The following is a 144,179-nucleotide window of genomic DNA, read 5'->3' as shown; positions in this document are numbered from 1 at the left end:
TGGGTCATCAATAGGCTGACTAGCCATGGAATAAAAGATGTTCAGCTTCCCAAAGGATGGAAAGATTAAAAAGAAACTCAGACAAAAACTACAGTGCAACCTTAATTTAGCATTACAATTCATCACCCTTTGCTCAGGACACATAATTTCTCTGACAGTTGGCAGGTCCATATTCATTCCTTAGTTTGGAGTCTCCCACTTTTCTGAGTACAACATGGCCCTACACAGAATTTACACTCAGCTGTGCTGGCACCATGATACATTACATTTGATTACAAAGCAGAATGCCATTATCTGAGGGCCTGAATCAAGTTTGGAAGAATTGTTGACATGGAGTTAAAAAGACAGAGGGCTAGAGAGGCCGGAAGGATGTTTTCTGAATGGCTAGAAACTTCATTTACCAAATGGAAAATAAAATAAAATAAAATTCTAAGATTGGCCACCAGTGTGTTGCTGCAAAACCAGAAAGGGCTGAAGCATCTAAACAACTGAACACAATCCCTAGCATGGTTCATATTATTCATTTTTAGTATGCATTTGTCAGCCTTTCAGTAATCACTAAGCTTTTATTGCTTTCCCATGAGCAGCAATTCAGGGGACATTCAGACATTTACAAAAACAAGGAAATTATTATAAGGATCACAGTGAATCACACTTTCTTTATATAAAAAAATATGCTTCCAGATAATACTGGAAGCTCCGATTAAAATTATACCTTCCCCTGGAAAAGCCTGACTGCTTCATAGTTAAGCAAATCTCAATCCGAAGGGGTTGCTGAAGCGAGATTTTGGAATGTATTTACAAGGACAGTGGGTTTATTAACAGAGGAGATAACTCCTTAGAAAGAGGGAGAGAGGGAGGGAGGGAGAGAGAGAGAGAAATATCAGTGTTCACAAGCAAAGACTGCCTTCTTCTGGGTATAACCAAACCCTGTTGCATGCATTTAGGTTGAGTGAAAGAAAGAAAATAGGGCTATAAATAGCCATAACCATGAGTCTGCTACTTCTCCCCCAAATAACTTTCTTCTTGCCCTTATTTGGATTGTATCCTTGCTTATCTTCTTCATTTCTGTTAGGTCATGTGACACTGGGCACAGCTTTCGGCATTTGCAAAAATATGCATGCGTTTGTGAAGCAAATACACTTGCTATCCTCCCCCCCTTTTACAGCAAGTGTTAAATCTTAAGGCAGCTGTCTTAGATACCCTGATACCAAGGCCAATGTGTGGCCAATGGCTATGTGAATGAAATATCATTAGATGGTGTTAGGAGGTTGTGGCATCCTGCTTTAAGGACAAAGGATTAGAAGCCAAGAGTTTTCCACAAAACAATGCCAGAGATGGAATTCGGCATTTTACCAAGGATGACAGCAAAGTCACGGCGACAATGTGACATTGGCCCACAGAAGCTGCCTTAGGATCAGTGATACAGAGACCAGGACTTCCAAGCAGATTCATGTGCAATAAATAAACATGCCTGGCTTACGGTCAAAGGATTCTTCCTGGGTGGGTGGGGAGGGGGGGATTTTCTTTGCTTGGCTTTACAATTCGACAAAGGCCTGGAGAAAAATGCTTCTCGTGAAGGACCTTGCCATTTCTCAAGCAGGGATGGCCAGATGGCAAGCTGCAGGCCACATCCCCCTGCTCTCCAATCACCCTGGTAACTCTTCCCAGATTTTTGAGCCAAGGATGATCAAACATTTGTGCACTATGGCACGAAAGGCACATGATGCAGCAATCTTGCTGAAGCCAGTGATTCAAAATCGGATCAAACACCTCGAACGATTAGTATTCTGAGGCGAAGGTCTGCAGATGCAGCCTAACTTCTCATCCTGGGCAACAGGTGAGCCATAAAGGCTGGGAATTCATGAGACACGTTCCCGAGAAGCTGCATTTAGCAGAGTCCGGGTTATACCGCTGAACCTCTCCCCCCACCCCAGCTGTTTTTCTCCCCCCACCCCACCCAAACCGCAGTGGCTTTGCAGAATCTGAGGCAAATGACGCTTTCCCTTTTAACTAGCCAACGTCTGAAAGTGCAAGTCTTTTTTTTTTTACACAGCTAAGTGGGGACACAGTGGCTCAGTGGCTAAGATGCCGAGCTTGTCGATGAGAAAGGTCAGCAGTTCAGTGGTTTGAATCTCTAGCGCTGTGTAACAGAGTGAGCTCCTATTACTTGCCCCTGCTTCTGCCAACCTAGCTGTTCAAAAGCATGTAAAAATGCAAGTAGAAAAATAGGAACCACCTTTGGTGGGAAAGTAACAGCGTTCCGTGCACTTTCGGCGTTTAGTCATGCCGGCCACATGATCACGAAGACATCTTCGGACAGCGCTGGCTCTTCAGCTTTGAAACGGAGATGAGCACTGCCCTCTAGAGTCAGGAATGACTAGCACATATGTGCAAGGGAACCTTTACCTTTACCTAAGATAACTGGCACTTCAGAACAGTGCTGAAGAATTCCCGAAAACAAACTAGGTTTGTGTGTCCTTGGCTTGCCCCGCCTTGCACCAGTTCTGGCTTAAGTAAACATTTGATGGTAACAAAACCCAGGGGAAAATCAGATGTCAATCCTGTCAGAAATGAGACCCAAAGTTTTTTTTTTAAGTACAGGTAATCCTTGACTTACAACAGTTGGTTTTTAGTCCCAAGACCATGTGATCCCCTTTTGACAAGCAAAGTCAGTGGGAAAGCCAGATTTGCTTAACAACTGGGTTACTAACTTATCAACTGCAAGGATTCACTTAACGACTGAGACAAGGAAGGTCGTAAAGTGGGGCAAAATTCACTTAACAAATGTCTCACTTAACAGAAGAAATGTTGGACTCAGTCGTGGTCATAAATTGAGACTGCCTCCATTGATTTTTTCCATGGAACAAACTCTTCCTGTGTTCTTTTATTTTTTGCTAATTACATTGCCTCTCTCCAGTTCTTATTTTACATTTCTCACACTCCCGTTCCATCATCTTGGTTTCTATCTAGTATTCTACCATCAGTTAGCCTGGCCCTGTTGACAAAAAACAAGCAAACCCACATAGACCAAAGTCAGATTTTTTCTATTTTCCAAGACAGACCCACTAAGATTGGAAACTTCACTCCATTTTAACTAAAAACTATTTTAAAAATCACATCTGATCCCTGAAGTGGCTTTTCAGAACAAGCTGAAATCCCAGAAAGTTTTTCTTGCAAACGATAGTTACGTTAACCACATTTCAGGTGGTGATGAATACAAATATTTCCAGTCTCCTACCCATAATTATACCAGAAGAAAAAAGAAAAAGAAAGGGAGGTATGAGAGCACAAAGCTCACATACAGTAGGTTGATAGCAATAGCACTTAGACTTCGATACTGCTTCACCATGCTTTTTACAGTCCACTCTAAGCAGTTTACAGAGTCAGTGTATTGCCCCCAACAATCTGGTTCCTCATTTTACCCACCTCGGAAGGATGGAAGGCTTAGCCAACGTTGAGCCGGTGATATTTGAACTGCCGAACTGCAGCCAGTAGTCAGCTGAAGTAGCCTGCGGTACTACACTTTAACCACTACGCCACTGCAGCTCCTATTGATTCTCCTACCATGTTTCCCCAATAATAAGACAGGGTCTTATTCTTTTGACCCCCAAAATAAGCACTTGGCCTTATTTTCAGGGAGGTCTTATTATATTTGAAGTGCAGGAGGCAGCGAGTGTGGTCACCTCATGGTTGCTGCTGTGTTGTAATATTGTCAGGCAGGGCTTATTTTGGGGGAAGGGCTTATTTAGTGCATGTGCTCAAAAGTCTGATTGGGCTTATTATCCAGAGAGGTCTTATTTTGGGGGAAACTGAGTAATGTTGAATTATAATTTTAATAACACAACTAAACAGCCCAGGATTTGTTGGCTTCATCTCAGGAAAGCCACTGGGCTGACAGTCACCCATGGTGAATAAAAATTCCATTTACAGGTAGTCCACAACTTACAATTCATTTAGTGACCAAAGTTACAATGGCACTGAAAAAAATGACTTATAACCACTTACAACCTTTATAGCATTCCCCACGATCATACATGTGGCAACTGACTCATACTTACGACCATTGCTGTGTCCCAAGGTCCTGTGATCCCCTCTGATAAGCAAAATCAATGGGGAAACCAGATTCCTTGAACAACCCTGTTGCTAACTTACCAACTGCAGGGATTCACTTAACAACTGTGGCAAGAAGTGCCATAAAATGGGGCAAAACTTACTTAACAAATGTCCCACTTAACCTCATAAATTTTGGAGCCCATCATGGTCGTAAGTCGAGGGCTACCCGTGTTCATTTTATAAACATGAGCACTTGGGATTTCAGGCTAAGAGGGTTTTTCAAATTGCTGATAAATTGTGTTTTGATGGGGGATCTAGGAAGTGACATTCACTGAGGTGGTAATTCATTTTGTGAAATGCAGTGCACAGCTCTGATGGATAAAGAGAATTGGGGAGTGGGCTTCTGAGGCCTACAAACCGGGCAGATATGCTAAAGGAGACAACACTTCTCTGCTTTTCTTCTTAGCATCTTTCAGCCTAAACCAGTGGTTCCCAACCTTTTTGGAGCCATGCCCCACCTAAGCATTTCTAAAATCCTGATGCCCTCCAGCCCCCCCCCCCCATCCCGTGACATATAATTCTTACTTTACTCAAAAAGTGAACTCCACTCACACGGGGGAAGCCTAAAAGACAATTAACTTGGTTTAAACAAAGTTCAAATTGCCCCCATTAAAAATCAAATTGCCCCCCTGTTGGGCGTGGGCCCCATGTTGGGAACCACTGGCCTAGACTCTTTGTCCCTAAAGAATTAGGAAAGTCTCCCACAATAAGGAAACAGAAAACTTGGTAACATTCTCACCTGTAGGTTTTCTTTCTTTCTTTCTTTTTAATACAATCTCCCTCTTTGTACCAATAACAAGATTCTTGATGCAGGAATCTTTGATCAGACATTTTGATTTGCTTTCCCTACCCAGTGAGAAAAATGTATAGCCTCAACAGGTAGCCCTTTATCTCCTGTCTTCATACAGACCATCCCGTGACCACAGTTAGAGAAATCATTCCACCAGACGTATCCCTAGGACATCCTGAATTACCTTTTAAAGCTGCTGGATCTTCGTTATTTTCCCTCTTCAAAGGAACTCGGAATTGGAGCAAGCATACCGTTGTTCCCTTAGAAAAATCTGTTTTACTAATTGGATTTCAATATATCTTAAAGATGTAGGGTTTTAAAAAATTTTTGCAGTACAATCTTAATGCATTTATTGAGGGTCAACAAGGTGAACTCTGAAAGGATGCAGTAATAGGAACTGGTGTCAGGTAAGTTTGTGTCCAGATATAACTCTATTGTCCTTCTCCCTCCCCCCCCGCCCCCGGTGTGTGTATTTTTAAAGTGCTCTAAACATGGCACACAGTATGAACTTGGTTACCTCCTAAAATATGCATTTCTGTATTCTTTTATGAAAAAGGAATTGGGCTACCAGAGAACTATGCCACTTGACTGATCCGAAACTACTTAGTTATCCAGCATCTGCAATTAAGCTTCTTGCTCCTAAAGATGCAGTCCGGATAAAATTCTCCAGCTCCTCTACTCTCGAGGAATGACTGATGATGGGCTTATTTTGAATTACTGCATTTCGGGAGCTAAGTTACAGACGTTTCATTAAAATGCCCGTCTCGTGCTTGGAGTGATGGATGCACCACAAGAATGAGGGAGACAAAGAGTGTGTCTTATTATTTCCCCATCTTAATGGTGTGTTACCATATTTTATACAGTAACGATCACTGCTTCCGATACACCCATGGTCCATCCACAATTTATCTCTTATATTTAAAAATTAAATGCTTATTGTACCCACAATTTATTTTCCAAAGCATCAGGAGGCAAGACAAGAAACAATGGATGGGAACTAACCAAGGAGAGAAACAACCTAGAATTGAGAAATTTCCTAACAGTGAGGACAATTAACCAGTGGAATAGCTTGCCTTCAGATGTTGTGGGTGCTTCATCACTGGAGGTTTTTAAGAAGAGACTGGACAGCCATCTGTCTGAAATGATATAGGTTCTCCAGCTTGAGCAGGGCGGTTGGACTAGAAGACCTCGAAAGTCCCTTCCAGCTCTGTTCCGATTGATCTAAAACTCTTGGTCAGCTAGAGATATGGCTGCAATTTTAACTATTCCTTCTTTTGGGTGCCACTATCTTTTATTCCATACCCATCTCTTTTTGCTTTCTCCGTCATACTCATGGTTCTTTCAAGCTACTTATTCTAAATGTTTTGGAACCATTACGTATGATATGAAACAGGACAGAAAGGAAGGGGCTCGATTGCTCATCACCAGCTGCAGTTTGTGGCCAACTACTGTTTCCACGAAAATAAGACTGGGCCTTATATCAATTTTTGCTCCAAAAGATGCACCAGGTCTTATTTTCTGGTTAGGTCTTATTTTTGGAGAAGTATGGTACTAAATGCATCCATCTGGTGAACACTTAACTGGGGCTTATTTTAGGGGGTAAGGCTTATATTAAGACCATTCTGAAAAATCATGCTAGGACTTATTTTCCAGTTAGCTCTTATTTTGGGGGAATAGGGTAAGTCAGATGCCATTTGTACCGAGTGCATCCAAAGTGTGAGATTTGGAAGGTGCTGGGAACACAGCCTTGCCGGTAGTCTCAACAACTTTGTGGCCTTCTGAGAAATCTCACGTGCTCTTCTTTGACAGTTGCAAGGCAAAATCCCTACCCTCTTTCATTAGTTTGATCTAAAGTATCATCACATAACTCTGTGTTATTACGGATGCTGGGATAGGTGCCTCTTTTAAAAAAAAATCAGCCTGAGATGTTTATATTTGAGGGTTGCTGTGAACGAGGAGTTTTCTCGGCCACGAGAGAAGAATGGTATGCATCAAAAATAACAATAAAACTCAAGACAACCCTTTACGCAGAGAAGAAAAACTTGCACATTGCACGTGTCATTTGATTCCACCTCCACTTTTGCCCACCTGTCTTCTTCTCACGCCCTTCACATTCTTCTCCATTGCCCAAGCCCATCCAATCAAGCCCATCCAGTTGACCTCCTCCCTCCACATTGCCTTCTCTTTGTGCCACATCAGACACCAATACCCCACCTTCAAATCCTTCCTGCAGACCCTGAACCTATATATATAATCTTGTTCTCCACTGGCCACCTGATTCTCCCCCACACCCTGGCCTTGCTCCTCACATTTCAGGTTCCAAATGCGGTTGTCCCAGGTGGGTTAATTCAAGGCAGATGATACACCTTGGGGAGAAGGTCTCGTGTACATGGTTGGGCCTTAACAAATAGCTTGGGCCCATAAATAGCTTGGGCCCAGAGAACTGCATGTGGTGTTCTGTTCTGTTGGTCTCAAGGGAATCGGTGGCAGAGAAAGTCACTTCTAGGGTTGCTGGAGGGTGGGAAGGGAGAGCAGGGCCAGGCAGACATGTCTGACCCACTGCAAGTACACCTATGGAAATAAACCTGTGGCTGCCCCATTACTGTGGATTTACTTTTCCTAAGACACATATCAGAGCCCAAAGCTGGGAGTTTTTCAGAAGCATTTAAGAGCCCCCATCTTGCTACTTTCCGGTATAGCAACAAAGCAGGCAAAGAAAGTAAAAAAAAATAAACGAAAGTTGGATTTTGCAGGCCGGGGTCCTTTTAAGGAAAGGAGAACTTTGGAGACCCAGCTAATTTCTTCTGTTTGGAATATTGTCATCTTGTGAGGATCTGAAGAGCAGAGTTGGGAGGGGAGGGAAACACCCTAAGAAGCCTGCAAGCACCTTTCTGGTGTCTCGAATATTCAGACTTCTACCAACTCAAACGCTCTGACTGGTTTGGGAGGGGGAATGGAGTTATGGATCTCCCCCCCCCCCCGCCACTTCCAATGCCCCGTGCCCCACCGCCACAGGATCAGGGGAGATTGAATCCTCTTGTTTGCCAATACACACACTTTGAGCAACCTTTCTCCCACTCCCCACGTCTCCCGTCTCTGTGTATTTTGGCATACTTTCTCCCCCACTGCATTTGACTGCCAACACTATTAACATGAAGTGTTGGAGGGTGGGGAGGGTGGAGAGTGGAAGGGAGACAGAGAGAGAGACACACACACACTCAAACACTCACATACATACTCATGCACACAAGCCTTTGGCTCCTGCAGCAAAACCCATCTCCTCCATCATCACCTCCCCACTGCACAACGCACAATGCACCAACGATAAAGCAAATCTCCCATTTCCTCTCGCCCAGCCAGAAGGCTAGGCGGGAACGCTGGGACCAATTCCTCACTGGCTGGCAAAGGCAGAGAGAGAGAGAGAGAGGGTGGGAGAGAGAGAAAGAGAGAGAGAGAAAGAGGTATTTGAGAGATGGGAGGGAGGTATGGCAGCTTTTCTCTTCCTTTTCTAGTTACCCACAGTTGATGTGAAGTGGGGCATGCAGCCCGTCACCCCACAGAAGAGCATCCACCACCAAAGAGATTCCTGGGACTGGAACCTTTTACACACACACACACACACACACACACACACACATACACAGAATAAAGAAGCGAGATAAAGGAGAGGGAGGAGCCGTACATAAGATATGCGTGTATGTGTGTGTGTGTGTCTCTACTCTCCACGCACACATATACCCATTAGTCACCAGGATTCTTTTATTGTTGCAGCATCTGCCCTGAATTCTCCTTTCTTTCTTTCTTTTTTTTACCCCCCATTGTTTAAACAAGACACAAGAAATGCGGGTGGGAAAGTATGCTCTCTCTTGCCTCTGCAGAAGACAAAAGCATGTGGCATGGTGATTATTAAACATCTCTTTTGGTGTCTGTCTGTCTGTACATATGGATGTGTGTGCCTCCCTTTCATGAGATTGGCACAAATTTAGAGTGGGGGGGAAAGTAAAAGTAAAAAGGGAACAAAGTGGAGGAAAGATTTTGACCCACCCGTGTGGGTAAGGGGAAAAAAATATGCCACAGGAGTTGCAGCTGAATTGTTTCGCAATTCAGTCCCTTTCTCTCCCTCACTTTTCCAAATCTTAACTCAGTGGACGACCCACTCAGTCTGCAAAGATCTCCCTTACTCCCCAAACACAAAACAAAATAACGCTCAAACTAAAATTAGGAAGGTAAATGAGGCTTTTACCTTCCTAATTACCTTTGTGGGGGATAGGTAGATTTTTAAAAGCAAAGAGGAGCTAATGAAGGCATGGAGGGGAAAATATACGATATCCTAGATCTGCAGAGACGGTTAAAAATGTACATTCTCTCTTCTTCGCACGCATTCCCCCAGACCAAAAAAAGAGAACACATATTCTTTCAAAGCACAAAAAGAAAGGAAAGGAAAACCACAGTCAGTTAAACTGAGCTTAAAGAGATCGGAATATATCACTACCCAAACTATCTCAATTTGGGGTGCAGCAGATGATGGAGAGTTTCTTTTGATGTTCAGGGGTGGATAACTGAGCAAATGAAAGGACAGATTCCGCTATTTTTTTTTCCAGATCTCTAACCATCTCAGTGGGAGATGAAGTGAAGGGAGTGGATTCTTTCCTTTCCTTTCCTTTCCTTTCCTTTCCTTAACTTTCCTTTCCTTTCTTTTCTTTTCCTTCCCTTCCCTTTCCTTAACTTTCAGGTTGTGTTACTTTAAAACCCAGACTGCAATGTCTTAGAGAAATCACTCTATCTGCTCCCTCACTGCTGGAGGCAGAAGAGAGAATCAAGCCAACGATTTGTTAGCTATCTTCTGCTGCCTTAAATGCAAGCTGCAATCCTCTCCCAGCCAACCTGAAAATAGGTGATCAGTTGGTGGGAGGAAGCAGGCTAAGGCAGCTGAGGATGTGGGGGGAGGGGTGTTCATATAGACGAGATTTGTCTCATAATCTGGGCTGTCCTTTCCGATGTATCAACGAGCCCTCCAGCCACGCTAGCTAGTCGGAAAATGGCAGGATGGAGACCAGCCACTTCGAAAGAGTCTCTTTCAGGAATCTCACCTATCACTGCCAATTGGATTCAACCTTCAGCCTGGGGGGAGGGGGGAGGAGCAGAGGATATCTCAGTCTTCTCCCCAGCAAGATGATGGGGTGGGGGTGGGGGCAAAGAGAAAGAAAGTTATTTTCCTCCCCAGACTTCCTGGGGGTGGGGGGGGGAGGGGAAGGGTTTCTCGTTTCTCTTCCACACCCCTCCTCTCGGAGAAGGAAGGAGAGAAGAGACACGGCATGACCTATAAAAAAAAATTAGCTGTATACCCTTTGCGCTGCCTCCCCCTCCCCAACCCCCACCCGGCAAGACTCGAAGTGACAGTTTTTCCAAAAGAGCTACTTCCACCACCACCACCACCACCCCCCGACTTCCGCAGAAGAGATGTTTTCTAGAGGATATGTATATATACAAGGATCCTCCGCGTTTAAGATCCCTTTGGTGATCTCCTCTCTGCAGAAACGCTACCCGCTACCTTCCCGTGCTGCCTACAAGATGATTCCTCCCCCCTCCACCCCAGGCCATGCCTTCCCCTCCCCCCCTGCTGGAAATGTGTCTTCACCCACAGATGCCAAACAGACTTTTGCTTCTGTTGAACTCTACATCCCCCTCCCCAACCAAGCATTCATTTCTCCTTCCCCTCCACAATAGTGGTGCTACCGAGTGGTACCCTTCTCGGGAAAATCCTCAACTCTTAAGGAAGGTTCAATGGGGAGGATTCCTTTTGGGCATTGGGGGAGGGGATGAGGCATCTCTTGGAACTGTTACTAGCAACCCCCCCCCCCATTTCCATCTTGGTACAGGGAGAGGAGAGGGGGGAGATAAGAGCCAGACCCCCCCCCTCCGCTCCCACTAGGCATGAGGTAGGGAGAGGAAAACGGAATTGCATCTTACACTTCTCAACTCCTGAGTGCGATCCTTCATTGCGACTCCTGTGGGTGGTCAGTGGGCTCTTCTTCCCCCACGGCTCCCTGTGGCACGGCAGGCAGACAGACACGGGTGGTGGGGAAGGACCCCTCTTCTTTGAGGTGGAAGGGGAGAAGGGAGAGGGGAGGGTTTGCTGGGGCTTGCAGTGATGGATAAACGGGAGCTTCCCGGCTCAGCCAAGCTGGGAGAAGAACGGTGCTCTTAAGGATGGAGAAAGGTTGGTGCTGATGCAGCAAGGCAGGGTGGGAGAATGCAGGGAAGATAGAGGGAGGGAGGGAGGGAGGGAGGGAGGGAGGGAGGGAGAGGGGGAGAGAGAGAAAGGGAGGGAGGGGGAACAGAGCCGAGAGGCTGAGCATGCTCCCTCCCACTCAAGGGGCCATGGGAGTTGTAGTCTTATCACAGAAGTGAGGGGGAAGGCATCGTAAGTGGGGTTTGCTTTGCTTCCTCATGATTTCAAGAACCACCTCACCCCGCACTTTGTTTTGGAAAAGATTTCTGAACGGTTCCACCCAAAACGACACTGCCCGTTAATTTTGCGGTTGCAGAACCAATTTGGGTGAGAAACCCCTTTGAGTCCCACAGAGAAGCAAAACAGAGAAGTAATTAATCAATGTCTATAAATATTAGTAGGAGGGGGGGGGCAGAAGAAGCAATATTGGCTACTCCCACTTTAACCACCTCCAAAAGGTACAGTGACTCGGGGACAACTAGTGCGAATCCAAGTCCCCCAAAAGTTGTAATTAAAATACGGTATTGAGTTCAAGGTGTTATGGCAGCTTTGAAAATAGACCTGCAAGCTTCTAGTCCACAAAAAAAAAAAAAAAAAAATCACGCTTGGTAGAAAAGGAGCAACGTTTTCTCCTGTTCTTTCACAAAGTGGATGATTCTGACGCAAACGATTCCTGACAAAACTTTTGGTGAAAGAATGATTTTGCAGGTTGGATCATAACCCATTCAGAATTCTGATTATGGAACCAGGGAAGGTCCTTGCTAACATGCTATCAATCAGCACAGAATAACAAGAAATGTAACTCTACCTCTCTATAATGCCTTGGTAAGGCCACACTTGGAATACTGCATCCAGGTTCGGTCGCCACAATATAAAAAAGATGTGGAGACTCTAGAAAGAGTGCAGAGAAGAGCAACAAAGATGATTAGGAGGCTGAAGGCTAAAACATATGAAGAATGGTTGCAGGAACTGGGTATGCCTAGTTTAATGAAAAGAAGGAGTAGGGGTGACATCATAGCAGTGTTCCAATATTTGAGGGACTGCCACCAAGAAGAGGAGGTTCTATCTATTTTCCAAAGCACCTGAATGCAGGACAAGAAGCAATAGGTGGAAGCTAATCAAGGAACCAACCTAGAACTAAGAAGAAATGTCTTCACAGAATAATTAATCTATGGAACGACTTGCCTCCATAAATAGTCGGTGCTCCAACACTGGAAGTTTTTAAGAAGAGATTGGACAATCGTTTGTCTGAAGTAGTGTAGGGTTTCCTGCCTGAGCAGGGGGTTGGACTACAAGACCTCCAAGGTCCCTCCCAACTCTGTTTTCTGTTTTCCAACGTATCACATCTCAAGTTTACTTGTGCCGTCTTTCAACTACAAGGAAAAAGTAAGTAGCTACTTGGTATTCCTAAAGCCAATTTGGATACAAGGAACTAATCATGAATATTTTCTTACTCTTTTGCTTTGGTAGGCCAGCTAGAGCCATTTCCGCATCAAAATAGTTTAGCCACAGGTTAAGTCATGGTAACCTCATTGCTCAACTACAATATATAATTCACTAGAACGGGCGGTGCCAGATCTATGCCAGATCTAGGCATTTTACGACTCTTGGGCTACATTTGGCCCTTTGACTGTTCCTTTCTGGCTTGCACAAAGTCAGTCAGAAATTAAAAATCAAATACAAATAAATGTTCATCATTTAGAGAGATTTAGAGAGATTTATTAATATTTGTAGGCCGCCCTTTTCCCTGAGGGGACTCAGGGCGGCTCACATAAAATAGGGGAAGGGGAGATACAGACATTAAGGTAAGACATATAATAAAATAATAAACAACATACATTCATCATTCGGGAGGGGAATTATCCTTGTCCCCAGGCCTGACGGGCGAGCCAGTTCTTCAAGGCTGTGCGGAAGGCCTGGACGGTGGCGTTGCATGCAATACAAATGCATTCCTTTTATTTTGAAGTAGACGGCTATATATTTTTTAAAATTTATTTATTGCATGCATGCCTATTTATCTTATTGGTTTGGCGCTCTGTTAACATTTCGGTTTCTCATGTGGCCCCCTGGGAAAAATTAATTGTCCACCTCTGTTCTATGCTCTTATGCATCAACTGGAAACTATAACTGTTTTAAAATTTAACTGCTGTATAACATCTGATCAGTCCTAGAGGAGATCAACCCTGACTGCTTTTAGAAGGCCAGATCCTGAAGAGGAAACTCAAATACTTTGGCCATCTAATGAGAAGGAAGAACTCACTGGAGAAGAGCCTAATGCTGCAAAAGATTGAGGGCAAAAGAAGAAGGAGATGACAGAGAATGAAGTGGCTGGATGGAGTCACTGAAGCAGTAGGCATGAGCTTAAGTGGACTCCAGGGATGGTAGAGGACAGGAAGGCCTGGAGGAACATTGTCCATGGGGTCGTGATGGGTCGGACATGACTTTGCAACTAACAACAACAACATAGCATCCTTGCTAAAAGTGCTGCTCTTCCCCAAATTTCTACCAGGTTAAGTTTATAACTATAGTATATTAATATGCTTCAACCAATTTGAGGTTGGACACCAGGTCAGGAACAGATTATCATCGAGAAAATCTATGTGGTTCGTAAGAGCTGCCCCCAACTTGGTAGCATATAACCAACCAACCAACCAACCAACCAACCAGAAAGAAGGATTTTCTTTCATTTGCAGCCATTAGAATTTTATTCTTCTTCTAAAGCTTGTATTGTTATCAAACTTCGTACATTTAAGAGGCATCCAGAAAAAAGTTTTATTGACGTTGGCATTGGATGCTTTATAGCAGGCATATGCAAGGCCATGGCCTTGTATATTTTAATATAGACAAAGGTCTTTGCTTCATATATTTAATTATAGTTCAAACTGCATGGAGAGAAGGCATGGCCCAATAAGAAGTACACAAATACTTTCCAGTAATTAATAAGCAACTTGCAAGCAGAGAATGGAAATGCAAATATCTTATAATAGCCACAGTTTTAACCATTGTTTTGTGTTCAAGGAAGTGCAGAAAGGTTTCCCCCCACCTGATACATCTGGAGAGGTTAGGTTGCAGGGTTCTTGCTTGCTGAACAATGATTGGATGGGAGCATAAGAAGACTTTGTTGGGGAGGATTCCCTTGTGCTTTTCAGGAATGGCATTCATTGTATCTTTGTTACAAATGTATTAAGGAATTTTCATAGCATAGTACTGTGTTTCCCTGAAAATACGACAGGGTCTTATTTTCTTTTGACCCCCGAAATAAGTGCCTGGCCTTATTTTCAGAGAGGTCTTATTATTTTTGAGGTACAGGAGGCGGCGAGTATGGTCACCTTGTGGCTGCTGCTGTGTTGCAATATTTTTGAGGGCTTATTTTGGGGGGAGAGCTTATTTTGGCGCATGCGCTCAAAAGCTCAATTAGGCTTATTATCCAGGGAGGTCTTATTTTGGGGAAAACAGGGTAGTTTTTTGGAAAGCCAACGAGCCCTTCTTGTACCCAGCATTTACCTAAACCTGGTTACAGCAAGAAAGAGAGGTGGGGGAGGGAGGGAGGGAGGGATACAGAGATGTAGAGATACAGGTAGTCCTTGATTTAGAACCATTGATTTAGTGACCACTGAAAGTTAGAACAGGACTGAAAAAAGCAACTTACAATCATTGCAGCACTCAACACAATGAAAATTTGGATGCTTGGTAACTGGCATGTGTTTATGACAAATGGGGTAGGAGGATATGACTGAAGGATCCAGCCTCTCTTATACTACTTGGGGGGCCCTGAATATATTGAGGGTTGCAGTGTTTAAGTGTAAAACCAATATGCTCAAACGGAGGCTCTTAGTGGATAACAATGCACTATGCGAATGTAGAGAGATGCAGAGGCCAGCCCATCTGCTGACTTCTATCAGAAACATGTACCAATAATGACTTATTTTTGGCCAAGGACAAAACGAAGGTGGTTTCATTCTGGCTGGAAGGTGGAGGTGGAGGAGGAGGTGGTGGTGGAGGAGGAAGAGAAGGAGGAGGAGGAGGAGGGGAAGGGGGAGGGGAAGAAGAAGAAGAAGAAGAAGAAGAAGAAGAAGTAGAAGAAGAAGAAGAAGAAGAAGAAGAAGAAGAAGAAGAAGAAGAAGAAGAAGTAGTAGTAGTAGTAGTAGTAGTAGTAGTAGTAGTAGTAGTTGCTGCTGCTGCTGCTGCTGCTGCTTCTGACAAGCAAACTCAATCGAGGAAACCAGATTCACTTAATGGTGGCACGATTCATTTAACAATTGTGGTGATTTGTTTAAGAACAGTGGCAGAAAAGGCCGTAAAATGGGGGGAACTCACTAACAGTAACGGGCTTGCTTAGAAATAGAAATTTTGGGTTCAATTGTGGTGATAGGTTCAGGACTGCTATCATGTTCAGTCACACCCATACAGAGCAGACTAGGCAATGAAGAGCAAATGCTGTGAATGGTATCAGATAGACTGGTTTGGGCATATTATATCCTTGGTTGAAATTACCCTGTGGAAAAGCACCCTAAAAGCAGAACACAAAACCAGAACAACAACACAAAAGGTTACAATATTACTCGAATGACGAACTTAGCAATTATGACAGATGAATTCTTAGGATATTTTTACAGGGGAAATGTTGAACACAGGGCACTGGATTTAAAATGCACAACACATACTAAAATGCCCACTTCCATACACACTAAAGACTGGGAAAAGAATGCACCAATCTTTTTAGGAAGTCAAAGTGTGTTGAAGATGGATTTATCCATCACTTTAAGAATTTAATAATATTGGAACTGAATCCTTGGCTCCTAAAGCTCACTTTTAAAAAAGGTTACGCCTAGAAGAAACTTAGGAACTGCTTGAAGAAGTGGGAAATGTGATTAGGTTCTCTAGGTAAGCATTGGTGGGTTTTAGAGGCGATATTCAGTTAGTTCTGACAGGTTCTGGAAAACCAGTAATGGAAATTTTGAGTAGTAATCGGCAAAGAGGCTGCGCACTCCGGACTGGCTGCCTCCTAGCGGATCTTCTTTTGTTGCCCTGAACAGAAGAACGGAGCTGGAAAGTAGGGTAGTGGGGTGGGGAGGGAATGGGAATTTTGCAGTTTCCTTCCCCTGCTATGCCCACAAAGCCACGCCCACAGAACCGGTGTATGTCTATGAGCATCTGTCGGTATTCAGATCTCCCCCACACTAATCAAACTTGTTTATTAATCGATTGCTACAGGTGATCTTCGACTTACAACAGTTCACTTAGTGACCGTTCAAAGTTGCAACAGCACTGAAAAAAGTGACTTATGACTCAGGACAGCCTGACTCAGGCTGACAGTCACCTAGGGTGAATAAAAATTCAATTTAAGTGTCACGTACAGGTAGTCCTCAACTTACAACAGTTCACTTAGTGACCATTCGAAGTTACAACGGCAGCAAAAAAAACCATTATGACCATTTTTCACACTTACAACCTTCATAGCCTCCCCTTGATCATATGATCAAAATTCAGATGCCTGGTAACTCGTTCACACTTACAACTCCCTTAATAAATATTTCACTTAAAAAACAGAGATTTTGGGCTCTGTTATGATTGTAAGTCGAGGATTACCTGCTGCCTGGCTCATCTTAAGGCACTGTAGAGGTTTGTGGTGAGAAGGAATCAGAGGAAAGATGGATGGGGAAATAGAAAGAATTAAAGAGACCTGCAGGGAGAAAGGGGAAGGCGGGGTAGCTTGCCTCGTTCTTCCATCTCCATCTCAAAATGCACAGCAAAATAGGAAGTTTGGGACCAGAATTGGCAGAAATGCAAAAATTAAGTACAGTTAGTCCTCGAGTTACAACAGTTTAATTAAGTAACCATTCAAAGTTACAACGGCAAAACAATTAAGAATTTTCTTGGAATGATGGAAAAACTTCCTAGCAGCGAAGACATTAACCAATGGAACGGCTTCAGAGGTTGTTGGGGCTTCATCAATGGAGGTTTTTAAGAAGGGGCCGGACAGTCACTTGTCTGAAATGGCATGGGGCAGTGAGGGCAAACCTAAGGCATGTGTGCCACAAGTAGAATGCAGAGCCTTCTCTGCGGGCATGAGAGCTGTTACCCCAGCTCAGTTCTACCGCGCATGCGGGTGCACCTCCTTCCAGCCAGATAATTTTTTGGGTCTCTGATGCACATGCGTGGGGGGTAGGGTGCATGCAGGAGACACATGTCCATGCATGGGGCGTGGGGAGCACGCACACATGCGTGGAGGTAGGGGGAACGCAAGGAGGTGCAGCGCTCTCCCCTCACACAAACACACGGCCTGCTCTTGGTCCCAGGAGGCTGCAGGGAAGCCTACTAGGCCCAAAATGGGGCAGGAGGGGTTTGCACGCGATTGCACAGCGAGGCAGGGCACATGCGGAGGGGGTGCTCCTACCCACATTCCATTCCATTCCATTCTAGTGAGATATGACCATTTTTCAAGTGTACGATTATTTCAGCATCCCTGTGGTCACATGATCACATGGGCAACTGACTCAGATTTATGACGGTTGCAGTGTCCTGAGGTCATGTGACAAGCAAATGAATGGGGGAAGCCAGATTCACCTAACAACCAGGTTACTAATTTAACAACTGCAACGATTCACTTAAACAAACATGGCAAGGAAAGTCGTGAAGTGGGACAAAAACTCACTTAAGAAATGTCTCACTTAGCAACATATGTTTCGGACTCAATTGTGGTCGTAAGTCGAGGACTACCTGTATACTTGTTTCAAGACAGCAAAGGACCGATCGCCTTTCTGAAGGTTTTATGTTTTTAAATGACTTCCCTGTCATCAAAGCCAAGCCAAAGGTTTCAGGGTGTAACCATCCTATAGGTTTGATTAGTTCTCTGTCTGCTGGGTGATTTATACCTGGAAGATTCTTCGGAGGCAGAACGGATATCGCCTTTTTTCAATCCAGGACGTGAACAGCAAACAGTAACAGAGTTGGAAGGTACCTTGGAGGTCATCTAGTCTAACCCCCGCTCACGCAGGAGACATGCAGTAGGGATTCGAACCACAAAACTGCTAACCTTTCTGATCGACAAGCTCAGTGTTTTAGTCACTGAGCCATCTAGTCAGACTCAGATTTCAATTTTTTTTCAATTTTTCAATTGAATGTCAATTTCAATTGTTGAAAATGGATTTCAGGGTTTCAGATTTCAATTTGTGGGAATCTCAACTTCTCTAGGATTCGTGAGAATTGAAAGGCAGCTGGCAGATGCCAGGCTTGGGGGCGGGAGGGGGTGGGGGGAGAGGCAGATTCTGAAGTGCTGCTTCCTGGTTCTGTCATCTCCAACCCCTACCTCACTTCCCTGCAGAGCATTTATAATGATGGTTTGCCTGTCACTGGGAACGCATCTCGGGTGCCTATAGTAACACCGTGTCCTTTCCACTGAGTCATAGGGAACCCGAGGGGTAGTCGAAGCCAAGGATATTCAGGCCAACCAGAGCAAGTTTCATTGGCACACTAGTAGACTTGGGTACGTGCGGCTGTGTGCATGGTTGCTCAATTATGTTCTGTTTGAGGAGAGCGATCCTGCTTGTAGACAGATAGATCACTGCTGCATGAAGGAATGCAGCACTGCTCCCTGCTGGATGAAAGAATTATCTCAGCCCACTGGGGCTATTACGCAAGCAAGTTTGGAAATTACTTTTGAAGAAAATTCAACGGGTACATGTCTGGGAATACATGGGAGCACGATGCGGGGGGGGGGGAGGAAAAGGCCAGGAAATTGATGGAGGAAAGTTTTAATCAATCGTGTGTCCTGGCCTTTAAAAAAAGCAGTTGGTAAGAAAATTGAGAGCATTGATAAGTAGAATTTTTTGGCAGGAGAAGCTAATGGGAAAAGAGGCTCAGAGTAAGTGGGAGTTAAGGGGAGACACTAAATATGATTTATGACACTTCCGGTGAGGAACAGAAATGAAAACAAAAGCCAGCATTGGCCAAGGTTTCATCTAGAATACTGCGCCCAGTTCTGGATACCACACTAAACAATTCAGACGGTGGAATAGTTTCAAAGAATAGTATGTGCTCCTGCTACCAAACTGGTGGTGAAGAAAAATGGGTACCATTACTGTGTGCTGGGTATGTCTAGTTTAATAAAGAGAAGCACTAGAGGAGACATGATAGCAGTGTTCCAACATCTCAGGGGCTGCCACAAAGAAGAAGGAGTCAAGCTATTCTCCAAAGCACCTGAGGGTAGGACAAGAAGCAATGGGTGAAAACTAATCAAGGAGAGAAGCAACCTAGAACTGAGGAGAAATTGCCTGACAATTATAACAATTAATCAGTGGAACAACTTGCCTCCAGACGTTGTAAAAGCTCCAACACTGGAAGTTTTTAAGAAGATGTTGGATAACCATTTGTCTGGAGTAGTGAAGGGTTTCCTGCCTAAGCAGGGAGTTGAACTAGAAGACCTCCAAGGTCCCTTCCAACTCTGTTATTCTATTCTATTCGACTCTACTCTCATAAAAAACACTAAATTGCTCAAACATGTTTCCTTCCTTGTCTTGCGCTGTATGGACAGTGAAAGCGTGTTCTCCATCTTCCCTACAGCCGGATTTCTATTGCATGTGGGTAAGATGGCTGAGCACAAAGATGGAAACCATCATGCCAGTGGTGGGTTCTGGATCCCATTGCAACCGGTATGGTGTGACAGGGCGTGGCATCCACCATGTGCATGCGTGCTGCATGCATATGTGTACCCACCTCTCGCAACGTTCCAGCTGCTTGGTGGAGCGTCGCACAGGCGCCATACGTTCTGTGCGCCTGCGCAAATAGCCCAGTTGGGTCCAATACAGGTAAGGAGGGGGGCACAGGGGCCCTCCGGAGTACCATACCAGAACGGTACCTGGTGCTTCCAGCAGGCACTGGTACGCCCATACTGGGGCATACCGGCCGTAACCCACCACTGCATCATGCACAGTTGTTAAGCAAAACACTGCATTTCCAGTGAATCACGCCGTTGTTAAGCAAATCTGCTTTCATCACTGATTTTGCTTGTCAGACGCCAGCTGGGAAGTCATAAATGGCCATTATAGGACCACTACACTACCCCCCCCCCCCCGATGCTGCAACCATCGTAAATACATGCTAGTTGCCCAGAGAGACAGATAACAGACATGGAAGAAATACTTAAGCTAACTAGGAAAGATGTAGATAGAGATGAAGACCCAAGGGAGGAATTTGGAAGGTAAGTCAAAAAAACAAAAACAAATAAGAATTGAAATATTAAAACGGGCAAGAGATAATGGATAGAGGAAATGTTTTGTAACATAAGATTGGCTTTACTAGGAGCTAGAATAGAGGCAGACACAAGAAATAGTGGGAATATTATTATGCATATTTTAATATTTTAGAAGTAATAGATATATAAAGGCTAGATCAGTGATGGTGAAACTTGGTGAAAGGAAGAGCATGTTACGTATGTGCATTAGCCAGCTGCACAACCCAGAAAAGGAGCTGCAAAGGGGCATGCACGCGCATGTATATGCTGGGAAATGAACTTTTGGTTTGCAGCACACACGTGCGCACCAGCCACCTTGTCTTCCAGTTACTGGCATGCATGCACACATGACAATCAGCTGGCTGGCGCATATGTCCACGCTGGAAAACGTTCTTTTCCAGCACTGCCACCTGCACGAAAGCCAGCTGGTCATCGTAGGTGCATCCAAGCCACAAACCCGGAAGAGGAACTGGTGACACCGCGTGTACCAGGCGAACCAGCTCCATGTGCCACTTCGGCCACACATGCCATAGGTTCATCATCATGGGACTAGACATTGAAAGATGGTGACACTGTACGTTCTAATGACCCAGTTATTGTTATTAGAATGGGAGACTAAAATATTGAGCATTTAAATAACAACAGCTTATATTTTAATGCAAATATGTAGAAGAATATTATTACAATTACATAACTATGATTAACAAATAATAGTATATACGTGGCTGGTTGCCAAGCATCCATATTTTGATCACGTGACGTGGGGATGCTGCAACAGGTCGCAAAATCATTTTTTCAGCGCCATTTTAACTCTGAACTCTGAGCATCATCAAAGGAATGATTGTAATATGAGGACTACCTGTGCTTAATTCAACCAGATGAAAAACTTGTTTCAGGACCGAGGATATTTTTACACAGCTTTGGAGGAACGTAAAACTCTTGTATTTAAAAGTGGTCATTTTCCTTTTGGATAAGAGATGGATGTTGAGAGCATTTTGACCCCATCATAGCAGTACTACAAAATAGGAGACAGGATGCAGACCTAAGATAACTACACAACACAATGGTAAAAAAAAACTCACCATCATTTGTTTGGTGAGGAAATGTTTGAATGTCTTGAGTGGGAAAAAATCTTGACATGTTCCAGACTTCTGGCACAATTCACTAACACAGATCCCATTATGGTGACCTTTTTTTTCTGCATATAGGAAAGTGAAATCTTAGCCAAAAATGATCCAATGCATAAGAGCAAATTTGCATAAAGGAAATGTGCATAAATTAAGGCAAACCTGTAACTGATATTTTTATTCTGCTTTTCAATTCCTTATAAAATCGGACTGATGTATCTTTTAAAGATTCTAACCCTGCAATATATCTGAGGCCCATCCAAGCCATACTGCTTATATAATATGTGTTTTAGAACCCAATTTGGAGAATCATATCAGAATTACTCTAAAGGTCTGAAAGTTTGTCCTCTCTTGAAACAAACTTATTGCTCCCAAACTCAACTGCCCACACATAATGACCAAGACCTCTGAGAAATCCAGAAACAAACTGTGGGATTCCTACTAAGGTTCTAACATTTGTCTGAAATGTATAGGGTTTCTTGAGCAGTGGGCTGGGCTAGAAGACCTCCAAGGTCCCTTCCAACTCTGTTATTCTATTCTATTCTATTCCATCCCTTCCCATTCCATTCTAACCCACTAAGAAAATTGCCCGTAATTATTTTCTTACTTTTCATATCATTGAAAACACCAGCACGTACCTTTTACCAAGTCCCTCCACTTGTCTATGAAGCTTATTCTTCTCAACATTGATTAGAAACAGATCTTAATCTGGGGCTTAATTCAAAACCATCTACATGTGTGATGTGAGCATAAGAGAGTCTCTTAGGATATCTAAAGATTGAATCATGGCAACCAGACCAAACTTTATTAATCTGAGATGTTTTGTTGCTCATCCAAGCAACTTCATCTAATTAACTAACTAATTTTGCTCTGACTGATAAAGTTGCTTGGATGAGCAACGAAATGTCTCAGAATAACAATATTTGGTCCAGTTGCCATGTCTTAACTTTCAGACACCTTTGGCCTGGATGATGGAGTCTTCATTGATATGTCTCTTTGGATAATATTTTCAGTAACAAGGAAAATATTTAGCAATAGCACTTAGACTTACACACCACTTCACAGTGCTTTATAGGCCTCTCTAAGCAGTTTGCAAAGTCGGCATATTGCCACCAACAATCTGGGTCCTCATTTTACCCACCTTGGAAGGATAGAAGACTGAGTCAACCTTGAGCCTGGTGAGATTTGATCTGCCAAATTGCAGGCAGCAGGCAGTCAACAGAAGTAGCCTGCAGTACTGCACTCTAACCACTGCACCATCACAGCTCATGAATTTCATGAATGTTTTTAGTTTCTTTGATTAAGAAGCAGAGTCTTTGTGTGGAATGTGAAGTTGTGGTTTAGGGTAGCTGAGAATGAGAACTGTAGAGAAAGTTGAATTCTAGTTAACTCCAAAACTCATTACAATGTGGGAAGCACACCCCTTGAATAGTCACTTAGTCTTTAAAAAATATCATGCTAAGAATATTATGGGATAATGTGAACTGTTACAGGCTGTTGGGCCTGCTCACTAGATGCTGGATGACAATGAAGAACACAATCAAAACTCAGTATGTTAGAACTGTATATAAAGTGATTTCTCTCTTTTCTAAGGGTCTTCCCAACATTTATCTGTGAGAGACTTATCTTTTTATGTATGCATAAATAAAATATATTAATCTGCCTTTCCAGCTCTGATGCTATTTTGGCAAGGGAGACATCAGGCTAAGAACCTTACCATGATTTGACTTACATGTAAAGCAGATGCTCCCTCATGGAAAGATGACTCTTTTTCTTCCTTTTACAGGTGAACATCCTTGTTTCTACCTTGCCTTCTTTCTGATCTTGATTGCTTTGATTTCTTCTCCTTTCTGCAGATTTCCAATTTGGGATTCTTTCTAATAAGGGCATGACATTATTCGTTGCATGCAGGAGCTGCAATTTAAAACAAAAGGAATCTATAAATAAAGTAACATCCACAATGAAAATTAAGTTTTTATGTCCTCCAAGCTGGGAGGACAAGCAGGTATAACCACCTTGAGACACCTTTGCAAGCAAATGCACAGAGGTTCTTAGGCCAGGACATTCAAAGGCCTAACCTCAATATGTGTTTCACTTGGAGATTTTATGATTTCTCTTGGAATGTTACATTTCCAGTCTAAGTGGTATAGCCCTGGAATTTCTGAGCGGTCTCCTGTCTAGATTTGACATTGCTTAACAAAAGAAAAATCAGTCCAGAACAACAGAATAATAGAGTTGGAAGGTACCTTGGAGGTCTACTAGTCCAATCCCTGTAGTTTTGAGATGTGTTTAAGTATATATCCAAATTTTCTAGCAAGAGGCTTAACTTAATCTATATACAGTATATGAGGGCTATAATGGGGATCAGGTAGGTGGCCTTCTCTATAGGGATACCAGCTATCCAAATTAGTTCCAAATTTTCAGGACTTCTGCTTTCTTTATGGGGTCTTTGCAGGAATTTTTTTTTAAAAAAGAAAGGAGCTCAAGATGAAAAAAAAATCAGTAGGGCAGGTTGTCCCAAACGTGCTTTTTCAGAAGCCAACTGGACTTCCTTATTTTTTTCTTTTGAAGACATTTCATTTCTCATCCAAGAAGCTTCTTCAGTTCTGACAGCAGAGTGGGGAATGGAAGGATTTGTATTCCTTGCAGACAGCTAGTCATATGCATCCTTTTAGAGGGCTGTTGAAGCACTTGGAAGTTTACCTGTGTCCTCAGGGTCATCTGAGTAGTTGCCTCTAATTCCTGTAGTCTGCAATTTTTCCTCTGGAAATCCATTCCTACTCCCACACCATTCAAAGGGTGTTCCTCCCAAATTGAATAGCTAAACGTCTGTAGAGATTCTCAGTCATCCAGGTCATGGTTGTCCCAAAGGTGTTTTTTCAGGAGGCAACTGGACTTTCTTGTTTTTCTTTTGAAGACATTTCACTTCTCATCCAAGAAGCTTCTTCAGCTCTGACAGGATAGAGGGGATGGAAGGATTTATATTCCTTGCAGACAGCAGGTCATTTGCATCCTTTTAAAGGGTCCTTGAAGTAGGGCAGATTATTTATGAATAATAAGCTGTTATCTGCTGTGATCTGCTCTGCTCCGTTGCGCTCCATCGACCCAGATAGAAGATAGTTCTCTAGCAGGCAAATTCCAGCCACCTGCTCTGATCCTTCCCCAATCCTACTGATCGCTGGGTTAGAATTCACCTCTAAGCTGCCAGGTTCCAGGTGCTAATCCTCAAAAACTGAGTCTCGGGATTGCTGGCAACCTTCCAGCCCAGAGCCAAATTTTACTGAAGTAGGTCTTAGAACGAAATGTGCTTTTCCTTGGGAATGAAGCCCATCGGATGCCATAATAGCAACAATGCAATCCGGATGTCACATCTCTTATTGTTGATTGTCCTCGATTTACGACAACTGAAACCACAAACTTTTTGTCGCTAAGTAAGGCAACTCTTAAGCACATTTAGTCCCATTTTATGACCTTTGTTGCCACAATTGATGATTAAATCACTGCAGTCGTTAAGTGACTCACGCTATTGTTAAGAGGATCTGATTTCCCCTATTGAGTTTGCTTGTCGGAAGTCAGTTGTGAAAGTCACATGACACTGCAACCGTCATCACTAGATGCCAGTTGCCAAGCATCCAAATTTGGATCAAAAGGCCAAGGGGATGCTGCAATGAGTGTGAAAAACAGTCACACACCCCTTTTTTCAATGTCGTCATAACTTCAAATGGTCACTAAACGAATGGTTGTTGTAAGTCAAAGACTACCTGCATATACTGAGAAGTAGTGTTGAATTAAACTTTGCAGGCAGCACGTGGTAAGCACAGCTCTTCAGTGACTTACAAACTCGGTCATAAGAAATCTTCACTCTAAAACGTATAGAGCTGAAGAAGCTTCTTGGATGAGAAGTGAAACATCTTCAAAGAAAAACTAGAAAGTCCAGTTGCATCTTGAGAAAAGCACTTGTGGCACAACCATGACCTGGATCAGGGGTCTGCAACCTGTGGCTCTGGAACCGCATGTGGCTCTTTCGTCCCTCTGCTGTGGCTCCCTGTCGCTCAAAATATGTACTACAACTGCCAATGTGCGATACCGACCGACACGCGATTTATTGGGGTTTTCGACCCATCTTTTTTTTGGAATTGAAAATGTTTTCGTTGCATGCAGAAATAAAAGTTAGTTTTCTCTATAGCAGTTCATTGATTTCATAAATGCAACACACTATAATTATACATAGCATAAAGATTTTTAAAAAAATACATGCAGTGCTATCTTTATTTTAGATGTCAAAAGGGTTTTGTGGCTCCTGGTGCTTTTTTTTCTGTGGGAGACGGGTTCAAATGGCTCTTTGAGTGTTTTGAGTTGCCAACTCCGGACCTGGATGAATGAGAATCTCCACAGACATCTAAAAAGTATAATTTTCTATCTGGGCTTTTCTAGGCTGGGGAGGGGGGCGTTGTTAAAAGATGAGTCATGATTTATGCTTGTTTGTTTGCCAGAAGTCCACATCTTGAGATTATCTCGGTCATCATGTTTGGCAGGACAGCCACACTGCTGCAACAAATTTTTTTAAACACGTCTGGAATTGCCAGAATCATTTCCTGAAAATTTCCTGCAGCAGCAGCAGCTCAGACCAGACACCAAAAAATGCCCAGCTCATGCAGAGGGATTGCAGTCAAACGCCCAGAAGAGGTTTCCTGGGTTTATATAACAGAAATTAGTTTTCAGCAGCAGGTTAGGAGATCTGCGGTAGAGTAAAGGTGGAGTGACATGCATATCAATACGCCCAAGAGCAAAATTAGGAGGAAGGAATGTCACCAGGATAGGATTGGAGGGCAGGTGTCCCCAGCTGTACGCTGCAGAACGAGGGATCTCCAAATGCAGCACCAGCTGGCTTACCACCTTTTGAAATAAGGAACATCAAGATCCATTTGAAATTCAAGCCTAAAATAATGTAAATACACCATCGAGATGAGGACAAGCTACCATGCTGTCTTAAGATCCCCCCGGGCAGCTTGGCACTCACTCACACTGATGAATGTGGATACCAGTCACTTTATTTAGAAAGAGGAAAAGGACCGTTCAGGGTTTCTGAATAAAGTGCCATCGAGTTGACTGGGATCACACATCAAGCGAAGCAACAATACAGTGTATAAGTCTAATGTTCTGCATGAATTCAGAACCCCATGGTGTGAAGTTTCCAAAAGATGACCTAATTAATTTACGAGCCTCAAGACAAAGTTCAAAAGAAATCAATTCATTTATTAGGATCAACATTTTGGCATGTTCTTCTGCGGAGCCGAAACTGATTTCCATTTTATGGCATCTGAACTTTACCCCTGTATCCCCTCCCTTCTGTCTATATCACAAATCACATCCACCAACAAGGTGCTGCGGCAGGCTATGAACGTGCGCATTTCACATGCTAGCTGTAGAAATATGAGACTTGACTCTGGCCAAAGGTATGCATGGCATTCTCCTCCCTTTTCTCTCTTTTTTATGTCAACTTGATAATAGTAATGGAAACGCTTTACAAGTTGACACATGGTTTATAAATCATGGCTTAACAGGCACTCAAATGTATGTTATTTATTTTTTACAGAATGTGGTTAAACCATTGTGGCTTTTCCCAGACTTTTGGGATACAACTAGTATATAGGATATAATCAGGGATGGGATCCTATCTGTTTGACAACCAGTTCACTGCACACACGGGCGCAGTTTATCAAAAACTCACCTTTAGCATTACTGCTGGTGAGGAAAACAGTTGGGTCGTGGCAATCCACGTGCTGATCAGCTGGGCTTCAGAAAAGGGAATATAGGTAAGCATAGCACAGGGGCAGGTGGGCGGGCCCACTTCAAAGTCAGAGTGAACAGGCTCGCTCCCAGCTGTTACTTGGAACTACTGGTTTGCTCCCAGCTGCTATTCGGAGCTACCGGTTTGCTCCCAGCTGATAGTCGGAGTTACCGGTTTGCTCCCAGCTGATAGTCGGAGCTACTGGTTTGCTCCCAGCTGATAGTCGGTGCTATTGGTTTGTTCTCAGCTGATAGACAGAGCTACAAGTTTGCTCCCAACTGTTAGTCAGAGCTACCGGTTTGCTCCCAGCTGGTAGTCGGAGCTACCGGTTTGCTCCCAGCTGATAGTCGGAGCTACTGGTTTGCTTCCAGCTGATAGTCGGAGCTACCGGTTTGTTCCCAGTTGTTAGTCGGAGCTATCCATTTGCCAGAATTAGTCCAAACTGGTAGAACCCCACCCCTGGATATAATTAAGACAGGATTATTGGCTTTCTTACAAAATGGTTGCCCTGACAGGTGTTAAGCAGCAACATTCCTTGGCAAGTAGGTAAAATGCTAAAGATATCCCTGCCAATAGTTCAGGATGTTCTCTAGTCTTACCTATTTTCTATGTAAATGAGCCACTTCTAAGCCACGTTCTGATCTTCAGACATCCACATTTTTGTTCAAGAGCTTCTGGGACCAACCTAGGGCCCCAGAGATAGTCTGAAAAATAAAAACAAGGAGCATTCCCATCTTTGTAGTTTCTTATTTATTATTTTTATAATCAAAACCCTCTAAAACACCAGAAGGGCAGAGGAGGAGGGGTGTGGGTGGCAGGGGAGGTGGGGATCATCACGGTTGATATGATTAACCACTAGGTTTTTATTTCCCACGAACCACAGGTTGGAATACAACAGCACCACGCTCCACACCGTGGGGATGGTATTATTCCCATTAAACTAGATCTGTGAAAGAGTGCAGTGTTTCAAGCAGACTTGACTTTCTTTCGGACTGCTGACAATGGAGCAGATTCGGGATGCACTTTGAACATTTCAGTCCTAAACATTAAGAGTGTGGAGCGATCTTATTCTCTCATGCAGTGTTGTTGTCAGACTTCGCTAACATACCTGCAACTTATTGGATGCCAACTTCCCTGTATTGTGGATGTCTGAGTGTCTAAGACAATAACCTTAGTGCATCACCACAAGTAAGTTGTTCCTGCTGTGTCATAATATTCGCTAACCTGCCGGGTAAAGCACAGCGCCCTTGCTTCCCTTCTAGCCCCCTCCTTCTCCCACCTTGGCTGTAGGGCTCCATTCATCCCTGCTCCCACCATGCAGCTTCCCAACCTCCTGAGTCACTCGCTGCGCTATTGACACAGACCGCAGGCAAGCCGCCAGCAAAGGGACTGGCCTGACGCAGCCAAACTTCCTTCAGCCCTCCTAGCAACCAAGCTTGAAAACCTTCACCTGTGAAGCAGCTAAATTAAATAAATTAATAACAGAAACTCAAACCTGGATGTTAATTCTTCCTCTCTTATCTCTTCTCCCCTCCCCCAGCCCTTAATATTAATAAAAGGATCTCAGCTCTAATCCTTCAGAGGTAGTACTTTCCAAATCTCTTCTTCTTTACAGCATCTGTTTTTTTTTGGGGGGGGGGGAAAGAGAGGGAGGGAGAGTGAGTGAGTGAGAGAGATGCTGGGGGAGAGAGCAGTTATACACTGGAGAATGATGATGTCTTTGCAAATCTCTATTTATATAAACAGAATATAAAGAGGCAGGACAGCAGCTAAATTGCTTCAGATTTCAGAGAGGAATGCTTATAAACTGACCACACATACACACACACATATGCTTCTAGATCTTGCCAATTCCACCTGCAGCTCTTGATTGCAGACAACTATTTTGAGCCTTTGCCTAAAATCAAATTGCTTGGCATTGGCATGTATCATATACCACCAAGCAAACCTGCCTTTGGATCTCACTCTACCGGCAGATAATTAATTAATGGAATGTTATATTTGGGGACGGCAGGCCGATAGAGTTTCTTTCTTAGCTGTTAAAAATAGGTTTTTTAAAAAAGCTTTGAATTATTCATGTGACTTTCCGTGCAGTTTGGTTGCTTTGTATTTTTAAAAAATTAATAAGACTCCAATCCGAGCTCTGGCTAAGCTGCTCAGAGAAGCCTTCCTTCAGAGGAGCATGATCAAAATCGACTAATAAAATAAATAAAAAATAGTCTTTGTGAGAATATTAGAAGATACCTGCTGAAATCAAATCTACTGTTGTGGCCTGCCAGCAGCCAGCAGCCAGCAGGGCTGGTAGCAGATTCAGACAGTGAGAAGGTTGGGGAGGAAGATGGGCCAGTCTTGAAGTCTGGGGAAGGCTCTGATGAGGGCTCTGTGTGGGTGGCAGAGAGGGGGCAAGAGCCGTATGCCAGTTATTAGCTGCCTTCAAAGTCAGACATCAGTGAGGCAAATGAACAGCTGGAGCCTGTTCCCAGTGTGCGCATGCACAGAGTTGCCAGACGAAGGGAACAGCTAAAGAACAGGGGTCGACTTGGGAGTAAGACCACAGGTGGACGATAAATGGCCCCTCCCAGAGAAAATAAAAGAGGAGTGAAAGGGGAATGGAGTTTACTGGAGACAACTAGTTCGCTTCATTGGTTCGTGACTCTCTGAGACTCTTTATTATTTATTTATTTGGAGTTTTTATATGCCGCCCAATCCCCGAAGGACTCCGGGCGGCTTACAAGAAATATAAAAAAACACATAATGACAAAACAATTTAAAACAACAGACACCCCTCATACATTCATTCTAGTCGGGGCTGGACCTCAACAGTGAGGTCAACAGCCCCAGGCCTGCCGGAACAGCCTAGTTTTTACGGCTTTCCTGAAGGCCATCAGAGTGGGAATGGTCCGGATTTCCGGGGGGAGCTGGTTCCAAAGAGTCGGAGCAGTCACCGAGAAGGCTCTCCTCCGAGGGCCCGCCAGCCGACATTGTTTGGCCAACGGCATCTGAAGGAGGCCCTATCTATGGGATCTCACTGGCCGCTGGGAGGTATGTGTCAGGAGGCGGTCTCGAAGGTATCCTGGCCCTAAGCCATGTAGGGCTTTAAAGGTAATAACCAACACCTTGAATTGAGTCCGGAGACCAATAGGTAGCCAGTACAGCTCACGGAGGATAGGTGTAACATGGGTGTACCTCGGCACACCCAATATCGCCCGCGCGGCCACATTCTGAACTAACTGCAGTCTCCGAACGCTTTTCAGGGATAGCCCCATGTAGAGCGCGTTACAATAATCCAGCCTCGAGGTGACAAGGGCATGAGTGACCGTTAGAAGCGCCTCCCGGTCCAAATAGGGCTGCAATTGGTGCACCAGACGAACTTGGGCAAAGGCCCCCCTGGTCACAGCCGACAGATGATGTTCCAATTTCAGCTGCGAATCCAGGAGGACTCCCAAATTGCGAGCCCTCTCTGAGGGGCGTAAATTTTCACCCCCCAGGGTTAAGGATGGACTGTCCAAGCAGTCCTTCGGGGGCAACATCCAAAGCCACTCAGTCTTTGTCAAGTCTCTTTGCAGATATCAGCCTGTCAGCTCTCCAAACCAGATGTGACTGTAAATTCTCCCTTGAAAGACTTTACTGGATGTGAGTGAGCAGAATTCACAGTAAATTAATAAAAGGATTTTTTACAGAGACAAGGAGTTTGCTTCCCGATCATGCTCTCTGGAAGCCTCAGTCAAAACATCTAGTTCACAAAACCCTGTTTCCCAAAAGCCTGGATACATATTTTTCACAATCTTCCAAGAATTGGTCATCAATGACGCACTATGACTGAATGTTACAGCATGTCACCTAGCAAACTTCCGTTTGTTTTGAAAGGTCTTAATCCACGTCACTGTTAATCTATGTTAATAACACAGTATTGCTAATAAACCAAGATGTGACACTACAGAGTACCATTATCATCTTAACGTATCAAGAAAGCTAACCCAGTGACTCTTGCAAGGATAGCGCTGACAGAATTCAGTTGCAAAATTAGAAAAAATTATTAACATCCTTCAGTTTCTTATGACTAAGCATCTCTCAACACAACTTTTTGTTTTCTGTGTAATTTCATCAGAGTAGGGTGTTTTCTGGGTCAGAAGCAGCAACGTGAAATTTTCCAGTTTTGTAAAGCTACCACTAAGCCACTCAACTCCCTTCGTCAAACATGTACAAACTTTAGTATTTTGAAAGAGAAAGAAGAAAATCTTTCTAACTACACTATGTGTTATATATCTCCCGTTATCTCCTTCTGCCTTTGCAACACTACAGCTAGTCCTCAATTTACAACAGTTCATTTAGTGACCATTTGAAGTTATAACAACACTGAAAAAATAGCTATGACCCTTTTTCACATTTATGACCATTGCAACATCCACATAGTCATGCGATTAAAATTCAGATGCCTGGCAATTGACAGATATTTATGACGGTTGCAGTATCCCAAGGTCACGTGATCATCTTTTGTGACCTTCTGACAAGCAATGTCAATGGGGAAACCAGATTAACTTAACAACTGTGTTACTAAGTTAACTGCAGTGATTCACTTAACAACTATGGCAAGAAAGATCATAAAATGAGGTAAAATTCACTTCACAACTGCCTCGCTTGGCAACAGAATTTTTGAGCTCAATTGTGGTCATAAGTTGAGGACTACCCTCCAGACCTTCCGCACAGCCCTCAGAACTTGGCTATCCTGTCAGGCCTGGGGTTAAGACTACAACCCACCCGAATAGTATGAATGTTGTGTTCTTAATTATGTATTTGTCTTATATGTTAAAAGTTTGTCTCCCCCTCCCCCTTTTTAAGTTGTAAGCCGCCCTAAGTCCCCCCAGGGAAAAGGGCGGCATATAAATAAACTTTAAATCTAAATCTAAATTTTAAAAAATATCATTCAGAATGGTTTTCAAACAGGCCTACTTCCAATGCGTGCGGTATGTGGAAATGGATTAGGGATTGATGGAAGAAAATTCAATTCAAAAATGATTTTTTTCATGCACTCCCTATAAACTCCATTTAATCATCAACGTGACTTGCAAGCAACCAAAACCAGGATCACTTAACCTTCTTTCAGGTGATAAGTAACTGCCAGGCTGAAACTAATTTAACTGCATCTGCCTCAAAAGAATAAGCAAACAGGTAAAATCCTTTAAGATACTCCACTTTTCTGAACACGCAAATGTGGCACCTTTAAAGTTAGCACACACAAAAGGGAGGAAGCTCCACACACTCCACAAAGTAAGATGAAAACCTTTCCACCAAAGCTGCACCAGAATAAATATTTGAGCGGGCACATGCACACACCTCCCAAAGAACCACTTTCCCTATAAATATTACTTACCTCAGAACACGTAATGGTAGCTATGTCGAATCCTGTTTTTATGCTCTCAAACTGCTTCCTTTTCATGTAGCCGGTCCAGTGTTGTTCTTATTCAACCTTGGTTCAGAACCAAACCTCATATTCTTCTAACAGGGTTCAACTATCCTTTTTTTCTTAGAAACCCAGAATTGTTTAATATTTTCTCAGAGGCAAAGTAGTCCAGCTGCTTTTTTATTTTCCAACCCTACAGGTCCTATGAGATGGAGTAATCAGAATAAGTAGTATTAATAATCTGTCATTAGTAGTCTTATCCATATACTATACTAAAACATCTCAGGGTTTGTTTGATTTTGACTTAGGAAGGTATACAATGTCAGCTCATGATTTCTAAGGCAAAATGCTGTATTTTATATTAAATATATAATATATTATATTAGAATATTAGGTAAACACAGTAAATTGTAGTTAATTTAACATAGGCCAGTTAAGCAAACTGATAGATGAATTCAGCTCTTGCGGTATTTAACCACAGTTTACCATTGCATTGGCTCAATAAATTACAATTTATTTGATAAACTATGGAATGAGCAAACTAGCTTAACTCTGCGTGATTTCTACAGTGTTTCAAATATGCCACATACTAATTAACCTTTGTTAGCACATTAAATGATATAGAAGTGATAGTTTCTGTATTTTAGAATCAGCTATCAATAGCAAAGAAATTAGCAGTCAAGAAATATACCACACAATAGCATTTGGTAGAACATCTGTGAAGACCTTGGGAAAAAATATTCAAATGCTGTATCTCTAACTACAAAAATAATAGCACAAGCAGTGGCATTTCTCTGTAAAACTCTATGGAAGTGAAAGTTGGATATTGAGGAAGCAAGCTTGGAAGAATATTGATGCTTTTGAACATTGGTGATAGGCTCAATGAGAACATCATGGGAAGCCAAGAAAACAATGAAATGGATTATCAAATGACTGAAGACCAAAGTTCTCACTCAAGAAACAATAATTAGGTTCAAACTATCCTACTTTGGAGACATTACACAAAAATCTAGCTCTCTAGAAAAGACTTTGATGGTAGAAAAGACAAAATAGAAGACGACAACCAGAAATTAATGGTAGCACCATTAGAAGACTTGAAAGATCAGGTTAAAGTCAGATCAGAATGGAGAAAATCTATTGTACCTATGTAGTTGGTCCGAGTTGACATTAACTTGACAGCACATAATCAACCAGCACAATACACCTATTAGAAATTATGGAATTGTATTCTTATAAGGTAAATGACTCCATGATGCCTTCTAGCCAGACCACATTTTGGGTCTGACTCCAGGAAACTCCAGGTCACAAAATAAAATTAAAAAACACTTTGAGTCTTTCAGCCAAAAGTTTGATATTTTAGATGAAGTTGATAGGAAGCTGACAGACATCTCAACCAAAACCATTAAAAATCTCCTCAGGTTATGGAAATTCTTTCCACACAAAGAGAATAAAACAAGTCAAAGGCAATAGTATTAAGGAAAAGATTCCTTTCAGGATACCAGAGATTACACCTTTTAATTAAGAACCGTGGTGGTGGAGTGGTTAGAATGCAGTATTGTAGGACACTTCTGCTAACTGCCAGCTGCCAGCAGTTCAATTCTCCCAGGCTCAAAGTAGAGTCAACCTTCTATCCTTCTGAGGTTAGTAAAATGAGGAGCCAGATTGTTGGGGATAATATGCTGGCTCTTTGAACTGCTTAGAGCAGTGTTTTTCAACCTTTTTTGTGCAAAGGCACACTTTTTTCATGAAAAAAATCACGAGGCACACCACCATTAGAAAATGTTAAAAAAATTTAACTCTGTGCCTATATTGACTATATATAAAGTGTTTTTCCCACGGCACACCTTACACTATGTCACGGCACACTAGTGTGCCGCGGCACAGTGGTTGAAAAACACTGGCTTAGAGGACTGTAAAGCATCGTGAAGCAGTATATTAGTCTAAGTGCTATTTCTATTGCTAATTAATGAAACATCCTTTCCTCTGGTTGCCAGTGGTCTTTTTCTGCTGTCAGTTTTTGTTGCACATTTCTATGTAATATTTACAGGAAAGGGGGTCTTTTGGAAGGTGAGTGAACGTGGCCTTTGAAATGTTTAATTTAGCAGACGTGTCGCTCTGCTGGGTTAATGATCTTATCTAACTTTGCTGAGCGCGTAAGATCTTCCTCATTTTTGTGTGTGCCTATGTGCTGATTTTGTACGTTTGTGAAAGCTCTGTATCTTGAATGGATCTTACCTGTTTGCTAATTTTTTGAGACAGATGTGGGCTTATCAGTTTCCGCCTGGCTGTTAATCATCAGCTGAAAGAAGCTAAGCCTCAATATTGCATTTTTAAAATTTTTGCAACATAATTTCTTTCAGCTATTGGCAGGTCATGTTGATGATTAAAAAAAATTCACAGTGCATGAGTAAAATTATTTCTGAATCGAATTTTCTTTCCACAGTTGACTCAATGGACCATAACAATATAACAGGATTAGTATTACTATGCAATTACAGGATGAGGAGAATTAAAGGAGGAGGTGGAGGTGGAGGCTGCTTGTTGCATTCACAAATAGAAGCAGCTATTTTGTTTTTTCTTTTCAACAGCTAACATCCTGAAAAAAATTCAGCCCCTAAATCTTTTTGTCATCATGGTACTTACAGGCTCAATTTCTTATCTCTTGTTGTTGTTAGTTGCGAAGTCGTGTCCGTCCCATCGCGATCCCATGGACGACGTTTCTCCAGGCCTTCCTATCCTCTACTATCCTCATAGTTCATGCTGGCTGCTTCGGTGACTCCATCCAGCCACTTCATTCTCTGTAGTCCCCTTCTTCTTTTGCCCTCAATCTTTCCAAACATTAGGCTCTTCTCCAGTGAGCCCTTCCTTCTCATTAGGTGGCCAAAGTATTTGACTTTCATCATCAGGATCTGGCCTCCTAAAGAGCAGTCAGGGTTGATCTCCTCTAGGACTGACCCGTTTGATCACCTTGCAATCAAGGAACTCACAGGAGTCTTCTCCAACACCAGAGTTCAAAGGCCTCCATTCTTTGGCGCTCAGCCTTTCTTACGGTCCAATTTTCACAGCCATACAATTGCAGTTGGGAAAACCATAGTCTTGACTATATGCACTTTTGTTGACAGGGTGATGTCTGCTTTTTAGTATGCTTTCCTCCCCAGGAGCAAACGTCTTTTAATATCTTGGCTGCAATCCCCATCTACAGTGATCTTGGAGCCCAGGAAAATAAAATCTGTCACTACCTCCATTTCTTCCCCATCTATTTACTAGGAATTGAGAGGGCTGGATGCCATGTTCTTGATTTCTTAATGTTTTATCTCTAGAAACAGTCAAAAGGAAGCTGTGGAAAAGGTAGCTGTTTTGTGAGCTAAGAAGTTTGTGAGAGTGTTGCTTTTTGATTGGTGGTAAGACAATACTTTGTTTAAAATTGTGTAGAGACGGAAAGTGCGGTTGCTTAACGATTGTGGGCAAGAAAATATATTTGACTATTTCATCTTTTCAGATAAACTGCCGTTATTTGGCGTATAAACCTGGATTAGCAAGTCTCGATGGCAAGAGACGCTCTACAAATTTACGTTATCTATGGCGTTTTAGATTGAAGCCTTCCGGTTGCGTAAAAAGGACTTCCGGCGACTGCCATATTTTAAATCCGCAAAAGGAACGTTTTAGCCCGGCAGTCTGACATTACTTCCTGTTTTTTGAATACTTGAACCAACTTCCGGTCGAAAGAGAAAAGGGGCGGCCGTGTCTAGATTGGCACACTCGCACAGTTCTACATTCATTATTGGGTTCTGATATATTTCCGGTTTGGTTGTTTCGGTTTCTCTATTGGCTGTTGGGGCGGGGGAAAGAATCAGGAAAAGGGGTTCCTCGGAAGGTAGGAGGGCGCAGGTGCGCACGCGCAGAGCTAGACGGCGTGTGCTACTAAAGTTATTCTCAGGCCGAGGCGGGGGATTTCTGCCCTCAAGCTATCGAGTTGCCAAGGAAGGAGGAGCCGGCTAAGAACTTGCGAGCTTTTCTTGCGCCTGCGCTGTGGGTTACCCTCCGTTCTCTTCCCTCCCCCCCCACACCCTTTCCGCCGGTTCATCTGCGAGGTGCGAAAAATAAAATAGAAACAAAGCTATGAGAGACCGAACGCTGGAGCTGAGAGAGGTGAGAACGCCACCCGCGCGCCCCTTTTCGACGCACGACTTAGCTCCGCCCACAACGGTCGCGTTTGCCCCTCCCTTGGCACCAACGGCCGTTCGCCTCGCCCTCCCCCGATTCCTGCAGGCTTTTCTCTTTCCCCTCCCCCCCCGTCGCAAATTGGTGGCTTTTCTCACCACCACCACCACCACCCCTCCTCTAGTGAAACCCAACGGCTCATTCCCTTTTCTCTCTTGACTCGCAAGTTCCTCTCACCACTGGACCCATTCACACATCCTCTTTCCTCCCTTTTAATCTGGGTGGCTCCCTCAGTTGCCTCTCTTCCTCCCCGGGGAGATAGAAGGTCCTCTCATGCTGACATGGAGGAAAGCCTCGATTGGCCCTTCTGCCTCTTCTCTTCCAGCACAGAATGGGAAGAGTTTAACAAATAGGAAGAATTTTAACAATCATATTTAAAATGGCGGCCGACACTTTGCCTTTCGTTCCCATCACCTTTCCAGAGGTGGTGCGCCTTCCTCCCCTTCACCTCTGGACCCCCTCAGCTGCAATTTTCTCCTGCCCTCCATAAATTGAGGCTGCTTAAAAAAGAAGGTTTATTGATGAGCAGAACCAACAACAGCATCCAGTTTTGGGACAGTATGATCCCCCTTGGCTTTAAGCATGGGTGGATTTTTATGGGGATCTTGAAGTGCTCCAGGGGGTTGTGAAATGTAGTGAGTTCTGTGCCTTTTGCTATAATAATGGTGGTGGGTTAAATCCTATTATGTCCTAAAGGTTACGTCCTCTTTCTTAGAATTGGGGCTGTAAATTCTTAACCCCATCAGCTGGAGTGGAAGTTGTTTTATGTATGGATAGATTGGCCCAGTCTTTCTTAATAAGTACAAAATATCCATCTATAAAAGACTTCAGGCATCTGCTGAAGGTTATTTTCCAATAGCAGGAAGACGGGCTGATTTCAGCCTTTAAGAGCATATTTCTTTATTTCTCCTTTGGAGAAATATAATATTCTGCCTCATTTTAATATTCCCCAAAATATGGGGGAGGGCGTGCGCTTCCTACACTCCATTTTATTTCATTTCTTCTCCCCTCTTCTACATATCTATAGCCCCCCCCCCCCCCGTTACTTTTCTTGGCATGATTGTTGGCAAGCCTGAACTCTTAGTGTCATCCCAAAGAAAATTCAAGGCAGTGTTTCTCCACTATAGCAATTTCAAAATGTGTGTTCAACTCTCCAGCCAGCCACAACAGCACACAATGCCTGTCAGCCTGAAGTGACAAAAATTGAAACAGGAAAGATATGGGAGCCACCCTCAACCAGGGACGCTACAATTCCTAGTAATTGATGTGGCTGCACTCTGATGGGAATAGTACTCCCAGGTGGCCAAGGGTCACGGAGGAGAGCCTTTTCTGTTGCAGCTCCGACCCTGAGGAACGACCTCCCCGTCGAGATCCGCACCCTCACCACCGTCCAGACCTTCCGCATAGCCCTTAAGACCTGGCTATCCCATCAGGCCTGGGGATAGGTTCCCAATTTACCCGCCCAAGTGTTGACTGTTGAATGCAAGTTGTGTCTTATCATTTTATTTTGTTCACATATTGTTTGTTTTTGTATTGCACCCCCTTCCCTACGATTGTAAGCCGCCCTGAGTCCCCTCAGGGAAAAGGGCGGCCTATAAATCCCAATAAAATGTCAAAAAAAAAAAATGTCAAAGTGGCAGCTTCACAATCTAATCTAGAGGCAAGATGATTGATTAACATCAATAGGGAGAGCTGACCTGGATCCAAAATAAGAATGTGGGCCTGATTGAGTCTTTTGAAATGGAATTGCAGTGGAAGGGCAGATTTTAATTTTGTCTCGGAGGAGGTTTGCAAATGGGTTGGTATAAAATTATTTACACACGTATTTATGCATGCTTTTTATTGTCTCACCAGTTGCCACTCAATCTATATTCATTATGCCTGTATTGTGGACTTTCCTTTTTTTTTGTCCCTTTGACTCAGTCTTGTCTCCTGGCAACTGTCTGGAGATGTCATTGCAGTTTTCTTGGCAACACTTTGGAAGCTGTTTCCTCTGTAGGCTGAGAGAAAATAATTGACTCAAAGTCATCCAATTAAATGTGTGCTGAAGATGGAACTAGAAATTAGTCTCCCATTATCTAGGTAATGCCTTAAACACTAACCCAAACTTGGTTCTCTCGACTTTCCTTAAACTTCCAAAATTCTTCAATCCCTGTATACTGAATAAGTATTATTCGTTATTCAATTTTTTTAAAAAAATTAACTCGGAAGAGGACTGATTCCAGTTGCCAGTGGTTTTTGTTAGAAAGGGTACTGGTTTCACAATTCGATGAAAAATACTTTTATTTCCAATTAATAAATAGCTTTCTAAAAATTTCTAAAGAAAGGAAGAGAATTGGTTCAACTATTCTGAGAACATAATTGTGGTTCTTAGAGCAAAACCATACTAATTAAGCAGGGCTGGATAATTGTAATACATGGTTAAAGTTTTAATCGGCCAAAGCATTTATCTCTAATTAAATAGTAGCAATTATTCTACTACTTTCTCTTACATTTTGAGAAAGGAGACCTTTTTGCTTTTGGAAACTCATGATTCCCTAAGACCTTTGAAAGTGCTGTGCTAGTTCTTGGTGTCTTCTGAAAAAACATTTATTTGATGCGACCATAGTTTGAGGACGACTGAGTTATAGCAATGACATAGAATTTCCAAGGGAGGAAATTCTATTGTCTAACTGAGGGGTTTCCAAATTTGGCAACTTGAAGATTTGTGGACATCTCTTCCTGGAATTCCTGAGCCAGGCATGCCAGGTTGCAAAAGTCATCTTTTTTCTCTCCAAATTCTATAAAATGATATACATTAAAAGTACTTGTTAGCAAAATGGACTTTTTGGTTAAGCAGTAGCATTAAACTCTGAATCCACGCATAAAAGCCTGCACAAACTTTGCAAATTATAACCATATCTTAAACAACCCGGAAGAGGTAAAACCCAGTTTCATTTCAGTCATCACAAGTGAATGAATGAATTAAAGATTAAGTAAATAGTGAAAATATATAGTCTTTATATTTTCTGCATCTGTTGACAATTTATATAATGTAGCATTCAACTACATGTAATCCTCAATTTACAATCATGTTTAGTGACCAGTCAACATTTCAACAGCACTGAAAAAGGTGACTTTTAACCAGTCCTTGCACTTGCATTGCAGTGTCCCTGTGGTCACATATATCTACCACGCATGAGGTATATGTGCTTCTCATACATACTGTACCTGATTTTCTTTTGTTTTATCTTTTTTCCCACAGAAAGATGATGAGTCGGACAATGAAGATGTTGAAAGCGTGGCTCTTGTCCCACGGCGTGGATTAGCAAAATCCAATAACTTCCCTGACCCTACTGATGGATTCTTCCAAATGGTATCATGATCTTCTTTCTGAGCACTTTGGGGTTGATAATCCACTTATTTTGTTCTCGTTTTCTCTCTCCCTCTCCCTCCCTCCCTCTCTTTCTCCCTCCCTCCCTCCCTCCCTCCCTCCATGTGTATATAAATAATAGTGAAGTATTTTTCCTGTCTTCTGTAAAAACTCTGATTTTGCTCCCTTTAGTGATTAAAAGTACCCACTTAAATACATCAACTCCATTCCCTACTAACTGTATAATATACCTCCCCCTCCCCACACATGAACTGCTTAAAGTCCCCTGGCAATGAAACATTCACAACAAGCTGAATTGATCCTGGATGGCAACAGGGGGAGAATCAGACAGGAGACAATGGCCCAGATAACTCAGATTATTTATTCACTGGTTGTATCTCAAATATAGTACAGCTAGCATGCTGACCTAGTGGAAAAGGATCAATAATGAGAATAGCATCAAGATGGGTTTATCCAAAAACATTCCAATCTCATGCTGTAATTAACACTATGTCTTCCTCTTTTTTATCTGGTTTTTGAAATGTAAAAGAACCAAACAAAGTAATAACCAAAAGCCAACATATGTTTGTCAAAAACAGATTAGGCCAGACAAATCGTATTGCATTCTTTGACAAAGTGACAAAATTAGTGGACCAGAGGAATGCCGTTGATATAGTTTACTTGGACTTCAGTAAGGCATTTGATAAGGTAGACCATAACCTATTACTAAATAAAGTAGAAGAATGTGGGGTAGACAGCATCACCACCATTCGTAACTGGCTGACCAACTGCACCCAACGTGTAGTCCTCAATGGAATTGCATCTACATGGAGGAAAGTATGCAGTGGAGTACCCCCAAGACTCTGTTTTAGGCCCAGTAATCTTCAACATTTTCATCAATGACTTGGACAAGGGGATAGATGGGGAACTCATCAAATTTGCCGATGACACCAAGCTGGCAGGAATAGCCAACACTCCAGAAGATAGGCTTAAGATACCCAAGGATCTTGACAGACTTAAATATTGGGCCTATAATGAAATGAAATTCAATGGTGAAAAAAGTAAAGTTCTACATTTAGGCAAGAAAACCAGATGCACAGGTACAGTATATGTGGTACCTTGTTTGATAGTAGTAATTGTGAGAGGAATCTTGGAGTCCTAGTGGACAATCATTTAAATCATCAACTGCAGTGTTCAGCAGTTGCCAAAAAAGCCAATGCAGTTCTAGACTGCAAAAACAGAGGGATAGAATCAAGATCACGTGAAGTGTTAATACCGTTTTATAATGCCTTGGTAAGGCCACACTTGGAATAATGCATCCAATTTTGGTCGCCATGGTGTAAAAAAGATGTGGAGAGAAGAGCAACAAAGAAGATTAGGAGACTGGAGGCTAAAACATGAACAGTTTCAAAAACTGGGTATGTCTAGTTTAATGAAAAGAAGGAGTAGGGGAGACATGATAGCAGTCTTCCAATATTTCAGGGGCTGTCACAAAGAAGAGGGAGTCAGGCTATTCTCCAAAGCACCTGAGGGCAGGACAAGAAGCAATGGTGGAAACTAATCAAGGAGAGAAGCAACTTAGAACTAAGGAGAAATTTCCTGACAGAACAATTAATCAGTGGAACAACTTGCCTCCAGAAGTTGTAAATGCTCTAACACTGGAAGTTTTTAAGAAGATGTTGGCTAACCATTAGGGTTTCCTGCCCAAGCATGGGATTGGAGTAGAAGACCTCCAAAGTCCCTTCCAACTATATTCCATTCTAATCTACGACCAAGGGTGTATCGGCTGTAGTTCTGCTTTTGCTCAGAGCTGCTCAGCAAGCAACGTGGTTTGCTGGAAGTCTGATGTACACTGTGATTATTTGTATGCTTAATCTGTTTGTTATATCTTCAAAGCAGTTTGGTTGTTTTGGTGAGCCAGGTTTTGTCCACAATACCATATTGTTTGATTGCTTGATATCTTCAGGGTTGCAGAAGATGTTTTGCTGCTCTAATACATTGGGAGGACAGTAAAGAAAACGATACTTTCAAAGCCCTACATCAGTGATGGCGAACCTTTTTTGGCTCGCATGCCAAAAGCGGGGGGAGCGCAGGGAGGTCATGCGCAGGCGTACCACACCCATAACGCTATGCGCATGAATCCATATTCCCCCCCCCCATTTTTGGCGTGCATTTTTCAGGCTCCAGAGGCTTTATAGGAGTACGGGGAGGGCAATAGCAGCTCCCACTCCCCTGGAGGCTCCTCTGAAGCCTCCAGAGCGCAAAAAATAGGCCCTACGGAACCGAAAGTTCAGGAACTGACTTCCAATTTGTTCATAGGGCCGGTTTTAGCCCACCGGAGCCTTCAGGAGGCTTCCCTGAAGACTCCCTGAAGCCTCTGGAGGGCGAAAAATGGCCTCAAAAGAAGGTTGAATTCAACTGGCCATGTGATGCACAGCCCTACATGATGTAAGTCTCATAGCTGTTGATGATTAGATTTTTTTTAATGAGATCATAAAGATATGGATTACATTAATAGCTGCATTTTCTTTTCATAATTACTTTTGAATACTAATTACATGGAAAATTTCTAAAACACTTTTTGAGCAGTGTCCACTAGTAACTTGAATCTATTGGTACACTGAATCACTCTCCTAACTGGTGGGATGAAGGCAACATTTTGTTGGCTTGCAGGATAGTCTCTAGGATAGATAAATCTTATATAGAATAGTGACTTTAGTATATCTGTCCAGATGTTCCCAAACTAAAAAAAGTAGTTATGCTGGTTGTGAAATCAAGAGAAGAGGAAAGCATTTAGTAGAGCTGAATGAATCTTGGGCGTGATCTTTAAGAGCCATGGTGATGAATATATGCATGAAAGTGAAGATGTGGGTTTAATTATGAATGATAGTTTAAATGTATGCATGAAAAGAAATAAAGTCATGGGAAATAACAGGCAAAATAAAATGTTTGAAGGAGCATTTTATAGATTTGTATGGAAATTACAATGATACCTTGAAGAATGGAGTTAAATGCTTTTAAAGTTAGTGCCCAAGAAAAAAGGTGAGAAGAAAGCTGTAAATCCTTTGAGAATGTAGAAAAGTAGTGGAGCTGCCAGTTAAGATGGTGTTCCTGGGAAAAATCCAAATATGACCATTCAAAATACTTAATACGTGAAAATTGCATTCAAATCTGGTTGTTAAGAAAATACTGTTATTGTTCTATACCTAGAAAAACACAACTGTGTGAATGCAATGCCCCTCCCCACAGTAGGATTAGTTAAAGTGCTTGGGAAGATGTTTAGCAGAATCTTGATAGAAAAGATATGTGAGAAAAGTGCATTGATTGCTGGGAGTATGCAGATCAGTTTTATGATTTTCAGCAAGACATTGAAGAGTATGTGAATAGGAAAAAATATGTTGGTTTAGAGAAAAATCTTATTATAAAGTAAATAATTTGCATAATGGAATATTTTGCTTGAATGGGTCTAGGACAAGTTGCTGCAGGCGACTCGCAGCAAGTAGGGCATATCAAATTTTTCAACTTTCAGTTTCCAAATTAGGGGTGCTCAAAAATTGTGATATGCCTTGGGGATTGTAAAAATATTTTGATTATTTTAATATAATTTAGATGTGCTTGATAAGTAACTACATAAATATTATCACTTTTTAACATTTTGCTTGTTTCAGGAAATTCGGCACGGGATAATTCAAGAGAGGGACAAGTGAATTGCAGTGGGACCTGGTCTTGCTTTAGATTTGAACCTTCTCATGTCAGACATCCTCAAGGCTGGAATGAAACAGAATGTGGAGTCACTTGTTCCTTTTGTCTCTCTTGAGTTATCCCGCGGTGAGTTGTCCCACAGCAAGTTGGCTGGGGGCACGTTGTCCCATTCACTTCTTGAATTTGGAGTTCTAATTTGTATGATATATATTTTCCGAATAGAGTGATATACAGTAGAAGCATGTGTGAGAAAAATTGAATGCTCAATACTTACTTTATTTGATATTGTGGAGGGGCTTTAAGAAATCCCTCTGGTTGTTTAATCTGTAAATTTCTGTTGCAGTGCAAGACAGTTGTTAAGTTAGTTTTGCCCCATTTTATAACCTTTCTCGTCACAGTTGTTAAGGGAATCACTGAAGTTGCCAAGTATCTGAATTTTGATCATGAGGATGCTACAACGGTTGTAAATGTGAAAAATGGTCATATCACTTTTTTCAGTTCCATTATAACTCCAAACAGTCACTAAGCGAACTGTTGTAAGTCAAGGACTACCTGTATGGTGTAATGCAGTGGTGGTAAACCTTTTCAGCCCCAAGTGCCCAAACCGGAACGTGTGTGCATGTGCGCAGCCAGGTAGTCTTCACAGGCATTTAGAGCGTTGGAAAACAGCCTGAAAAATGGCCAAAAACCAGACCATTTTGGGGGCGTTTTTCAGGCCAAAAACAGCTGAAAATTGAGCTGAAAACAACCCCCAAAACAGCTGAAAATGGCCCAAAATGGCCTGTTAATTTACTTGATTTTTGGCCATTTTCAGGCCATTTTTTGGACTAAAAACGGTCTGAAAACACCACGAAAAATGGTCTGTTTTGGGGGCCTTTTTCCAGCACTATGGCGCCTGCAAACACCAGCAGGCTGAAAACCAGAAGAGAAGCTGGCGACAGCGCACATGCCCACAGAGAGGGCTCTGCGTGCCCACCTCTGGCACCTGTGCCATAGGTTAGCCATCACAGGTGTAATGTATTGATGCTTGTTGAAAGAAGCAAACCCAGCAGTGTATAAAAACATGCTACTGCCCACTTTGTTACCTGGTACGCCTCACTTAACTATCACAAATGGGACTGGCAATTCTGCCGCTAAGTGATACAGTCATTAAACAAGACATTGTATATGTTTGCGACTTGAAATCTCCCTTCCACTTTCTCTATTGACTCTGCTTGACTATGAAGTGGGCAAATGATTGCAGGGATGCTGCGGTGGCTATAAGAGGGACAACTGGTTGTAAAGCTAATTTTTCAGTGCTACAGTTACTTTGAATTAAAAAGGGCAGTATTAAGTGACTACTACCTATAATTATTTTATTCTTCTGAAATAATTTTTAGAAACAACCTATAGAACCTAGAACAGTGGTTCTCAACCTTTATTTCACCATGGACCCCTTTTAAATACCTTTTGTAGCCACAGATCCCAAAGACTTAAGATTTAAATCATATAATTTCTTCAAGGCTTCACAGACGCCCTGTGATGGATGACATGACAGGCACAGATTGAGAACCACTGACCTAGAACAATTATCAATGTTTCTGAGCTCCCTTAAATATAAGATCAGGATTCAATCATTGCTACTGAACTTCTCATTATATCATTTATCCCCTTTATAGACACGTGAGATCCGTGAATCCTTGAAGGTCCTGGAACACAAAGTGAAGGACCTAGAGAAAAATCAGACTACAGTCCTGGCTTCACCAATCCCTGATGACAGTAGGTTTTCAACAGTCAAGCTTCAATCTGCCAATATATACCCTGTGGCTTAAATGTATATGGCATCTTGCAGGCTGTTGCTTAAAATGTTATGTGTTCCAAAAATATAAACGGAAAACTAATGGCAAATGCTACAATCCCTCTTTAAAGCTTAGTTAAATTAGAACTGAAACTTATGACGACATGGTAAAGATGACCAAAAATACCATCTTTGAGACGGAATTAGTGGAAAAAGGAAACATGCTTCAAACAAGAGACTTACACAAATGAGGCAGCAAGGAAGATTAGTCAATATTGATCAAGAAAGCAAGAGACCTTTGGTCAGTTGAGAGTAGGAATCAAGAATAGAAACCAGCCTGTTTAAATGTAACAAGAACTGAAAGAAAGTGACTTGCACTTACTTTAAAAATAAAGGCAAGAAATTTGTGTTTTGAGTAGAGTCAGAAGAATTATTTTGGCAGGAGAATTCGTAGTAGAGATATAAGAACTGAGGTTTGGAGAGAGAGAGAGAGAGAGAGACTATTGAAGAGAAATAACTATAAAGTACAGGTAGTCCCCACTTTCTGACTGCCTTGCTTTATGACCATTTAAAGTTATGACAACATAAAAATAGTTTTGCAATCAATCCTTGCGTTTATGGCCTTCATAATAGGTGATCATTCGGGCATTTCAGAACTGGCTTGCAACAAGCTGCATTAATAAAGGCAGAAATAAAATTGTAAACTGTGATCACATGATATTTTGCTTAGGCAATTGCGGCCCTTAGCAACAGAGCTGCCAGTACCAATTGTGGTTACTAAGCAAGGGCTACCTGTACAGAAGAAAATGAGCAATTATGAATCAGACTTTCAGCAAAGGCATAAAGGAGATAATTTTTCAGAATTGTTCAGGAAAAAGTGGTATGACTTACAATGGATTGCAGGTAGCAATAGCACTTAGATGTATATACAGCTTCATAATGCTTTACAGCTCTCTCTCTAAGCCAGGGGTGTCAAACTCAAGGCCCTGGGCCCTGATCTGGCCTGTGGGGTGCTTAGATTTGGTTCACGGGGCCCCCTGAAAACAGTGAAGGACTGGCCTGTGGTGCCTCTGTTATCAAAAATGGAGTGTAGGATGGTTGCGTGTGTCCCTCCCAAACACTGTTTTCGCTAGCAAAGGGGTTGCAGGAGGCCATTGCAGCCAAAACAGAGCTTGGGAGCCCGTTTTTACTGGAAGAGCGCTCGGGCCATCCCAACACGAGTGACATCGAACTGGCCACATCCACTCTAGCCACACCCACCCCAGCCCCCCAAGGTCAAACACAACCCTGATGTGGCCCTCAATGAAATCGAGTTTGATACCCCTGCTCTAAGTGGTTTACAGAGTCAGCCTTTCACCCCCAACAATCTGGCTCCTCATTTTACTGACTTCGGAAAGATGGAAGGCCAAGTATACCTTGAGCCAGTGAGGATTGAACTGCTAGTTGGCAGAATTAGCCTGCAATACTGCATTCTAACCACTGCACCACCACAACAGTTTTGCTTAGTGATGGCCTTATTCCTAGTTACAATGAAAAGTAATTCTGTGACTAATGCCCGCATTTGCAGCTTTTACACCTCTCTAGGGGTACTCTCTGTAAAATCATAAATCTAGGAGTGTCCTGTATAAAATCATAAACCATAAACAGTCTCAATCACATGATTTTTTGCTTTGTGACTGCTTTGCTTAACTGGGTTGATGGTCCCTAATTCTGTCACTAAATGAGGACTAAATTACTAAATTTGTTCTCATCATTTACAGGTAGTCCTCATTAGTTTCCCAGAGGAAAGGTGGGAGGTGGGGCAGTGTAATTCAATCACAATGCTTGCAAGAATCAGATATGATGAAAATTAGTATCCTTTTTTGCATTTTCAATGTGTTTTCCAGATGCGAAGCAAGGCCTACAAAAGCTACGTGAGGAAATCAAGGAGTTGGCAAAAGACACAAGAGCCCAGCTGAAGAGTGAGTATGTGCACAACTTATGAAGAAAGCAAAGAGGGTTGTATCTTGACTCTTTAGCCTAGGAATTAATATCTAGTGCTCTGAAAAAAATATCATGTTTTAGTCCCCAGAACTCTCTTTCTTGAAATAAGCATTACAATCTCACTATAGCTACTTTTTAATTATGTAGAAATTGAGCCCACCAAGGAAGAACAAGATGAGAACAGAAATTCGTTCAACAACCGAATGAAGAGAAATCAGGTGAGAAGCAAAATAGTTGCTTGTCTTGATGGGGAAGCAAGGTGAGGAGGCAAAAGGGGTCTGCATAACTCATACAGATTTCTGCTTCAGCATGGAATCCTTTCACAACAATTCTTGGATCTCATCAATAAATGCAACTCTATACAGTCTGATTACCGAGACAGAAATCTGGAGCGCATCAAACGACATATACAGATTAGTGAGTATTTATGGTTGCCTTTGTTAAGCACAGAAAATACTGTATTTTAATGTCGTCATCTTATAGAATTGCCCAAATCATTTGCCTGCTGTAGAAAGATTGAAACAACCAAAGTTTTTGGATATTTGGCGGGCCCCCGGAGGAGAGCCTTTTCTGTGGCTGCTCCGATCCTGTGGAATCAGCTACCCCCAGAGGTCCGAACCTTACCCACTCTCATGGCCTTCAGGAAAGCCATTAAAACCTGGCTGTTCCAGCAGGCCTGGAGCTGTTGACCTTAGTGTTAAGGTCCAGCCCTGATTAGAACGTATGTGTGTTGTGAATTTTAAACTATTTTTTATTTATTTTGCTTTTCTTTTTTTCTTCTTTCATTGTAAGCCGCCCGGAGTCCTCCGGGATTGGGCGGCCTATAAATTTAATAAATGAAATGAAATGGCCAAATCCACAATTTTAGTTATTTGGAATAAAGATACATGCTAGAGAATCTGAGTTATAGATCTGTTCAATCACTGAAATTATCATGCATTTATGGCGAAGTCTGGTAACTGCTCACAGATGGGCCTTCTTAATATGATGCCTCCACTCTAGAATGTTCTCTCTCTCGACATTTGAGAGAGACCTGCTATAACAATTTTTAAAAGTTTTATAAAGAATACATTACATTCCTTTAATATATTATTTATCATTAAATTAACATTTATTGCTGCTTTTATTGTATTTTTAAAGTAATTTTCTTAAAGATTATAACTGCAACAGTAAAAACTAATACAAACTGAAAGAAAGCAAAAAAGTAGAGAGTCAAAGTGCCAAGGAAGAGAAACAATGTAAAAGAAAAGAGTAAAGAAAAAGAAGTGATCTCCAACCTTCATCACAATTAATATAAACAATTTTAGTAATTTTTCTCCTCTTACTTTACAATCAATGATCCTGTGTTCCATTTCTTATCTATAAATAAATCTATGAATTTATTTCATTATCATTTCAGTCCTGGTGTCCACAAAAGACCATTAAAAGTTGCCAGAAATAACATCTGTTTTTACCTTGATCAAATAAACCAACTTCATGTTCCTTTCTTTTATTTCCAACAGTCTTAATTTTAATCCATTCAAGTACTCTTGTAGAACTACTTATTTCTTTTTTACCCCTTCCCACAAGATTCATCCAAGCTTTAACTAACTTCTCTTATAAATCTAATATGACACAATTATCCAGAACACTTTCTTGATTTATTAATCATAATTCTCTTTTGACTTTTAAAACATCAACAGATTACATTTTTATATCCAATGAAACATCTCTTTCCATGTCATTTTTCTAGGGTGTCATTATAGATCCACTTTCAGAGTCTCGGTCTTGTCAGATAAAACTTGTTTCTCTTCTGTCATCTTTTCCAAAACATTTTTTTTACATAGCCTATCTATAGAAGCAAACATTGCTATCAAAATTGTTGATATTAATTTCTGATTTCATTTTTCAAAAGCATCCACAGTATTTCCAGTGTTAAAATATTTTGCATCATTCTGTAGTTGTTAAAACAGGTTTACGTATTTTCTCCTCTAATTAAATCTTTATTGTCCAATTTTTAAAATCTTTTATCACTTTATATTCAAAACAAGTTGACTTTCTTATGAGAAAAAATCTTATTAATTGCAAAATATCATTTCCAATTTATCTGGATCTTTTTTAAAATCAGCTTTTTGCTATTTATTTCAAATTCCTTAAGATTATAGTTGAATTTTTCTTTCATTAACGATTGAAGGCAGACTCACTCAGTATTTTCAGATGTGTCAATCCAAAGGTTCTAATAATAGTTTCCAATTAGAAAAAGAAGTATGTGAACTTAGTATCTTTTTAAAACATACAGTTTGAGCAAAATGTCTACCTCACCTGCCAGTACTCAAAACTCACCCAACTGTTATTTTGAGATCTCCTCAAAGGAGCAACTGTCCTGAACATTTGTGGAAATCACCTATCCTTTCTTTGTGTGGAGAGATTAAAAAAGCAAATGGTTTGTTTTTCACAATTGTCAGTTTTATTTTTCACAGAGCCATCTTCAGTGTACCATTTTGTCCTTCAGAAGTCACAACTTTAATTGTAAACTGCTTCCAAATGCTTAAGCCTAGGAAGCAGTATAAAAAATACATTAAATAAATAAGAAAGAATGTCCAAATGTGATATCCTTTATTCTATACTGTTTCTCTTTAAAGAGGTAGCAGAAAAAAGCAGGACCCTTGTGTTCTATTCCATGAATAGAATGTCCATTAATTTAACTGGAAAAAGTTTTTTTAAACTCTTAGTTCTGTCAGTGAATATAGAAATAGAAAAATGATGCATAACAAACTAGTATGCAAATGTAATGTGCATAATGCCTTTTAAATGCAGATTTTTCTTTTTTAAAAAGGGTTAGAGTGGCTTTTTAAAAATGCATGGCCTTGTAGCTCAAGATGCAGGAACATACTATAATGTAACTCTGAGACTTTTCCAGTTACATCTTCTGAATATGTAAAATAGGATGGCCAGAGATTATTTAACACCCCCCTCCTCCCCAAATATTAGATTTATCTACCAGGCGAGCTGATCGGGCATTTTATGAGCAATTCTTCAAAGTACACTTTCCAAAACAATTAAATCATACTTCTGAAACAGCACAAAGACTTCCCAGAACACCTGATTGATATATTCTGAGAAATTAAGGGAACTTTCTGGAAGCAAAATGAAGCATTCCATTGCCAGCCTGTTGCATTTTGTGATTTGCTGTGAAATCCCCACTAATATAATTGTTTGGATGTATATGTGTGAAAAGAAATGTGAACTCACAGTTGAAGAATATCTCATAATTTTCCAACCTCTTAAAGCTAGCCTAAGTAGCTGGTTTAAATTCAATGTATACATCCAATATGTTCTTTGTAGGCCTGAGTATGGTTAAAGACAAGGTAGGCCAGAGCATGTACAGAACAGCAACAACAACTGGGCACCTTGCTCCTCTGAAGCTCAAACCTAGCATTGGCAGGTTTCCAAATGTCATGTTCATCAGTAATCTTCATGAGGAAGAAGATGGATACACTGTTTCTTCTTTGTGGCTGATTTTAGGCATCAGCCTAACAAAAATGGGAGAGGGTACCTCCTAGTGTGTTCTCCAGCAAGGTAGGAAGGCATCAAACCCACAAGAAAAGGGTAAATGTCTGTTTTATAGTTCAGTACCTGGGATCCTCATTCCCTGGTTTTTTTTAAAAAAAAAAAAACAGGAAAGACAACCTAGAATCATAAGACTAGAAGGTACCTTGGAGGTCTCGTAATCCAACCCCTGCCCAAGGCAAAATATCCTTAAAGCATCCCAGACAAAATCTTTTCCAGAAAACCTGCAACCCCAAAGTTTCATGTGCCATTAATCTGCTATTTGTAGCCCTTGGAAGCCCATTTGACTAAGATTTCTTGAAAACCAAAAGCACTGTTTCCCTTTTGAGAAGAAAAGTAGAAACTTATCCAATGTAAGAGGTAAAAGAGAAAGATCACAGTTAAATGCCTATCCCTTTTTTAAAAGTTTGATACATTCTTCCTGGAAGAGGTTATTCCATCTCTGAATGTTCAGTTTTATAAAGCCCTTCATCAATGTGTGCTATTAATATATGTAGCAAGTCATTATCTCTCAGAAAGATAGCATCTGAGGGATAATGCCATCCTTTGAAGCATTTTTTCTTAACCTTGGCAACTTCAAAATGTGTTGATCAACTTCTAACATCAAAAGTTGAAATAACTACTAGTACAATCACAATCACAGTCATTTCAGCATCTCTGTAACAAATAGAAAGAAAGCAAACAAGCAACAAAGCTGTCTGATGATATCACCCAGTTATGAAATACAGAGTTTTTACCCCTAACATTATCGGGTTCTCTGCCTTTCAGCTTTGCAGTTTGCCATGAGAAGGCATTGTGGTGCCAGCACAGAGCAGATTAATTTCAGAATTCCAGGGTATCCCTTGATGTTTAGGTCTTATGCTTCAGATAAAGCCTCTAAATTTTTGGATTCTGTTCACAGGGCAAAACAAGCGTCAGGGTCCTGGGGAAAAGACATTTTGAATTTCATTTGCCTTTTCTGATGGAAAAGTGAAAGAAACCTCTTGCTTATTGATATTGACACTATATTTTTATTCCTTCCAGCTGGTGGCCCGATGGTATCTGATGACAAGCTGGATGAGATGCTGGAGAGCGGTCAGACAGAAATGTTTATTTCAAATGTGAGTATTGGAATATTGGGGCCGTTGAAAGAGGAAAAGGCTCTAAACAAGGAGATTCATCTACCTCATCTTTTTTGTGCAGCTCACGAAGGACACACAAGTGACAAAGCAGGCTCTCAATGAGATCGAAACCAGGCACAGTGAAATCCTGAAATTGGAACGCAGTATCCAGGAGCTACATGATCTGTTTATGTTCCTGGCTACAGAAGTGGAGCTGCAAGTATGAAGTGGAGAGAGAGAAACGCAAGGGGGATTGTGCTTTGGTCCAACTTTGTTGAAGTAGACCATCAGCCTAATTACCTTAATAGGGTTTACACTGACCAGTAGGTTTTTGTGGTGTCAAATATTTTTCCCACCTTCTTTGGAGATGTTAACCACTGACCTTTGGATTTCTTGTATGAAAAGGATAGGCAATACTTCCCCAAAGAGAGAAAATAATCCTTGTAGAGTCCTCTTATTCCCTTTTTTAAAACTGTTCTAACTCTCTACAAGCATCCAATCTCCTTCCTATCAGTACTGTTGTCAAGTAGGTTTCCTATATGGCCTTTCTAGGAGGTCACCAAGAACTGTGGTGGTGCAGTGGTCAGAATGCAGTACTGCAGGCTACTTCTGCTGATCGTTTGTCAGCTCCCTGCAGTTCAACAGTTTGAACCTCACCAGGCTCAAGGTTGACTCAGCCTTCCATCCTTTAGAGGTCGGTAAAATGAGGATCCAGATTGTTGGGGGCAATAAGCTGACTCTATAAACTGCTTAGAGAGGGCTATAAAGCTCTCTCTAGCAGTATAGAAGTTTAAACGCTATTGCTATAGCTAACTCTGCCCACTGCAAGGAGTTCGATCCTCATCCTTCTGAGGTGGGTAAAATGAGGACCCAGATTTTGGGGGGGGAAGTATATAAGTCTAAGCACTGCCACTATTATTAATGATGCAAAAGTTGAGCTGCTACATTTGAACAGTTTTGAACTGCCATTTGTTTGCTTTGTTTTCACTTTACTACTTGTCCCATAATCCTGCAGGGGACCGTTTTAGTCTCACTGCTTTTTCTGTTCTGTCCCCCCCAACAACTGATTATCTTCATCCGAAAGCTCCTTATCCAAACATTCCCTTTCGATTCCATTCAGGGAGACGCAATTGACCGGATAGAGAAGAACATTCTAGACTCTGGGGATTACGTCAAGAAAGGGCAACTGCACCTTCACCAAGCCCAGGAGAATCAGAAAAAAGCTCTCAAGGTAAACCGCCCCCATCTGCAGCCCTCAACGTACCACCACAGTGAAGCCCAAAATTTCGGCTGCTAAGTGAGACAGTTGTTAAGTGAACCACTGCAGTTGGTTAAATTAGTAACATGTTTTAAGTGAATCTGGTTTTCCCCATCGACTTTACTTGTCAGAAGCTGGCAAAAGGGGATCACGTGACACCCTGCAACATGGTTACCATCATTAATAGGAGTCATTTGAATTTTTATCACGTGACCCTGGGGAGGCTGCAGCGATGGTAAATGGGAAAAGAAGTCATAAGTCACTTTTCTCAGTGGAGTTGTAACTTCAAATGGTCACTAAAGCAACTGTTCTAAATTGAGGATTACCTGGTGGGCTATAGCTGCTGCCAGATATCATCAGTGCCCACATGCTTGCTGCCTCTTGTGCGCACACTTGGGGGTGGGGGTTCACCGACAAAATGGCGAATGACAAAACCGCGCCCGATTAAACCGCGTCGCTGACATCATCAACATGGCGACAACAGCGCGGAGACAGAAGCACGCTGTAAACCCTAAACCTAAACTTAATCCCTAACCCTTAACCTAACCCAAACCCTTAACCTAACCCTAAACCTAACCCTAAACCTAACCCTTACCTTAAGTTGAATCGGCTTTTTTTCAAAGCGCTATTTAAAGCGCCCTTCTTTCTCCGCGCTGGCTGTTGTCGCCGCATTGATGATGTCAGCGACGCGGTTTAGTCGGGCGTGGTTTTGTCGTTCGCCCTTTTGACGGGTCACGGGTGGGTCTCCCAACTGGGCTGATTACCCTGAAATTGTGTTTCTCCTGAAAATCCCTAGTGCTTATTTTGCAGCCCCCCAAAATATAAGACTGGGTCTTATTTTTGAGGACTGCAGAATAAAATGAAATACCCTTCTGTTGTATTTTACAAGCGTTAACTCTCCTGAGAGTTTCTGCTTTCAAGTTGGGGGGAGGGGGGGATGATATTTTGAGTCCTTGTAGTTCAAAATAGCTAGTAGCATGTGGTGAAGGCTCAAGGAAATGAAAGGCGCATTGAACAAATAGTCTGTGTGTGAGAAAGTTCCTTTTTATTCCCTGAAGCTAGAAGAGAAAGAATCGCTATTGCAGGATGGAGATGCTTCCCCATCTATATGTCTTCACATTTTTCTGCCTTCTCTCTTTTGCCTTTGGCTCTGCAGAAGAAGTTCATGATTGGTATCTGCTTGACCATCACAGCATTCATCATTATTCTCATCATCATCCTGAGTATTACGCTTTAGAAGGCCTTCCCCTCCCCTTGTGTCTCCCTTCATGCTGCATGATCAAAGCCTGATGGTACGTACAAGGGGATGAAAACCCAAGGTTACACTTGGGCTGGGTTAAACGTGGTTGACCCACTAAGCAGGTGTGAACAGAGACCTGTTTTCGGCATTTCACAGAGATAGAGTTGCTTCCTTAGTGTCCCATGCAAGGGTGGTATTCACTTACCTTTCCTACCGGTTTGCAAATGTGAGCACTCATGGGCACTCGCACGTGACACATCCGTGCATGCACTTTGTCTTATAAAAGGGTCTAAATGGGATGTCACAGAGCCAGGGCGGGAGTGCGTGGCCACCCGCGATTTCCTCTACCGGTTCAGACGAAGGGGTCATAACCGGCATAATACCATCTCTGGTCCCATGTCTCCTGGGAGGAAGTGAAACCCTTGGAAACCCTTTATTGTACACGTTAGGCTGCTGGAAAGGCTACGGGATAGCTAGCTTATTAGATCAGGGTGGACAACTTTGACTCCTTTATGACCTGTGGACTTCAGCTCCCAGAATTCCAGGCTGGCTCAGGAATTCTCGGATTTGAAGTCCACAGGCCATGTATTAGAACTTTTCAGTTGGGGTCAGAATGGAAATAGTGACTCTGCAATTGTTTTTCTTTTCTCTTTAGGATTTCCCTTGGGTTGCATCTCTTATCCTGGAACTGTTCCCCTTTCACTGGGGAGGCCTTTGCACTACAGATGACTGGTCGGGCACCTTCAGCCCCTCCATTCCTGGAAGCACATGCTGCCTATACCTAGAAACCTTCCCTATGTTCAAAACCATGTCCAGGTGCCTATAACGGTCATAATCTAGAAGACGGTCTCTGCTGCTTTAGTTTTGACCTTTGGATTATTTTTGTAAAGTTTTCCTCAATGGATACTGCTGTCCTGAGTCAGCAACTGTGATCAGTCACTTCCATGAAAGAATCTTCAACGAAAGAACCATTTTGTTGTTGTTGTTGTTGTTGTTTATTCTTGTAAAAACATAGCAAAGCAACACCACGAGCAACCCTAGTTTTCCTTTATTGATCATGGCATTTTTGCCCCCTCTAGTTCTCTCCCAAATCCTGCTTCAGCACCTTCCTCAACTTATCATAGTTTGTGCCATGTCACTTTAAAAAAATAGGTTCCTCCCCTTCCAAAATATTCTGTGTTTACCAGAGAGCAACAGAAGATAAGAATATTCTGCTCAGGTTGGGGCAGATCTTGATCCTTCACATCCTATGCTCAACCATGCATGGGGAAATCTACTCTTCACCCTGAGCTGATCTGTTGGATTTTTCTCCTTATCTTAGAGACACAACCTAGTATAACAAAGGATGAAAGATAAACACATTCTGGTCCATTTTGGGCTGAAATATTGGGGTTTCCAAGCTTTTTTTAAAGAGCTCTTGCTGTGTCTTTTCTCCACCTACGTGCCTTAGGAATTGTGTGCCCAACACTTGGTCGTGACTACAGATTACTTCATTCTCTCCCTTTGATCTTTTGATCCTGATTAATATCCCAGTGCCAACTTTAAAAGGATTGAGAGTGAACTATACAAACTTTGTCCCTTGTGGGATTTGCACAGAGACCAAAATACAGCATAAATATCATGTTCAGAGGACCAGGTTAAATCAAGGTCCCAAACAGTCTAGCAAGTCGAGTCATCTGGTGTGTTTTTCCATGCAAGTCCAGCTAAATTATTTTGGGAAATCATGATGCAAGTGGAAATTAGGATCTCCTGGTCCTGTTTTTAAAAATCCAGTACTTTTGTATTTTGAAAAAAATAATCAGAGAATTAAGCTTCCCCACCCCAATTGCTTTAAGTCTCAATGTATTCAAAATCAAACTGACTATATTTTGTAATATAAAATAAAAGCACTTTTAAAAACAGTTACAAATTATTTTGTCTTTTTTCTAAAGAGCTTCTCAATCAGATCTTCAGAGGTCTTGGCTTTCAGCTACTGCTACTAAATGCTAGGTTGGTCTGTAGTAAGGCTCCCTCATCTGTGATTTAGAAATGAGATGATTTAATCATAGATGAGATGACCAACCTTGGCATTGCCAAGAACTATTACCAAGACCTGGCTGGGTCCAGAAATGGGAATGGACATTTGAGAAATGCGTCCAGTGGAGCATCAAGTGTGGTATCGGCCAAGACGACATGAGTAGCAATGTGATGGTCATCTGGAAGTTTCTTAAGGCTCTCTGGAGCTTTATTCTACATATTGCCAGATATGAGACCCTGTTCATTTAAATCAGGGTCTATGGATAATTTGGGATTTGTTGCTGTACTAGCCTTCCGGTTGCATAGCAATCCCTGTACCTGAGCTGCTGAACTCCCATTGCTAGATGAAGCTTGCAAGAAGCCATAGTAGGGTCTACAAATAGATGTCTTTTTACGTTCAGCAAGTTAAACTAGAAAGTATGATACAATTGCTGCATAAAAGGGCCCTCAAATTTAACAAAACATCACCTGAACTAGAAGTCAGCAGATTGATTTCAAGGATAGATGCTGGGATTTGAAAGTTACCAGATATACAGCATCAGTCAGCGACCAAAAGACAATTAACTGAAGATGAACAATTACTTACATTTAATGGCTAGGAAGGCAGAACTTCCTGTCTTCAACCAGCTCCAAGTTTTAAGATTTGGCTTCTTTAGAGAAAGATTGAGGAATAGTTCATTATAGAACAGGGCTCTTCAAGCTTGGTAACTTTTAAGACTTTTGGACTTCAACTTGCATTCTTGCTGAGGAATTCTGGAAGTTGAAGTCCACAAGTCTTAAAAGTTGCCAGATTTGGAGATCCACTGTTCTAGAACAAAATATTTTGCTTCTATAGGCCATTGCCTGAATGCAATGTTTTACATTGGATAGGCAATCTTGAGGGCTGGGGCCTAAATTTATGTCAACGCACCATGGCCATGATAACAAATGTGGGTGAGATCAGAAATTGTTATATTGAGTAGTTCATGGATTTTTTTAAATAGATTACGTTAAACCTATTAGGATATTTACAGATCTCAAGATGCATAGATCCAATCTCTACAACTTCTAGCCAAAAATGCAAAAGTAGTTTTGAGATTGTGCTCCTTATTCTTTTGCTCTTCCTTTTGTGGAATTCAGTAGAATTCAAACTTATGAGAATCAGTCTGCATTTTTTAAATCCCAGCTTTCCCCTGCTGGTTAGTGATGAACAGAGTTACATTCTTAAATATCCCCCAACATGCAAAATGGCATTTTGGTGTAATTCTTTGGGGAAAAACAAGTACCTCTTAGAATTAATATCTAGCTTTTTCCTGTGCAGGATCGGTAGCAGAAGAGTAGCAACTGGAGAAGAGAAACAAGCTTTATGTTTTAAAAACCTGTTTTCTTCAACACTTAGGTGAAAAAACAATTCTACCACTAGTAGGTCTGATATATCTTTTTTATATTTCTTTCCACTTCCTGAGTTGGCCTCGTACAGGATACACAAGGAGGGGAAATAAACTGTGATGTGGGCTTTTTGGTTTCCATTTGATGCTTGTAAAAGAGTCTCTGATAGTAGTAATTTCAAATAAACTGTACTTTACCTTGCTCTCCATTTAATGTCCCCCTGCGTTTAGTGTTCAGAAATGCCTGGCTGTATGTAATCATCCTGCATCTGTGAGATGGTTCTGATTGTTGTCCTTCAAGCAATTGTGTGACTTGGTTAGTATGATTTATTAATTGAGGTTGATGTCAAAGAAAGACGCCAATCTCTGGGGAGTCACCATCTTGTCATTTGGACTCCCGCTATTCAAGTCAATTTTGCAGGGAACTGCGTAAGCACTGCTAAATGTTAAAGAGGTTTCATTTTTCTTCAGTCCGGCTGCATTAATTTTAAATTATCACGCATGAAATGCATGTTGCTGCCATAATCACTTCCATCCTTCCTCCCTCTCTCTCTCTCTCCCTCCCTCCACCTCCTTCTCTCACACTCACTCACTCTTTACATTACAAAAAAAGATGCTGTTAGTTTGGGAATAGTACAGAGAAGAGCAACTAAGGTGATTAAAGACTTGGAGACTAAAACATGAACAGCTGCAGGATTTGGGTATGGCCAGACTAGAGAAAAGAAGGACTAAGGGTGGACATGATATCAGTATTCAAGTATTTGAGGGGCTGCCAAATACTAAAGAAGATGATGTCAACTTATTTTCCAAAGCACCAGAAGGCAGGACAAGAAACGATGGATGGAAACTAATCAAAGAAAGAAGCAACCTGGAATTGAGGAGAAACTTCCTCACAATGAAGACAATTAACCAATGGAAAAACTTGCCTTCAGAAGTTGTAGGGGCTTCTTCACTCTTTTAAGAAGAGACTGGACAACCACCTATCGGAAATGGCATAGGATCTCCTGCTTCAGCAGGAGATTGAACTAGAAGACTTCCAAGATCCCTTCCAGCTCTATTCTGATTGATGAGTTTGTAGCCATGATTTTAAAAATAGTGGGTGGAGCCAGAAAAATAAATATGATTATAATTAACATTGCATTAAAATTAAATCAATACAATACAAAATTAAAAGAAGTCAAATACTCTGATCATTTAGTAATTCTCGTATTTCTGTCCCATTAAAAATAACAATTGGGTAACAGCTTTTGCAGATGTCAAGGTCACACCTAAATGTAAAAAAATCAAGAAATGGATGTTTAAGACCACCAGCGACCTAGATTAAGCCTAGCCTATACTGCAATTTTTGACTGCACTACATAAGCACTGTGCTAAAGCAGAACTGAGGAATCAAAAAAGACTCAAGAATTTTTAAAAACACTTTATTAAAATTCTACACATAAAATAAACATTAAAAACAATACAGAACATAGTAAAAAAAAAACTTAAACCTGCAAATATAAAACTAAATATATAACTTAAATGTACAGTAACTCAAGCCTTCACTTCTCATGGATTCATTTACCCTTTCTTATTTTATACTGTTTTAATCACTATATTTTCAGTATTCTCCCCTTATTTCTCTATAAACCCATGATCATCAAGCTATTTTTCTCTAATTTTGTAATATAATCCATAAATGATTTTCAGTCTTTAATAAAATCTTCTGTAACATTTTCCTTTTCAATTATTGCAAAGTAAATATTTTACCCATATTTCCCCCCAAATATCATGCCACTACCATGCCAAGAATTAAGTATTCATGTGGCATTACATTCTTTAACATATTCAGCTTCTGTGTCACAATTTAACAGCAATTTATATAAATTCTCACAAGTACATGTTTCTTCATCTTTGCATGATTCTATTTCAAATTCATTCATACTGCCAATCTATATTTCCTTGTTTCCTGTCTTTTTCATATTGTGCCAAAAAAGGGTCAAGATTTGATGCAAGATGAGATAGACCTTTAAAAAAAAAAACCTCAGCTATATTTAAAGTTTTAAAAGTACATGTACAAATTTATTCTTGATACGGTACTTTTGAAGATTTTTAAAATTTATTTGCAGGGATTTAATGTATTATTTTGTAAGTTTACTTGGGGAAATTATTTCTCTTGCTTCTTTTTTTTTAATTACAAAAGCTACAGTTTGTTGTTGTTTTTTGTTATATTAATTTTTCACATTTAAGTTTTTGACTTGTCGCACAATGCAGGATAAGTTTTGCCTGTTAAAATTTAATTTTCATGGATTAACTTAGATTCAATGCATTTTCCATTCTTTGTAAATTGTACAATGCAAGGGTACAAAAGTTCAAATATTCTCTTCCTGCAATTTAAGCTTTAGAATACAACTACAAACTCATCTTTATAAACTTGCTAAATTAACATCAGGGGGGGATTTAAGCGTGAAATGAGCAAGGCAACATTTTGATTGCAAACCTGAAAAGAGTATATTTTCTAGATCAGTTGACTGGATCAAGCTACAAATTATTGTTGTTTGAGGATTTGCAATTCCAAGCAGTATTTCATTTTAGCCAAAGCACAGGGAAGCAATTAAAATACCCCTTAACATTAAGTACAGCCTATGTATATTCTTCTATCAATAAGATATCAAATATGCCTCTAATAAAGGTAACAGTTCCCCTCGCATATATGTGCTAGTCGTTCCCAATTCTAGGGAGTTGTACTCATCTCTGTTTCAAAGCCAAAGAGCCAGTGCTGTCCAAAGATGTCTCCGTGGTCATGTAGCCAGCAAGACTAAATGCCAAAGGCGCACGGAATGCTGTTACCTTCTCACCAAAGGTGGTTCCTATTTTTCTACTTGCATTTTATGTGCTTTCAAACTGCTAGGTTGGCAGAAGTTGGGATAAGTAACGGGAACTCACTCCATTACACAGCACTAGAGATTTGAACCACTGATTGACAAGCTCAGCATCTTAGCCACTGAGCCACCATGGCCCTATGGCTCTAATGGCTAGTTACAAAATTATAGGGAGACAATAGGTGTGAAATTTGAATGCCTGGTATCTGAAGATGAATGGAAAGCCATTGTTAAAGAAGTAATTAGTAGGTTCATCTCACTGGGATAAACTATGGGAAAGAAATTATAAATTTATGACAGCAGTAGCCTACAAAGAAAACCTCTATAAAATGTTTTATAGATGGCATTTGCCCCCAGTGAGATTGGCCAAAATGTATCCAAATTTATCCCCCAAATGTTGGAGATGTAGCCACAAGTCTGGAACATTCTACCATATGTGGTGGACGTGCCCCATTGCAAGGAAATACTGGTGCAAAATTAAGAAATGGTTAGAAGAAATTACAGAACAAAAAATATAATTGAAACCAGAAGCTTTCTCATTTGGAATATTAGACCTGAAAATGGACAAAACGGTTTCTTTTTTTTATTTATTAACAAACATGTAAAATACACACACACAAAACTTAGACGTACACCGCATTTACACAATACAATATGAACAGGGGCTTCCTGTTCTTTCTACTAGCAATTATCAATCAATACCGCTCACCTTATATTATTTCCCCTTCCATTGTATTTCATTTGGATTTCACCATTCTTAACCCTCTTATTTTACTCATATCTATAATTTTTTGAGTTTTGTTATATTCCTTCATTGATTGTTGTTTCTTTTTTCCATCCATCTATACCATTTATCCCATATCTGATAGAATTCTGATTCTTCTTTTCCCTGGATTTCTTTAGTTAGTTTGACAAACAATTTCAATACATAATACTACACATACTCACTGCAGCTAGGATTTGCTTTCACACAAAACTGGAAACAAATCAATACACTCGCAGACGAAACAATAATTAGAAAAGTAATCAAATGTGCAGAGATGGACAAAATGACCATGGAACTAAAAGAAAGAGAAGAATCAGATTTCTATAAAATATGGAATAGAATTTATAAGTGGCTAGAAAACAGAAGCCAAAACAGGAAATAGAAGTCTTTATGGGGTTTTTTTCTAAACTTGTATTGAATAAAAATTAAGCAAAGTTACTAATTACTATCAAAGTATTTACTATAAAGTAAATATAATGGTGATATGAACAATTAATATCATTACAATTGTTAGTACTACTGTTATTATATTATTAGAGAAGGTAAAATCAATAGGAAGGCAATGTAGAATGGAGAACTATAAAGGATACGCTGTATAATTACTTTATATTGTTATGTATGTTTTATTTTTTTAATTTTGTTGTGTTTTTCTTTCTGTTTTTAAAGGTAAAAAAGTTTAATAAAAACTATTTTTTTTAAAAAAAAACTAGGTTCATCTAACTATTGTTGACATGGCTCTTAAAATATAATATTAGCCTGTATGATGTATTTGTGTACAAATGGCTTATTTATGGAGTGGTGTGATTTTACACTGAGCTTTTTCCAGAAGATTTGGTTTTTTTCCAAATGTGATTTTTTTAAAATTACATAGGACAGATAGGAAAACAAACAGGAGGACAATGAAAAGGAATATTGTGAATGATCAAGATAAAATTTGAAAAGCAATTCCAGCAACTATGTATGTGTTGTGCTCCCTTAGAAGCACCTTTTCCCAAGCATTGCATAATTCTAATATTGCAGGGTCATTGGATTGAAGCCACAACAAACATGATTTCCTTTCCATTCTTCATCATTTATACAGGACAATCTGCGAATACATGCAAAAAAGCATCCTACATCCCACCCTCTAGGATTGGTTTTGTTTGTATGGTACATAAGCAATGTGTTGTTTTGTGTTCTCTGTTTTAGCTTTTGTAGATAGATTTACATCAGGCATGGGTTCCTGCCAGTTCTAGCCTCTTCTATAGAAGAGGTTCCATAAATCTACCGTGCCGTTTAGAACCGGTTCTAACTCCCTCCCCCTGCCTGTCCACACCACGGTTGCTCCGCTCGCAGCTCACTGATTGGCTGGCTCACCAATCACCCCGCCCACCTCTAAGAGTCCTATCTAAACTTTAAAGTCTTAAAGCTGTCAAGTTTGAACATCCCTGGGGTTTTTTTTTCCTAAAGGGTTAGTGGTGCAAGGGTCTTGTAACTTGACAGCTTTAAGACTTGCACACTTCAATGCCAGAGTTCCTGAGCCAACATGACTGGAGGAGGAATTCTGGGAGTTGAAGTTCACAAGTCTTAAAGCTGTTAAGTTTGAACACCCCTGGGTTTTTTTTCTAAAGGGTTAGGGGTGCAAGGGGCTTGTAACTTGACAGCTTTAAGACTTGCACACTTGCCAGATTTTCTGAGTCAACATTTTGGTTGCTAAGCAAGAGCGTTGTTAAGTGAGTTTCACCACATTTTACAAGTTGGCCACGCCTACCCAGTCATATGACTGCCAAGCCACTCCCACTCAGTCACATTACTGGCAAGCCACTCCCACACAGTCACATGGCCGGCAAGTCACTCCCACAAAACAGGCCACAGAAGAGGTTCTAAAAATTTTTGAAACCCACCACTGATTTACATCTACAAATGTAAATGTAGCTCCACCTTGGTGATTTCCAAACATATGGACTTCAATTTCCAGAATTCCCCTGAGAGCTAGGCGGAATTTTGGGAGTTGAAGTCCACATGTTTTAAAGTTGCTAAGGTTGAGAAACACTGATCTTCAGTAATTAAACAAGAACTTATATGAAGAAACTCAGGACAAATTTTAAAAATAAGCAGTAGTACGAATACAGGTAGTCCTCGACTTAAAACCATTCATTTAGTGACCAAAATTACAATGGCACTGAAAAAATGGACTTATGACCATTGCCACATCCCCACAGTTAGATGACCAATATTTTGATACCTGACAAGTGGCATAATTTTATGGCCGTTGCAGTGTCCTGGGGATATTTGTGATTTTCCCAGCAGGCTTCTGAAAAGCAAACTCCAGCGGGTGGGGGGAGCCAGATTTGCTTAATGACCCCATGATTCGCTTAACAACTGCAGCGATTCGCTTAAAAACTGCAACAAGAAAGGTCATCTATGGAGCAAAACTCACTTAACTACTCAGCAACGGGAATTTCTGGGCTCAGTTGTGGTCATAAGTTGAGGACTACTTGTAGCCTTTTACCCCCTTGAGCAGCCTCTTTCTATCACGGGGTTGACTTTGCTCCACGTTGTAACAAAGCAACCTTGTGTGGCTGCTGAGGGACATAATCCATGCAGTAGGGCCCTCCTAAGAAGGGGCCACATTCCACATGATATTGAAATTCAAGGCGTCCATGATCACAGTAACACACCTCAATACGACTTTTCCCAGACATGGGAGTTCGGTCACAGGACCCCAGCAGATCATCATCGTACTTGTTGTCTTCATCCCAGACTTGTATTCGGAGCCGGCTGGCTTCTCCCAAGCCCTGGACCTTCCCCAGATCCAAATGGGCCATCCATACTGGGTTGTTATTATTCCACACAGTTGATGTCCGGCTCTCAACCCCATTGAAGAATACCTTGACGAAAGCATCCGTGCTTGTGAAGTAGTCTCCCCAGAGATCATAGGCACGTCGAATCGTCACGGTTAGCTTGCTCTGGCCTCGCTCCCGGGCGCAGCACATGGAGTTAGTGGTGCCGTCACTGGGACATATGCAGGAGCAGGGATCTCGGACGCTGCGTTGGGAGCCGGGAGGACAAGGCTGGGTGCAGTTCCTCCAAACGGCCCTTTGTCTGATGTACTCGCTCACCGCCTGCTGCAAACTGTTTCGCTTTGGGTGATCCTTAGGCAGCAAGCTATGGATAGGCTTCAGGGAGTAAGAGAGAAGCGCAGGCATAGATTTGAGGCTTTCCATCCACTGCTTAAACATTTCAGAGTTCTGTTCGTTTGAAAAGAGCAAGTCAGTGTGTTGGTCCCCTCCGACTACCTCAGTATGTCTCTCATCGTAGGTCTGGTGGAAGCTTCCTTTAAAACTCTTCTTCTTCTTCAGCTCTTCACATGCCTTGTAGGCCGCACTGAGGCTCCCTTGGTCACCTCCGATGTTGGCCGAGGCCTCCAGGCTTAGGCAGTCCTTGACTTCATCAGCAGAAGCGCCGTCCAAAGCTGTCTCACAGACCCGCAAGGCTGTCACATCCCTCAAGCGGCCCCCCAAGTGCAGATGATCGATGAAATGGGTCCCGTAGATGCTGATGAACTGCTGATATTCTGGAACGGAGTTGGGACGGTACTTGTCAGGGAGATTGTGAACGTAGCGCTTGAAATATCTGGAGGGAATGTATTGGTTGATACGGAAGCTGCAAAGGAAACAGAAGACCACACAGGTAGGGTAACAGAGCTGGCGGGCCTTCGGATCAAATCATAAAGGAGTGGTTTGGTATAAAAGGGTAGGAATCTTGCAAAATTGGTGAGTAACTAAATCAGGGCTTCTCAACGGGATAACTTTTAAGATGTCTGGACTTCAACTCCCGGAAATCCCCAGCCAGCAAACTGCCTAGGAAATTCTGGGAGTTGTAGTCCAGAGATCTTAAAGTTGCTTAGATTGACATTAATTTAGGTAACGAGATGTTTCCCATAGCTATTATCAACAGCTGAATTGCCTAGAAAGGTGATTCAGTTTCTAGAGGATTTTTCTAACAACCAGAGAAGGACATGTCCTCCATGAATTTGTTAAGTCCTTAAAATGGGGGAACTCTCACATCTTGTCCTTCTCAACTTTTCATATGAGCCGGCAGTGTGCAGCAGCTGCCAAAAAAGCCAACACAGTTCTAGGATGCATAAACAGAGGGATAGAATCAAGATCATGTGACGTGTTAATACCACTTTATAATGCTTTGCTAAGGCCACACTTGGAATACTAAGTCCAGTTTTGGTCGCCGCGATGTAGAAAAGATGTGGATACTCTAAAAAGAGTACAGAGAAGAGCAACAAAGATGATTAGGGGACTGGAGACTAAAACATATAAAGAATGGTTGCTGGATTTGGGTATGTCTAGTTTATTGAAAAGAAGGACTAGGGGAGACATGATAGCAGTGTTCCAATATCTCAGGGGCTGCCACAAAGAAGAGGGAGTCAGGCTATTCTCCAAAGCACCTGAAAGCAGGAAAAGAAGCAATGGATGGAAACTAATTAAGAAGAGAAGTAACTTAGAACTCTGACAGTTTGAACAATTAATCAGTGGAACAACTTGCCTCCAGAAGTTGTGAATGCTCCAACACAAGACGTTTTTAAGAAGATGTTGGATAACCATTTGTCTGAAGTGTTGCGTAGGGCACAGGTGGATTCTGGCAGTCATTACTGCCGGTTTGTTTATGGGTGCTTTGTGCGCGCTGTGCGTGCATGCGCAAAGCAATAAAATTTACTCTGTGCATGCATAGAAGCAAAAAACAAGATGATGGTGCCTACTGCGACACCGGCAAAATTGGTTTTGTAGCGTAGCAGGCCTGGGCCCCTCCTGGTTCTACAGGTACTGTAGGTTCAGCCGAACCGATTCGAACCTGTAAGAACCCACCACTGGTGTAGGGTTTCCTGCCTAAGCAAGAACTTGGACTAGAAGGCCTCCAAGGTCCCTTCCAACTCTGTTATTCTATTCTATTCAACTCCTTATATTGGTTTTGTTCAGTTTGTATAGATCAGTGGTTCCCAAACTTGGCAACTTTAAGACTTGTGGACTTCAACTCCCAGAATTCTCCAGCCAGCAGAGCTTTCTGTGAATCGGCTTTCTGTAATTTAATTTTTATTTCAATTTTTCGATCTTTTTCGTCGCGTTGTGATGACGTCACATACGTGCTTTCGTCGACCGCGATTTTGTGGAACGCGGTTTTGACGGGTCACGGAATAATATATGATGACACACAGAAAGAAGATATTTATCTATACCAGTGGTTCCCAAACCTGGCAACTTTAAGACTTGTGGACTTCAACTCCCAGAATTCTCCAGCCAACTGAGTTAGAGAGAGCTAGTTAGGGAGACTAACAAGAGAATGCCATGACTTCAGAAAACTTAACCTGGGAGTTGACAGGAAGTTCTTCAGCTGGACAGATGTGGGGGGGGGGCTCTCAAGAGCCTCACATGAACCATGTCTGACAAACCAATTCCAAGGTCCGTTTGAACCAGAAACACCCCCCGGTAAGGGGGGGGCGAAGAGGACAGCATCTCATCAGACCCAGGGAGAGGCAACAGATCCCTCGCAGGTCGGAGATTTGTCTTTTGAATTGGAGTCGGGGTGACAGCCTATAAATATGGCTGACAAAATGCTGAACTTCTTTTCAAAGCAAACGGAACAGGAGGGTTGGAAGAGATGAAAGGCTGGTAAGATAATTTACCTAACCCACAGCCATAAATCAAACCTGGAAAAGTCAAGGAAATCTTGAGAACATAAATAATATTGATGGTCAGATTGGGGACTTTGAAAGAAAGAAAGAAAGAAAGAAAGAAAGAAAGAAAGAAAGAAAGAAAGAAAGAAAGAAAGAAAGAAAGAAAGAAAGATAGATAAAATGGAGGGTTAAAACACCAGCCCCCCAAAAGTTATTTACTCAAAACAATTTTGGACAGAAAGGAGAAAGCAGAGAAATGATAAATCCACTCAAATATAAACTTTAAACTTGGTTTTGGATTTGAAAAGAAACCAAACACTTTGAAAGATTTATTCTGCTTGAACTTCTTCCAATTGATAAATCTTAACTCAAAAAAAAGACGAAGAAGAAGAAGCACTTCTTCTTACTGAAAACTGATAACCTAACTTTGACTGTGTGGAAGTTTTAATTAACCAATTGCCATAAATCAGAACTTTGAAAAGTAGGACTCTTCCGGTTTGAATTTAAAGTGGTCCAGAATCTTGAAATAAGATTTGTATAACTAACTGCAATTTTGGATCTGGACATTAAGGTAGAACAAAAGACTAAGATGGCCACAATCATTTTCCCCCACAGCAATTGAAGCAGATAAACTTAAGATGGAACAGAACTCTGAAATAAGAACTGCATAACTGTATAATTAACTGTAATTTTGGAACTAGATATCATGGAAAACTGGGAATTTGAAGAACTATGTGAAATTTTAAAAAATATACATAAATCAGTAAAATCAAGCCTAATTAGAATTTTGAATCCAGAGAAGCAGATAGCTATAGAAGAACTCAAAGAAGAAGTGGGGGGGGGGGCAAGGGATAGAAGCAGAGGGAAATAAAAAACAGACAAAAAACTCCTTTGGTCCCAGCAATGGTGTAGAGAAAATTGTGAAAAGGGGAGATGTCCCAGCAAAAGGGAAAGGAAAGCTGACAAAAGTGGTCTTGGAGGCTGTTAGTGGCATAGGGAAAATTGAAGCAGGAGGTTATGCCCCAACAAAGAGGAATATAAATTATTCTTTTGGTCACCTGGGGGAATTTGAAGGGAGTGGATGTGTCAAAATAAAGAAAAGGGAGAAGAGAAGTGGGACAAAAAACTTACCAGGAAAAAACCAGATAATTAGAAACTACTATATGGGAAAATATAAACTTAAGAAAAGGGCTTTATTCCTAAATATAATAATAAAATGGAGATAATAATTAGTTGAACGAAATAATGGAAAGATAACTAAATAAAAGTTAAAATATATGGAATATGGATAAATATGAAACTGATATGGGGAGCTTGTAAAGCAGAAGTTTGTGATTTACCTTTTTAACATGATAATAAAATTGAGTTGCAAATTGAGTGAATATGACAATAGAAGGACAACTAAACATGGGTCAAAATCTATGAAACATGGACATATATAGAACCTTTAAGATGATGAACAAAGTGAGATGTTTACCACTTGTTACTTTATATAATACATTAAGGGAAGTGTAATGAATACTGAAGAGCAAAAATTGTCATCTAGAGATAATTAAGAGTAATCAAATCCAAGGTATAGAAAAATGGAAGGGAACATGAAATATACCTACAATAGGAAACTATTGTGATAAAAAGACAGAATCACAAATTGGGGGCATGTAAGGATGTACAACTATATAAAGATAATGATGAAAATAGCTAGGAATTGTAACCAGGACTACAGCTCAACTAAAATTAGGTTGCGGGGGGAGGTTTAAAGCACAATGACTATATATGTATACTTTTCTGTTATACCACCTTTTTTACTAAAAAGGAGTAGAAAAATTAAATATGTATATTGAAAAATAATTATAAATACCATCAACATAAAAGGGAGCTCGCTCAGAAGCTGAAATACACCAAGTAAATGAGATTAAGAATGGGAAGTAGAGGAGAAAGGGAAGGGAAGAAGAGAGGGATAGGGGAGAAGGCAGGAGGGGGAAAGAAGAGGGGAGAAATGGGGAATGGAAAGGAGAGGGAGGAGAAGGAGAGAGGAAGGGGAAGTAGAGAAGAAAAGGGTGACAGAGGGAAGAAAGGAGGTAGGGAGGGGGAGGAGAAAGGGAGAAGAAAGTGATGGATAAGGTACAAATATGGTGTATGGAGAGCAGAAGAGCCAATAATTGGTTTTTGGGAGTTGTAGGTAAGATGAATTGATGTAATCATTTAATAATATAATATGATGTTGGTTATGTAATAGTATGCATGTGATTAGATGTTATGAAAATGGAAAAATAAAAAACTTTAATTAAAAAAAAACTGAATGATTGAGAGTCTTTATTGACATATTGCAATTGCCATGACTCAAACTTCGGATATATTTGAACCAATTCACACATGTTCCTTTTCCCCGATTTCTCTTTTAGTATTTTTCATCTTTTGTACTGAAGGTGTACAGGTAGTCCTCGACTTACAACAGTTTATTTAGTGACCATTCAAAGTTACAGCGGTACTGAAAAAATGACTTATGGCCATTTTTCACACTTAAGACTGTTGCCGCTTCCCCATGGGGATGTGATTTACATTAGGATGCTTGGCAACTGACTCACATTTACGGCGCTTGCAGTATCCTATGGTCATGTGATCCCCTTTTGCAACCTTCTGACAAGCAAAGTTAATGAGGAAACCAGATTCACTTAACAACCATGTTACTAATTTAACAACTGCAGTGATCCACTTAACAAATGTGGCAAGAAAAGTCGTAAAATGAGGATTATACATAATTGAAAATAGTGATTTACAAATATAAATAGTTGGTAAAAAAAATTATATTGTAAAAATATTCAGAATGGGATAAGTGATTATATAAAGGTATATTGTTATTAAGCAGACAATCAAGAATGTAAGGGAATTAGGTTTATTGAAAAGAAAGAAATATTAATTGTAATTGAATATATGTTGTACAATGAAAGTGAGGTATCTAGTTATATTAGACAGAAAATCTGTGATTGTATATATAATTGAGAATATGGATGCAAAAATACTTGTAACCAAATGACATGCTGTATGTAATGGATGAGAATTTTTTTATGTTTTTTTTTTATGTTTAAAATTTTTAAAGAATTGCAAAAAAAAAAGTCATAAAATGGGGCGAAATTCATTTAACTAATTTTTCAGTCTGCAACATAAATTTTGGGCTCAATTGTGGTCAGAAGTTGAGGATTACCTATATTACTTTTTAAGGCTGCCCTGGAAATCGGTGCTGTAGGAAAAGCAGCATAATTATTTTTTCAATAAATAAATGGAAGCCAGCATTACAATGGGACACTGCAGTTGGGAGGGAGGAAAATACTGTTGACTCAGTCTTTCACCTCTGATGGAAATCATGACTCATTTCCATCTGGTGGTGGGACTACGGGTAAGCAAATTACGTTATTAATTAATACTAATAACCATCCAGGACTTAGTAGGTGGAAACATCTAGCTGACTCATGCCTGGTTAATACAGTTAGTCCTTGACCTATGACCACAGTTGAGCTCAAAATTTCTGTTGTTAAGTGAGACATTTGCTAAGTGAGTTTTGCCCCATTTTACGATCTTCCTTGCCACGGTTGTTAAGTGAATCATTGCAGTTGATAATTATTATCCCAGTTGTTAAGTGAATTGAACTTCCCCATTGATTTTACTTGTCAAAGGTCGCAAAAAGTGATCATATGAGCCCAGGACACAGAAACGGTCATAAATATTGTTGCCAAGCGTCCAAATTTTGATCATATAATCAGGGAGATACTACAAAGGTCATAACTATGAAAGTCAGTTATAAGTCACATCTTTCAGTGCCGTTGTAACTTTGAACAGTCACTAAATGACCTGTTATAAGTCGAGGACTTATAACAGTTGGATAGGAATTTCAGAACTGCTGGTTGGATTAAGGCAATGTTTTTCAAACTTGGCAACTTCAAGATGCTTGGACTTCAACTTCAAGAATTCCTCAGCCAACATGGCCTGCTGGGAAATTCTGAAAGTTGAAGTTCATTTAAGTGAGATGATTACTTTTCATAATTACAACTACAGCATTCTCACAGGCACTTGATCAAAACTCGGACCCTTGGCAACTGATTCATATTTATGACCGTTCCTGTGCCCCGGGCTCATATGATCGCCTTTTGCAACCTTCCAACAAGCCAAGTCAATGAGGAAACCAGATTCACTTAAACAAGTGATACTAATTTAACAACTGAAGGGATTCACTTACCGGCTGTGGAAGGAAAGGTCGTAAAATGAGTCAAAACTCACTTAACCACTGTCTCACTTAGCAACATAAATTTGGGGGTCAGTCGTGGTCGGAAGTCAAGAACTACCTGTTACCTATCAGGCAAGAAATCTAGACTTACACACTTCCTTTATACCACACTTAGAATACTGCATCCAGTTTTGGCCATACTTGGAATACTGCATCCAGTTTTGGTCGCCATGATGTAAAAAAGATGTGGAGATCAGAATGTAAGAAAAAATGCAGAGAAGAACAACAAAGATGATTAGGGGACTTGAGGCTAAAACATATGAAGAACGGTTGCAGGAACTGGGTATGTCTACTTTAATGAAAAGAAGGACTAGGGGAGACATGATGGCAGTGTTCCAATATCTCAGGGGTTGCCACAAAGAAGAGGGAGTCAAGCTATTCTCCAAAGCACCTGAGGGTAGGACAAGAAGCAATGGGTGGAAACTAATCAAGGAGGGAAGCAACTTAGAACTGAGGAGAAATTTCCTGACAGTTAAAACAATTAATCAGTGGAACAGAAATTGCCTCCAGAGGTTGTGAATGCTCCAACACTGGAAGTCTTTAAGAAGATGTTGGATAGCCATTTGTCTGAAACGGTGTAGGGTTTTCTGTCTAGGGGGTTGGACTAGAAGACCTCAAAGGTCTCAATTCTTTTATTCCATTCTATTCTATTCCTCATAAGTTGCCCTCAAAACATTTGCCATACAAATGGATGATTGTAGTAAAGCCCTTGAGGATTTCCCAGCCATTATCCCTCACCCAGGCTTCCCTTCACCTGTAATAAGAGCAGGAGACCTCATGAGTTGTAAAAGTGTACTTGTCTTGGTGATTCTTCTGCATGGTGAAGTCCGCCACCGCGGAGTGACTTCCAGCCAATTCCACCTGTACCTTTGCCTCAGGTTTCGGCTGCACATCGAGTCCAACTTTCCAGTCATTCTGCACATCAGATGCTGCGGCATGAAGCATATCAATGGCCGAGTTTTGTATGGAAGTGTGAACTTTCTTCTGACAAGTCGATTTGGCTGTCCAGTCAATGGCCACCAAGGGAAGCCTCTGAAGAGGGCTGTCCTGCAGGAAAGGGTTACGGCACAGGGTGCAAGTGCCATCAGCTTTCTGCCACTGGCTCAGATCCAACACCTTGGACTTCTTCTCCAGCGTGGTGATGTCAAAGCCTTGTCCAGCCAAGCTGTAGCCAGGCACAAAGCCCCTTTCCTCATCACATTCATCAGCTGTGCTGACATGGCAATAGGGAGAGACGCCGATCAAGAAAAGAAGGAGGAAGAGAAGCTGTAGGGTGAAGTCACCCAAGATGGACTTGGCTCTCAGCATGGTTGATGATCCTACATGGGAAAGAAGAACAGACTGTGAATTCCAGAAGCTTCATTAAAAATGAGATTTCAAAGTGGAGCAGCATCCATCAGCTATAACATTGGGTGAAAAAGACATGTAATTAGTTTAAATATCCCCCCCCTCTCTCTGCCCCATACATGGTGTGAAGTGCCCACTGTTTTCAAAAGGGCCAGAGGAGCTCTTAATAATTATTAGGCATTTAAAGCAGGAGTTCCCAATCTTAGCCACTTTAAGACCTGTGGAGTTCAACTTCTAGAATTCCCCAGCCAGGAATTGAAGTCCATGCATCTTAAAATGGCCAAGTTTCAGAACTCCTAGTCTAAGCATCTAATTTCAACCAAATGCAACCAGAACAAAACATCTAAGTTCAGTCTAAATCAGTGAACTTCTCAATTTCGTCAGCTTTAAGAGATGTGGACTTCCACTCCCAGAATCTGTAAGTACTATGGGAATCCCAGAACCCCGGTACTATGAATCGCACAGTACTACAGTACTATGCTGTACTCCCAGCATAGTACTGACTTCTTCAGCTTCAACCTCAATAATACTCAGGCAAACAATTGATACAAACTCAAGGTAAACTGCTCCAAACTCTATTGCAGAAAATACGACTTCAGCAACCGAGTGCCTGGAATGCTCTACCTGACTCCGTTGTTACAGCCTCAAACCCTCACAGCTTTAACCTTCAACTGTCTACCGTGAGCCTCACCCCAGGTCCATAAAGGGGACGTGCATAAGTGCACCAGTGTGCCTTCCGTCCCTACCTTACTGTCCCCATTTATTTGTAGTCATTTCCTTTGTTCGTGTCCATGTTTATATCTATTATTTTGTACATGTTTGACAAACTAAATAAAATAAAATAAATAAATACATAAATTCCTCAGCCAGCATGCAGTTGCTTCCTCACAACCACTTTTCAAACCAGGTATATCCAGTAGTTTTAAATCTGAACTTTGCACATTTGGAAAAAATTGCATATCAAGCCCGTAAGAGAGAAGACCCAGAGAATTCAAAACCTCTGGAAATGACATCACTAAACTAAGGATACTTGGATACTCACACAAAGGAAATCTAAGCTACTGAGTCAATCATAACATTATGGAATGTAAGGATTTGAGTGGATCTTGGAGATCAATTTTCTCAACCTCAGCTGCTCTGAAATATCTGGACTTCAACTCCCAGAATTACTTAGGCAGCATTGTAGGAAGAAAAATCTTGCCCGGTTCCAAGCCAAAAGAAAGACACTGGAAATAAAATGGAGGCTGGCTGTTTGCAAAGAAGGTCTCTGTTTATTTGGATGCCAGAAACTCCAGTGACAACAGCAATGTTTCTGTGGTGGCTGACAAAATGGCGGAGTGAGTGGATGGATCTTTATAGGATTCTGGTGTTTTGTGATTGAGATGCTTCAGGGGGTTGTGCAATGTAGTGAGCCTTGTGTCTTTTGCTATTCCTGTGGTGGTGGGTTAATCCTATTATGTTCTAAATGTCATGTCCTGTCCTTAGAATTTGGGTGGGGGAATGTAAATTCTTAATCCCATCAGCTCCAGCCTTCCTTTTGTGGGATCTGTGGTTGAAGGCATTTTGTTTATGAACAGGCTGGCCTGGGTTTCTTAATGGGCACAAAATGACCCTCTCTAATGACTTCCGTAGCCTGTTTGAGGCTACGGGGATGCTTTCTGCCTTTGTTAAGATTTTTCTCCATTTCTCCCTTGGGGAAATATAATATTCTGCCTCTTTTAATATTCCCCAAAATATTTCATTCTCTAGGAGGGGAGCAGGGGGCTTCCCCCAGCATGCTAAGGAAGTGAAGTCTACAGATTCAAAAATAGTTGAGTTTGGGAAATAATGATCTAGCCCAGGGGTCTCCAAACTTTGCTGATTTAAGACTTGTGGACTTCAACTGCCAGAATTCCCCAGCCAACCATGCGGAACTTGTGGACTTCAACTGCCAGAATTCCCCAGCCAACCATGTAGAAGTCACAAGTTTTAAAGTTGCCAAGTTTAGATACCCCTAAAGTCTAACCTCCTGCTCAGTGTAGGAATCTTCTATTACAGTAATTCTAACAGATCCACTCTCCATTTAAGCATGCTGAAAAAGTTAGAGCTTCAAGCTGTTTTTAGCAGTCTTTCTGCAACTAGAACACACAAGCTTTTCTGTTCCACATTCAGTGTGTCAGCCAGAGCAAAAACCTTGGCAGGGCACGCCCCATTTTTATTCTCCTTTTAAAGTATTATTGATATCCAAGATATCCGAAGTTTTATACACCAATTTTATTTGCACATTCTTTGCCTGCAGAATTTTTGCCCATAAAATCTGGGGGGGGGGGAATCCCATCATACCCACACACGGGTCATCTCCCACCCTTAAAATTCTTTTTAAAACATAAAAGAAGCCATATACAATGTATGGGGTAAACTGAACAACTAGATATGCTCGTAAGCACCATTAAAGGGAAGAATAAGTACCTGCTGTAAAACTTCAGCCCATTAAAGATGAAGTGATCCATACTGATCTTGACATACTTATTATTTTAAGATAAATATTGCCTTTTATGCAAGACCTCTTTGTGGCACATCTAGGATTTCCTCCTATTTTTCTCTGCAACAGCCCTGCCAGATAAGCTAGGCTAAAAGAAAATAATTGGTCCCCTGTTATCCAGGTTTAGGATCCATGGTTGAAGATGGACTAGAACATTCTTCCTAATCTAGCATCTTAACCAGCATGGCAGGTCTCAATGTGGCTGGGAAAGAAGACCTATTTTTACATGCAGTTTGGCAGATAGAATAGGGTTTTTTTTTCACATCAGGAGTGCCAAGAAATCACCCCAAAATTTCTTCAAATCAACCTGTTGTTTAAGGCACAGCTTCAGAAAGCTAGCAAAAGAATTCAGCCCCTCAGCGAGAGTGGATGTTTGCTAAAAACCATCCTCATTCCCAAACTGGTTTCTGCCCATCTCAATTCGAGCAAAATATTAGAATAAATCAACAGTTCTGCTGATTGCAATGTTACTTCCATACTCCCCCCCCCCCATTCTAAATAGGAATTTAAGCATAAATATCTCTTCATAAATACATACCTTAGCAGTAGAAGGAGAAACACATGTACCCACACCCTCTGAAATCTATCTGGCCGTGACAGGATATCACAGTCAAGAAAACTGAAAAAGAAACTCAGATTTTCTATGACACATGGTTGAAAGATGATAAGCCGAGTGGGGAATATGACTATGAGGTTTGTACACAACCTCCCCAGGGCGACAACAAAATTCACACCTCAGCTTGCCTTTTGCCCACCAATGAACTTGTTTATTCATTTTTTACTCCAAAGAAATGAGTTTACACATTGTTCCCTCACATGTTTGTTATCTTCACCACAAGAAAGGCTGAGAGAAAAAGGTTTTAGGTGGGGGTGTGGTGGTGGGGGGGCGTTGAAACCTGGTCTGGGAACAAGTTTTGTTTCTTGCTTGTCCTGAGTCACCATGTACAAACCTGTTTCGAAAAGATAACCTAAACCAAAAGCAGAGTTGTTTGCAGGATATCCTGGAAACAACACTTACATGTAAATTTTAAAATAAAGCTGAGACACATTAATATGTAATATAAGTAATGAGCTCATTTGCAATATCAAAAAAAAGTGCAATTTTGAAAATTTTGTGAGGCCCTGCAAATTGCAAGACCTTAACTGTAGCTTGTTTAATTTATGGCTAAATCTACAACTGGTCACAGCATCTAGAAGGAATGATACCTATGAATCCTTTAAATAGAATTTGCCCAGGATTAATCTCTGTGTGCTTAGGGACACCTGAGTAGTGCTCCTGGTTCCTGTAATGTGTAATTTTTCCTCTGGAAGTCCGTTCCTACTCCCACACCATTCAAAGGGTGTTCCATCCCAAATCGTGTAGCTAAAAGTTTGTAGAGATTCTCAGTCATCCAGCTCATGGTTGTCCCAAAAGTGGTTTTTCAGGAGGGAACTAGATTTTCTTATTTGTTTGTTTTTTGAAGACGTTTTGCTTCTCTGTATGTCTGTATATCTCTATCTCTATCTCTATCTCTATCTCTATCTCTATCTATCTATCTATCTATCTATCTATCTATCTATCTATGTGTGTCTGTGTGTGTTATATTTGTGCTGATAAATATATGTGACACTAAATACATACATACATACATACATACATACATACATACATATATATATATATATATATATATATATATATATATAGTGTCACAACCCCTGGTAAGCACAGGTTTGAATCCCAGTAAGGGTATGGCTAGCTAATGAGAGCTAAATAGCTTGAAATAGATCTATACTAGTCTCCCTTTATTTGTTTATCAGCACAAATAAAAAAACAAAAAAAACACAAATATAACAAAGGCAACAGTAAAAATATTGGGTTTCTGTCATGATGGACTCTTGTGACGAGCTGATTGACAGATGATGGAAGCAGTTAGCTTCCTCCCATAATTGGGGCTTACCAGGGGTTGTGACTCTAAATATGTATGTATGTATGTATGTATGTATGTATGTATGTATGTATGTATAGTTGTATTAGTGATACAACAACAACAAAATGTAACAAAAAGGCAACAGTAAAAATATTGGGTTTCTGCCTGGATGGTCTCTTGTGATGAGCCGAAGGACAGAGAATGGAAGTAGTGATCTTCCTCCCACATTTGGGCATACCGGGGGTTGTAAAAATCATGTATGTGTGTGTGTGTGTGTGTGTGTGTGTGTGTGTGTGTGTATGTATGTATGTATGTATGTATGTGTATATATATATATATACTTAAAGTCACAACCCCTGGTATGCCCAAATATGGGAGGAAGGTCACACTTCCATTCTCTGTCTTCGGCTCGTCATAAGAGACCATTCAGACAGAAACCCAATATTTTGAGCTTCCTGTGGGAGGAGCCTGTCGCCGAGGAGCTCAACGGAGCCCCTCTTAAAGTTCTGGTCTGTATATCTAATTAAGATCAATAGATATCATCCCTTTCTGGCAGAAAGGGACAGGCAGAAGCTCAGGTGTTAGGATTTATTCGTAGTTCACAGCCCTCTTCTTTTTTTGGGGGGCTGCGAACAGAGAAATGGATCCAGCGTAACTGAGCTCTTATCTCCAACCAGTTCTTTGCAGCTGCCTTTTTGCAGCCCTAGACAGCCGACTCCCGCACTCAGGACAATGATAAATTGTTTTTAAGATAATACGAGCGGGTCGCACTTCTGTGATGTGTTGTTTTTTTTTAACTATCTAAACACCAGCCTTGTTTTTCCTTTGAACTTCTCTGCGCAATTGGGATACAAAATGGCGTTTTTACTGTGTTGGTGATTGATGACGTAATTAACTGGCTTTATTTCCCCGGAGACCGCTACTCATTAATGAGCAAAATCTACAAATAATTTATTGAAAACTGGCCAGCTGAAGACACTGTTTATCTGTCTATTCTCAGATTTTATCTATAATGTCTCCCAGGTCTAAACAGGCAAAAAAATCCTCCCCCCTCGTGCTTAAAGAACTTGCTACCAAATCGCTGCCTTTGTCTCCTACGCCATCTACTGGAGATTTCTTGACACAGGAGCTTCTCTTTCAAATAATTAATGACTTTAGAAAAGAAATTCAAGAATTTGTGTTGGATTTATGCGATAAAATACATACCAAAATTGCCCAGATAAATGCGAATACGTTTGAAGTCACGTCTACTTTAACAGATTATGTTGAAGAAATGGAGACGAAATTGGAAACTTTGGAGAGGGCCAATTTTAATTTGACTTCTAATATTCAAGCTTTACAACAAGAGATTATTAATAATCAAACACAACTTACAATGATAAATTATAATACAAAGGCGTTTGCAATAAGAGTCAGAGGGCTGCCTGAAAAGAAAGGAGAAAATTTGAAACAGACTTTTGTAGAAGCTTTCAACCAAGTGGTGGGAGGCCCAGGACTTAATTTTGATTGGAATATTCGAAAAATCTATCGCCAAAATTCGCATGTAGCAGAGCAACGACAGCTTCCAAGAGACATAATTATATATTTTTTCACAAGAGAATCCAGAAATGCGATCTCACAAAAGCTTTATAATAGCAGGCTTCGAATCGATGGCCACGATTTGTTCGTCTTTAAAGATATCCCGCTTCAGATGCTGCAAGCAAGGAGAAGTTATACTTTTTTAACCCAAGAACTTAGAAATCGTCAAATAAAGTATAAATGGGAAGCTCCAGTTGGAATCACAGTTACATTTGAAAATCAAAGATTCCGTATTAATTCTGTTTCGGAAGCTCAGGACTTTTATTATAAAACTCTGAAGGCGGGGCTTCTTGACTCACTCGGAAACGCGGAAGGAAAAGGTGAAGGAAAGACAAGCAGCAAGTCACTTGGCTACAAGAAGGAGGGAGTTGTTCTCCCCCTACTGGAGAGGCAGAAGAGCGGAAACTGAGGATTCAGTTATATCTTCAAAGCAGCGGGACACGTGGTTATAAGGCAGAGGGTTGCCTTTTCTTTCCGGAAGGACAGAAGAGTAAAGAATATAGACCCAGCGACGTCTTTGAAATACTTTCTAAGCTTTTGGACTGATTAAAACTTTAGGATTTCTGTTTGGTATGAAATGGTAAAGCTGTGTACTGATACGGGACTTTTACAAGACTTATTTGAATTTCAATACAAACTGTGCATGAAATGTTTTCTGTGAGGAAAGCGGGGACTAAGATTTATTTGAATTGCGGTTTGGGATGAATGGAGTGTGGGGCAGAAAGGAAGGTGGAGCGGGATATTGATGAAGGGATCTTGGGATTGAACGAACTGGTATGAATTTGGGGCATATATTTTACGAATTTACATGTTTGAAGTATAATATAAAAAGCTCAGGATTTTAAAGTGAAGAGCGAGATCCTAATCTTATGCAACTTGGGCTTGGGAGGAATGGAGACGTGAAACGAAGGATAGGAAGATGAGTAGCGAAACTATGAAGATAAATTGATTTTTGTATAAACTAATATTTGAATATAAGTTTAAGAAAGGCTATCTGGAGATTCTACAGGAAGATGGGGGTAAATATCAAAGAAGTAAGGGACGAAGACAAAATATAAATGGAATGATTCACACTGTTTAAATTTTAAGAATGATGGGAGGCTGAGCATAATGCAAAAGAGTTTTCAATTTTTTTTTATTTACTTTTTTGTTTTTGTTTTCTTTTTCGGAGTGTTCTTTTATTTTATTTTCATTATTATTGTTAATAAGATATTTTGAAGGTGAAGGGTATTGAACTGTGCCGGGTGTGTGACCTGGGAAGTCGGAGGGGGTTAGGGAGGGGGGTTCATTGGGGGTGGGTGGGTGGGTGGAGATATAGCTTCAATATATAGAACAAGAAGAATACACTTGTATACTGTTGTTCCTTATCTTTTCTTTTTATTTTTCTCTTTTTTTTTCCTTATTGCTTTTTTCTTTCCTTTTCTTTTTTTTTTTTATTCTTTTTGGTGTAAGGAATAGAGAAATGCACCATAGTGAGAAGTAGGGGAAAAGAAGAGGGAGAAGTAAGGAGGGAGGAAGAGGGGAATGTAAGGAGGATGAGAGGGGAAGGAGGGTGAGGAAGGCGAAAAAGGAAGATAGGAGGGGGAAGGGAAGTAGGAGGGGTGATCGTTGGAGGGAGAAAAGAAAGTTGGAGGGGGAGAAGAAGGGGTGTGTGAAAGTGATAGGTTGGGTTTATGAGTTGTGTGTAGGTTGGGGTTTTTTTTTTGTCTTTTTTCTTACGATTATATTATTATTATTGCAAATATCCAGTATATAAGTGAATGTACAAAAAATTGAAAATGAAAATGAATAAAACATTTAATTACAAAAAAAAAAAAAAAAAAAAAGAAACCCAATATTTTTTTTTCTGTTGCCTTTTTGTTACATTTGTTATATTTATGCTGATAAATAAATAAAGGGAGACTAGTATAGATCTATTTCAAGCTATTTAGCTCTCATCAGCTAGCCATACCCTATGTTGGGAATCGAACCTGTGCTCTATTGCCTCTCAGGCAGATGTGTTAACCATTGAGCTACACAGCTCGATTCCTTATCAGCCAGCCAGGGTGAGAGGTATATACTTAAAGCCTGTGGCTTAGTGGCTAATATAACTGCTTAATATGTAATACAGCCCAGGTTCGATTCTCAGTAAGGGTATGTCTAGCTGATGAGAGCTAAATAGCTTGAAATAGATTTATACTAGTCTCCCTTTATTTATTTAACAGCACAAATGCAACACACACAGACACACGCACACACAAACATACATAGATATATACATACATATGTCTGTGTGTTTATTTTCATAGATTTTCACGTGTGTAGGTATGCTGGTCTTGTTGTATTCAGGTTTTTCCCCGTATGTATGTATGTATGCATTCATGCATTATGTATGTATATGTATGTATGTGTGTTTATATATTGCAACGTTTTGGCGAGGTCAAATCACCATTTTCGGGAAATGAGATGCAAACGTTGCTCTCATCAGAAAAGAGGACTTTGGACCACTGAGCAACAGACCAGGTCTGTTTTTCTTTAACCCGGGTAAGATGCTTCTCACCTTCTTTGTTGTTCACGAGTGGCTTGACAAGAGGAATACAACATTTGAAGCCCATGTCCAGGATCTGTGTGTGGTTACTCTTGATGCACTGACTCCAGCCTCAGTCCACTCCTTGTGAAAGTCCCCAAGACTTTTGAATGACCTTTTCCTGACAATCCTCTCCAGGCTGCGGTCATCCATGTTGCTTGTGCACCTTTTTCTTCCACACTTTTCCCTTCCACATAACTTTCTATTAATTTGCTTTGATACAGCAATTTGGAAACATCCAACTTCTTTTGCAATTATCGTTTGAGGCTTTCCCTCCGTATGGAGGGTGTCAATGATGGTTCTATGCACAACTGTCAGGTCAGCCGTCTTTCCCATGATTGTGATTCCTACTGAACCAGACTGAGAGACCATTTAAAGGCTCAGGAACCCGTAGCAGGTGTTATAAGCTGCTTAAAGTGGGACACTTTGAACCTAGAATATTGCATCTTTTCACAATATTCTAATTTTCTGAGATTGTGGATTTGGGGTTTTCATGAGCTGTAAGCCATAATCATCACAATTATGACAAATCACAGCTTGAACTATCTTGCTTTTCATGTAATGAGTCTATCTCATGTATTAATCTCACCTTTTAAGTTGCATTACTGAAATGAACTTTTGCACGATATTCTAACTTTTCGAGTTTCACCTGTATGAGCATATCCTACCATGATTTTAAAATCAATTTCCCAGATAAATTTAGACTCAGTTATTGAAGAACAAAATATGAACATTAGGTGTGATTCTGAGATGTAAAATCTTGTCAAACTTTACACAAAGTGAAAGCTTTTAGTACTGTAAATACTTGTGGGAAGAGCAACATAATTCATACTTCCAGCCTCATTAAAAACGGCTTTCTTGGGTTATCTTTTCTTTCTTAAAAGCACATCTTTCTGTCTCCCTATTCTGTATCTTCACAGAAACATTGCAAGTAGGCCGAGATGATGCAGACTATCTCATGATCATGGTCATGGCTATTTGACCAAATTGACTTTGGTTTCTGGAGTTCATATATTTTAATATCTGTTCTGCTCGTGATGCAATCAAGACTTTATCCAAGCTATTTTAATCAAAGCTGGCTTGTCACAATGCAGAAAATTCATTTTTTCCCCATTTTTGTCCTCTGTACTATTCCCTTATCAGGAAAGGTTTAAAGACACAACAGGTTAACAGAGTTGGAAGAGACCTTGTAGGTTATCTAGTCCAACCCCACACTGAAGCAGGAGACAATACACCATTTCTGATAAATAATAGTCCAAACTCTTCTTGTGTCTTAATTGATGAAGCCCCCACAACTTCTGAAGGCAACTTCTGTTTCATTGGTTGATTGTTCTCACTGTCAGAAAGTTCCTCCTTATTTCTAAATAGAATCTCTCCTAGGTCAGTTTCCATCCATTATTGGTTGTCTGGCCTTCAGGTGCCTTGGAAAATAGCTTGACCCCCTCCTCTCTGTGACAATCCCTCAAATACTGGAAGACTGCTATTATGTCTACCCTGGTCCTTCTCTTCATTAGAGTGGCCATGCCCAGTTCCTGTAACCGTTCATCGTATGTTTTAGTCTCCAGTCCCCTAATAGGAGAACCTTCATATTCCTTAAAGATGTATACCTTCCCAACGATACCCTATCTCCTATCAATGAGGAATTGTTGTGTTTTAGGCAACTGATCAGAGTCCAATCTCTGGTACCCTCCAGCATGCTCTTAAGGACTGTGTTACTCCAGCTCAGCAATTTTAAGCTGTGTCGACTTCAATTCCCAGATTTCCTCCGTCAGCTGAGGAAAATGATAACTTTTTGTGACCTCCTGACAAGCACAGTGGCTGCGACATCTGCCACCCCATTGATCGCCAGGGTTGATCGGCTAATCTGGCTGGCTAGGTGGGTGTCCCCTTCCTCCCTCACTGCTCCATGTGCATCCCTCCCGAAGCTGCACGCTCGGTGGAAGAGGACGACCATCCCAGATAGAAGCGCACCGATCTTTGGGCCAAGGTATACGACAAGCAGAGTTAGTGGGGAAGCCAAGTTCACTTAACAAATACTTTGCTAACACACACTTTGCTAACTGAACAACTGCAATGACTCCCTTAACAAGAAAGATTGTAAAATGGGGCAAAACTCACTTAACTAGTGTCTCATTTAGTAACGAAAATTTTGGGCTCAGTTGTGGCTATAAGACAGTTACTACTTTATGCACCAAACTGACTCCCACAAGCATTCTCTAGAGCAGTGTTTCTCAACCTTGTCAACTTGAAGGTGTCTGGACTTCAACTCCCAGAATTCCCCAGCCAGCATTCGCTGGCTGGGGAATTCTGGGAGTTGAAGTCCAGACACCTTCAAGTTGACAAGGTTGAGAAACACTGCTCTAGAGCAGGGGTGTCCAAACTTGGGAACTTTAGGACTTATGGACTTCAACTGGGGAATTCTGGGAGTTGAAGTTCACAAGTCTTAAAAGTTCCCATGTTTGGACACCCCTGCTCTAGAGTCACTCATGATGACACTTCGGTTGTTTGCACATTTTAGGATTAAAAACTTCATGAAGGGCCATTCCCGTGCCTTCCTTTTACCTAATCTGCCCTGGCCCATTTTACACACGGCATCCTTAATCCAATTTAGATGCTTTCTAGCTTATCCAATCCTGGCATACTCATCATTTGTGTTTCCAGGAGCAGACTTTGAATCAGGCAGGTTGTTGCTGGTTCACTTCCCGTGCGTTTTGCACGTGCACAGTTCAATGTAAATTGTTCTTCGCGCATGTGCAGAACAATTTACACTGCGAACTGTGCACGCGTGGTCAGTACAAAACAACATGGCGACAACATTGGCAGCGGTGAGGGAACCGGTTCGGGTGGTGGTGGTGGTGGTGGCAAGCCTGGGTCGCTGCTGGTTCTGTGACCCAGACAAAAATACCACTACCGGTTCAGCCAAACTGGGCCGAACTGGGATCAACTCATATCTGCTTTGGATCCAAGGCTTGTGCATGTGACATCTGGATAGTGGCCAATTTAAGTGTGGGATGTGGTCATGGTTAGAGGGCCATGTGTAATGGAATCAAATTGTGAGTTGCAGGTTATTGACCAACCTTTTCTGCAAAGTCATGTGTGCATTTTTTCAGTGGTTTATTCTTTTGACATCAGTGGCTTCCAAGTTTCAGGATGGGTAACTGTGGGGTTGATTCTCACATCCTTATTTAGATTACCTTAGATTACCGTAGAGACAGAGGTGACATTAAAGAAACCATTGAGGGAGAAGGTGTCAGGGTTTCTAGCAGGGGTGTCTAACCTTGTTGTCTGTAAGACTTAATAGAATAACAAGAGTGGGAAGGGACCTTGGAGGTCCTCTAGTCCAGCCCCCTACCTACACTATTCCAGACAGGTGGCTTAAAAGCCTCCTGTGATGGAGTACCCACAACCTTTGGAGGCAAACACTGGTTAATTGTTCTCACTGTAAAGGAAGTTCCTCCTCAGTTCTAGATGTCTACAGAGATTCTCATTAATCCAGGTCATGGTTATCCCAAATGTGCTTTTTCAAGAGGCAGCTGGACTTCCTGTTTTTGCTTTGAAAGTGTTTAACTTCTCACAGCTGGATAAGCTTCTTGGATGGGAAGCAAAACATCTTCAAAGAAAAACCATCCTTAGTTCTAGGTTACTTCTCTCCTTTGCTAGTTTCCATCTGTTGTTTTTTGTCTTGCCTTCCGGTGCTTTGGAAAATAGGTTGACCCCTTCTTCTTTGTGGCAGCCCCTATTGGAACATTGCTGTCATATCATCATAGTCCTTCTTTGTACTCAATTTCTGCAACCATTCTTCATGTTTTAGCCTCTAGGCCCCTAAATATGCTGGCTAAGGAATTCTGGGAGTTGAAGTCCATAAGTCTTAAAGCTTGCCAAAGGTGGACACTCCTGGTTGATATAGTCTGAACATAAGAGGAATAAAAACCTAATAAGCTGGAACAACTCTTAATGCCAACATCCACAAAAAAAAACCAGCTTCCCTCTTGGTTAGTTTTCCTATCATTCCTTATGTGGCAAATGTACAGCTGTGATAACTTGCCTCTGGGGCTTTTAAGAAAAAATGGAAGCAGATAAGCTTAGCCTTCCCTAATAGGGTGTCCTACCCTCTGGATTTGTGAACTTCAATACCCAGAAATCTCCAGACAGAAAGACCATTGCTGAGAATTCTGGGAGTTGAAGTCCATCCAACTGAAAATCACCTTTGAAGATGCCAATTCAACAAGTTGTCCTTTAAATTTCAAGACTGTAGATGTTTATTCCAAGTTGCTGAAGACTGGGCCAGGAGTAAGGGATCCCCCTCTGCCACAGAAATGTCTTGAGTGTGTACCCCATCTTCCTTCAGCCATTCCCTGGAGGACTGCCAGGTCATGATGTTGCCATGACAAGTTGACACCGAAACAGGATGTCCCAGTCAGTTACTGGAACTCAGTCTAAGATACCCACCCATCCCTTCCTGCCTGTACGTCAATAAGAGAAATATCTGTAGCTCAAGGCTGAACTGTGGTCACCTTGGTGCCGAGCTTGGTTATTTGCTTCCAGACACTTCCTCATTTGCCTAGGTACTCCCATGAGTGGTCATCCATTCTGGTTTTGTTTCCTTACCTTTTGCCCATCTAACTTTCCCCTTGGTTCCTCCTTCTGCCAATCAGCTGCCGATTCTCACATTTTAAACTAGACTACCTAATCCCATCTTCCCCACATTTGAACATATATCCTCCAACAACTCTTCCGATCAGAGTTGAAATTAAAGATATCTCTGAAGAACCTGTTTTTGAGAAGACACTCTTTGGAGGATGTCTTCTGGGCCAACAAGAGAATTTTATTTTCTTGATTTCGTTTTTTCATTTTCTCCTTCTGGCTTTTTCTCAGCCACAATTAGCATGGTTGCTGGTGATGGAAGCTATGGTTCAACCACACCTGGAAAGTCATCAATTCCTAACATCTGGCCTACACATTGCCCCCTTCTTCTGGTCCTCTTCATTCCACCATACTTAAAGGACAGTAAGCCTCTCAGAATATCTTCCTGAGATTTCTACAGGTGGTTTAAACCCTATTCCCACTAATAAATATACTGTGGGATTCAATTTTTTTTTACTACCGGTTCTTTAGGCATGGCATGGCCTGGTGGGCATAGCAGGGAAAGGATACTGCAAAATCCCCATTCCCGCCCCATCCCTGCTTTCCAGCTTCATTGTCCTGTGCAGGGCACAAGAAGACCCACCCCATCAGCTGGGACCCTGATCGGCTGGGACTTGGGAGGCAGCGAATAGATGGGGGCGGAGCTAATCAGAGGTGGTTTTTACCCATTCTTTGAATTTCTCAAAATTTCTGCTACTGGTTCGCTAGAACTGGTCAGAACTGGCTGAATATCACCTCTGCTACACTCAGAAAAGATGTGAGTGGGCTGCTTTGCTCTTTGAGCAAGTGAACCTTCAGTGACATCACAGCAGGCCAGCCAATCAGAGTTCAGAGGCTTCAGGAACATAAATAGTTGGTAGACAGACGAAGACTGTGAGGGTATTTTTTTTCTTGGAAGTGTAGTGGGAGAAGAAAGGAAAACAGGAAGATTTTCAAACCCCCTCCTTAGCAGTCAAAGAGCCTTTATTGCTGAGAGGCTTTTGATAGCAATGGTAAATAGATATAATAAATACAGGAATAAAATAAAACTTGAAATGAAATTCAATAGGCAAGATAAATTTCTATAGGTGAGATAAGGATAATATAAGGGTTGTGCCACCCACCCCCCCACTAAAAAAATTTGCACCTCCCACATGCAATCCAAGTCAATTTTCCCCTTAAAAAAAAAAAAAAGCAAGCCATTTATTTTAATCTTTTCTTACAAGCAAGGAAACCCCCGGATAAGTTAAAAAACTCTCCAGGAAGAAAAGAATAATGGTTCTTTGCTTCCTCCCTTAATTTTCTAAATTTAATTGTTCTTGCCCTTAAAAAATGTCCTGGAGGTTATTTTCTTTTTCTAGAAAAACACCAGCAGTTCACAAGGGTTGCAGAAACACCTCATAAGATGAATGCACATCACCCCGCAAACAATTAAAAAAATGCAACTCCTCACGCACAGACATGTACAGTCTCACAAGATGTCAGGCTCCCTTTGCTGACCAAAGTGTCTGGTTTCTCTCTCGCTCACACACACAAACAAACACAGACACACCAGGCACATTTAATTTCCCAGTCAGGCAAGTGAACATCTGGTGTGGGCAACAATGGAGGGTGGGAGGAAAGGCAGCCACACACAGCCAGTGATGAAGCACATCAAGCCCTACTTGGAAAGAAATGCTGGAGGGCCATGCTGGATGGGAGGGCGCTGAAAGAGCGCGGTCCACATATCACATCCACGAGGCAAGGCTGGGCAATCATCAAAGTACACAGAGAGCTTTATAGCAACTGAGCTGGCTTCTTTTTGCCCAATCGCAGGCAGGGCAAAGGTGGGAAGGAAGGCGGAGCTTACGAGGGTTCTGTGAGGGGGTCAGGCAAGCAGTCCGAAGGAGTGTCCTTGTCAGTCTCTGTCCCATCGTCATGGGGATGGAGCTGAGCAGGGAGGAGGGATTCGTAGGTCATGATGGTGGCAGTCACCATGGTGTCCTCGCTGCTCCTGTTCTCTAGGGACACATGGGTCTTGAGGTGCTTGCGCAGGTCTGAGGCACCTAGGAAAGCTTTAGAACAGTGGGGACAGGCATGGGGGCGGACTCCCGAGTGGATCCGCTCGTGTTTACGCAGACCGGCCCGGTCCGAGAAGCCTTTGCCACATTCTGGACATGGAAACGGGCGCAGGCCAGGATGCAGCAGGCGTTCATGGCGTCGTAGTTCCTGGGTGGAGGCAAAGACCTCCCCACACTCTCCACAGGCGGGCACCACGGTGGCAACCACAATGGCCGATGGATCATTGAGGAACGGGTCCTGGTTGCCCGCAGGGGCGACCTTGTCCTCGCTGTTCTCGTTGCCGTGGGTGCGTTCATGCTTCCGGAGGCTGGATGACACCACAAAAGCTTTGCCGCAGCGGCCGCACTTAAACGGCCGCTCGCCTGAGTGAACACGGTAGTGTTTGGTGAGGCTGGCCCGCTCAGCAAAGCTCTTGCCGCACTCGCCACACTGGTGAGGGCGCTGGCCGGAGTGCACCAGCAGGTGGCGCTTGAGGTCCCATGAAGCCACGAAGCTCTTGTCGCACTGCGAGCACTTGTGGGGCCTCTCACCCGTGTGGATGCGCTGGTGCATGGCCAGGTCGGCTGGTTGGCGGAAAGCTTTCCCACATTTGTCGCAGGCATAGGGCTTGAGGCCCTGGTGGGCTCTCTGATGCCTGCGAAAACTGGAGGGATCACTGAACATGCGGCCGCACTGCGGGCAGAGAAAGGGCTTCTCGCCAGAGTGAGTGCGCTGGTGGCTCTGGAAGGAGGACAGCTGGGTGAAGCCTTTCCCACAGAGGTTGCAACGGTAGGGCTTGTGGGCTGCATGGATGCGCTGGTGACAAGCCAGCGATGAGGACCGGGAAAAGGCCTTCCCACAATCCTGGCACAAGAAGGGGCGTTCGCCGGTATGAGAGCGCTCGTGGTTCTTGAGATCCTTCAGCTCAGCGTATGTCTTGCGGCAAACCTCACATTGGTAGGGGCGGAGGCCAGCATGGGTCCGGCGGTGCTTCCGGAACACCGAGGGATCAGCGAAGCGCTTGCTGCATTCACCGCAGGAGTATGGCTTCTCGCCCGTATGAGAACGCTGGTGGATCTTCAGCTTGGAAAGAGTGCCGTAGCCCTTATGGCATTGCTGGCAGCGGAAGGGCAGGTCTCCAGTGTGCCGGGCCATGTGGACTCGCAGACAAACAGGCTGCATGAACGCTTTGCCGCACTCGTGGCAAACAAAGGGTTTTTCGCCACTGTGGCTACGCCCGTGATTCCGCAGCTCGGGGGCAGTTTTGTAAGCCTTGGCACAAAGCTGGCATTGGTATGGGCGCTCCGTTTGGTGGCTGAGCTGGTGCTTGCGAAGTTGAGCCCGGTCAGGAAACTCCTTCCTACAATTAGGACAAGCAAGTTTGGTAGCTATGCCATCCACAGTACCAGCCGCGTGGGACTTTAAATGACGCAACACCCGTGGCACGCTAGGGAAAGTTTTGCTACAGGTCAGGCACCTGTACCGCCGCCCAGACTGGATGTAGCCGGGCTCTTCATCTTCATCCTCCTCCTCTTGCTTCACTTCCACGTCAACCTCTCCTCCTTCTGCTTCAGCCATCTTTCCAGAGGGTGCTGCCTGAAATACACAACAATGGTCATTTACCTTTACAAATTGTCCATTTATGTCAGTGGTGGGTTGCAGGAGGTACGTCCCGGTACAGGTGTACCAGTGCCTGCCGGGAGTACAGGGTACCGTTCCGGTATGGTGCTCCGGAGGGCCCACCTGCCCTCCTTATTTGAGCTCTTCGGCACTTCAGCACATGCGCACGGAGAGTATGGCACCTGCACAATGCTCCGCCAAGCAGCTGGAGCATCGCGGAGGCATCGCAGGAAGTAAGGACGTAAGTGCGTGCTGCGCGCGTGCTGCGCACATTCATGTGGTGGATACCGGGCCCTGTTGCACTGTACCGGTTGAAACAGGATCTGGAACCCACCACTGCTTTATGTGCTTTACAATGGGTGGTGGGATATAGCCTCCTCAATTAATTTATGTAGTCTTTCCAGAGACCTTGAATGTTTGTAAGTGAACGCTGTTGCTTTCCTCCAGTGACAAAATAACCAGATAATACCATAAAAGAGGGAAATTGTAAAGGTAGTCTTGCAACCACAACTGAGTCCAAAATTTCTGTTATTGAGATGTGTTACGTGAATTTTGCCCCACCTTACAGCTTTTTTGTCACTGTTGTTAAGTGAATCACTGAATTGTTAAGTGAACCTGGCTTCCCCATTGATTTTGCTTGTCAGAAGGTCACAAAAAGGGATCCCACAACCCTGGGTCATAAATCTGAGTCAGTTGACAAGGGTGTGAATTTTGATCACATGACCCTGAGGATGCTGCAACGGTCATAAATATGAAAAACGGCCACGTCTCTTTTTCCAGTGCCATTGCCATTTAAATTGGTCACTAAATTGTTGTAAGCCGAGGACTGCCTGTACAGGTAATCCTCAACTTATGGCGGGTTGCATAGCAATCAAAGTTACCACAAACCTCAAAAAAGGTACTTATGGCCAGATTTGAAGTTACAACAGCTGCATTTTTGCAGTCACATGACCACAATTGGGGTGCCTGGCACAAATTGTCACATGGCTGTGTTTTATGTTTTTGTCAGAAAACAGTATTTATTTTTGGTTTCTGGAAAAAACACCCATCACGAACAATAGGTTCGTTTTACAACCGCCATATTCATTTAACAATAGCTGCGTTCGCTTAACAGTCTCTGAAAAAAAAGGTTGTAAAATTGGTTTTGGTCACTTGACGTGCTGCTTAACAACCAGCAGGCCTTGCCACCCTCACTGCGAGCTTAATAATGTTTTAAGTCAAGGACTACCTGTAGTGGAGAAACAGCAACTATATTAGCCTGTGCCCCAGTGGTGGGATACGACTGGTACACCCCAGTACGGGTGTACCAGTGCCTGCTGGGAGCATCAGATACAATTCCAGTACAGTGCTCCGGAGGGCCCGCCCGCCCACGCTCCTTACCTGTATTTGAGCTGTTCGAGGCTTACATGCACGTGCACGGAGCATACGGTGCCTGCGCAATGCTCCGCCGAGCAGCTGGAGCGTCGCGGAGGCATCACAGAGCGTCGCAGACACTAAGTACGCATATGTGTGCTGCGTGCATGTGGGCGCGTGCTAAGCGCATTCATGTGGTGGACGCCCGGCCTCATTGCAATGTACCGTTTGCAACGGGATCCGGAACTCACCATTGCTGTGACCACGGGATATATTTATTTTCATCTAATTACGCCTACCACTATTGTCATATGGACCTCAACCAGAAAAATATAGCCAAATCTTGCTCATCTTCTGGACCAAGCACTGACCTCAGTTCAAATCCCCCTGAACTGCAAGATTTACCTCAGACTAGCGGCCCCCAACTTTTTTAGGCGCCAGGGATTGGTTCCATGGAGACGTTTTTCCATGGACCGGAGGGAGTGTGGTTTGCATGTTGCCTGCATCCCACGAATGGGGCTTTACTTGTTTGTGTGGCCCAGTTTCTGGCATGCCATGGACTGATACTGGTCCTTGGACCAGGGGGCCCCTGCCTTATACTATTCATGTTGTGGCCCGCTAGTGGCCAACAGAGCTGGCAGCAGATTCGGACAGTGAGGAGGTTGGGGAGGAACATGGGCGAGTCCTGGAGTCTGGGAAAGGCTCTGATGAGGGCCCTGTGTCGGAGGCCGAAAGAAGGCCAGAGCCATATGCCAGTTATCAGCTGCCTTCAGAGTCAGACATCAGTGAGGCAGAGGAACAGCTGGAGCCTGTTCCCAGTGTACGAATGCGCAGAGTTGCCAGACCAAGGGAACAGCTAAAGAATAGGGATCGACTTGGGAATAAGGCCACAGGTGGATGATGAATGGCCCCTCCCAGAGGAGGGAAAGGAGAGTGGTATTTGCAGGAGATTTAACTGGTTTGTGACTGTCCGAGATTCTTTCTCAGATTAGCAGATATGTTAGATCTCCAAGCCAGATAAGATCTGTGACTGTAAATCCTCCCTTGAAAGACTTTGCTGGATGTGAATGGGCAGAATTCACAGTAAATTAATAAAAGGGCTTTTTGTTGGGACCAGGAGTTGCTTCATGCTCTTGGGAAGCCTTGGTCAGAACAATTCATGAGCTCGTCATGCAAGCTCTTCTTTAGATTGCAACAAAGAAAAAAGATGGGAAAATCTTTCCTGGAGGACAGACAGGATCAGAACAAGGAAAATATGTTTTAAAAAAATACAGGACCTTCTAAAATTTGCAACCAATTACACACAAGGGTGAGATTTTGAGCAAATGGCACACTGATCCACTAAGGATAAGAAAAAAATCCCTCCCTTATACCTGCAAGAGACGAGAAGACCAGTGCCAAACATCTAAAATTGTGAATATTGGCAAATGACTTCAGAAAGACGTGTTTTAAAAAATTGAACCTCAATTTTCTCACCTAAATTTCAGCTTCCTGCTTCAGAGTCAGAGTATGCAAGCCAAAAATTGGATGAAAAACCAACAGTTCGCAGGTTAGAAATCTGTCAATAGATACTTATCCACCACTACGAGGCCTGGTAGCTAGAGTTTGAGGACGCCTTCTGCGTGGATGGCAGGAATATGTGGGGATGTTTCCTCCCCTTGCCCCCCAAGAAATGGTGGGGACCGGCTGTGCATGTGATTAAATATTTTAGGGAAGGGCTTATTTTAGTGCTTACGCTCAAAAGCCTGGTTGGGCTTATTTATCTGATGAGGTGTTATTTTCCGGGAAACAGGATATATTGAGTTCAAGCTCAGCCAGCACAAATGAGGTTGAGCTAAAAAAATATATCGAGATCCAGCCCTAAAGACATCCTGGAAGGCAGCAGAGAAATTCCCTTCTCTTTAAATCTCAGAGTGACTGCATTTGCTTTTTAAACCTGAACACATGAGTGAAGCAGAGCCATATGGCTTGGGAGTCTTTGAGTGGGAACAGAGAGAAGCAGGTAAGTAAGAGAGCTTCATTAAATAGTTATTGGAAGAGCTAAGATAGTCCTGGCCAGTCTTAGGTGGGGTGAGGAAATCTATAGTTCTACCAGGGTTAGCAACTTCCCAAAGATTGGGGGGGGCATAACTCCTACCCAGGACATCCTGGAGGATGGACAGGAAGAAAGGTAGTGATGTCACTAGAAGGTTACAATCATTTTGTTCGTTTGTTTTGTACCCTACCTTTATTATTTTTACAAATAACACAAACAATACTCTTTCCTCCTCCTGTTTTCCCCGTCACAACAATCATGTGAGGTGGATTGGGCTGAGGGACACTGACTGGCTCCAATGTCACCCAGCTGGCTTTCGTGGCTAAGGTGGGGCTAGAACTCGGGGTCTCTTGTTTTGTAGCCTGGTGTCTTAAAGGTAAAGGTTCCCCTTGCACACATGTGCTAGTTGTTCCCGACTCTAGGAGACGGTGCTCATCTCCGCTTCAAAGGCGAAGAGCCAGTGCTGCCTGAAGACGTTCTCCATGGCCATGTGGCCGGCATGACTAAACGCCGATGGCGCACGGAACAGTGTTACCTTCCCACCAAAGGTGGTTCCCTATTTTTCTACTTGCATTTTTACATGCTTCTCGAACTGCTTATGCGTTATGCGGCGCTAGGGATTCGAATCGCCAAACTGCCAACCTTTCTGATCGACAAGCTCAGCGTCTTAGCCTCTGAGCCACCGCTTCCCTGAACTGGTGTCTTAACCATTAGACTAACTTGCCTTTCCCTCTATTTTTAATTAATTAATTTTAATTAATTTTTGCTTAATTTTGGCCTATTGGGGGAGGGGGGTGGAGGTTATATGGGTACGGATGAACTTGTAGTCTTCTAGGAAGTTAACTGTTCCTATTTCCATTCTTTAAAATCCCTGGAATTCGGTGGTGAGGTGACTACATTTTGCCAGAAACGTGGGAGAATGTGTGGCAATGAAAGTATTTAGGGGTGGCACGTGGACAATCCCAAGTTTCTGTCTATGGGGTTTCTCAGCCGTGGTTGTCCCCAAAGGTGCTTTTCCAGAGGCAACTGGACACTCTGGATTTTCTTTGAAGAACTTTCTCTGAGAGAGTTGAAGAAACTTCTTGGATGAGAAGCAAAACGTCTTCAAAGAAAAACCAGAAAGTCTAGTTGCCTCTTGAAAAAAAAGCACCTTTGGGATCCATGTTTCTATTTTCACCTCTGCTTTTCAGAAACCAAAACTGCAGAAGTTACTGATGTCACAACTGTCCCTTCCTGCATTAGGCTCTCTAGCCTCCATCTTTTGAAGGGAAACATCCTTTTTATATGAACCAGCCTATCTGGCGATCTACAGCTATTTTTCCTTTTTCGTTTCCTCTTCTCTCCCTCCCTCCCATCGGGTGACTTTTGCAAGCTGTGTGGAATGAGGACGATGGGGGGTTATAATCCCAACCCAGCTGCCAGGTGCAAGATTGGGGGAAATCTCTTTTTCAGGCCTTTAGTGGGAGTGACATCTATTCGGTATGTTTTGTGCAAATTTCCTAAGGAGTGCATATGGCATCCTGATTTTTACGAGATCCAAGACGTTGCATGAAATTTTGTTTTTAAGAAGTGTGTAACTGGAAAAATATAAAGCAAAAGGAAAAGGTTACACAAGTCTATTTTGCATTCCAGAATCAGATCGGTAACTCAGGGTGAGGGGGGAATAGACAGAAAAGGCTTTTTTCCTCCACTCTGCCAGAACATATGGTGGGGAAATTGCCTGCTCCTTGCAAAATGGTTGGATTCGGGATCTGGAGGGAGAAAGGGAGTCGGAGGATAAGGAAGGCCATCAGAAGAAGGCAGAGCTAGAGTTACAAAAGGTTTTTGGAGGAAGGTAAAATAAAATTACAATCCTCTTGCAAGTGGAGTGCCTGGAATTCGCCAAGCAGAATTGCAATTGTTCACAAGCCCCCTTTCATTTAGCACTGAAAAACTTAAAACCTGGAGCTGTAGAGAAACTCTCGGAAAAAGACGGCAGGTGCAAAAAAAAAAGAAGAAGGCATAACTGTTCCTTATTAGGATGGAAGATGGACGTTTGCTGCTGAGAGAGAGAGGGAGGGAGGGAGGGGGGGAGAGGGGAGAGAGAGAGAGAGAGAGAGAGCAGCCCTGCTCTAGCAGAGAGCTTGGCAATCATGACATTAGAAGGATGGGTGTTCCTTGTTTTTTTTAGAAAGGTAAAAGAGGAATAAAGGTAAATGTTCCCCTTGCACATACTTTATCGTTCCCGACTTTAGGGGGCAGGGCTCACCTCCGTTTCAAAGCCGAAGAACCAGCGCTGTCCGAAGACGTTCTCCGTGGTCATGTGGACGGCATGACTAAACACCGAAGGCGCACAGAACGCTGTTACCTTCCCACCAATGGTGGTCCCTATTTTTCTACTTGCATTTTTATATGATATCAAACTGCTAGGTTGGCAGGAGCTGGGACAAGTAACAGGAGCTCACTCTGTAACGTGGCACTAGGGATTCGAATCTCCAACCTTTCTGACCGACAAGCTCAGTGTCATAGCCACTGCGTCCCAAAAGAGGAGACAAGCATACAAAAGGTTTAGTACAGTTATTCCTAGGGTTTTTTTTTTCTTTCTGCAAAAATGAACAGCTCAATATTTATTCATGTCTTCTGCTGCCAAGTTTTGTCTTCATGGTTGATGAAGCTCTGGGGGCTGGAAAAACAAGGCTGGGCAGGAGAAGTCTAGGGCTAAGGTCTGCCCACCCCAGCTGTGGGGTGCCTGGCCAATAAGCATATGCCAGCACAACATTTTGGCAGCAAAATTTGCAGATATTCTTTCAGGGCAGCTCACGCCTTTCCCCTCCCAGAAAAACCCATCTGAGCTTGCCCTGAAATCATGTTCCAACCAGGAAAGAAGGAAGAAAGGAGGAAGGAAAGAAGGAAGGAAGGAGGGTGGGAGGGAGGAGGAAGGCAGGAAGGAAAAACATAGGTAAGAAATATCAATGTAAGATGGAATATATAAAGCTTTGCAATCAGATCTAGATGTCTATGAAGATTCTCAGTCATCCAGGTCATAGTTGTCCCAAAGGTGGTTTTTGAAGAGGCAACTGGACTTCCTGGTTTTTCTTTGAAGACATTTCACTTCTCATCCAAGAAGTTTATATGTGTTGTCAGGGTCACCTGAGTGGTGTAAACCCTTTCTCTTTATCAGCAGATGAAGAGGTCAGCAGATTTTATCAACAGATAAAGAGATAGAGGTCTGAAATGCTTTTCTGTAATTTCCTGTCCTATCTATCTATATGTCTATCATCTCCATCCATATCTATCTATCTATCTATCTATCTATCTATCTATCTATCTATCTATCTATCTATCATCTCCATACATACACATCTATCTATCTATCTATCTATCTATCTATCTATCTATCTATCTATCTATCTATCTATCTATCTCTATCTGTCAATCATCTCCATACATACACATCTATCTATCTATCTACCTATCTATCTATCTATTTATCATCTATCTATCTATCTATCTATCTATCTATCATCTCTCTCTATCTACCTACCTACCTCTCAATCAATCATCTCTATCCATATCTATCTATCTATCTATCATCTATCTATCTATCTATCTATCTATCTATCTATCTATCTATCTATCTATCTATCTATCTATCTATCTATCTATCTATCTATCTATCTAATCTATCTGCCTGCCTGCCTGCCTTTTCTATACCTTCATTTCTATCAGAGAAGCTCAGAGCACTTCGTGTAGAAATTGTAAAAGCTCAATTAAATAAAAATACCCCAAGTAGACCAACAGTTCTTAAAACAATTTTTAAAAAAGCCATTAGAAAGACAATTCAGTCCTGGGGCAGCCTTTTTTTATTATCTCTAAAGCAATGTTTCTAAATCTTGAGGATTTTTTAAGATATGTGAAATTCAACTTCCAGAATTCCCCTTCAGCATAGCTGGATAGATGTCTATGGAGATTCTCAGTCATCCAGATGATCATGATTGTCCCAAAAATGTTTTTTTTTTCCAAAAGGGAACTTTGGACTTTGGTTTTTCCTTGGAGCTGTTTTGCTTCTCATCCAAGAAGCTTCATCCGCTCTGACTCAACATTGGAGGATGGAAGGATTTATATTCTTTCCCTATTTGGTCAGAGCCAAAGAAGCTTCTTGGATGAGAAGCCAAACATCTTCAAGGGAAAAAAAACAAAGTCCAAAGTTCCTTTTTTTGAGGGGGGTGAGCACTTTTGGGACATGGGTGGCTGGGATATCCTGGGGGTTATCTTAAAAAGCTCAAGGCTGGGGAAAAAAACTGGTTTAAGGGCAAAGCAAGGGTGGTCAGCCATAGCTTCCTTTGGGAGAACTGTTCCATGCTAAGGGTGCCACTCTGAAGAAGATCCTGTTCCCGTTCATTCTGTGGCAAAGGGAGATAGGATGGGCCGGGCATCCCCAGATGATCCTACTCCAGTGATTGGATGGCAGAGGTCTACTGTTAAAACCATCCGCAGAAGACTCTGTGTGCGGGTGTCTTTTACCAAGGATTAGGAGAAACAAACACACACACACCCATTTTTTTTCTTTGAACAGAAGGGACAAAGGAAAGGAGGGTGTGGAACACTCGCAGGTCATTTGTGCCTGCGTGTTTAGAACTGCCTAACCATTGGTTCAATGAGCCCAGGGGGCCCAGTGGTTAGAGTGTAGTATTGCAGGCTACTTTAGCTGACTTCTAGCTGCAGTTCGAATCTCACCAGGCTTAAGGTTGACTCAGCCTTCCATCCTTCCGAAGTGGGTAACATGAGGGTTTGTAGGCTGACTCTGTAAGCCCCTTAGAAAGGGCTGTAAAAGCCCTATGAAGCGGTATATAAGTCTATTGATTGCTATTTAAATGCTCTCATTCCCATCATCCCGCAGGGACAACAACCTCTGGCATTCGTCAGATCTGCAATCCAACGCGGAAAGCGAGGCTGTTTGCAAAAAGAAAAGAAAAAACCCATACACAAACTCTTTTGGGTAACTAACGATTTATCTAGCTCGGGTGGCAGATCTCGGTGGCTTCCGCGGCCAGGATCCAGCCAACAGCCCCCTCCGGAGCCGATGCCCGCCAACCGCGCCCGCAACTGCGGCATTGAGAGAGAGATGCTCAATCGGCCAGCCAAAGGGGCAAAGCTTTCCTGCCGGCCGGCCGGGAGCCCCCTTTCTGCAAAATGGTCCCAGTGGTCAATGCTTGGAATGCTCTACCTGTGTTGTTACATTTCCAAACCCCCAAAACCTCAACCTTAGGACTGTCCACTGTGGACCTCACCCCATTCCTAAGAGGTCCGTAAAGGGGGTGTGCATATAAGCGGACCATCCCTATCCTACCGTCCCCATTTATTCGTCCCCATTTAATTCATGCTCATGCTTATTCTTGTGTCTTGTAAACGATGGACAAATCAAATAAATAAATAAATAAATAAAATGGCTGTCTCTAGGACCGAGGGACCCCCGACGGGAGACGGGAGGCCAGGCGCCCTCACCCGCTGGGCTCTCCGCCGCCGCCTCCGCCTCCTCCTCCCAGCCAAGGCGGCGATGCCAGCAGCAGCGACAGCGGCAGCCGCTCTTTGCATCCAAAGCAAAGCGGCTGTTCGCCCGTCCGGACGGCAGAATGCCTTTTTTTTAGGACCGGGGGGACAAGCGACCTGCTGCCAGGCTGGGGAGAGGGCGCATCGGGGCTCTGCATCGGGAGCAGCCCCGAGGCGCTCAGTCCCTTCCAGCGGGAGGGAGAAGGAGAAGCAGAGCAAAGGCCATCCCCAGCGGCGGCGGGTCCCGCTTTCGCCCTGTCCCTCGTGTGTGTGCCCCCCCCCCAGCCTTACCTGCTGGCTCCTTTGTCTGGGGGCTCTCCCCTTTCTCTGCGGCTCCATGTGGCCGAGCGCTAGGACCGCGGAGAAAGGAGAGGAAATGGAGGCGCAGGGCGGGGCGACCGGAGTGTGGGTGGCTGGGTGGGTGGGAGTCCCAGCAGCGATGAGCTGGAACTGCAGGGATGATCCCCTCCCTCTTCCTCCTCCCCTTCCCGCCCCGGCTGCAAAGGTAGCAACCGTCTTAGAGACGGAGGGAGGGGGTCTCGAGGCTCGCCTCGTTGGATTAGAAAAGGATGGGGATTGCAGGGGGGGGGGGGGATGGGGGGATACGAAAGGGGTAAGGAGAGGCGGGGTGGAGTGGGGCGGGGCAGTCAGAGGAAGAGCCCAGGCGTTGCACCAAGCGGAAGTGTGGCGAAGCCGCTGCGGGGGAACCGTTTGGAGGGTGCACCAGATCTTTTTTGGTGAGGGGGGGCGTCCAAGAGGTTAGCGCTGATCGTATTGCCTAGTTTGGGTAATGAAAGGAAATAAGGAAGCTGTAGGAGCCCCCCCCGCTTCCAAGAGGTGCTTCGTGGCAGGCCGAAGTGCTTCTCGGCTTCATGGAGGAGAACCGGGCACTTCCGGCAATAGGGAATTATGGTTGTTTTTTTCTTTAAGGAAGAAGATGAAGAAAACGTTTCTCATCCAAGAAACTTCATCCGTTGATGAATCAATTGATCAACCGATGAAGTTTCTTGGATGAGAAACGAAACTACTACTTCCCCCTGCCCTCTTCTCCCCCTCTTCCTCTTCTCATTCTCCTTCCTCTTCCCGTCCTCTTTTTCCTCTTCTCCTTCCCCTCCTCCCCTTCTTATTCCTCTTCTCATTCTCCTTCCTCTTCCCCTCCTCCCCCTCCTCCTCTTCTTCCTCTTCTCATCCTCCTTTCTCTTTCCTTCCTCCCCCTCTTCTTCCTCTTCTCATTCTCCTTCCTCTTCCCCTCTTCTTTTTCCTCTTCTCCTTCCTCTTCCCCTTCTCCCCCTCCTCTTCTTCCTCCTCCTCTTCCCCTTCTCCTTCCTCTTCCCCTCCTTATTCTTCTTTTCTCCTCTTCCTCCTCAAAGGAAAAAAAACAACAGTCCAGTTGCCTTTTTTTGCGGGGGGGGGGAAGCACCTTTGAGACAACTATGACCTGGGTGACTAAGAATCTCCACTGACATCTTCACAGGGTGATCCCCCCCCCCCCGGATTTCCTTTTCGTACCGGCGTGGTCTTCCATCCCCAAATGTTAAACTTGCTAAAGCTATTTGCAAAATGTGTGGCATGGGAAGAAATCCCCAGACATGAATGAGGATTGGAGCTAATTCTAACAGGCTAGAGAAGAAAGCGACACTGGATCTCTTCGCCTGCAATAAAACCAGCTGCTTTCACGAGATTTGCTTTGTTTCTGTTGCTGCTGTTCCTTTTCATTGCAACAAGAAGTGAATGGCACCTGGAGGGTGGGGGGATTTCCTGGGATACATTTTGTTCAGGAGCCGCTCTGAGGTCAAGGCTCTCCTTTGGCTAAGGAGAGAGAAAATGTGATTATAAAGCACAATAGAGATGCTTTATAGTCCATTCTGTATTCGTTGTATACATGATGTACAATGACAATAAAGACTATACTACAGTCCAGGTCTCAAAGATGATTTTTTTCAAGAGGCAACTGGACTTTCAGGTTTTTATTTGCTTCTCATCCAAGAGGCTTCTTCAGCTCTGACTGTAAGGTGGGGTGGGGGGAGTGATGAGAAGCGAAACGTCTTCAAAGAAAAAACAAAAAGTCCAGATGCCTCTTGAAAAAAGCACTTTTGAAACAACCATGACCAGGATAAATGAATCTCCATAGACAGTTCCAGGGTTTCTAGCCTTATATGTTTTGTGACCCTTCAGAAGAGGCGATTCTTTTAAAAAAAAAAAAATCAAAGATGCAAACGGAACTTCTGAGAACGTTTGACGCGTGCTTCTATTGTTCAATATTCTCTTTAATGTCAGATTTTTCAGCGCCGCTCTACCCTTTGGAATCTCTATCGCGGAATCGCTAACACACCGTTGGGAAATCGGACAACCCGTTCCATCTCAGACCGGAAACGGGACAATAGAGCGGCCGGTCCACCTGGAGATAGAGACGCTTAGAACGCTTCATACTCGTTTTGGCACTTCCGTTTTAACGAAACGGTTCTACCCGCCAACCACTCCGCCCATCCCACTCACCCCGCGAAAGTTTTCCTCCTAGGCCTCCCGAAAGCATAACGGGAGATTTGTACATGCTTACCCGAAATACGCGTTTAAACTTATATAAATATATATGATATGATATTGGGGTGTGTAATGAGGAGTGGGGAGGATTGTTTTTGTAAAAGGACGCTGTGGCTACCATAGAGAAAAGGCGCCACCGGAAGTCTGTCCCCGTCCAATCAGGCAGGGGGAACGCTTTGAACGGGTGCACATTTCCTGTTTCCTAGCAACAAAAGGAAGTATTTGTTGTTGCCCTCTCCTGCGGGACTCCTAACAGTAAATCCCGGGGTTTGGAGGCCCGGAGGCGTTGCGGGGCCGCCCAGCCCGGTGTTGCGGGACCCCGTCAATAGGGAACGGCGGGTCTGCCGAGGGGCCCCTGAGAGGATTTGGCCTCGCTTTCCCCCTTCGTCCGTTTAGTTCCCCCTCCGCTCGATCCGTCCGTTGCTTGCCGAACGGGAGGCGAAGGGTTCCTCTTGCCGGGAAATGGAGAGCCCTCGTGGGGCCTCTCTTCTACCTCAGGGCGGGACCCGTCGCGGATTGTGAAACCCGCCCGTCCGCCTGGAGCCTCCCGAGGAAACGAGGGCCTGGGGACCCTTCGTGCTCCTGGATCCGAATCTCAGGGTTTTCGGACCCGCTCGCAGCTGCTGATCGCGGCATCCTCCCGACGCCTTAGGAAAGCCTGGAATTTACTTGCGGGCTGCTGCTGTTGTTGCCCAACTTGAACGGGGTGCTTCCCGCTGGGATGTCCTGAAATGCACTGGATCCTATGGTTGGAGGTCCAGCTCCTCTCACTCTCTTCTCTTCTCTCAGCACTCAGGGTCTCCTCCTCCTGTCTTCTTCTCCTTCAGCCTCTTCTTCAGCTGCTTCCTGGATAACCTCCTGCTCTGAAGATGGGGCTCTGAAGACTTGCCTGGATCCTGAAGGGATGTCGCTTTGAATGCCTTTGGCTTTTGGAGAAAGGTGGAGCAGCTTTAAAAGTCGGCCCCAGAAAAACCAGGGGGGAAGAACTAACTCGACACCACTCATCGCTCAACACGTTTTGTGCCGTGTTTTAAATGTACATTAATATGTCTGGCTCTGAGCCGTATTCCCTGTTTTGGGAGGAAGGACGTTTGTATCGGTGGCTCCTGATAAATGAATGTTGTGCTGAACTGGAAAATTCAGAATGATCTGACAGGTGAGGAAACATGTTTGTGTCCCTGCGTGCATGCATTCATTTGTATTCAGTGCATAGTTTTTCTAGCCTAATGAACTCCCACTACCTGCAATTTTTGCATGGTGAGGTTCAGGGTTGAGGGTGTTACAGGCCCAATCATCTGGAGCTGGATCCAGAGTAATTTAAATAAAACCTTTGTGCACTATAGCTCTGTTTATTATAAACCCATGTTTTTTGTTGTTGTTATTGAGTGAGAAAATTTCAGCTTAAAGTACTTCTGTACTTCCTGGATCTCTCCTTGTGCCTTATGATTAGAATAAAATAATTGAGTAGGAGAGAAGACGTACATACAAGGAAATTTATGCTATTGAGCAGAATAAAAATAAAAGAGTGACATCTGGTGAAATCATACTCTGGGATCTGAGATGCTTAGTTTATTAGACCTACCTAAGGACCTTGTTTCTTAGAAGGAGATATAAAACTAGCATTTTGTTCTGTATCAGAAAATCCTACATTTCTGACCTGTAGTTAGTTTCCTGTCCCTTTCAAAACACAATTCTCAGTCTTTCTGTTCTTAGAGAATGGGAATTATTCCAATATGCTGTGTTAGGCATCCAATTGGAGAAGGGTACTTTTTGTTGAAGGGGACACAGTGACTCAATGGCTAACGCACTGAGATTGTCAATCAGAAAGGTCAGCGGAGTGAGCTCCCGTTACTTGTCCCAGCTTCTGCCAACCTAGCGGTTTGAAAGCATATAAAAATGCAAGTAGAAAAAATAGGAACCACCTTTAGGTAACAGCGTTCCGTGCACCTTCGGCATTTAGTCATGCCGGCCACATGACCCTGGAGACGTCTTCAGGCAGCGCTGGCTCTTCAGCTTTGAAACAGAGATGAGCGCTGCCCCCTAGTGTCGGGAACGACTAGCACATATGTGCAAAGGGAACCTTTACCTTTATGCCGATGCAATAAAAATCAGTTTTTTCACACCCCACCCACAAGTTGAGGATTTCATAATTTGAGGTCACTTGATTTTATTGTGTCCACTCTTCTTACCTTGGTTTTAGGGCCCAGAAGCTGAAACTTGCTGATTAAGGTTTTAAAAAGCCAGTGAGGTTCATTTAGTACCTTTGTTGTCAGAGCAGCTTTTATTTTAGGCACTAGCTAACACCTACGTTTGTTTGTTACAAAACCTTTCCCATCTTATCAAATTACTCCCTGAAGGAAGAGAACAACACTCATGTAATAAGAAACACCCCCGCCCCCCCCCCGCCCCCCTGCAAAATAACCTGAGCAACAACCATTGCTATATTTTTGGGTCACTGCTTTCATAATATGATTGTGTGGTAAGAACCAAAGAGCGAATAATCAATATTCTAATACCTGTCACAACCAGTCAAATATTTCCAGGAAGTCTACAACATAACAACATTTCCTCTGGTGTCCTGATGTGACCTCTTTCGAAGAAGTCGGTATTCCAGAGATCATTCTGTTTTTCATAAGTGGTAATGTTTGTAATGCTCCTTTTCTGATTTGATAATGGCTGGTTCCTGTGGGAAGACGTTATAAAAGAGGGAGGTAGGAAAATTAGAGCACATACATGTATACATACGTACATGTAACAGTCTTCTTCACAGAGGTGCCATTCCGAGGGAAAATACAGCAGGTTCTCAACTTACAATAGTTTATTTAATGACTGAAGTTAACTGCGGCACTGAAAAAAGTGACTTGGGACCATTTTTCACGCGGCCGTTGCAGCATTTCTTGGTCATGTGATCAAAATTTGAATGCTTGGCAACTGGCTCATATTTATGACGATTTCAATGTCCCGGAGTCATGTGGTCACTCTTTGTGAACTTCTGGCAAGCAAAGTCAATAGGGAAGCCGGGTTACTAACTTAACAAATGCAGCGATTCACTTAGCAACTGCGGCAAGAAAAGTCGTAAAATGGGGCAACGTTCACTTAACTGTCTCGCCTAGCAATAGAAATTTTGCATCTTTTGTGGTCGTAAGTCGAGGACTACCTGTGGTACTTAATTCGTGACCAAGAGTCAAGAGTCTCACAGTCCCAACATATTGTGTAAATTGAACTACTATAGCTTGAAAACTGTGGATTGTGGTTTATTGTGGTGGGTGACAGTATTCACAGTAATCCTCATTAGCACGACTGGCCAAAGTAAACTCAGGCAGCCACTCCAACATCATTTCCAGGAGCCTGAGCTTTTCCCACTTACAGGGACCCAAAAATTGCTTAGAGCTTGAAGTTGACAGAAGAAGTCTGAAAACACCTTTGTGGACAAGCCAAACTTTATTAAAAGCCATGAGCTTTCATGAGCTTCACTTGGAATAACAGATTAATAGAGTTGGAAAGGGGCCTTGTAGGTCATCTAGTCAAAGCAGGAGACCCTACACAATTTCTGACAGTTGGCAGTCCAATCACTTCTTGTAAGTCTCTAATGATGAAGCTCCCACAACTTTTGCGAAGGCAACTTGTGTTCCATTGTTCTCACTGCCAGAAAGTTTCTCCTTATTTCTAGATTGAATCTCTTCTTGTTCAGTTTCCATCCATTATCCCTGTCTGGCCTTCAGGGTGCCTTGGAAAACAGGTTGACCCTCTCCTTTTTTGACAACCGCTGAGATATTGGAACACTGCTATCATACCGTGTTTTATCCTCCAGTCCCCTAATCATCCTGGTTTTTCTCCTCTGCATTCTTTCTAGAGTCTCAACATCATTTTTATAGAGTGGTCACCAAAAATGGATGCAGTACTCAAGGCGTGGTCTTACTAGGGCTTTATGGAGTGGTATTAGGCCTCACTTGCTTTAGTTTCACTCGGAATAGCTACACTTAGGTTTTGAACTGGGATGAGGAAGAGAGGAAAACTGGTTGATTATGTAGATGCAACTTAGTGATGATGGGTTTCAAGTACCTTATCACTTAATGATTGTCCTGGTATAAAAAACCCATTTTTTGTGTGTAGAGATGGGCTGAAGCCATTTGCTTTATGTGAGTTCAGCAGTTCTTCCTTCAATTGCCAAAACAATCATTCAGAAAGTCTGCTGTAAGGCAGCGTTCCCCAATCTTTCCAGCTTAGTGGCCCGCGGGGTGGTGTTGGTGTTGGTTCTGTGCAAGTGGTTGGCATGTACACATGAGCGCGCATAGCTCTTTTTGTGAGTGATGATTGCATGCAAATGGAGCTTCGCCTGCGGGTGCCTGCCATCACACGAATGGAGCTTCATGTGTGCTCGCTGCTCGCAAAACTGGAGCTACATGCGCTTGTGTGCTCACCCACCATTTGCATGGACCGGTTTTGAATGAGCCGCAGCCAGGTAATGGGCCTCAGTCTGGAGGTTGGGTACTCCTGCTGTATGGTAGTGATCGTGATGCAGTTCACAAAAGCTTATGCATTTTAGTATTGTCCCATTGGGGACTAGTCCTCTAGACCAGGGGTGTCAACATTGATTTCAATGTTGGTATTGTCCTACACCCCCCTTCCTTTTTGATTGTAAGCCGCCCTGAGTCCCCTCAGGGAAAAGGGCGGCCTATAAATAAATAAATAAATAAATCAAATCAAATCAATCAATGAGGGTTGCATCAGGGTTGTGTTTGACCTCGGTGGGGGGCGTGGCCAGGGGGGCATGGTCAGTTCTACATCCATTTTCGGCTGTGACGACCTCCTGCAGCCCTCTGCCACTGAAAACAGAACTCGGCCGGCCCGCGCACAACCTTCCAATCTCTGTTTTCCCTGGCAGAGGGACCTTGGGCCAGTCCTTCACTCCTTCTGGGGTGGACCCTTGGGCCAGATCCAAGCACCCTGCGGGCCAGATCCAGCTTGTGGACCTTGAATTTGACACCCTCTGCTCCTGCTCTAGACTAAGTGGGCACTGTGTTTTTTTCCTGTTGTCTTCCTGTTGCTTTTCCCTCTCTGGAGGGTGGGAGCACTTTAGTGTGTAACCTCATAAAAGCTTTGTCCCTCTAAAAAAAGAAAAGAAAAAAACCCCAACAGGTAATCCTCTTCTTACAACCACAATTGAGCCCAGAATTTCTGTTGCTAAGTGAAATGAGTTCTGGCCCATTTTATGACTTTTCTTGTCAACAGTTGTTAAGCGAATCACTGCCGTTGTTAAGTTAGTAACACAGTTGTAAGTGAATCTGGCTTCCCCCGTTGACTCTGCTTATCAGAGTCAACAGGGATCATGTGACCCCAGGACACTGCAACCGTCATAAATATGAGTCAGTTGCCGAGCGACTGAATTATGATCACATGACCATGGGGATGCTGGCAACGGCCAGAAGTGTGAAAAATGACCCTACGTCTCTCTTCAGTGCCATTGTAATTTCAAACAGTCCCTAAGCAAACTGTGTTGTAAGTCGAGGACAGCTGGTGTAATGCTTTCAGACACGAAGGTGGAAATCTCTGGGTTGGACATGAAGCCAGTGCAGTGACTTCCTCTCAGATCTAGGAATAAAAGTACCAAGAAAACTCTCCTGAAAACCAATTGTCAAGAAAACTTCAGGTGACTCGCCAGAAGTCAAGACTGACTTGAAGGCACAACTTCCTATTAATGAAGGGGGGGGGGGGGGAGAAGCAGATCTCTTCCTTTTAATGGTTCTTTTTGGTGAAGCTGCATCCTTGCTTCTAAAGATATCTTTGAAACTGCAGGAAAGAGCACCCTGGTTGAATGTTTACGCACAAGCTTGCAGATGATACTAATGTGGTTTAGATCTTTCAGATGGTGCAAAAGAGAAGACCAAAAGGATTCTTAAACAGTAGTGAAGTGGCAAAAATATATAAATAAGGAAAGAAATCAGAGGGGAAAAGTCTGTTTAAGAAACTGCCCCTGAAGGAATCCTGAGCTTAATAAAAAGCTATCCATAATTAACATCATCTGCATTTTGGGCAGAGTTTTTCTTAATTAAGTGATGTAACGGATGGGCAGTATGTTGGCTGGCTCTGAATATTGGGGAGGGGGAGGGGGAGTGGGGGGGCAGGAAATGACCCAGTGTAAGAAAGAATTTAAAAATATGAAATAAGTGGAACAACAAAAGGAGTTGGGGGGAAACTCCACAATTACATCACCAAGCTCTAAAGCAGTGTTTTTCAACCGTGTGGATTTCAACTCCCAGAGTTCCACAACCAACTTTCTCACTCAGGAATTCTGGGAATTAAAGTCCACACACCTTAAAGTGGCCAAGATTGAGAAACACTGCTCTAGGAAGCCTTAATCTCTCTCTATCAACTAAATTATTACTAAATTAAGAGTGACAGAGTACTCACTAAATGAACTGTGGCATATAGTGATGGCCTATAGTGAAAGCAGTTTGATTCCTACCCAGTCCACCTGCTGTCAATTCCCCTTAGAAAATTAGGCATCCCTTACGGAAAAAAGCTTCCCATCTCTGTTAAATACTGTAAGATACTGATAAGATATCCAGGTTTTTTCACTTCCTCTCTGATTACCAGTTTGTATGTTACCTATTTCAGGTAGTCTTCGACTTAAACAGTTCATTTAGTGACCATTCAAAGTTATAATGCCACTGAAAAAGCAACTTATGACCTGTGGTGGGATTCCAAATCATTTCCTGCCAGTTCTGTGAGAGAGTGCTTCACGACTGCTTGCAGCACTCAAGACCGCCCTCGGTGTCAGCGCTGCTGAGCTGAGCTGTTTTTTTTTAACGCAGCTGAGGCACAGCAGTCCTTTCTGCCGCTCAAATCAGCCGAGCTAAAAAAACAAGGGAACATAAGACGGAACGATGGGGGTGGGAGGCCGGGGCCAACCAGATGGGTGGTATTCTCCGAACTACCAAAAATTTCTGCTACCGGTTCGGCTGAACCAGTCCAAACCGGCTGAAATACTACCACTGATGATGACCATTTTTCACAATTATGATCATTGCACGTGATTTAAATTTGGATGCTTGACAACTGGTTCATATTTATGACAGTTGCAGTATGACGGGGTCATGTGACCCCCTTTTGTGACTTTCTGACATGCGAAGTCCATGCAGAAGCCAGATTTACTTAACAACTATGTTACTGATTTTAGAACTGCAGTGATTCGCTTAACAAATGTGGCAAGAAAAGTGGTAAAATGGGGTGAAATTCACTTAACAAAAATTTTCACTTAGCAACATAAATTCTGAGCTCAATTGTGGTCATAAGCCGAGGATTACTTGTATACCATAGGTCGCCCATCCTTTTTGGGGGGTGTTTGACATGAAACATGAACTGAAATTCTGTACAGGAAATCGAAAACCAACTCAGTCTCGACTCTGCCCCAGTGTTTCTCAACCTTAGCAACTCTTAAGTTTTGTGGATTTCAGTTCCCAGCATTCCCTAGCCAATGTGCCGACTGGGGAGTTCTGGGAGTTGAACCCCACATGCCTTAAATCTGCCAAAGTTGAGAAACACTTTGCTCTATGCAAAGATGTGATTTGTGGCATTTAACTTATTTCTTGGTTCCAGCGATGCTCACTCCAGGGGATTCCTCCTCATTACTGCCCCTCTTTGTCTCTGCAGGTCTTGGAATGGTTGGGTGAGAAGAGGGGACCCGAAGCTCTGCAATGAGACCGAGGGGTGCTTCCAAATGCCCGTGGCTTCCTCTTTAAAGAGTGCCAGGATTAAGAAGGACTTTGGACGTGAGCAATGGCTGAAGGCGATGCTGCTCTGAGCAGTGAGCCGCCTGTGGGTCAAGAGGAGCGGCCGTACAAATGCAAGCAGTGCCCGCGGAGCTACCGCCACGCCGGCAGCCTGGTGAATCACCGCCGTACCCATGAGGTAGGCCTTTACCGCTGCTTGCTGTGCCACAAAGACTTCTCCAATCCCATGTCCCTGAAGAGCCACTTGCGCACTCATATGGAAGAGAAGCGTCACAAATGCCCAGACTGCGGCAGAAGCTTCCGAGTTTCATCCCAGCTTCCAAGCCACCACTGCCCAGCTCAGGCCATCCAGGAGCAGGAGGAAAAAGGCAGGAGGGATGGGAGTTACAGCTTCCAAAGGGGCCAGGGCACGTCTTCTCCAGATGTGGACTCCCATTCTGGGATGGAAGGCAGTAGCAGGAGCCTGTTGTCCAACCTGGAGAAGTACATTGCTGAGTCGGTGGTGCCAGCCAACTTTTCTCAGCAAGAGTTTCCAATGAAGAATGAACAGGAGAATCAGGATCCGCTCCCGGAGCATGACGGGGGTGGGGAGGAGCCTGGACTGCTGGCTGCCCTGGAGGACGAGCGCCGCTACAAATGCAACCAGTGTGACAAGGCTTACAAACATGCTGGCAGCTTGACCAATCACAAGCAGAGCCACACGCTGGGGATCTATCAGTGTGCCATGTGCTACAAGGAGTTCTCCAACCTCATCGCCCTCAGAAGCCACGCCCGTCTCCACTCGGAGTATCGGCCCTACAAGTGCCGCTTTTGCCACAAAGCCTTCCGGTTGCCCTCCGAACTGCTGAGCCACCAGAAAGCCCACAGCCAGGAAGAGAGCAAGTCCGCAGACCCATCAGCTTGGGAGGATTCGGAGCACGATGTTTGGGAGGAGGACTCCATAGAAACATCAGCAAAGTTGGACATCTATCAGCCACCTCCCATGGGCACAGGCTTCGGGGATAGGGTGCCCTGCAGCCTCAAAGATGCCTCCAAGACCGGTGGTGGAGAACGCTGTAATCCAGATGGAGAGCTGTGTGTCCGCTGTGGCGGGACCTTCGCCGACGAGGAGGAGTTGAAGGAACACAGTTGCCTTTACCCAAAGGAGGCAGATGAAGAAGAAGAGGATGAGGGCAGCAGCCCTTTCCAAGCAGCCCCCAGCTCCAATGAAGCTTGGGAAGCCCGTCTGAAGAGCGAGGAAGCCTTTCCCATGTCTGAAGAGCGGCCTTTCCGCTGCGGGGACTGTGGGAGGACATACCGCCATGCAGGGAGCCTCATTAACCACCGGAAGAGCCACCAGATTGGGGTGTACAGTTGTACCGTCTGTTCAAAACAGTTGTATAATTTGGCTGCCTTGAAGAACCACTTGCGGGTACACCTCAAGTCTAAGCTCAACTCCTCGACCCCAGAAGAGGCCTCCCAGCACCTGTCTGGGATCCTGGACCCACCAAAAGCGCAGGACTGCCCTGATGACTGCCCAACCCAGCCCTCGGATGCCTGGAAAGGACCATCTGCCTGTCTCAAGGAAGAGGAAGAAAGGACTCTCGGGGAGGAAGAGCGACCCTACCGGTGTGAAGACTGCGGACGGAGTTATCGCCACCGAGGTAGTCTGGTGAACCATCGCCACACTCATCAGACGGGAATCTTCCAGTGCTCCATCTGCCCCAAACAATACTCCAACCTCATGGCACTCCGGAACCACGTCCGTGTCCATTTGCGGGCCGCCCGCATGCGGGGCAAAGAATTAGGGGACGGCTTAACCTCCGCTAATGGCAGAGAGAGTTTTGAGGAGGAGGCTGAATTCCAGCTTCATCAGCTGCACCATCTGCCCTGCACAGAGGACATTGAGGTGGCTGAGGAGCCTAAGCTTGGCGTCCTTCACTGTCAGGAAGCAGATCTCCTTCAGACTATTAAACAGGACGTAGAAGCCCTGGAGAATGGGGCAACAGTGGCTGAGGACATCCTCCCGGCCTCAGAGACGTCTCACATTTGTCCCCAGTGCGGGTTGGCCTTTCCTACCTTGGCTGACCTGCAGACTCACGCCATGCAACACAGCAGTGAAGGGGAACGTTTGGAAGGGGTGGCGGAAGGAACCAACCCACCTCTTCCCATCCAGCGTCTCTATGAGTGCGAACTGTGTGGCAAGTCATACCGGCACTCGGGAAGCCTCATCAATCATAAGCAGACGCACCAGACAGGCGACTTCAGCTGTTCGCTTTGCAGCAAACACTTCCAAAACGTGGCCTCCCTTAAAAGCCACTTGCGTGGCCATCAGAGACCCAGGAGAGGACTGTCCGAGACACTGGTGACTGCGAACGAGGAGACTGGCACTGAAGCTGGCGCTGCCATGCCTATGATTTTATCTTTGGCAGAGCAGCTAAGAGATAGTTGCAGTGTTCTGGAAAAAGATGCCACAGACAACAGCTGGCAGTCCCAATCACAAGCATCTTCCCCGTTGCCTGCCGATTCTGAAAGCCTTCCCTATCTCTGTGAGCAGTGTGGTCTGGGCTTCGACCAGGCCAAAACCTTGATTGACCACCGACAGACCCATCAAGCTGGCATCTTCCAATGTTCTGTCTGCCCTAAAGAGTATCCCACCCTCCTCGCTCTAAAACACCATTTCCATGGGCATGCCAAGGCCACAGCATCCAGCCAGGACAACCCCAAAGACCATGCTGAGGAACAACCCTTCCTCTGCAGCCTCTGCGGCATGATCTTCCCCAGCGAAGAGATCCTTCAGCATCACCACAGCCTCTTGCATGAGGAGGATGAAAGTCAGGGCGACAATCCGGATGTGCTGAAAACAGAAGCGGAAGAGCAGCTGGATGATGGAGGGGATCCAGAGGAGGACCAGCTCTTCTCGCACATCTGTGGTTACTGTGGACAGACATTTGACGATATGTCCAGCTTGGAAGAACACAGCAACGGGCATCTGGAAGAGAAAGCGGCGGCCTTGGCCGATACTTCCATCCAGCTCCGGCGAGCTCTGCGTATAGAGGATGACCCTCCCCCTCTACCCCCACCGTTGGTGGAAACACTTCCTCTTGCTGATGACCTGCTGGACAGCCGACCTTATGCTTGTGGTCAATGTGGCAAGACCTACCGCCATGGTGGCAGCTTAGTCAATCACAAAAAGATCCACCTGATTGGCGATTACCAGTGCAGCGTCTGTTGTCGGCAGTACCGTAACTTGTCTGCCTATAGGAATCACCTTCGAAACCACCCAAGATGCAAGTTGAACAGCAGCGTCCCCCAACTCCGACACCCGGTCCCGGCTGTGGAAAGGGGGCTGCCTTGCGTTTACGAGAGGCTGAAAGATGAGCCGTGTGGGGCTTCCCAAAATGGAGAAGCTCCTCCAAGCAATTCTTTTCTTGCCCCTCCTGCAGGAAAAGTAAAAGTGGAACAAGGAGGAGAGTTGAGCTCAGGCCTGTTGGAGGGCAGAGAAGCTCAGGAATGTGATGTTCCTGGAGAGGGGAATGAGAAGGAGGAGGCCCACCAAGCAATAGAGGAAATGGAGACAATAAAGAAACAGGGGGAAGGAGCAGGAGAGGAGAAGGTCTCTCAGGCAGAAGAGGAAGACTCTCTCTCAGAACGCCCCTTCCAGTGTGGTGTTTGTGGACGCAGCTACAAGCACGCCGGCAGCCTCATCAACCACAAACAGACCCACAAGACAGGCCTCTTCCACTGCAGCATTTGCCAGAAGCAGTTCTACAACCTCATGGCCCTCAAAAACCACAACCGCACCCACTTTGAAACCAAACGCTACCGATGTACCGAGTGCCCCAAGGCATTCCGGCTCCAGAAGCAACTGGCCAGCCACCAGCACGTGCATTGGGACAGGAGGCCGGAGCCTGCTTTCCACTCGGTCCAACGGCCCCTTCGGGCCAAGCGGGCTGGCAAGGCAGAGACCTTCCCGCTCCTTCGGGCCCCCGCTAAGCAGCTTCCAAACCCCGAAGAGCGTCCATATAGATGCGGGCAATGTGGGCGCTCGTACCGCCACGCAGGCAGTTTGCTCAACCACCAGAAGAGCCACAAGGTCGGGCACTTCACCTGTGCCTTGTGCAGCAAGGCTTACCCCAACCTCATGTCCCTGAAGAACCACCAACGCATCCACTACGAGGTGAAACGTCACCAGTGTCCCGATTGCGGCAAAGCCTTCAAGTGGCAACGGCAGCTGCAGAGGCACCAGCGCCGGCCCCGTCCTTGCAGCAAGGTCACGGCAGGGCAAGAGCCTGAAAGAACTAAAGCGGATTGTGAAAGGGACCAGGGGAACAACCCCGGAGAGGCCCCCGCCGGGACTCTGCAGAGCCAGCCGCGGCCCAAACGCTTTCGCAACCACGCCTCCCAAAAGAACCCCAGTCGCGTGCATGGAAAGAAACGTTTGGAGTGCTCGGATTGCGGCAAAGCTTACCGGGCCTCCAGGGATCTGATGCACCATCTAAGAAAGCATCAAGCCGAGGAAAGAGGGGACACTCCTAAAGGCAAGCTGCTGGATGATCAGCCTTACAAGTGTCATAGCTGTGAGCGGACATACCGCCATCCTGGTAGTCTGCTAAATCACAAGAAGGCCCACGCGACCGGACTCTACCACTGCCCCACTTGCCAGAGGGACTTCTACAACCTTCTGGCTCTCAAGAACCACCTTCACATCCACACGGACAAGAGGCGCCACCGATGCCTCCATTGTGGCAAGGCCTTCCAGACGGCCAAGCGGTTGACCGCCCACACCAAGGTCCACGGCAGGTCTAAGGAAGAAGAGGCCTTCTCCTGCCCCGTCTGCTCGAAGAGGTTCTTCCACCACCTCGCCTTCCAACAGCACCAGTTGTTGCACACCAAGGTTGATGGGCACCATGCCCTTGAGGGCAGCATCGCAGGGGAAGGGAACTGAGGGCTTGTTAGCACACGTGGGGATTGTGTGGCAGGGAGATCCAATTACAGGGAAACGGTCGAGGTTTGGGTGGGAAGCTGGCTTCATAGGAACAACAGTCCACGAATGGGGGGGTAGGGAAAGATTAAACTTGGTCGTCGATGGGAGATAAGGCGAGGAAAATTGGGTCCATGACTCCCCAGATTTTCTTTTTTTAGAACATAGATAGGAAAAAACAAGCTGGCAGCAGATAAAAGAGAGCAGACATGGTGGGATGGTGGTGGTTTTCTCCTTAACGGAATGTTACATTGAGCACATAAAATAAGGCATTTCTGTGGCATCTCTTGGAAACACGTCCTATATTTTCTGTCTTGGATCCTCTTTGGAGAACTGACTTCAAACACGAGGGACTTTCAGAGGATTGTGCATCGATATTCTTCTATTTGCATTTTTTGAACTGTTTTCTATCCTTTTGGGACGTCAGACGAGTAGCTAACTCCATGTTTAAGCTGCATATAGTATTTAAATTGCTGGGTATTTTTAAATTAATGGCAAACGTACTGTCTTATAGGAAAAAACAAGAATACTGGGGGTGGGTCTCAGTGTCGTTCCTGAACAAAGACTTAAGGAAGAAGACAATAATCCTTGGTGTGGAGTAATCTTTTCTTTTTTTTAAAAAAAATTCTACCTCCTTCACTAAAATGCGTACACGTTTCCTTGGTATGCAAGGAAACATTAAAAAACAGTTCGAAAGGCGTAGGTTTTGATCGCTTTCAAAACGAATCCTGAAACGCTCACTAAATGGTACTAGGGTTTATGTGGAAAGTTTTCTAAAGAAACGTGACTGAAAGTTTTAGGTTTATGTGGGTAAGCAAGCTCTCCTTGGCAAAACCTCTGCTGGCTGTGGTTTATCAGAATAGGTCTTGAGCAAAAAAAAATAAAAAATGGGGATTTTGTAAATGAGTAATTAAGAAACACCATTTACCTCCTGCAATTAATGAGACTTCTTAAAGGCCTATCTCTTGGGAGGAAGATTCCATTTTTTTAGCCCCCCCCCCTTTGATCTCCCCCTTGCATCCTCCAGAATGGGTTGGTCCACCACCCCTACCACCATATTGACTTGAGAATGATGGGTGCTGCCATCAATTTTATCTGGAAGAAGCCAGCTCTGAGAAGGTTTCTTGGCTTTAACTACCCTCACCATCTTTTGAACCAAGATCTTTCTGGTTGTCCATCTTTTTAGATGATACGAGGTGCCCAGCTGAAGCGGGGAAAGGGGCAGCGATGCACACAGATCACTTTAGGATCCGGACTCTCCCTTAGGGTGATTCTCATGGCCAGACTCGATCTCACGTTCTTCGTTTCTCTTTACGCCAAACTGGGTTAGGTTCAGAGAAGCGCCTGGGGTGCTTTTTAATTTTGGAAGAAAACTTTCAAGGCGCTCGTCTTTCTGAGCTCTGACGCATCCAGATGGGTTTTGGTCCTGCCGTTAATTTTGAGATAGCAGGGAAGGCACTTAATTTCTTCTTCGATTTCTCTTCAATTGCCACTTTGCCTTTAAGATGCCGGGCAGGATAGTGGGGTGGGTGGAGGTGGGAGTGTTTCCCAACATAAATAATATTGTTAGTATAAGCCTAATAATTGGGATTCTAGCTGGTGTGGAAAGCTAATTAACCTTGTTCTTCATGGGATTTGCACAGGGTTTGGAACAGATGGTATCAGGCCACCTTTCTTCCCCTGATTTCTTTTTAGAAGAAACCCCTTCTGTTAATGGCGGCATTTACTCTCCCATCTAGCCTGGACTTAAATTCCCCCGAGGACGAGTCACTAAACCTAATCCTGCCCAATATGAAACAATTCCCCTTATTTCTCCCCATGTCTGTTCTCAACAGGCAAGGCAAACAATGCTGAGCAGCAAGCGAGGGTGGCTCAGGATAATAGGCCTGGCAGTTGAACACTGGAAAGACAAACAGAGCAGGAAAGGGAAGATTTCCTTGTTTCTGTTGTCATGAGAGAAATCTCCACTTGAGAGAACTATGGGAGGACCCTTGATCCCTTCATTCTATTCTGCCCAGAGTGCTTGGATCCCTTTAGGGTTGGATCTGGATGCAGATCAGATTGCAGAGAAAGGATTCCAACCCCTGAGGGACTTTTCTCTGCAGCTTGGAAAACAGAGAAGGGAAAACCACCTTAGATGGGCTTGTTTTTCAAACACCCCAAGGTGTTTTTTTGTTTGTTTGTTTTTTAAGACCAGCCAGAATGCAGATGACTTGAAACAAAGCATCCCCATGTGCTTTCCCTGTTCTGCAAGGCACAGCCAGAGATTACTGGAGATGTATCAAAGAGCTGTCACCCTCATAATCCCTAGAATTTGCAAATGGTTTATAGTGATCAGCTTTTAGACTACAGGGATGCGGTGGGTGGGATTATGAAAACATTAAAAAAATAAAAAATAAACAAGAGGACTAGAAACTTGACCATCACCAGGCTATCTTCTGTTTTGGGGTTGGCACGGGTATCTGTTTCACTACTGCTCTGAGGCCAGCCCCCAATTTTGTTCTCATTCAGGTAGAATTTGGTTCAGTGAAAGAATAAATGTTTTTAAGTAGGTAAGAGCTCTTCATTTGTGATTAAAGTTTTATAGAATTTCTAACATAGGCGGGTAATATTTTTCATAGGGTGTGGGTGGGACACATGTTGGTTTATTTCGCCAGCTGAAATCGGGGGGTGTTTTTTTTTTTCCTTCTGCCTTCAATGTTTATCCTTAACGATGCCCAATAACTCCAGAATGTTGACGATCAAGTCCTGTTTATGCTGCTGTTTTGGATAACTGACATTTTAGCTCTGGTTCAGCAAAAAAAGAAAGAAACCTCACAAAAGGAAAATAAATTTTGAGTTTCGTACGTTTTCAAATGTTTCCCCTCCTCCTTTAGCACAGGCACGGAATACAATTCAAGACGTTGTTTGATGTAGATTTGAAAGCTCCTGGACGGGTGTGGGGTGTGTGTGTGTGTGCGCTTGTGTATGTGTGGTGGTGAAGAAAGCAGAATTGGAGAAGACATTTTCAAACATTAATATTTTTCTGTTCTGACATACTGTTCTCAAACCCATAGCTGCCACTCCCCTCATAAAGATGGTGAAACAACTGATACTCTGCTCCCCAGCCTTCCCAAATCAAGATCTTCTGGATGGGCTAGACTATAATCCCTATCATCCCCAGCCAGCATAGTGTCTGGCAGGAACTGATGCTCTAGTTCAGGTTACCAAGCAAATAATGGCTATTTTTCCCTGATTAGAGGAAGACGCCTCCTAACTTATGTTTAGCAGCCTGGGAATTTCTTTTGAAAGCTATCTGGTGCCCCCTGGTGCCCAGGCCTGAACAAATAAATGGCACATGAATTGTTTTTAAATTTTTAAAGTGTTTTCTCTGCTGTTTTGAATATGGGGAGGGGGCAGTCAAATTATTTTCAGGCAAGCTAGCTGAGGTCTTCAGCAAAGCAGCAGACAATATCGGTTAGTTTGATCTCACGAGGCAGTAAAGTCTACCCTTGGGTGAATCCAAGTCCTACCCAAGCTGCTCATAGCCATTGTCTGGCATTAGACTTCTTTTTTGTCGTCTGCTGACCACAGAAAGACAATTTCCAGTGGGGCTTTCCATTTTGGGCTCTTTCTTTTCCAACACTTGGGGCCCCATCTGAGTACGGTGGTGTTCGCGAAGCCTTGTGAAATCAATGGGATCCATTTCTAAGGGCTTCCTTGCAGCCTATGGCATTTGGTAACATTGTGACCGGACCAACCATTTTCTTACATCTTGAATATCAATTGTTTTGCAGTTGTTTAGAGATTTCTTTTATATAGATTAGATTGATGATGAAGAGATAGATGATGATGAGATAGATAGATAGATAGATAGATAGATAGATGATAGATAGATAGATAGATAGATAGATGATTAGATGGATGGATGAATGGAATAAATGAATTTAAATGAATAATTAGATGAAAGATGAATAATTAGATAGATCAGGGGTGTCAAACTCAAGGCCTGGTGCCCTGATCTGGCCTATAGGGCCACTCTGGAAACAGCAAAAGACTGGTCCTCAGTGCCTCTGCCAATGAAAACTGAGCTTGGGAGAGCTGTGTGCAGCCCTCCTGAGCTCCCATTTTCACTGGCAGTGGGTTGCAGGAGGCCGTCACAGCTGGAAACACCTCGAGAGCTGGTTTTCGCTGGCAGAGCACTCGGGGCCCCACAGTTGTCCCTGAATGAGTGATGTTGAGCTGGCCACACCCATCTCAGCCCCCCAAGGTCAAACACAGCCCTGATGCAACCCACAATGGAATTGAGGTTTTTTTTTGTTTTTTAAAAAATTTATTTTTATTACATAGACAACACATACACACAACAACAAAAAAAACAAAAAAAAATGAGTTTGGAATTGAGTTTGACACCCCTGAGATAGATGAAGGATTAATGATTGGATAGATGAATGATTAGATGAAGGATGGATGGATGGATGGATGACAGATGATAGATAGACAGATAATGTAGATGAAAGATGGATGAGAGAGAGAGAATGCCCAGTGCCCCCAGTGCCTGGGCTGTGTCTGCTACCAGTCTGGTGAGCACCCGAAGCTTGCACATGTGCAGGATTCAGTTTGCGTACATGAAATCATTCCCCAAAGCTGCCGCCACCGGTCCACAGAACTAAAAAAAAAGTTGGGGACTTCTGCATTAACGAATCCAGATGGCAGATGTGTTTTCTGATGGAATATATAAAATGATTACAACACAGGCTAAGAAATGCTCTAGTAAATAGTTCTATAATAAATGAATGTTTTGAGCCCTGCCCTAATTTGTGACAAGGGAGGGAGGGAGGCTCAATTTTAGCCCCAGATGGTTTCATAATTAAAAGCCTGTCTGTGGAATAACTTGCAAATAGACATCCAAGAACCTGCGGTGGACTCTGAATAGCCAAATAATTTGTATCCAAGCTGAGATGGCCTTTTCTTCCCAGGAATAGCAGCAGGAGGGGATTCCCCAGACAGGGGTTCAAGAAGACTTAAGATGGTATCACAACTGTGCAATTACTCCCTTTCCCCCAAAGTTTTACCATGCAAGCAAAAAAGGACCAGGCGTGGATCTCATGGTTGTGGCCACCATCTTAACGCTTCTTACACAAATGCATATCCTGAGGACACACGCTCACACACATCGAAGGGGACGGTGGTGCAGATGTGATTCCAAAGCTTCGCAGCGACAACTTGGTGATAATTTCCAGAATTCCTCAAAAGTGCTTCTTTAAGCAGTGACTTTTAAGGAGTGCCTTGATCCAAGCGATGGCATTTTGGTGCTTGTTTTCAAAGGCGTCTTTAAGATGAGGTTTTCTGAAGAAGAGCATAAAACTCAAATCTGTTGAGATTTGGGCAAGTTTGAGCTTTGCGCCAAATTGTCAATGTCTAGATAGATGCGCAAATGTGCCCTTCTGTAGCTTTAAGCTTAACTTGAAGGGTCCATAAATAGGGAAATCGTCTTACTGATAGACATCTTGCTGAATTGTATTGAGGGGGACACATACTTTAGGATGATGGTCTAACCATTCAAAGTTGCAATGGACCCCCTCCAAAAAAAGTTACAACCTGAGTCTGAGGTTACGATGGCTGCACAACTACATGCACACTCTTTGTAGTCACGTGATCATATTTGGGGGGGCTTGGCAACTAACTTGCCTTTATGGCTATTCGCAGCATCCTATGATCACGTGACTCTGATTTTCAACAGTTTTTGCTGGTTTCCAGCAAAAAAAGAAAAAGCACATTGGATAAAATGTATTTACTTGGCAACCAGGGCTTTCACTTAACGACTGCCTCAAAATATAACATAAAATCAGGTGCAGTCACATGGCGACCTGCTTAACGACCACAACTAATTCCATGCTGAATTATGGTTGTTAAATTGAGGACCATCTGTAATATTATGGCAATATTAAATTACAAACAATGGTAATGCTTGCCTTTCTTTTATTGTTGTTTATATCCCATTTTTCCAAACAAATTTTCACAGTAACATAATAGAAAAACAAATTGTAATAAATACATGTTATCAAATATAAATAGATCTATCTATCTACACAAAGATAGAAAAGCATCATATTATAGTAGCATATTATAAATCAGCCTGGGGAAGAAGACATTTTAAAAAGACAAAGATCAACAATCAAATGCTTATAGAGTACAAGATGCTGGTTTCCAACAATTAAAGCCTATACAATCAGCAACGTTATCATGCATAAATAATCAGATGTTGGCAGGACAGAGTTTAGAGATGTTTAAATAACTTACTTCATTAAATGCAACATTGAAAATAAATACACCAACAAATCCATGTCAGTTTTATCATCTTGGGGGGGGGGGAAACCTCAATATTAGTTGGGTGCTTTTTAATTCACACAAGAAATCCAAGATTCTACCCACATCTTGCTTTCAAAATAAAGTGCTGAGGCTCAAAGAAAGCAAAAGTGGAGGGCAAGAAACCTGGATTCCTGGCTTGTCTACAAAAGCCAAGGAAGCTGTAGTCTGTGCTAACATGGTACAAAGGTTTATATAACCATGGCATACACAGTATAACAAACCACCCTTAAGGTTTGTTCAAAAGGCTAAGCCATAAAGTACAGCAGTTAAGTTTGTAGAATACCTAAAGCTCAAGGAAACAAGCCATATCATGGTTTAATACATTGGGAGAAGTATGTCAGTCTCAATATTTCTATTGAGATACTAGAGAATCATAATCACTGAAACAAAATGTAAATTGTATGGGGCTGTCTGTAATTAATTGGCAAGACTCTACTGACACTAAAAAGCTCATATTTAGTACACAGGTTACTTAGTGTGTGTGGTTTGTTTTTTAGAAAATAATAAGAGCATTCCAAAGCATTAAAGAACAGGGCATATTGACTATACAAGCTTCACAGCCTTTGAAAATGAATTTTTAGGAGTGTAAAAATTGGGTGAGTCAGTTTTGATCAGTTTAGTCCCAGGCTTATTTGCAGGTCAAAAAAAAAGGAAATAAATATTTGCCATCCTGATATTTCAGGATCAGGAGTGGACAACCACAGGCTTAAAAAAAATGAAATGAAATGAGAAATGTAACTGTATGAACAGGGTGCCTAAGGCAGTGTTTCTCAACTTTGGCAGCTTTAAGACACGTGGCAGGGAATTCTGGGAATTGAAATCCACACATCTTAAACATTGCCCAGTTGAGAAACATGAATAAATGAATGCAATGTTGACTAGAGAATTTCCAAGGATGTGACTGGTCTTGTAGATATTTCTCTGGCTTGTGGGATTACACCAAGATTCAAGTTGCTTCAAGACAGATGTACATACAAATCATAAATTGAAGCAAAAGTTTGCTTTCAATCCCTCACTGCAAGAGAAATCCTGATTTATGAGCTTGCTAGATGTTAACAAGAAGGTTAGGCAGTCAGGCAAGTCTCTTGATCCGTGGCCTTTGGAAGAGGGGGCTTTTGCACATTATAGTATGCGGACCAGGCAGCGTTCATGATCCACTCTTCATGGGTCTTGACCGATGTGAAAACCCCTGGACGAATTATAGTTCCACATCCATTCCCAAAACTGGAAATTCCAGCCAAGAACCACACCCCATTTTGGCTGCAAACCAAGGGGTCTCCGATGCTTACCTAGAGATTCAAGAATAGCAAGATTACCATCTCAAGCCAACAAAATGGGAAGCTGCAGGGTAACATTTCCAAATCATAAGGAAGCAGAGGTAATGCAGGCAGAAATAAGCAATGTTATTTGGGTTATCTGGATATTGATTCTAGAAAAAACTTATTACCAGCAGTTGTAAATCATAATTCAATTGTCCTTTAGTCCTCAAATATAGCTTCTTCTTATAATGTTCAAAAATTTTATATGTTAAGTAAGAACTGGGGAATCATTTTTTTTATCCCACTTTATTCTGTGGTATTTTTTTTTTCAATTTTCCATAATAGCTTTATCTTACATGCCTAGATAAGGTCAGCTGGATGCTATTTTGCTTAAGAGCTCCATTAATGATACTATCTATCAATAATAGTACGGTATTTCTGCAGTGTCTCTTATGTGACACAGATGAGTGAAAAATCTAGACTTCTTTTTTTGTTTCATTGACTTAAAAGAGGAAAAGATCTGAGACAGAACTTCTGGGTTTCATCTCCAATCAACATAAAGAATTCTATATTGGATTAAAGTTAAGAAACAGTCAAAGAAACAACTTGTGAGAGTTTATGGCACTTTGGATTGCAGGGTCTTGTTTCATCACCCAAAGGTTCATGCACATCAAAAGGATGTGCATGAACAGACAACAGTTGAAGTTGTGAGTAGGGGAATGAGACAAATTTTAGGCAATGTACTTGATAAAAAGCACTTTGAAATGAGAAGCTGGTCACAGCCTTAGGATGGCCCTGTATTGAATGTTTCAGCACCACAAATGATGGACAGCTCAACTGTTTTAAAAATGATTTTTTTTTTTTAGTAGCACAGCCTTTATTGTCATTGTACATCATGTATACAACGAAATTGGTTATTGCCCTGAATTTTGCTTTATCTCTGGTTAGGGAATATCAGTGCTTCAGTTAATAATGGGTAAATAATAGTTATTTAACTATTCAAAGTTTAGGGTATTTTCTGTCCATTTGGCTTTTTACTGCGGCAAGGAATTATAGTTTCCCTGAAGTTAGGAAAAAGTCTACACCAAACAGGTCAATTTGCATTAAAAAAAGTTCCCACAAATGTTTAAGTGCACCATTTTCAACATAATTTATCTGTGAAACATCTAACAAAACAGACCATATTTAAATCACATATTAATTTTAAAACAGAAGACATCGAAATCAAATATATTTACTCCTTTCATTTTTTTTTCAGGGTTCAATCCAGAAATCTCAAATCTTTAAAAAGAAAAATCCCACTGTTTGCATAAATTCAGTCTTCTGGCATTGTGCTGCTCATAACAATTGATTGTGGGAATGGTCAGGGTGAAGGGCCTTGCTCTGATTCCAATTATTCTAAGCCACAGCATGTGATGAAAACTTTATTCCAGCAGTGGTGTCTTTTCATAGTATGCCCAAAGCTGCTGTATCACTGGTTAAACTCAGAGTACTCCTAAATTCACTTTAGTGTCATGTTTCCCCGAAAACAACACAGGGTCTTATTTTCTTTTGACCCCTGAAATAAGCACTTGACCTTTTGGGGAGGTCTTATTATTTTTGAGGTACAGGAGGCGGCGAGTGTGGTCACCTCATGGCTGCTTCCCTGTTGCAATATTTTCAGGGAGGGTTTATTTTCAGGGTAGGGCTTATTTTAGTACTTGCACTCAAAAGCCCGATTGGGCTTATTATCCGGGAATAATCTTATTTTTGGGGAAACAGAGGAAAAATTTAGAGTTTGGCATTCAGGGGAAATTCAAATCCAAAAGCTGCACTGAAAGAAGCATTCCTATTCCCCATTCAATTGAATCCATGCAGGAGAATGAGGAAACACCACTGGTGTTTAACAAAAAAAAAAGTTATTTTAGACCTGGACAATTCGGTTTTAGGGAGATAACCCAGCTCCCATTTTTTTCCCCACTCATATCATTTATGAACACCTCTAAGCTGAGACATGGCAATTCCTTACCTCACAACGCATGGATCTGTTGTGTGGCGCTGCACAGATCATCTCAGGAATGATGGGGGTTTTTCTCCCAGGGTCACTCGTCGCATTGTAGAGGCAGTTGCATTTCTTTGGGCCAAGGATTTTCGCCTGCACACTTTGCAGAGGGCTTGGCATCCCACCATCATCTGGATAAAGAGAGAACAATATTGTTGAATAGGGGGAGTAATTCTAAATGAGTGACATGGTGGCCTAGAGGTGGAGCTCTTGCCTTACAATCAGGAGGCTGTGAATTCAGTGCTCGGTAATGGATATTTCTCTCTCTCTCTGGATGCAAAGAGAAAATATCTGGTGTGAACCCCATTTAGGCATCAGGAAGAGCAGCCAGCCAGCTCAACTCCATTCAGTCACCCTGACTCCACCCCAATGCAAGAGATCACATGGTTGTTAAAAAAAAGGAGGGAAAGGGGGGGGTTAATTCTAAATCTCTAATCTCCTTTCCTCTTTCCCCTGCAAAGCACCATAGATTTCTTCAACATTAGGCAGCATCCTGAGCTGTGACAACCTCTCTTTTCGCCATATCTTGTATCAAATTAAAAGTTCTATTAAAAGCCTATCCTAGAGGAAAAACCCATCACCCTCTCCCATCCTGCTGATCCACAACGTACCAATTCTCCGCCCACGGGTCCAGCAAGTCGAGCCAAGAGGGAACTGGTGGGCAGCATATGGGGCACAAATGGCCCAGATGCTGTTGTTGAACACCACATGTTGCGCCAGTGTGGCTACTGCAATGTCGTGACCTTCCATCATGTCAATGTAGAGACCGTGAAGCTCAATGTTTTTTAGAGTTCTCTTCTCTTGCCATTTTTGTCGCCCTCCTTCCAGATACTCTCCCAGCAATACCTCCCAGCCTTCTGTTTCCTGGCGCCTGGAAAACATCACGCAGAAGGAAAAAGAATGATGCCCAAGTAAAACAAAAAAAAAGGAAGTCTGTGCGATCAGATTGGATTGAATACAGATAGTCCTCCATTTATGACACTTGGGACTGGAGCTTCTATCGCTAAGCAATGTGGACATTAACTGAGTCACATCCAACTTTAGAACCTCTTTTGCCCCACTTCTTAAGCGAATGTATCTGGTTGTTAAGCGAATCATGTAGGTGTTGAAAAATCCCCCATTGAGTTTGTTTGCTGTAAGCCAGCAGGTGTCAGGTTTCCCCCAAAAAATGCCCTAACTGACATTACAGTTGCCAGCGAGAAGGTCACGAAAGGTGATCACATGATTCTAGGACCCTGCAATCGTCATAACTACGTGCTGATGGCTAAGCGCCAAAAGTTTGACCATGTGATCATGGGGACACTGCAATGATCATCAGTAGGAGGCCTGGTCATGTCACTTTTTGTCAGCACTGCTGTAACGTTAAACTGTCATTAAACAATTGTAAGTCAAGGGTTGTCTGTAATCACTTTGGACTGAAATTTTGGGGTTTGACTTGATATAAAGAGGGAGGGTTTCCAGATATCCTGATTTTTGTAAAACCAGGCCAAAAATTCTGGGAGTTGAAATTCTACCATAGTCAGTTTGGTTTGGTGGTTAAGGTACAAGCTAGAAATTGGGAGATGGGGAATTCTAGTCCTGCCTTAGCCATGAAAGCCAGCTGGGTGACTTTGAGCCAGTCATTCTCTCTTAGCCCAACCAACCTCCCAGGTTTGCTGTTGGGGGAAAATAGAAGAGTGAAGTCACATTGGATATATTTGCCACCTTGTAAAAATAATGAAGGCAAGATGCAAATAAATAAATAGTCACCATCAGAACCAGACTGGTGCCAGATTCATTCATGTTTACGATACAGAGAAATGAATGGGTCAGGTTAGCTAAGCTTGAGAACATTCAAAGGACACCATTGGTTGAAACGAAGTTCTCAGATCTAATCCAGAGCCAGTGAGATGAATGTGGATATTGACCAACATGGGCTCTTCCCTACTCAAAGGCTGCCTCACCCCCATCCTCTACTCACCCGATGAAGCACTGAGCAGCAGTCAGGATGTGGTGTTCCCCAATCAAAGTGCCTCCACAGACGTGCTGTCCTTCATACTGTAGACTTACATACCAAGGCCACTGTTTGTTCTCCTGTTGCAGGGCCCCACAGCCTGGAGATCAAAAAAGAACACAGGTAGTCCTCAACTTATGACCACAATTAAGCCCAGAATTTCCATTGCTAAGCAAGACAGTTGTTTTGCCTCGTTTTATGATCTTTCTTGCTACAGTTGTTAAGGGAATGACGGCAGTTCTTTAGTTAGTAACCTGGTTGTTAAGTGAATCTGGCTTCTCATTGACTTTGCTTCTCAAAGTTTGCTTCACATATTGCCCGGAATGATGGGAACTGGAACACAATCACATTTGGAAGGCCAAAAGAGTCACTGCGACTGTCACAAGTACTTGCCAAGTGTCCAAAATTTGATCTGGTGACCATGGAGATGCTGCAATGGTTGCAGTGCCATAACTTAGAACGGTAACTAAACAAGTGGGTGTAAGAAGAGGACTACCGGTAAAATGAGGCGCCAGTTCATCTTATGTCCCCAAAGGCAATAGGTACAGTACATATATATGGCTACGCCCTTCATCACCTCTTCCACATTGGCAGGGCTGTGCCAGTCATGAACCCTGAACATCTCCAAGCGACGCACACAGGGTGATGCTAAAGATTTTCACAGTGTGTTGATGGGGACAATAAAATAAGAAGCAAAAGAGGCCCAGCGAATCACTGTGAAAGGGAAAACATTTTTTCTGTTTTTCAATCCACACGTAGCCAAAAGGTTACTATTCCACATGAACGGAATTATTACACATCCTTCTGGATGTGACCTTTGGATGCCTAGATGAACAGATAAGCCATATAATTCTCATCACAAAAAAAGGCACTGATGAGAGCATCCAGCTTTAAACTGATATGCCCAGATAAGAAGCAAGATTCAGATGGGAATCCTGTGGTCTGCCAAATGTGATTGTGTTCCAGTTCCCATCATCCCAGGCAACATCGTCAGTAGGGATGGAGATTGTAGTTCAATGTAGGAAGGGCTATTGATCCTTCTTCCCTCTGATGGACTAAATGGGTCTTAAATTAAGATTAGAACGTAGTGTTACTCAACCTTGGCAACGTGAAGATGGCTGGCTGGAGAATTCTGGGAATTGAAGTCCACCCATCTTCAAGTTGTCAAGGCTGAAAAACACTGCTCCATAAAATGAGGGCCAGTTTCACATGGAAATTAAGACAGCAATTATACAGAATTGGTGACTAGTTAGAGCAATGTTTCTCAACTTTAGCATTTTTAAGATGTCTGGCCTTCAACATGGCTGGCTGGAGAATTCTGAGAGTTGAAGTTCACAAGTCTTAAAATTGCCATGTTTGGGGACCTCTGGCTTAAACCTTCCTTCTCTGAAAAAAGAAGACGCAGAACTGAAAGCTGGATCAGAAAGCTAGAGGGAGAAAATATGGAATATCACCAAAATCCTGAAGGGAGGTTTTGGACAGGTGGGTTGTCAACGAAGGTTTTCACAGTAACCAGATGTGAAGGGTGCCTACCTGTGCACATGTAACTGTCAGTGGTGTTAGGTATGGGCTCAATCTGATTGGCAAATGAGGCTCCTTCAACATGATGCTGGATCCAGCTGGTGTAGGATCTCACGTCTGTCAAGAGGGTGGGTCCGTAGAATTGGGTACAGCTCAAGGAGGAACTCATGATCCCTGCCTGGAACCACCGGCCGTTCTCTAGGCAAACCAGCGGGCCACCCGAGTCACCCTAGGGTGGAAAGATATATATATATATTGCATTTTATCTGCATGCACAGTGATGTCTGTCTCCATTTCCTCCTTTGCTAACAAGTTCTTACTGCATGATCCACCAGTGGGAGCTAATGGCAAGGAGATGCCTCAGGCTGAACCTCCCCAGCCTTTGATGGGCAACAACATTAAGTTAAAGAGTAGATGAAGGGAAAAAAGCCAAGGAAAAGAATTATGAATTCATAATTCTTTTCCTTGGCTCCTATCTCTCTAGTTTTATTTAATTATGAGAATTATGAATTCAACTATGATAAAACCATCCAGTAAAACTTGGAAATCTGTTGGTCTTAATCATAGAAATACAGGGCTGAAAGGGACCTTGGAGGTCTTCTAGTCCAAACTTTTCTTGAAAACCTACAGCAATGGGGCATCCACAACTCCAGAAGGTGATTAATTAATCTATAGATTAATTATTCTCACTGTTAAAAAAAACTCCTCCTTATTTTAAGGTTTGATCTCCTCTGATGAGCTTCCCCCCTTTGCTTCTTGTCCTGTCCTCGGGTGGTCTGGAGAATAAATCTAATTGGATGTTTCTAGTCTAATGAAAAGAAGGACTATGATGAAATGACAACAGTGTTCCAATATTTGAGGGGCTGCCACAAAGAAGACGGGGTCAAGCTATTTTGAACAGTACCAAAAGGCAAGACAAGAAACAATGAATGGAAACTAATCAAGGAGAGAAAGTAACCTAGAACTAAGGAGAAATTTCCTGACAGAACAATCAGTGGAACAACCTGCCTCCAAAAGGTGTGAGTGTTACATCACTGGAGGGTCTCAAGAAGAGACTGGCAGCCATTTGTCTGGAACGGCATAGGATAGGGTCTCCTGCCTTGATCAGGGGTTTGAAGTAGAAGATCTTCAAGATCCCTTCCAACCTTGTTATTATGTTATATTAGGGTAGATCTAATTATCTCAAGTTATACTTAAGGCCCTCTGCTGAATTCCTTTTTTTCACCATGTTGCCGAGGTGGGTTCCTACCAGTTCGCACCTGTTCGGTAGAACCGGTTCGTCAAATCTACCGAACCGGTTAGAAGAGGTTCCACCAGTGGACCCGGAAAGCAGGCCACACCTACAGAAGAGGTTCCAAAATTTTTTGAAACCCACCACTGCCATGTTGCATTCCCTTTGTGCCATACAGAAAAAAATTGGAGGGAAAAGAGGGAACTGTACAACTTCCTGAAACATTTTCTAGCCTCTGAATTCAAAGATTTCCTCAAGCATTGCTGCAGAATCCCAAGTTCAGACCTACAGGGCTAGAAACGTGACTTACATTCTTTGCTTCAAAATTATCAACCAACTCTTCTCTATCAAGGTAGGGTTGTGTGAAAATATTTAAATTTAGTAGCTGGAAGAGTGGGGATGTACAATGAGCCAAAACACACAGTTGTAGCTGATTGGTTGGAGACGGCTGGCTCCTACATGAGGCAATCTATGCCATGATTGGTAGTTGTGGGTATGGAGGGGCAGTTTCCCTTTTTCCCTGCCTTGTTTTTTTCGGTGTGCCCTATATGCTCTGTGATTTACCTCATGATGCTTCTGTTTGCCTGACTATCTTGTTTGCTGCAAATATAGATGTAAAATACTGTATATTTATTTATATAAAACTATAAACTACAAGTTCATGTCAGTGACTTTGACTTCATTTGGACAGTCATAATTCCCTGACTGGCCAGCAGTGTTATTGTTAGAAATTCTGTTTATATAAAGCACCACACAAGTGCTTTACATAAGAACAAACAAAGAGTATAGTCACCATGTGTTTTACTGCTCAACTATATTACTGCAATAGGAAACTACTTAGAACAAAAGAGCATAGAGTATGTATAGATCCAAACTTGTAAATACTGCCATCTACTGGCTGAATACGTCTGTAGTTGTTGCAATATAAAATACATCCCAACATGTATTCCAACAGTTAGGAAGCGGCAGACAAACACTGCCGGAGGTTGGGAGTATGATGTTTGACTAACCTTACAAGGTCCTCTTTTGCGGTCAGGAGTCAGGGCGCAGACCATGCCAGGCAAGGCAGGGTTGACGATCCGCCTGTTGCGCAGATTGCTGTAAATGCAGTTGCAGGTGTCGACAGTCAAAAGGTCCATGGTTATCTCTTGGAGGGGCTTGGGGTCTGGCAGGTGGACTGGGGGACAAGAAGGAATGAGGTTAAACCTGCAGAAACGGTAGCCCTAAACACAATATTTTGCACTGAAATACATGCATACACACACTCTAGATAAACTCAAGCACACACACACCAAAACGTGCTTGCTTGCACATGCACTCATTCTCTTGCCTTTTGTGCAGGTAGTCCTTGACTTATGACCACAATTGAGTTTTCCAAAGTTTTTCTTGCTAAGTGAGAAACTTAAGAGAATTTTGCTCCATTTTATGGCCTTTCTTGCCACAGTTATTAAATGAATCACTGCACTTGTTAAGTTAGTAACATGGTTGTTAAATGAATTTGGTTTCCCCTATTGACTTTGCTTGTCAGAAGGTCACAAAAATTCATCACATGATCCCGAGACATTGTAATTGTCATAAATATGAGGCAGTTGCCAAGCACCTGAATTTTGAGCATGTGACCATGCTGCAGTGGTTGTGTAAAAAATGGACATGTCACTTTTTCAGTGCGGTTGTAACTTCGATTGCTCACTAAATGAATATAAGTTGAGGGCTACCTGTAGCCTCTTAGACAAGACACTGTCCTATTCCACCTCCACTTCTCTTCGGCTTGGCTTCAGCCCCCATTTCTTCCAGGTTCTTTATGGGGCTGTATCCACTAATCCCATCAGCTTCCATGGATCCTGGGTTCTAATCACCTAGGGCAGGGCTGTCAAACTCAAGGCCAGGGGGGCCAGATGCAGCCCACGGGGTGCTTAAATCTGACCCACAGGGCCACCCTGGAAACAGCCAATTTCGCTAGCAGAGCTCTCGGGCCACCACAGGCAACCCTGACACAAGTGACATATAGCTAGCCACCCCCACTCTGCCTCCTGAGGTCAACACAACGCTGATGATCCCTCAATGAAATCGAGTTTGACACCCCTGACTTAGGGACTTCCTCTTTCTCAGTAGGCCAGTTTCTCCTCACAGAGGGAGAGAAAGAATCTAACTAGCAAGATGATGCCCAGTCATAGTTTTATCCACACTTAATGTGTCTAGAACCCCACCCAAACCAACCTCTGGGTGGGGCCTTTAGCCGGTCAGAACCCGGCTGCAGAAGTGGTAGGCGAGTGCATACATGAATACACACTTGCTCAAGCAGTGGCTGAGCACATGCACATGTGGTCCATTTGTGCAAGTGGTGTGTGTGTGTGTATGCTCACTGCTTGTGCAAGTGGAGCCGCACGTGTGCGCATTTGACTGCCACTCATGCAAAACCATCCCCCCTTCCTCCCTGCCAGTCCGCAAAGCCAGAAAGGATGGGGGACTCTGCCCTAAGGCTTCTCCTTATCAATAAGAAACTCCAGACCTTTTTTTTTTTTAATCTGTCTTTTACAGATTCCTGAAGCCAGATATGAAGACCCTCCAGGCCTCCCCACTCTCTAACCCCTTCTATTCACCATTGGCTGCGACGTCTCCCCAGCCAGTCAACCAGCACTGGGTCCCAAAGGCAAAGCGGTGCTCGGCAAAGGGCAGGCAGATGGGTGCAATGTCTTTGGTGTAGCGCACAGGCTTCGCCAGGCGCACCAGAGCGATGTCATGGCCTGTGATGTAGCTGGTGTAGTTTTCAAAAGGGATAACCATGGAGACATTCAGTTTTGTCCCTCTGAACCGCTTGCCAGTCAGCTTTATAGTTCCCAAGATCACGCTCCAGTGCTGCACGTGGATTTCTTTCCCAATCCTGGAATAAAACAACATCCGTGTAAGAGAGCTGTAATTCCACCCAACTTTCTGCCATCTACACCTAGAATACTGCATCCAGTTTTGGTGACCACACTACAAAAAAAAGGGGTTGAGATTTTGGAAAAAGTGCAAAGAAGAGCAATTAAAATAAATAAAGCCCTGAAGACTAAAACATATGAAGAACGGTTGCAGGATTTGTGTTTGACTAGTTGAGAGAAAAGAAGGACTGGGGGGACCTGATAGCAGTGCTCCAATATTCGAGGGGCTGCCACAAAGAAAGTCAACTTATTTTCCAAAGCTCCCAAATGTAAGAAAAGTAACAATGGATGTAAACTGATCAAGGAGAGAAGCAACTTGGAATCAAGGAGAAACTTCCTAACAGATCAATTAATCCGTGGAACACCTTCAGAAATTGGGGGTACTTCATCACTGGAGGTTTTTAAGAAGGGATTGGACAGTTACTGCAGGGGGCTGGATTAGAAGACCTAGAAGGTCCCTTGCAGCTCAATTCAGATTCTGATTCTGATGTGCCAGACCATAATTCCCATAATTCATGGTCAATATAAATGACTGAGGATGATTAAACACAGGGCTTCAACAGGAGGCACTGTGTTCAAGAAAGATTACCTTGGGGTAAATATTTTAAGTTTGTAATTAATTGATAGAAAAGAGTTGATCATTTTGATAAAGACAGACAGAACGGTTCTGAAATGTCTGTTAATTGCAGCTAGTCCTCGACTTACAACCATTCATTTTGTGACTGTTTGAAGTCACAATGGCACTGGAAAAAGTGACATGACCATTTTTCATATTTAACAACTGTTGCAGCATCTCCCATCACCACATGATCAAAATTCGGGTGCTTGGCAACTGGTTCATATTTATGACGGTTGCAATGCCTCAGGGTCACGTGATCACCTTTTGTGACTCTGACAAGCATAGTCAACGGGGAGCCAGATTTCACTTAGCAACCGTGTTACTAATTTAACTGCAGTTTTGTTTAACAATTGTGGCAAGAAAGGGGGGCAAAACTTACTTAACAACTGGGGGCAAAACTTACTTAACAACTGTATTGTTTAGCAACAAAAAAAATTGGGCTTAACAGTAGTCATAGGTCGAGGACTACTTGTATTATTTTCATTCAGGGGCACCTAAACTAGCAGTCCTAGGCATCCCCAGGGGAAATTGTGCACCTATCTTCTATCTTTCTGGAGAATTAGTTCCAGAGTAGCCATCCCAATTATTTAGTTTGGTGTTCAGCAGCTACTCGCTCAATTTAATTCAATTCCATTTGATTCAATTCCATTCAATTGTAGACTAGTACAATAGGAATACTCTGTGAATAGCTAGATAGACAGGCAGACAGACAGGGATATGGATGGATATTAGTGTGTCTGTGTGTCTGTGTGTGATGAAGAACAAAATCAATTCTAAGACAAAGTTAAAACACAGTTATTAAATAATCTAACATTAAGTGAGGTCCAAGATGCAGCCTGTATTAAATTCTAATCTAGAGTCTAAAATTACATTAAATATGTAAAATTACAACAAAGTGATACTATCAAACATTTAAATAAATTATAGCTACGGAGAATGCAGAAGCAGAATAGCATTACAGAAAATTGGCCTTTTGGGGTCCAATGGGTTTTTATGCTGCTGCCCCAAAGTTAATTACATAAGTTGTAACAAAAGCAGCTTTCTACTGCCAATTTAAATCAAAACAGTCCTCAGTGGGAATGGTGGCAGAAGTAGGTTGGGCTACCAATGAGTCGCCAGAAAGTATAAGGAACTTTGTCAGGCTAGGAGGCATATTAAGGGCGTGAAGAAAAGGGTACCCATCTTCACTTACTCGAAAAAGCAATGGGCAGCAGTGAGAACCCATTGGTTATTAATGAGGCTTCCTCCGCAGATATGTTGGTTCTGATATTGGATACTGGCTTGCCACCTCCACTCGCCAGGCTGGGCATTCACGCCACCCGCTATCCTTGGAACAGGCCGTTGAAGTCCACATGTTAATGCTGGATGGGGAAAAGGAAGATTAAAAAGGACATCTTATTGAGAGGTTATCCAATTTTGTTTTGATGTTTCGGAGCTAGTGTTGACTCCTGGAAATGAGTCCCTGCGGTTTTCTTGATAAGTTTTATGGAAGTGGTTTGCCCTTGCCTGCTTCCTAGGGCTAAGAGAGAGTGGCTGGCCTGAGTCATCTAGCTAACTTCATGCCTAAGGTGGGATCTAACTCAGGCTCCTGGTTCCTTGCCTGGTGTCTTAAGCACTGTACCAAACTGGCCCTCACCTGATAGAGCAGGTTTTCTTAACCTTGGTAACTTTAAAATGTGTGGACTTCAACTCCCAAAATTCTCTTTAAAATTATTGAAAGTATAATCAGTTAACCATATGGGATTAATAGCAGTAAAGTCTTGCATCATCATTATTATTATTATACAATTGTATCACAGCGGCCAGTTGTTTCGCCGGATTTGGCATTGGTTACTAGTCGGGCCCCACCCAGGGGCCTAGGACGTCGTAACGTATTTTCGTAATATGCGTGCAGATCCAAGCAGTGCGGCTTTTTGCATTTGACTGATGGTGATTTTGTCAATTTTTAACTGTTTTAAATGTAATTCCAGTGATTTTGGAATAGCACCCAGTGTGCCAATTACCACTGGAATTACCACTGCTGGTTTGTGCCATAGTCGTTGAATTTCGATTTTTAAGTCCTGGTATCTTGCAATTTTTTCATGTTCCTTCTCGGCGACCCTGCTATCACCTGGTATTGCGATGTCTATGATTGTGACCTTATTTTTCTCAACCAGTGTGATGTCTGGTGTATTATGCGCCAGTATTTTGTCGGTTTGTATACTATTTGTATATTATTATTATTATTATTATTATTATTATTATTATTATTATTATTATATTTGTCAAGCATGTATAAGATAACAGATATAAGTGAAAACATGATTATGAATGCATGAAATGGATACAAAAAAATTGGGACATTAGGACAAGGACAGTAGGCATGTTGGTGCGCTTATGCACACCCCTTACAGACCTCTTAGGAATGGGGTGAGGTCAACAATAGACAGCCTAAGGTTAAAGCTGTGAGGGTTTGGGGAAGAAACCACAGAGTCAGGTAGAGCATTCCAGGCATTGCCCACTCTGTTGCTGAAGTTGTTTTTTCTGCAATCGAGTTTGGAGTGGTTTACCTTGAGTTTGTATCTATTGTGTACTTGTGTATTGTTGTAATTGAAGCTGAAATAGTCATTGACAGGTAGGAAGGTGTCTACAAGGTCGAATCCACCCAGCTTGATTCTCTTACTGACTGGTGAAATGTACAGCTTCAAAGCAATTAACTGGGTTTTTTTGGGGGGGAGGGCATGCTTTGTTTCTGACATAGCCCTGATCACATCAATATGATGCAAGACCAATTTTTCCATTTTAAACCCCAGAAGACAACATTTTAAGCCCCCCCAAATATTGTTTGCAGCTGCCTTTCAGACCTAGGATAGAAGGCTCCCAGACTAATCCATTTTCAGCCCAACCTTTATGTGATTTTATATAATTAGAAAGAGTTGCAAAATAAAAGAGAAATACGGCCCATTTATAAACATACCTGGAACTGATGATCCTTTGTGAAGAGCTGGTAAAAACAAAAAACACGGTTGTGTTAAAATCCCCTTTTAAAAAACCCAATATCTGAACAGTTGGTTAAATGCGCATATAAATCCCCTTTGCTACCAAATAGACATTTAAAATTTCATACAACTAAGATAAAGTATCAACAATTAGAAATTCATCCACAGAAAGCCATCAGCTTTCTGCAGAATTTGTAACTGGCTATAAGTCAATTTATTTGAGAAATAAGAATTGCCTTTGAGATAAATGGACATGTTTGTCCTGGGTTATCTCTGCAGTTGTGTGACTTCAGACATGTTAGTAATGCCTGATTCAGTTCAAAGGGGCTACGCACTTGGAGAGGAAATTTCCAGCTGCTTGCGACAGTTAACAAATAGAAGCAGTTTCCTCAGTTGCTCCTTTAGAGATTTTTCCCTCATTTCCTAACAATGAAATTTTGGCCACAAATATTTGAATTGGCTTCTTTATAGCGTTGGTTGTCACAAATATTTCCATTTGATCAGCTGCGGTTGATTAAGTACAGAAAGTCCTTGATTTATGACCATAATTGAGCCCAAAATTTCTGTGGCTAAGCAAGACAGTTGTCAAGGGAGCTTTGCGCCTTTTATGAGCATTCTTACCACATTCACTGTTAAGTGAATCATTGCAGTTGTTAAGTTAGTAACATGGTTGTTAAGTGAATCTGAATTCCTCATTGACTTTGCTTGCCAGAAGGTTGCAAAAGGGATCGTGTGACCCCAGGACTCTGCAACCATCACACATACATGCCAGTTGCCAAGTGTCTGCATTTTGATCATGTGACCAAGAGGATGCTGCAATGGTCGTAAGTGTGAGGAAACAGTCATAAGTCACTTTTTTCAGTGCTGTTATAACTTTGAATGATCACTAAACAAATGGTTGGGCTTTCTATAGTAAAACTGTATGGAAATGGAAATTGCTTATTCCTGCAAATTGCCATTAAGAGCCTCAGTAAATGTTGAAAGTTAAATAGGATGAACTCCAATTAGCATGTTGAAGGGAATACAGGTCAGGTCTATACCAATCTGCTCCATCCAAACAGATATTCTGTAAAGCAGTGTTTCTGAACCTTGGCAACTTGAGGATGCGTGGACTTCAACTCCCAGAATTCCCCAGCCATCTGCTGGGGAATTCTGGGAGTTGAAGTCCACGCATCTTCAAGCTGCCAAGGTTCAGAAACACTGCTCTAAAACGCAACATCTGGGTCACGCTTTGCTCTCCAGATTGGCAAATTTAGATTCAACAACCCTCCTCTACTGCTCCCTTAGGCTCAATTCAGCTTCAGAAAAAAATCTATTTGCTTTGCAACCTTATAATATAATGAGATCACGTCTGTTCAGCTGAAGTTGGATGCGTGTTTTGTTTGATGACCAGGAGCCATCAGGCTGAAATCCAGATGAAACACTAAAAACGCAGGCTGGTGTGGCTTTGTTTGTCAAATGAGAACTCTTCCCCCTCTCTCAACATGGGACACGCCAGCTGCCTTGACTAAGAGTTTTAGCATGAGCTAAGATAAACTCCTGGTAGGTGTAACGCTTGCAAACTGTGACTTAATGCCTTTAATTCAGAGGCCTGCTGCCTGAAGCAAGATTTTACGGAGGCAAAATTATCCCCGAAAAAAGAAATGGGGATCGCTCCCTCGGGGCACACATCCGCCTTCCCGTTCGTCATTCATGACCTCATCCTTTGAATCCAGTTCAATTTATACAGCGAGTACAAATCATCAGTAATTCTTGACGTACAACCATTTGTTCAGTAACTGTTTGAAGTTACAACGGCACTGAGGAAAGGGCCGTTTTTCACGCTTACGACCATCGTGGCATCCCCCGTGGTTGCGTGATCAAAATGTAGCTCCTTTTGCTTACGATGGTTGCAACTGTCCCAGGGTCACACCATGACCATCTTTTTGTGACTTTTAAAGTCAGCCAGGGTTGCTTAATGACCACATAGTTCGCTTAACATCTGCAATGATTCGCTTAACATCCGTGGCAATAAAGGTTGTCAAATGGAGCACAATGCACGTAACAGCTGCCTCGCTTAGCAACAGAAATTATGGGCTAATTGCGGTCCTAAATTGAGAACCACCTGCATGAAATTCTGCACCAATTATATAGATTACAGCTGTGTGTGTGGGTGGGGGGGGGCTATGGAATCCTTTTGAATATTGTCCATAAAAAGGGGGAAAAAATCACTCTGAGGGAAAATAGAGCTTTTCTTTAAAACCAGCCTACGTTTAGCTAAATTCCTTATTTTCTAGATGTTTGAAAAAGAACTAATTTTTCCCCTTGCTGCTTAAAAAACAAAATCTGAAATGTTGTCTGTTTTTCTGGATTTTTCCCCTTCCCACATTTGTCTCATAGGCCAGATCCTCCTTAGAATTAAATTATGGTTCAAAATTGAGAGGAATGCGGGCCAAACCTTTTATCTTCTGGTAGACCTTCCAGGCTATGCACCGGGAAGTGGTCCCCAAAAAATCAAGATGGCGGCCACAACAAAAATCAAGATGGTGGCCACAACAAAAATCAAGATGGTGGCCACAACAAAAATCAAGATGGTGGCCACAACAAAAATCAAGATGGCAGCCAAAACAAAAAAAATGGTCGTGTCTTATTATGTCCAGATAGTATGGCTGCCATCTTGACTTTTGAACCCACCTGCGTACACCCCAGGATCTCAGCTGGCAGTTTGCATTGAAGGAAGAACCAGGGATTTCATTTTCCACAACCCCTCAACCCCTCCTTCAATGGCTGCATTTACTGATGGTTGGCGGATTTGAACAAAAAGCCACATTAGGAAGCCAGTTTTGAGCAGCAGCAGTAACTGGATATACAGCAAGCAGTAGCGCAGAGCACAGGAGAACAAAAGAGCTGGAAAATGCGGGAAAGTCACAAAAGGTGGGATAAATCTCTTATTTCAATATTTTGTCTGTCCATGTTCGTGGCGGAAGGTTATAAGGGTTGAGAAAGAAAGGGAAACCCCAGAAAAAATGGCTATCCTGTTTCTTAGTAATCAATAAATCATAATGTGCCAGCACATTGAACTTGGCTTTAATGCAGGAGTGCCTACAATTGGTGCCTTTCTCTCAATCACTCTCCAAGACGAGGTCAAAAAAGTCAAATCGACCAGTTTGGCACCAGAGAACAAATATGTACTCTGAGTATAAAATGTCCTTGTTTTGTGAGGACCTACAGTTGCCATGTTCCTGCTTTGATCTCTTCCCAATTCCCCAATGGATGCTGAGGCTTTCTGCAGTCATTGCTCATGGCTAGCCCCTTCCTTGTATAACTGCTTTGCAATCTTGAGAAAAATCAAATAAAATGTTCAAATTTGAGATCTGGAATTCCCACTTGTGTCTGATAGGATAAGGAATGGTAATGACAAACAAAACTGGTATTTTTTAACTAGCATTTCACAGGTTAAGGAGTTGGGAGTCCTGACATTTAAAACAGGTTGTGCTGCTCAGCTGGGAAAGAAGATTTATAACTGCACCTTTCCCAATTTTGACCTTCTTAGCAAATAAAACTACAACTCTTTGGCTTTCCCACTTCTTCAGATTCCTTCCATGAAAGAGATTCAAGGAAAAACCAAGAAGCAAAGGGGGGGTATTCAAGATGAAGGGTGTGAATGCATAACTGAAGACACAACAGCTTTTTAATGTGACTTTTGGGGAACCACTTTACATTAGCTGACACTGGCAGGTCCCTTGGACGATGGTAGCTTGTTCTTCTGACTGCTTTGGTGTCTCCAAGGCATGGAATGGCAGCAAGAATAACAGGCAAAAATTCAACAGGGTGAGATTTCCCCAGTATAACATCTTTGCACAAAGAGATTGGGCTGGCAGAGTGGCTAGCTGATGAATGGACAGACAGACAGACAGTTAGTTGGTGGGAGGGAGGACAAGAGGGAGGGAGATCAATTGATCATAACTGCAAAGTTATCAAGAACTATACAAACAGACAGAAGAATATTGTACAGTATGTTCTTCCATTTGTAACATCCCCAGTGGAAGAAATGTTACCCATGGGAAGTTTTACAGTGGGAGTACATGTGTGCTCTCCATTGCCACAGTGGTTCATCCTTAACCACGTTTTAAGACTCACAGAAAGGCATATGAAAAGTTAACTATGAATAGCCTAAGTTTGGCTGATTACAGTGGGAAACTGAGATTAGACAAATCTAAACCAATGCTTCTCAACCTTAGAAACTTTAAGACGGGGAATTCTGGGAATTAGAGTCCACCAATCTTAAAGTTTTGCTGTGGTTGAGAAACATTGGTCTAGATTCAATAGGTACACTGCACTTTCTTAAAGGCGGCAGCTGTATGTTACACAAGCATCACCAACAGTAATCCTCCTGTTTGAAACTTTAGCTCAGGGTCATACGTGAATCAGCTCCCTCCATCACTACCCCTGCTCTCTTGTGAAATTGTCTTCATTTCCTGTACAAAATTGGAAAATATATATTGAAATTGCCTGCTTCCAAGACTAATAGGAACTCCTGGTTTGCAGAGAGGAAGGGATACTCATCCTTGTTGCCACATTGGGGAAAAACGTACTGATTTTTACAGATCAGCCTGGAGCAGTCAGGATAGTCAAAGCAGCTAGCTTTGCTTAGATCACCTTCTTTCACCCTTTTCCCTCTCAAAATGAGTGATGGGCAGATTTTGAACTGAATGCCTCCATCGGCACCACTTCCAGACATTCTTAAACTTATTCTAAACAGAAGTACCAGATTGCTGTTAAGCTTATATTATTGGTTATTCCAGTTTGTCCCAAAAAGGATATGGCATCTACAGCTGGTCTTTTCTAATATTGAGTATATCCCGTTTTTTTAGAAATAGCCAGAATCAAATGAGATTAAACTGTGCAACTTTCAAGAGTTAAGTTCCAGTCTCTTGCACTTTTTTGATAAAGCACCAATCATTTGCATACCCTCCCTGCTTTTTGCTAATCTATCTACTGTATTTGTTAATATATCTTCCTCCAATGCACCTCTGCCATCTCTTACCCCCATAAAAAATGTAAATACTATAAAGATTTTTATTGGCAGGGTAATGGCCGTTAATAGCCCTTATTCCCACCCATTATCCAGCCATGAGTACCATATGGCACATGATTAACTAATCTACCACTGATAATATTTGTTTAGCCAAAGCTATTGGGTTTGGCTTGCAAATTTGGCTTTGTTTTCTGTCGCCACGTTTGCTGAGAAGGTAGATACTTCATTTAACCACCCAATCATCTTTTCAATAAACAGGTTGTAGATTATCCAACCACCAAACTGAATCAACTTGTAATAAATTATAAATCAAATTAGCGCTCTAAAACCCAGGCGCACACCTGGTCTCACTAACCCTTTATCCAAGCTTAGTAACTCACCCAAAAGGACCAAGGCCAGAATCAGCCCAATGTTGGCAGATCTTATCTGTCTGTTCATCTTTGCCAAGTTATTTCTTTGCATCTGCTTGTTCTCTGCAGGACTCAAGGTTTATATATATTCCAGGCATGTTGCAGGAGGAGGCTCCCTGGGTCGCTCCGCCCCCACCACACCTCTTCTGCCTTGCACAATCTGGCATTTTTCAGCATGTGTAAATCTGAAGCCAAATTAGTCATCTTCCTCTCCCCCCCCACCAAGGATCTAATATGCGTTGCCAGAATATTGACAGCAGTGGTCCTGCTGATTTAGGAATAGGGAGAGGGGATGAATTTTTGATCATTCTGTGGCTTCCCCCTTGCCCCTTGTAAGATGGATTCAGACAATCTTTTTTGCCAGCTTTTGCTGATTCTTTGGGTCTTATATATGCAGGAATTCCTTTTCAAGGATACAGTCAGAAACAATCCTTGCCTCTCCAAGCTTTCAGTGCCCATAATTCCTGCCCGCAGATTAGTTAACTCCAGCTCTTCTGGAAATCATCAGTTCTGGGTTGAGTTCCAGGAAGTTGCCTCTGGGGATGTGGACAAGGCCATCCGAGCTGTAAGTGCCTCCACTTGTATTCTGGACCCGTGTCCCTCCTGGCTGGTGGCCAACAGCAGGGAGGTGACACATGGCTGGATCCAGGCGGTTGTCACCGCCTCCCTTCGGGAGGGGCACTTCCCCGCCGCGCTCAAAACGGCGGTGGTGAGACCCCTCCTAAAGAAACCATCGTTAGATCCAGCCATCTTAAACAACTTTCGTCCTGTCTCCAACCTTCCCTTTATCGGGAAGGTTGTTGAGAAGGTGGTGGCCTTTCAGCTTCGACGGGCCTTGGAGGAAGCTAGTTATCTTGACCCCTTCCAGTCCGGCTTCAGACCTGGTTACAGCACAGAAACCGCTTTGGTCGCATTGACCGATGATCTCTGGAGGGCCAGAGATGGAGGCTATGCGTCCATCCTGGTTCTCCTTGACCTCTCAGCGGCTTTCGATACCATCGACCATGGTATCCTTCTGCGACGACTGCGGGAGGTGGGAGTGGGAGGCACTGTTTTGCGGTGGTTCTCCTCCTACCTCTCGGACAGGTCGCAGTCGGTGTTAGTAGGGGGGCAGAGATCGTCCCTGAGGCCCCTAACATGTGGAGTACCTCAGGGTTCGGTCCTATCCCCCCTACTATTTAACATATACATGAAACCGCTGGGCGAGATCATTCGGAGGCACGGGATAAAATACCATCAATATGCGGACGATACGCAATTGTATCTGTCCGCCCCGTGCCAACTCAATGAAGCGGTGGACGTGATGAACCGGGGTCTGGAGGCCGTTAAGAACTGGATGAGTGCTAACAAACTGGTGCTCAACCCGGATAAGACCGAGTGGCTGTTGTGTTTCCCCCCCAATAATTTGGCTAATACACCAACGCTTAGGCTGGGGGGTCAAATTTTATACCCCTCAGATAGGGTTCGCAACTTAGGAGTCCTCCTGGATCCACAGCTGACTTTTGACCATCAGCTGTCAGCTGTGACCAGGGGGGCATTTGCCCAGGTTCGCCTGGTCCGCCAGTTGCGGCCCTACCTAGATCGGGGGGCCCTCACAACAGTCACTCGAGCCCTTGTGATCTCTAGACTGGAATACTGCAATGGGCTCTACATGGGGTTGCCCCTGAAGTGCATCCGGCGACTACAGCTAGTCCAAAATGCAGCCGCGCGAGTGATAGTGGGCGCACCTCGGTTCGCCCACGTTACACCTGTCCTCCGCGAGCTGCACTGGCTGCCTGTTGGTCTCCGGGTGCGCTTCAGGATAATGATGACCATCTTTAAAGCACTCCATGGTAGTGGATCTGGGTACTTGAGAGACCGCCTTCTGCCGATTACCTCCCTAAATCGACCAATCAGATCGCACAGACTGGGCCTCCTCCGAATTCCATCTGCCAGTCAATGTCGACTGGCGACCACACGGAGGAGAGCCTTTTCTGTTGCTGCCCCGACCCTATGGAACGAGCTCCCCATGGAGATCCGCACCCTCACCACGATCCAGACCTTCCGCGCAGCCCTCAAGATCTGGCTCTCCCAGCAGGCCTGGGGATAGGCTTCCAATTACCCGCCCGAGTGTTTGATTGCTGAATGAAAGTTGTGTTTTATTATTTTTCTTTTGTTCACAAAGTGTTTGTTTTGACCTTGCACTTCCCCTCCCCTGTGGTTGTAAGCCGCCCTGAGTCCCCTCAGGGAAAAGGGCGGCATATAAATCCCAATAAAACCTAAAACCTAAAAAACCTAAAAAATCAAATCGGTTGTATCTCCAGGCTTTCCATCTTCCCCAAGCAGAGAGGAGTTCCAGATCTACAGCTGTTTTTGCAGTATTTGCTCAGTGGCGTTCGATGGGAAAACAGGTAAGATGGCGGGCAAGGGCATCGCAATGCCTCTTTGCTACTGCATTACGATGCTTCAACTGATGTCTTCCTCATGTTGATCCTCTGTGGAAGCTATTTATTCATTTGTTTTGGAAAATTTATATAGATGCCTACTTGCTCATGGCATTTTAGAAAATAAAAACACAATGTAGAAGAAATAAATAATAAAAAATAATAAAATAACTCTCCCCACACGTCCTTGGCGACAACACACACTCATATCAGCCATTTAATGAAAACTACAATTGCTATAAATATACAAATACAGTAAAACGCAAATATCCACATAGGAAACTTGCTACGGTAATTCCACAGTTACATTCTGTCCAGTGGCAGGTTTCAAAATTTCTTAGAACCTCTTCTATAGGTGTGGGCTGCTTTATGGGAGTGGCTTGCCAGCCACGTGACAGGGTGGGAGTGGCTTGCCAGTCATGTGATTGAGTGGGAGTGGCTTTCCAGTCATGTGACTGGATAGGCATCGCCAACTTGTAAAATGTGGTGAAACTCACTTAACAACGCTCTTGCTTAGCAACCAAAATGTTGGTTCAGAAACTCTGGCATTTGAAGCACACAAGTCTTAAAGCTGTCGTTACAAGACCCTTGCACCCCTAACCCTTTAGGAAAAAAACCCCAGGGGTGTTCAAACTTGACAGCTTTAAGACTTTAAGGTTTAGATAGGACTCTTAGAGGCGGGGGAGATTGGTGAGCCAGCCAATCAGTGAGCAACGGGTGGGGCAAGCATGGTGTGGACGGGCAGGGGGAGGGAGCTGGAACCGGTTCTAAATGGCACGTTATGGAACCTCTTCTATAGAAAAGGTTAGAACTGGCAGGATCACACCCCTGATTCTGTCCCTCAAATGGCCTCAGCTTTCAGCTATTTTCCCTTCTTTGTTTTGCCTTTCCCTGCTCAAATTCTTCCATTCAGCCCTAGAAAAATAATGATTCGGCCATCCTGGACACTCTTGGCAGTGTTGGCTTGCTGGGGGCCCTGTCAATAAATCAATGTCATCTAGAAGAAACCAGGTGGTGAGCTTCCTCTAACACAGCACCTGCCTGCGAACTATCCCCACCCCCACCCGAAAATTTATGTGACTCTTATCCTGCCCGCCTTCAAAGGAGCCGTAAAAATGTGGTTCATTCTCCAGAATGTGGGTTAAGGTATTTGGTGGGTCTTGTTAAGTTGGGAATGACGTAGGAAATATTTTTTATTAATCTACTCCATGTGGATGGGTGACTCTACTCT

General features: G+C 42.9%; 5 protein-coding genes across 5 annotated transcripts; 2 read left to right on the top strand and 3 right to left on the bottom strand.

The window, feature by feature from the left end:
* Nucleotides 1-36,459: 36,459 nt before the first annotated feature.
* On the top strand, nt 36,460-56,772 carry STX4 (syntaxin 4). Its single transcript, XM_032237297.1, has 11 exons — nt 36,460-36,838; nt 40,155-40,265; nt 45,623-45,722; nt 47,628-47,702; nt 47,872-47,942; nt 48,033-48,141; nt 52,297-52,373; nt 52,456-52,593; nt 53,494-53,604; nt 54,788-54,923; nt 55,527-56,772. Exons 1-10 carry the CDS (start codon nt 36,809-36,811, stop codon nt 54,866-54,868), a joined length of 903 nt encoding a protein of 300 aa, XP_032093188.1. The 5' UTR covers nt 36,460-36,808; the 3' UTR covers nt 54,869-54,923; nt 55,527-56,772.
* A 7,232-nt stretch (nt 56,773-64,004) lies between these two features.
* LOC116521621 (perforin-1-like) lies at nt 64,005-73,133 on the bottom strand. Its single transcript, XM_032236279.1, has 2 exons — nt 72,580-73,133; nt 64,005-65,526 (listed from the first exon to the last, which is right to left on the bottom strand). Exons 1-2 carry the CDS (start codon nt 73,131-73,133, stop codon nt 64,395-64,397), a joined length of 1,686 nt encoding a protein of 561 aa, XP_032092170.1. The 3' UTR covers nt 64,005-64,394.
* A 14,203-nt stretch (nt 73,134-87,336) lies between these two features.
* On the bottom strand, nt 87,337-99,490 carry ZNF668 (zinc finger protein 668). Its single transcript, XM_032238173.1, has 2 exons — nt 99,239-99,490; nt 87,337-90,006 (listed from the first exon to the last, which is right to left on the bottom strand). The coding sequence occupies exons 1-2, from the start codon at nt 99,284-99,286 to the stop codon at nt 88,216-88,218; spliced, it is 1,839 nt and encodes a 612-aa protein (XP_032094064.1). The 5' UTR covers nt 99,287-99,490; the 3' UTR covers nt 87,337-88,215.
* A 2,185-nt stretch (nt 99,491-101,675) lies between these two features.
* On the top strand, nt 101,676-117,035 carry ZNF646 (zinc finger protein 646). The gene is made up of 2 exons (XM_032237016.1): nt 101,676-102,644; nt 109,142-117,035. Exon 2 carries the CDS (start codon nt 109,268-109,270, stop codon nt 114,146-114,148), a length of 4,881 nt encoding a protein of 1,626 aa, XP_032092907.1. The 5' UTR covers nt 101,676-102,644; nt 109,142-109,267; the 3' UTR covers nt 114,149-117,035.
* Nucleotides 117,036-120,523: 3,488 nt separating this feature from the next.
* Nucleotides 120,524-140,729, bottom strand: PRSS53 (serine protease 53). The gene is given in 12 exon segments (XM_032238244.1): nt 120,524-121,824; nt 123,803-123,966; nt 124,447-124,706; nt 125,796-125,928; nt 127,362-127,578; nt 129,591-129,757; nt 131,181-131,461; nt 133,313-133,481; nt 135,077-135,103; nt 140,496-140,577; nt 140,579-140,659; nt 140,661-140,729. Coding segments are annotated over 12 exon segments (1,875 nt in total). The 3' UTR covers nt 120,524-121,599.
* Nucleotides 140,730-144,179: the final 3,450 nt, after the last annotated feature.

The sequence above is a fragment of the Thamnophis elegans genome, chromosome Z (assembly GCF_009769535.1).
Source record: "Thamnophis elegans isolate rThaEle1 chromosome Z, rThaEle1.pri, whole genome shotgun sequence".
Lineage (NCBI taxonomy): Eukaryota > Metazoa > Chordata > Lepidosauria > Squamata > Colubridae > Thamnophis > Thamnophis elegans.
The sequence above is the reverse complement of the archived record's forward strand: the minus strand, read 5'-3'. Positions and strand labels throughout refer to the sequence as shown.

Coding starts and splice junctions, on each gene's coding strand:
- STX4 (XM_032237297.1), top strand. CDS start 36,809: ATGAGAGACCGAACGCTGGAGCTGAGAGAG. Junction 40,266..45,622: donor CTGATGGATTCTTCCAAATG/GTATCATGATCT, acceptor TCCCCTTTATAG/ACACGTGAGATCCGTGAATC. Junction 52,374..52,455: donor CAGAAATGTTTATTTCAAAT/GTGAGTATTGGA, acceptor TTTTTTGTGCAG/CTCACGAAGGACACACAAGT.
- LOC116521621 (XM_032236279.1), bottom strand. CDS start 73,133: ATGCTGAGAGCCAAGTCCATCTTGGGTGACTTCACCCTACAGCTTCTC. Junction 65,527..72,579: donor GTCTCCTGCTCTTATTACAG/GTGAAGGGAAGC, acceptor TTTCCTTTGCAG/CTTCCGTATCAACCAATACA.
- ZNF668 (XM_032238173.1), bottom strand. CDS start 99,286: ATGGAGCCGCAGAGAAAGGGGAGAGCCCCCAGACAAAGGAGCCAGCAG. Junction 90,007..99,238: donor CCAGACAAAGGAGCCAGCAG/GTAAGGCTGGGG, acceptor TGTGTATTTCAG/GCAGCACCCTCTGGAAAGAT.
- ZNF646 (XM_032237016.1), top strand. CDS start 109,268: ATGGCTGAAGGCGATGCTGCTCTGAGCAGTGAGCCGCCTGTGGGTCAA.